Source organism: the organism of the source record quoted next, unplaced genomic scaffold (genome assembly GCF_019419815.1).
Source record: "Pyrus x bretschneideri cultivar Hongxiangsu unplaced genomic scaffold, Pyrus_bretschneideri_v1 Contig78, whole genome shotgun sequence".
NCBI classification, from domain to species: Eukaryota; Viridiplantae; Streptophyta; class Magnoliopsida; order Rosales; family Rosaceae; genus Pyrus; species Pyrus x bretschneideri.
This window is the reverse complement of record NW_025999818.1, coordinates 1,056,825-1,201,003: the sequence shown is the minus strand read 5'-3', so window position 1 is coordinate 1,201,003 and position 144,179 is coordinate 1,056,825. Positions and strand designations below refer to the sequence as shown.

The window sequence follows — 144,179 nt, the reverse complement described above, 5'->3', positions numbered from 1 at the left end:
GTATGACCCAGCCCAATTCACCCCGCATGAGTTATGCTCCGGAGGCTATTTGAGCTAACTCGTTTGCGTCAGTATTTCAAACTCGTGAAATGTGCTTGAATGTAATGCCTGCAAATGATTCGGCTAAATAGCTGGCAACTATATGATAGGGCGCCAGAGTACAACTAATGCAACGAAAAGTCACATTGAGTTGGTTAATCACAAGTTCTAAATCACCAAGGACGAGCACGTGGGTTACCTTCAAGTCGTGAATGACATTAAAGCCGATGACGAGGGCCTCATATTCGGCTTGATTGTTTGTACAGGCAAAATCCAACCTGAGAGAAAAATACCATCAGTAGTGATCAGGGGACTAGATGACGATTCCAATGCCGGCCGAGGTCGAGGTGTTAGAGTCGTCAAAATACATCGTCCAATAAGTATCATGTGTTTCCACCATGCCAATTTCGACGTCGTTGCCCCTAAAACCGTATGGACAAGGATATTAAGCTAAGAAATCGGCCAACACCTGTCATTTGACCTTTTTTTGGGGCACATATTGTAAACTAAATTCGGATAACGCCATTGTCCATTTTCCAATTCAACCTTATACTATCGGCCGAGTGAGCATATAACGAATAACATATGTCTGGGCAATGACCCGAGTAATAGAATTGAGCATGTAATGCCTAAGTTTAGACGCAGCAAAGAACAAAGCCAAACAGAGTTTCTCGACGGCTTAGTAATTTATCTCAGCTAAGTTAAGATTCTGACTAAGATAAAAAAATGGCCTGCTCCCGCCCAATGTCGCTGTCTTACGCAAGAAGACAGCCAATGGATTCCTCGACAGCCGAGATATACAACTTAAGACATTTATTGTGCCAATTTGGCATAAGCACATGTGGGGTGGTGAGGAAGACCTTGGTTTGCGTGAAAGCGCCCTAATGTTCTTCACGCCATTCGAATTTGTCAAAATCCTTAAGTTTCAAGAGTGTGGAAAAAGCTTCATTTTCCTCACTAAGTTAGAAATGAAATGGCGGAGGAAATTGATTTTGCCGAGTAAGGATTGTAATTGCTTATTGGTTGTTAGGGGTGGAACATCAATGAGCACTCGAGCTTTATTATCTTCTACCTCGATGCCACGATGATGTACAAGGAAACCCAAGAAGTTGCATGTCGATACACCAAAGGCGCATTTGGCAGTGTTTATTTTAAGGTTATGTTGGCACATGCGAAGAAAAGCTCGTCGAAGATCATCTAAATATGTTCGGCGGTGCTTCGACTTGACCACAACATCATTAATATATACCTCAACGATTGTGCCAATCAAGTCATGAAAAATGGTATTCATAGCGCGTTGATATGTGGCACCAACATTCTCAAGACCAAAGGGCATGACGACCAAATTCATAGGTCTCGAGCACCCTAAGGCAACAAAAAGCAGTTTTGTAGCCATCGGCTTCAGCAATGAAAATCTGGTTGTACCCAACATGGCCGTGCATGAAAGATAACATCTCGTGGTTTGCTGCAGTGTGATTAGCAAGTCTAAAATTGACATTGGATATTCGTCTTTAGGGGTTGCCAAGTTCAAATTACGAAAACCAATGCAAATACGTAGAACACCATTTTTCTTTAAAACTGGGACAATATTCGCCAACCATTTGACGTATTGAGCTGTCTAAATAAAATTGGCTTTTAAAAGTCGAACGAGTTCATCTTTTATGCCAAGCTGAACTTTGGTCGAAAATCGTCGGGGGGATTGGTGGAAAGGTTTACAAACAACCTTCATTTGTAATTTGTGCTCGACGAATGTTCGATCCAGGCCAGGCATTTCATGGTAACTCTAAGAAAAACAATCTTTAAATTCTTTGAGCAGTTTACAAAGCTCAGCTTTCATAGGTTGAGGTAGCAAATAACTAATAAATAAAGGCCAAAGGTTATCGATCGTTCCAACGTTTACTTCGTCCAATGGATCTTTGACTTAGGGTCGACTGTTTTCGAGCTAGGCTGGGGCAGCTTGGACTTTATCAAGTAACAGGACTGGACTGTTGTCTCTTTCGGTGAGGAACTCTACTAAGTTCACGCCAGAATTCAGTTGCTTGGAAATAGTATACCAATGGGCCAGCAGGCGATCCATAATGAATGAAATTGCGGCCCGGCGTTTATCATGTTTGGTATCAAGCATCAGGATCATCAATTAGGTTAACCAACCCGAGTCTCGCCAAATCCTGCTAAACAGTCTCAAAGGACTTGATATAATGACCAAGGGATGCAGCTAGTTTGGTGGATCCAATCACGACCAAGGAATGCATTATTGATAGGAGCATATTTATGCGACTTAGTTAGCTTGTTTTCTTGCATTTATGTTGTTAGTTCCGAGTTATTTTAGTATTTTAAGCTATTTTCGTGTGTTTGTAGGTCCAATTGGCTAAAGTGGCAAGAAAGTGCAATTTTGAGCATTTTGGAGCAGTTTTGGGCTTGGAATGGATAGCACATGCTTGGAGCAAGGTGGATGGACGAAATTGAAGTTCAAGAAAGGGTAAGAATCTGCTAAAGAGATGGAATAAATTAATTCAAGACTTGGAAGAAAAAGAATCAACTACAAAGAAGGAAACATGAGTCAAACTTCCTTATTTAGTCAATCCTAATCTTTTCCTACTTAATTTCCAGTTGTTAAGGGGTCCTAATTACATTAGGACACTTAAATATATCTTTCTAGAAGGCCTAATCACATTCCTTAAAGGCTGCCACATATCCCTTTCCTTTTTTCCTTAGGATTCTGATTTAATTATTCTTTTTCCTTAAGGATTTAGAGTCCAAATCTTTCCCAAAACATTTAATTAATGCCATGCTTTTCTCTCCTAAATTATATACAATCTGCCATACCCAACCATATAATTGATACACATAACCATTCACCATTCAACCAACCATTCAGCCATCATCCTTAATACACAATTCCGCACCCTACCATTCATCATACTACCCTACCATTCATCCATCCTTCACCATAATACACCAAAACCCAAATTCAACCATTCCACACCCTTGTGTCGCAGCCTAGCAAGGAAGAAAGAAAGGAGGAGCAGCCTTGGACATTTTTTCCATTCAAGTTGATTGTTGGAACATTTTTAGGTGTAATCTATGTTTTGTTTTCAATGATTAATTTAAATTTTCTTTGTTTTGCTGTGAACATGGGAGGCTAAACTTGTTTTAGCTAGAGGAGACTTTGAAACCATGATTATATATGCAATATGAATTGATTACTTCTAGTTATAATTTTGTGAATCATGAATGCAATTTACTTAACTGTTTGATTAAGAACTTATTCTTGTGTGTTGATTAAGGAGGCCTACTTAGTTTGCATGCATGAATTTGATGCTAGAATATAAGGGAGTTTCACATAATCATTACAAACTTATATTCACAAGTAGTGAAGGTTGCTGGTCACGATCGTGTTAAGTTAACTTCCTGGCATAATTATCATGATGTCATAGTTACGAATGCCTTGTCAATGCTTATTATTTTTACAAAGCTTAATGACCTTTGCTTGTGTCTCTATTATGCAGTTCATGTAGGCAACTTAAGAAGAATAATTTGGTTGCCGATGCGTTGTCCATCCAATTCAATGAATTAAGGAAAATCTGAAGGTTAATTAGTGATGTCACGGTCAATCCGGGGTATTAAGATTCATGGTTTAATGAAAGAGTAAATGGAAATCAATTTATATGCACATATGTCATATGTGGAGAATGACGCTCTAGCTAGCTTATCACCCATTAATTCACCAAATTCGTATTCCTTTAGTTTGTTATTCAAATTTGTTTGTTTAAACTTTAAATTCGTCAAAAACCCAATCCCCCTTACTTTGTTGTGTCAAATTAGTTAGAATCTGTCCGAATTTGTGTTTTTATGTGTTTTGAGTCAAAACCAATTCAATTTTCGTCCAAAGTAAGTCCTAGAGTCTGTTTTGAGTATTTTTTATTGTTTTGTGCTGTTTTGAGTGCTTTTAGTTTGTTTTCAGTTCTTTAAGTCTAGTTAAGTGTTTTTAAGTCTAGTTTTGTGTTTTTGAGTCAGTTTTAAGTAGATTAGCAGTCCCTCCTAATCTTCGGCCTAGATCGATCCCTACTTACATCTTTACTACAGTTATCAATGAAAGGGTTTAATTTGAGTGCTATCTTTTATCACACCAATTATACTCAATTTTTGAATTGACTATAAAAAACGCAATCATGTGATTTCGACTTGCGATAGTCACCTCTAAAGGAAGCACTCCCTTAGTCTGAGATTTATCGCCGACAAAGCTACTCATGGTTACCCATGATAGAATGAGTTCGTCGTTGGAGCGACGTAGTGCTTTCATGATAGAAACAGGCATGATGTTGACCGTTGCTCCACAATTGACAAAAATTTTGGAAATCGGGTATTTTTCGGCGGCCACAAAATCGACTTGTGTGGCCTTCTTGACAATCATGTCACTGTCCAGGAAATTTGGTTGGGATGTGGCTGGTCGAAATTCTACAGGTAAGACATGGACCATGTTGATTTCTATGTTGTCGATGACCCAATGGCCCATCAGGTTGTGATCTTCGCCCTTTGGATTTTCGGGCAAGGTGTCTTGCTCATAGGCATTACTCGCTTGGCCATCTTCGGCTGCAGTGAAACTCGCTCAGCATTAGAACTTGGTCTTGTGCTTGTAAAGCCTTGCGAGTCTGCTCTTGATATGCGATGCGGGCATCTCATATGTCCAGGTAATCTTCTAAACGTTCCACACACTTTTTTTCGTCGATTGTAAGGCCGAAAAGAGAAACGATTGAGAAAACTTCAAAATGGTATTACAGATATTGGAGGTCCTCGAGAGAGAAAGGAAAATTGGTAGTATCAATATCAGTATATGGTTCTGCCTCAAAACCGAGAACTCAGGTCCTCGCGTATATGTTAGAACCTAGCCTTCATTCCATGATCTGACCACTTTTGGATGATTTGTTCGCCATCAGGGCAGGTTAATGCTAGATCAAGACTCTTGGCATGCTTTTGGCAGGCCGTAAAGTCATTAGCTGAATGCTTCTTGTGAAACTCCTGTATTCCAAAGCTACACCAAGAAACGGCGGATGGCGATTCTGTCTAACTTTAATTAATGGCTTTTGAGAAGGTAGCGGAGGAAGTTTGCTTTCGGCTTCTTTCCGGAAGTGCTCGAGGTGAGCTTTCATCTCCCCAAGCCGAAGAAGGAGTTTGATTCGATTTTTAGACTCTTCAATTGTGGTTTCAAAATCGTGATTAATTACCTTCTTTCCTTGAAGTAGTTCAGTCATGATTGCTGAAGGTTGTTGGTCATCTTTGTTACCCACCATTTCTTTCAAATGCCATTTGGTAGCTAGGGTAGCATAGGCTGCTTATCGGCGAGCCATACAGTTTATTCTCTGGCGACGACATTTCTGCGATTTGTGCAATGCATTACATGCTCCGGTAAGAGAGTTGTAACTATACCAACGCTGGTCGCATGACTCAGATGGCTTGAAGGTTTGCCAGTTCGCGAGTGAACTTGAGTTGCCAAAGTTACGAACATAATAATCTTCACTGTAAAATGGCGCGTCGAAATCAAGTCGTCATCTGGCCGAAGATGGTTTCTTATTCTGTGCTTGAGGGCTAAGCCTATCGAAAACTTTCTGGCGTTGGCCTGCACTGAGCACTTTTTGAGATGTCGTTGTAGCTGCATGCGCCAGTTGCGGTGCTTCAGCCCGAAATGGCTATTCCTTCGACTCAGTTATGATGACGTTTAATTTGCGCCAACTACATAAAACCATCGGCCCATCAATTTCCTCTATGCTGAAGTCTAACATTGACTCGGCATAAGCTGGGTTTGAAAAGTATCTAGGTGGTTCGTCCGAGGATAAATCAATTTTCAATCGCGACTAAGAATTCTGCTTAGGGACGTATTGTGTCAGGATGAATTTGGCTTTTCCCTTTCTCGTCCTTAGGTAGATGACCATCTACCATGCTTATTGTCGCTGAAGGGAAAGGATCGGTGTCAACGACCATTGGAGGTTTCCGGGAAACTTGAGTTTGCCATTATCGATCTAGCTTTGGATGGCGTCGTGAAATACGACACAATTATTTGTCGTATGCTTGTTTGAGTTGTGGTATTTGCAATACGTCTTTCCCTTCAAATCTTCGACCTTGGGAATATTATGCCTTGGCCGAAGCTTGATGATTTTTACAAGTAACAACTAGTCGAAGATGGCATTGGCCTTGGTGATGTCGAAAGTGTAGACCTTTGACGTTTTGACAGCAGCTTCCATGAAGGCCGAGTGGGTTTTGACATCTTTGGAATTAACGTGGGCCAACGCCTTGCATACGTATGGTTTGTCAATTACTATCTCGGCCGCATCTATACTAGCATATTGGGACTCTTTGCCTTCGGCCGATGCATAACTTACTGTTGGGTTTTTGTAGATCGTCCCTCGGGTTGAAGATTTTGAGATTTTCTCTTCTCAGAGCAAATAATCATATTGCTCGACACGTTGAGCTGGTTCGTACATATTTTGAAAGTTTGCCCCTAAGAATTTCTTTTTGTATTCCACGTCCAGGCCATTCAGGGAGGGGTGCTCGGCACCAATTTCTGGCCAATTTAAACCTCGTAAGATATTCCATTAGTGACTCATCGGATGATTGAGCCATCCTAGCCAGAGAAGAAACTAACATTTCCATCCCTGGCCTATAGAATTGCTCATGAAATTTCTCAACCAATTCCTCCCAACTTTGGATGGAGTTGGGTGGAAGGTTGATGTACTATGCAAACGTTAAGCCGGTTAATGAGAAATTGAACAATTTTTGAAAATCATTGGTAACATTTCCACATTTAGTAGTGAATCAAGCCATGTGTTTTAACGAGGACAAGGATGATTCTCCAACGAAAAGGCTAAAGTCTGAAATCTTAAATCCCTTAGGATACTCGAACCTTTCTACAACGGCTGGATATGGGTGAATGAATTTTGGAAACTTCGACCCCATTTTTAAGGTCAAATCAATCATTCTCTGAACTTCGACCATGTCAACAGGTGTCATTGCTTCTCCTCGGTCGATTTTAAACGATTTACTGCTTGGTTCGCCATTTTTTTCTAAGTCAATCATTTTGAGCCGAGCATATCTTGTTGATAGAAGCATATTTATGCGACTTAGTTAGCTTGTTTTCTTGCATTTACATAGCTAATTTCTACTTATTAGAGTGTTTTAAGCTATTTTCATGTGTTTTCAGGTTCAATTGACAAGTTGGCAAGAAAGTGCAATTTGGACCATTTTAGAGCAGTTTTGGGCATGGAATGGATTGCACATGCATGAAGCAAGGTGGATGGACGAATTTGAAGATCAAGAGAGGCTAGGAATGTGATTAACATCTGGAAGAATTAAATTGAAGACTTGGAAGATAAGGAATCAGCTACAAAGAAGGAATATTATCAAAATTTCCTTATCTTATCCAAACCTTATCCAACCTTATCTTATCTTATCCTATCCTAATCTTTTCCTAACTTAATTCCAGCTTCAAAGATGACTCCTTTTCACATTAAATCACCTAAATATCATGTTCTAGAAGCCCTATTTTCGTGCCCTAAGTTTATGCTACATGTAACCCTTCTAGAAGTTCTAGAATCTACCACAAGGATCATTCCTTATCCTTCTTGGAATCTGATTGAAAGTGTCCTTGTTCTTTGGTGATTTGGAGTCCTAATTCCTCTCATTTTCAGCCCAAATTCGTGCCTTCCCTTCACCCTATAAATATATGATGCCGCACCCATCATTAAAGACCACCCTCTACCACAATTTCACACCACACCATCCACCACACCTCAAGAGCCTAAATTCACACAAATCCCCATTGTGCGCAGCAAGGAAGGAATGAGGAGCTACCTGGAGTGTTTCTATGTATTCTATCTTTGGTTTTAGTTCAATGTTTATATTAATTTGGTTTTCAATTATGATAAACATGTGGAACTAATTTCTTTTTAGTTAGAGGTGAATTCGAAGCCATAATTATATGTTTTATATGAATTGATTACATCCAGTTATTGTTTTTTAAGCCTTGAATGTGATTTGCTTATCTAAGTTATCAAAACTTGTTTATGTATGTTGGTTGAGGGTCGACACTTAATTTGCATGCATGAATTTGATGCTAGAGTATAAGGGAGTTTCACATAATAGTTATTCATTTATATTCACAAGTAGTGGAGGTTGCTAGTCACAATCGTGTTAAGTAAATCCTTAGTATGAGTCTCATGCGTTTCATGGTGATGAATGCCTTATCAATGCGTATGATTTTCATAGAACTTAATGACTTTTGATATGTATCTCTATCATGCGTTTCATATAGGGAACTTGAGAAAGATAATTTGGTTGTGATGCGTATTCCATCTAATTCAATGAAATAAGAAAAATCTGATGGTTGATTGTGCGACGCAATTAACTTGAGGCGTTGTCATTCATAGTCTAAAGGAATAATAACTGGAAATTGGTTTGTATGCATATATCATGTATGGAGAATGACCCTCTAACTAGCCCTTCACCCATTTATTTCACTCAAATTCGTTTTTGCAAAGTGTTTTATGCAAAGTTTCTGTTTTAAGTTTTAAATTTGTCAAAAGCAGTCCCCATTTCATTCAGTCTTGTTATTTGAGTCAAAATATGTTTTCTTTTAGTCTTTTGAGTCAAGTTAAGTTTTATTTTCGTCAAAATCACTTGTTAGGTCTAGAATTGAGTCTTTTTTATTGTTTGTTGCTATTTTGAGTGTTTTAAGTTAGTTTTGAGTCTATAGAGTCTAGTTTAGTGTTGTTTGTACCATACTTGACCAATTCCGAAACTACTAAGCACCGGTCAATAGCATACTGTCAAGGATCCACAAGACAACACATGTCGGTATCAGAGGCCAGTCACAACACGACACGTGTCAATGTCAAAATCAGGAGGCCAATCACAACATGACACATGTCGGTATCAAAGGCCAATCATAGCGCGACACGTGTTGATATCAGAGGCCAATCACAACACGACACGTGTTAATGTCAAAACAAAGCTAGAAATTCTCTTCTATAAAAGGGGATCATTCTCCCACAATAATCCTTAATGTCATTTGTTAAACTATTCACTAGAACTCACAAAAAGAGAGCTTGAACCTATGTATTTATGTAAACCCTTCACAACTAATGAGAACTCCTCTACTCCGTGGACGTAGCCAATCTGGGTGAACCACGTACATCTTGTGTTATTTGCTTCCCTGTCTCTATTCATTTACATACTTATCCACACTAATGACCAGAGCAACCTAGCGAAGGTCACAAACTAGACACTTTCTATTGTACCAAAGTCCTCGCCGATTTTATGCATCAACATTTGGCGCCGTCTGTGGGAATCGCACTTATTCCTACTCTCTCCAGCTTTATCAAGTTGGTTTCCACCATTCGTACACTTTCCTTCAATCGGGCACCCCTCTCCAACATGGGGAGTGAAGGGAGCCACAGCACGCAGAACGACACCCCCCTTGCACTTAGTGCAAAGCAACGAAAGAAGGAACAAAAGAGGTTTGCTCTTCAGGCTAAAGTCGATGAGCTAGAGGCTCAGAACAACAAGATAGCGATAAAGAATGAGATCCTCCAGGAACAGTATGAGAAGCTCTTCAGAATGCTCCATGAAGCTAGGCATACTCAAACAACGAACTCATCGCCCCCGGGGAAGTCAACCACCACCTGGGTGCCCCCCAACACGGGGGATCACCTGCCTTCAACATGGATATCCATAATGGGGAGCGAGTTACTCATCAAGGTGTTGATCAATATGAGACCTCTCTCGACCCAGCTGCTTCAACCCAAAGCAGAAGAAGTGGAGGAAGGTCTCTATCTTGAATATTCATGAGACCTCTCTTGAATATTCACGGTGGTAACAATCAACCCGACGATCCTCGAGATGACTCTTTCACCCAACAAGCACAACCTGCTGAAGAGTTGGAGAAGGTCTCTATCTTAAAAGATTATCCAGATCGCATAGTGAAGATTGGCACCACTTTGTCACCACCCATTCAGTTGGCATTGATCTCTTTTTTGCAAGAGAACATTGAAGTCTTCGCCGGGTCATACGAAGACATGCCAGGCATCTCTCCCGATATCATCTGTCATCGCTTGAGTATTGATCCCAAGACCAAGCCGGTGATACAGAAGCGAAGATCTTATGATGCTGAACAATATGAAGCAATAAAGGCAGAAGTTGAAAAGCTTAAAAGCATAAGCTTCATCCGTGAAGTCAATTATCCAACGTGGGTAGCAAATGTGGTCCTTGTTAAGAAAAATCAGACCAAGGAAAGTCTCTTGCTTCAAAAGATCTTGTGGAGAATGTGTGTCGACTACACCGACTTAAACAAAGGATGCCCGAAGGATAGCTTTCCTCTTCCTCTCATTGATAGAGTTGTAGCCTCTACAGCAGGGTGTGAACTCTTAAGCTTCATGGATGCTTACTCAGGGTACAATCAAATCCTCATGAACCCTTCGGACCAAGAACATACGGCCTTCACTACTGATAGAGGATTATATTGCTATAAAGTCATGCCATTCGGCCTAAAGAATGCAGGGGCGACTTATCAAAGATTAGTCAATTCAATGTTCTCTAAACAGATTGGAAAAAGCATGGAAGTTTATGTTGATGATATGTTAGTCAAAAGCAAACATGCTGACCAACACATTGCCAACTTGTCTGAAACCTTCTCTATCCTGAAGAAGTATCGAATGAGGTTGAACCCCAATAAATGCTCTTTCGGTGTAGGCTCCGGAAAATTCTTGGGCTTCATGATTAGCCAACGAGGCATTGAAGCTAACCTTGAGAAGATCAAAGCAATCATGGAAATGAAAAAACCAGTAACCTCAAAAGATATCCAGAGCCTTACTGGCAAGGTGGTAGCCTTGACCAGGTTCATCTCTAAGGCCACAGACAAATGCGCTCCTTTTTTCAAATCACTTAAGGGAAGTAAGAAGTACATTACATGGACCGATGAATGTGCCGAAGCATTTAAGAACCTCAAGGAGTACATGAGTAAAGCCCCTCTACTTTCCAAACCTGAAGTTGGCGACACCCTAATTGTCTATTTATCTGTCTTAGCTTCAGCAGTTAGTTCAGTCCTCATTCGTAGGGATGGTAGTATCGAACGACCTGTCTACTACGCTAGCAAAGCTCTACAAGATGCGGAGGCACGATACTCCAACATTGAGAAATTAGCTCTAGCATTAGTCATGTCTGCTCAGAAACTTCGCCCTTACTTCTAAGCACACTCCATCATCGTGCTTACCAATCAACCCCTTCGACAAATACTTCAGAGTCCTGACACTTCGGGGCGAATGATCAAATGGGCCATAGCACTGGGAGAGTTTGACATCTCTTACCACCCAAAACTAGCTGAAAAGGGCCAAGCAGTTGCAGATTTCATTGTCGAATTCACTTATCCCGTTGACATTTCTCCTACACCTGAGGCAGCGGCTTCATCACCCCTGGAAACCCAGAAGGTAGAACCAACACTCCCAGTATGGACTCTATATGTTGATGGCTCATCCAACCAACAGGGTTGTGGAGCAGGACTAGTATTGACTACCCCGACAAAGTGGCAATGGAGTATGCTCTCCGCTTCAAATTCAAGGCGTCAAACAATGAAGCCGAGTATGAGGCCTTTTTAGCAGGCTTACGTTTGGCCAAACACCTTGGAGTTAAACAAATTAATATCTTCAGTGACTCCCAATTGGTGGTTAACCAGGTCACGAACAACTTTAATGCTAAGGATAACTCCATGGCAGCGTATCTTGCACAAATGCAGCTTTTGCTCAAGCACTTCCACCACAAGATCACCCAAGTCCCTCGAGCGGCAAACAGTTATGCAGACGCTTTGGTTCGCCTCGCCTCAGCGGTGGAAGACAAGATTGAGAGAAAAATTCATGTCGAATTGTTGGCAACACCAAGCACCATGGTCATAAAAGTATGCAACTTGCAACAGGGGGATGGCTGGATCACCCCAATTTATAAATTCCTTGTTCATGGTACTTTCCCAAAAGATAAAGTCTAAGCTAAACAGATTCGATACAAGTCTACCCGCTACCTGATCATTAATGACCAACTCTACAAGCGAGGTTTCAACCTACCATACTTACAGTGCCTCACACCTGCGAAAACGGAAATTGTCATTCGAGAAATACATGAAGAAGTCTGCGGAGATCATGCTGGATCTCGATCCCTAGCACACAAGGCTTTTTGCCAAGGATATTACTGGCCAACACTCCACCAAGATGCCATCAAAATATCCCGCTCATGTGATAAGTGTCAACGCTACGTAACTATTCATCACTCCTCTCTTAAGCCTCTTACTCCTATGATCAGCCCTTGGCCCTTGGCCCTTCGCCCAATGGGGACTTGATTTGATCGGCCCAATGCCTGTAGGAAAGGGCAAGGTCTGCTATGCAATCGTTGTAGTTGACTACTTCACAAAGCGGGCCAAAGTAGAACCCTTGGCAACCATTACTGAGGCAAAAATAGAAGACTTCGTATGTAAGAACATCCTTTGCAGATTCGGCATTCCTAATGCGATAATCATAGACAATGGGGGACAGTTCGACAGCAAGAAGTTCAGGATGTTCTGTTCTAAGTTCAACATCAACTTATGTTTTGCCTCCCCAGCTCATCCCTAGTCTAACGGACAAGTTGAAGCCATCAACAAAATAATCAAGCGCACTTTGAAAACCAGCTTAGACAAGGCTAAAGGTTGTTGGCCAGAATTTGTACCCCAAGTTCTTTGGTCATATCGCACTTCATATCGGACTTCAACATGAGAAACTTCATTCTCACTTGCCTTTGGTACAAAGGCTGTTGTCCCAGTTGAGCTTGAGCAAACAACGTTCCGAGTCCAGAACTACATGCAAAGTGAAAATGACAAACAACTCACCCTCAACTTAAGGAACACAGAAACCAAGCTCACTTAAGGAATGTCACCTACAAGCAGCGCATCTCCAACTACTATGACTCAAGAGTCAAACCTCGCTCTTTCAAAGTGGAGGACTGGGTATTGAAGAAAAGATTACTCTGTGATAGAGTCCCGAGTGAAGGCACGCTTAGCCCAAATTGGGATGGACCGTTTGAAGTTATTGGCATCAGTCGCCCTGGTGAAGACTCTTTATATGACTCAAAACAAACTTAAGAGACTCAAAACAACACAAAACAATAAAAAAGACACAAACTAGACTCTAGGACTCAATTTGGACAAAAATAGAATTGGTTTTGACTCAAAAGACTCAAAAACACACTTTAGGACAGATTTGACACAACTAAATAAAGGGGATTGGGTTTTTGACAAATTTAAGATAAAAACAAGTAACTAAAAGACTTAAATAGGACTTGGACGAATTTGGGAAAAACGATGGATGATTAGATAGCTAGAGGATACTTTTCCACACATGATACATTCGAACACAAATTGATTTCCAGTTGATTTTCGATAAACCATGAACCTCAACACCCCAGATTAACCGTGACATCACTAATTAACCCTCAGATTTTCCTTAAGTTATTGGATTGGATGACATCATACGACAACCCAAAGCATTCTTCAAAAGTCCCCTACATGACATCATAATAGAGATACAATCAAAGATCATTACGTTCTATGAAAATCATAAGCATTGACAAAGCACTTGTAACTATGACATCATGATACTCATGCTAGGAATTTACTTAACATGATTGTGAAAACAACCTTAACTACTTGTGAATATAAGTTTGTAACGATTATGTGAAACTCCCTTATATTCTAGCCCCAAATTCATGCATGCAAACTAAGTGTGCACCCTTAATCAACAAACAAGAATAAGTTATCCATCAAACGGTTAAGTAAATTGCATTCACAATTTATGAAATCACAACTAAAATTAATCAATTCATATTGCAAATATAATCATGGTTTCAAAGTCTCCCCTAGCCAAAACAAAATTAGTTCCTCATGTTTACAACAAAACAAAGAGAATATAAATTAAACATTGAAAACAAAGATTGAATACACCTAGAAACACTCCAGGTGGCTCCTCCTTCCTTCCTTGCTACCAACAATGGGGATTTGTGTGAATTTAGGCTCTTGAGGTGTGGTGGATGGTGTGGTGTGAATTTGGGGTAGAGGGTTTTGGTTTTTGAGTGTTGTGGCATCAAGTATTTATAGGGTGAAGGGGAGGCACGAATTTGGGCTGAAAAGGAGAGGAATTAGGACTCCAAATCACCAAAGAACAAGGATACTTTCAATCAGATTCCAAGAAGGACAAGGAATGGTCCTTGTGGCAGATTAGAACTTCTAGAAGGGTTAAATGTGGCATAAACTTAATGCATGAAAATAGGGCTTCTAGAACTTGATATTTAGGTGATTTAACGTGAAAAGGTGTCCTCTTTGAAGTTTGAATTAAGGTAGGAAAAGATTAGGATAGGACAAGATAAGATAAGGTTGGATAAGGTTTGGATAAGATAAGGAAATTTGGATAAGGTTCCTTATTTCTTGCTCTTTCCTTATCTTCTTTGCATTTGGACTTCTTTCTCCAGATTTTTAGCCTTTCCTAGCATCTCTTGACTTCAATTTCGTCCATCCACATTGCTCCATAGTTAAGCTATCCAATCCATGCCCAAAACTGCTCCAAATAGCCTCAAAATGCACTTTCTTGCTCCTTTTGCCATTAGGACCTAAAAACATACGAAAATAGCTTAAAAGACTAAAATAGATAGTAAATAAGTAACTAAATGCAAGGAAACAACATAACTAAGTAGCATAAATATGCTCCTATCAAGTAGTACATCCAGAGTACATGGCACATGCCACACAAACAACAAACTAGTACATTCAAAATACATGCAAAAAAAAAGGCACTATGAGTCATCCTCATTTGAGGCCGAACCCCTGACAATATCACTCTGCGTTTTAACCGCATCGCCATCTCCACCATCCTCGGTATCTCCAGAACCATCCTCACTGTCCTGAGACTGCTCACCGACACTAGCCTCATTATCAGAGTCATCCTCACTACTAAGATCCACTACGAGGACGAAGGCTTCACCTCTTTGTTGGTATTCATCCATCTCACCACGGTACTTTTGGATAATGCTTCCATTATCGTAACACTCAAGGACAGCCATCCATTTCCTTTTCTCAAAATTAGCCGCCCAGATGCAGTGAGGTTTAAAAGCATCTTGAAAGGCCTGGGAACCTAAGAACTCCTGCACACCAGCGTCCCTCTCAGTTGGCATACTCCTCTTTAGCTCAGAAACTTCAACCAAGGCACTATCCAACTCCCCTTTCACCTTGGAAACTTCGAGGATAATAGTCTCCAACTGTTTCTTAGTCCCCTCCAGTTGTTTCTTGAGCCCCACGTTCTCACCATTTCGCCTTTTCAAACTCTCAAAGTGTTAATCTTTGAGGCAGATGGCCTCAGCCAAAGCTTTGCTCGTTTTTCTAGCATCATTCACAAGCTGGTTGTTCTCTTCAAACTTTTCCTTGTACCGCTCGACCTCTCATAATCTGTCGTCGTACTCAATCATGACCTACATGACAAGATGATCGTCACTACCAAGAAAATGAGGGAAGAAAATAATACATAAGAAGATAGCCTCATCATCCGGTCATGATCTGATTCATTCTCATCTAGCGGCTCGCCAAGCTCGTCAATAGTGGATCGACGTCCTACCAAGCAATTATTGACATTCCTAAAACTACTTAGCTGCATGGCAACCTTCAAATCCTTCCAATGGATGCTGCCAACCTCTTCCTTATACTTCCTCTTACGGCTGAAGCTAGGGTCACCTTCTTGGTCAATGGACTTCATGGTTGGAGGAAAGATGAGCTCGATGGTAGGAAGAGAAGGCAACAGTCGTCTCTTTTCCCCAGCAACTATGGCAGCAGCACACCCGATAGCCTCAGCTTCAGCTCTTTTTGAGGCAGTGATCTTAAGAACCTCCTCTTGCGACTTAGGTCTAGGGGCTGGCCTCACCCGGTGTTTATGAGCTCCCTTGTGAAACAAAATGTCATCTACGGGAACTAACATGGGTGCTTTCCCTTTTTTGGTGCTAGTCCCCCCTTTCTTGCTCACTTTCTCCACTGAACAAGAAAAATCAAAGTAAAGAATGCAACTTTGTAAAAGAAGGAGAGCGTGAAACGAAGGATACAACTTACTTGCTCGTCTCTGGCACTCCGACACTAGGGGTTGGAAACCGTACTTTCGAAACAAAGGTCGTAGCTTACCCAAATGTCTATCCTCCTTAGGCACCCTTAACACCTTCTCTACATCAGCCAATTCCCGTCCAGACAATTTGATGTTGCCTCGAGTTACTGCATGAAGGAAAATGTTAAACGCAAGAAGAAACTACAACAAATAGCGAACAATGGATACATTACAACCTACAGTCTGGAAGTGAGTAAAAACACGTCGCTCAGGCGTGACACCCCTAACATGCTCCCAATCATCATAAAGAAAGCACCAATGATTTTTCCAAGTGCAGTACGCCTTTTTCTTACCAAAGACAATACGCTCTCTCTCACTCTGACATGCACACTCAGCATATCCTGGGCATGCTTTCATTGGGCGCATCTTATAACAGTAGCGCCACTGATGAAAGGAAGGCTCACTTAACCTACATTCCATCCAAATAATATAAAACCCGATCAAGGTATCCCAAAAACCAGGATTGAGTTGCCCAGGCGCATATCCAATTAAAGATAGCATCTGTTGCAACCAAGGGTGCAAAGGCAACTTCACCCCTAAGGTCAATAATATTTGAGTATAGAACATGACATGACCCTTTGGCGGTTCAGAGGGCAATTCTTCATGATGTACCAAACGTATTCCTACACTGCGAGTGATACTACATGACTGCCTTAGAGTTTCAAGCTCTCTTTTGCTATCTAACAAGTTTTTCTCTAAAAGGTCCGCTGTGAACTCAGAGCGAAATATGGTTATGGCGTCAAAAACAACCCTCTCACCCACTGACATGAAGGAGGAAGAACCAATATTGGCTAAAGCTTGACAATTGCGAAAATCATCCAACGTTCCTTTGGTATAAAACTCCAACAAAGGCCCTGAAGACTCTAACATTGCAAGCTCAAACCTAGAGCTAGAGCTAGGGGAGCCCTTATCACTAGGACTTCCAGACTCTGACATATACAACAAACAGAAACAAACTCTATCACTACATGAAAGATCGAAACATAAGGAAGTTCCTAGGGAATGAAGAAAAAGCTCAACCAGTTCATCATGTTCTTAAACAAATACATGAACACTTAAACAATTCAACCAGAATGAAAGCATGCGATCGAGTGGAGAAGATTACCAACCTGAAGATGATGCAAAGCAATGCCAGAATCCTTCTCAACTAGAGAACACTCTATCTTCCAAAATTACTACAAAATAAGCAAATGAAAGCAAGTTCAAGAGTGAAGACTTATCCTTCTTATATAAGTTCAACAAGACCAAACAAATTCAAATTTCAAATTCAAATCATGAGAAAGTCCCACATGGAAAGTCTTCAAACTTCCACAAGCTAGGGAATTTCAAACTTCAAATTTTCTGTTCCCCACATTCTTAAAAAAAAAATAAAAAATATAAAAAAAAAAAAAAGGGAACGCAACAACTTCATCAATGGAAGACAACAACAATTCTCAAAAGCTTCACACACTCTTGATCAAGATAGTGTGAAACAAAATAAATTATGGTGCCAACAAAAGCTTCAACAAGTGAAGGGCAACAACAAATGTCAAAAGTCTCACACACTCTTGATCAAGATAGTGTGAAGCAAAACCAACTTATGGTGCCAACAAAAGCTTCAACAAGTGAAGGGCAACAACAAAATGTCAAAAGCCTCACACACTCTTGATCAAGATAGTGTGAAGCAAAATCAATTTATGGTGCCAACAAAAGCTTCAACAAGTGAAGGGCAACTATAATTCTGAAAAGCTTCACGCACTCTTGATCAAGATAGTGTGAAGCAAAATCAATTTATGGTGCCCAACAAAGCTTTAACACAAAAGCTTCACTTACAAAGTTTAAACATCAAACAAAGCTTCATCAATGGAGAGCAACTACAATTCTCAAAAGCTTCACACACTCTTGATCAAGATAGTGTGAAGCAAAATCAATTTATGGTGCCCAACAAAGCTTTAACACAAAAGCTTCACCTACAAAGCTTCAACACAAAAGCTTCAACACCAAAGTTTCACCTACAAAGGTTCAACTCTCAACTACAAAGCTTCAACACCAAAGTTTCAACTACAAAGGTTCAACTCTCAACTACAAAGCTTCAACACAAAAGCTTCAATACCAAAGTTTCACCTACAAAGGTTCAACTCTCAACACCAAAGCTTCAACACAAAAGCTTCAACACCAAAGCTTCACTACAAAGGTTCAACTTTCAACTACAAAGCTTCAACACCAAAGTTTCACCTACAAAGGTTCAACTCTCAACTACAAAGCTTCAACACAAAAGCTTCACCTATAAAGCTTCAACACAAAAGCTTCAACACAAAAGCTTCAACTACAAAGCTTCACCTACAAAGCTTCAACACAAAAGTTTCAACACCAAAACTTCACCTTCAAAACTTCAACATCAAAACTTCACCCATTAAAAAATAAAAATAACTAAATAAATAATAATAAATAAATAAATAAAATTTCGAAAATTCAAAAAATAAGAAATCAAAAATCAAAAATCAAAAATAAAAATTTCAAAAATTCAAAAAAAAAATTAAAAAAAAAAAAGCCTAGGCCTCCCCATCTTTGGGCCTAACAACTTTCATACCAAATATATATGAATGAGGAGTTTTAGGCAACCACTTAGAAAGGAAAATGGTGAAATTTTGTTTGGAAAATTGCCTACTAACAAGACACCTCCCTCGTCAACTCCCTCGACCAGAGACTTGGGGGATACCTACCATATACCACTACACCTTGGTACTCAGAAATTTCACGACTACTCAGTACCTTGGATTTTTCAAGCCCCCAACCGAGAAGTTTTCCTCACTCAAGAAATTAAGGAAGCACTACTTCAACCTACAGGGTCCACCCACGAAGTTTCAACATGTAAACTTCAACAAAATAAAAAATTCAAAGAACTTAGTCAAGGATACCTTAGCGTATTTAACACAACACGGCGAATGAAGTAAAGCTTATTTATTGATATCTTCAATAAATTATAAATACGTGCATACACATGAATTAAAACAAACAAACAGGAGGGCGCCTTCACAAAGGCTGCTCAGGAGAATTCTCAACACTCGGCAAAGTCTGATAGGAGCATATTTATGCACCTTAGTTTAGCTTGTCTTGTGCATTTAAAGTGTTTTTCCTTAGTAAAGTAGTCTTTTAAGCTAGTTTTATGTATTTTCAGGATTTAAGGGCAAAGTATGCAAAAGGATGCATTTTGGAGCCTTTTGGAGCAAATTAGAGCTTGGAATGGATATCATATGCTTGGAGCCAAGAGGATGGACGAAATTATTGCAGCCACCAATCACCCTAGCTGTCACTCACATGCTTTCCCATTCTATAATTCACCCACATGCTCTCCCATCATCATTCCACACCTCCATTGCAGCCACCAACCAACCTAGCTGTCACCCACATGCTCTCCCATCATCATTCCCTCTTTAATCCATTCAGCCACATGCTTTCCCATTTGATTATTCAGCCACATCCATGCACTCTTCATGATGGCAGCCACATTCTCTCCCTAGCTGTCATATTCCCTCTTTAATCATTCATCCACCTATAAATAAACATCCATTGCAGCCACAAAACGGGGATTCATTCACCATTCACGCCAGAAATTCATCCCCTCTCTATAACACATCCATACTTCACCATTCTTCATATTTTCTGCCCAAAAATAAGCCTTGAAGTCCCCTACATCCATCCCTATCCTAAACACATCATTCTACACCATCCATAACCCCCAAAACCTATCCTTAGACCTTGTGCCGCAACAAAGAGGAGGAGAAGGGCCTAAACGTTCATACAATTCAAGTTTGAGTTGTTGGAATTTTTAGGTGTTTCTTTTCCTTGATTTCAATGTTTAATTTCAATTCTCTTTGTTTTGTGCGTATGAGGAACTAAACCCCCCCTTGGCTAGGGGGGATTCGAAATACATGTTTATGCTTGCAATATGATTTGATTACTTCCAATTGCGTTTCATAAGTTGTGAATTCAATTTACTTATCTATGTGAATTACATTGATTTGTGTGTGTTGGTTGAGAGTGCACGCTTAATTATCATGCATAAGTTGGATGCTAGGATATAAGGAAATTTCACCTAATTGTTATGGAATTATATTCACAAGTAGTAAAGGTTGATGATCTCAATCGCGTTAAGTAAATTCTTGGCATAAGTTTCATGCAATCATAGTAACAAGTGCTTCGTCAACGCTTATAGTTTTCATAGAACTTAGTGATTCTTGCTTGTATCTCTATTATGCAATCATGTAGGGGACTTGTGGGGAATGTTTTGGCTTGTCGTATGCAATCATCCAATTCAATAACGTTAGGAAAATCTGAGGGTTAATTAGTGCAATTCACGGTTAATCTGGGGCGTTGAGAATTCATGGTTTATTGAAAAGCAATTAGAAATCGTTTTGTGTGCAAGTGTGACATGTGTGGAGAAGAACCCTCTAGCTAGCATTTCATCCATATTTTCATCAAATTCATCTTTACAATCTGTTTGAATTACATTATGTGCATTTTATTTAATTTCGTCAAAAACTCAATCCCCCTTTGCTTTAGTGTCCAACTTAGTTAGAAAGTGTCTTAGTTTGTATTTTTAAGTGTTTTGATTCATTTTATTACCCAATTTCGTCCAAAGTAGTCAAAGTGCTCAAAACTGACCAGAAAGTGTTTTTAAGGCTGTTTTGAGTGTTTTGGGGCTGTTTTGAGTCCTTTGGTTTGTTTTAGTGTTTTAAAGTTTAGTTTTGCATTCTTTGAGTCCAGTATAGTGTTTTATATTGTGTTTTTACGTTTTTGAGTCAAATCCAAGTGATTAACAATCCCTCCTAATCCCCGGTCCAGAACGATCCCTACTTACATTCTTATACTACAATTGTCACAAGAGGGTTTTAATTTGTGTGCTTATTTAGTTCGCATCAAAATTTTGGCGCCGTTGCCGGGGATTAGCAAAGTTGCTAATCCCTTGGATTGTTATTTTCTGTTTAGTTTTATTTTGTTAAAGTTTTTTTTATTTTGTGTTTTGTTTTGTTTTGTTGATTTTAGGTACTAGAGAAGCAAGACATGGCACTTGCCAATATTCAAGCTCAAATAACAAATCTTACTTCTCTTTTGTCACAAACGCAAAGAGTTGGTACATTTGATCATAATCAATCAAGGAACGACGTGTTTTCCAATACTTACAATTCGGATTGGAGTGATCATTCAAACTCTATGTGGTGGGAACCTCAACATGTTCAACAATAAGGTTATTGGCAGCCATATGAGGAGTTCTATTCAACGTCTATACAGCCACCACAACCTCATATACAATATGCCCAACCAAACTCAGGTTTGTCAATAGATTATGATAAAGTTCTTAATGAATTAATTTCTTCGGTGCAGGGCTCACAAAACCAAGTCGAAGAGGCTCAACAAGGAGAATATTGGCAACCATATGAGGAGTTCTATACAACACCTATGCAGCCACCACAACCTGCCCAAAGCAATGTAGGTAATTCAAGTGATAATGATAAGATTTTTCAATTACTTACTACTTTGACGCAGGAAGTCCAAACTCAAAACAAAGAGAGGCAAATCCAAGACAAGAGGGTGGACAACTTGGAGAAGCAAATTGGGCAGATAGCGGAGTTCGTAGGACAATTTCGTGACCAAGGCAAACTCCCTAGTTCAACCATTGTAAATCCGAAGGTAGGATTTGAAACCACCAATGCTATCACGTTAAGAAGTGGCAAGGAGGTTGGAACGGACCCTCAACCATCAAAATCAAATCACAAGGAAGATGAAAGATTGCAATTTGAGGAAGAGGAACACACCCAACACACGACAAGGGTGGAAACACCTTTGCCGCAGGCACCTATTGCTCCTACGCCATCCAATTCAGGTAAGGTTGTTCCAAATTTAATTCTTTCTAACCCCATTCTACCCAATGTCCCTATTCCTTGCAGGTTCATGAATTCCAAGGAAGAAGAAAGTGAAAAAGACATCTTGGAAGCCCTTCCAAAGGTGCAAAGTATGGAATATCAAGAATTCATCAAAGAGGATGTTCTTGAGGCAAACAACCCCAAAGAAGTTGAATTTTATGACACAGGACAAGGACCAATCCTCACACCACATCCGGCCGAGTGCAAAGTCCCTGAAACGTTCAAAGAAGATGTGTTTATCCTTGAGTTCTTATTGCAGCACATAGGTAAGCCACTTCCCCGAATTTCAATTTCCTTTTATGCTAACAGGTTGTTGATGATTCAGGCACCCAATCTTGAATTTAAACCTTTACCGGATCAATTCAAGTATCACCTTCCATTCAAAGATATATTCCATGCCGTGGGTTCCAATTGAGCCTAAGAAGGTCTCGTCCGGCTGCAACACGTAAAAGAAAGCGTTACTTGGGAGGCAACCCAATACACTGAATAAAACAAAGCATGTTCATTGATTTTCGAGAAATTACAAGTGGGAAGGAAAAAAAAAAAAAAAAGTATCTAACAAAGAAAGAAAAAGATGGAGCCTTCACAAAGGTTGTTTACGTGAAGCCCCACTACGTGGCAAAACTCTAGGAGCAAGAGGCATCGGAACGGGAGGCATCGGAGAAAGAGGCATCGGAGCGAGAGGCATAGGAGCGGGAGGCATAGGAGCGGGAGGCACCGAAGATAGACCATTCGAGGCCCCAATACTTGGTGGAACGCTAGATGACGCAAGAAAAAGGTGCCTCTGGAAGAAAGCCGCAAGCCTTTGACAGTCACTTTGAATTCGACCTTGATAGGAGCATATTTAGGCGACTTACTTAGCTTGTTTTCGTGCATCTATGTTGTTAATTCATAGTTGTTTTAGTAGTTTAAGCTATTTTCGTTTGTTTTTAGGTCCTCATGGCAAAGGGAGCAAGAAAGTGCATTTTGAGGCTATTTGGAGCATTTTTGGGCATGGATTGGATAGCTTAATCATGGAGCAAAGAGGATGGACGAAATTGAAGCCTTGTATGCTCTTTGGAACATAAAACAAAGGGCCTAGCCCAATCAAACAATCCATCAAAGCCATGCAAAACCACCAACACATGCACTGACATGCATTTCAAGCACCAAATATTCTCCCTTGCCGTGCACCCCTTATGCCATTTTCAGATTTCCACCAACTAACCTAGTTGTCACTCACATGCATTCATCATAATTCACCCTAGCTACCACCATTCACACACACATGCACTCACATGCATTCACATACACTCCCATTCACTCAATGCCGTGCCTTTCACTCCCATTTCCAGCATTCACATGCTTTTCCAACTCATCCACACCTTGCCGTGCATAATCCACCACTTTCCAACCTTTCCACATGCAATTTCAGCCACATGCATTCCCTAGTTGTCATTCCACTTCATTGCACATGCATCTTCAAATAAAACATCATTGCCGTGCATCTCCACAATCCCATTCATCAACACATGCATTCCCTTCATAAATCAACCTCAAAACAACAACAAACACAACAGCAACATCATTGCCGTGCACATTCCCTAACATTTCCAGCTTTTCTTCATCATTATTCCCCCTACATTCCACCTAATCCACATGCTTTCCCAACAATATAATTGAGCCAACACATGCACCCATCACACCAACACTTCCCCTTGCCGTGGCCTTCACTCACATTTCCAGCTTTCCTCCTTGCAATTCCACATGCATTTCCAACCTAGCAACACCCATTTAATCATTCCTAGCTGCAATTCACATGCTCTCCCATCCATTCTCTCCCTATATAAACCACACACACTTCATTCATTTGCATACACAATTCCATCTCTCCATTCTCACACCACAACTAATACAAACACTTCCCCTTAGAATCCAAAACCGTGCACTTCCCTTCCATTTTCCAACATCCCCCTTTCATTTCCACCACTCCCCATTCCTCTAAAACATTCCCCAATCCATTCAACACACCAACAACATCCCTTAGACCTTATGCTACAACGAAGAGGAGGAGAAGAGTGCCTAAACGTTCATACAATTCAAGTTTGAGTTGTTGGAATGTTTAGGTGTTTCTTTTCCTCGATTACAATGTTTAATTTCAATTCTCTTTGTCTTGTACGTATGAGGAACTAAACTCCCCCTTGGCTAGGGGGGGGATTTGAAATACATGTTTATGCTTGCGATATGATTTGATTACTTCTAATTGCGTTTCATAAGTTGTGGATTCAATTTGTTTAACTATTTGATTGATAACCTATTTATGTATGTTTATTGAGAATGCACGCTTAATTTTCATGCATGAATATGACGCTAGAATATAAGTAAGTTTCACCTAATAGTTATGAACTTATATTCACAAGTAGTGGAGGTTGCTTATAAACAATCGCATTAAGTAAATTCTTGGCATAAGTTTCATGCAATCATAGTAACGAATGCCTCGTCAACACTTATGGTTTTCAAAGAACTTAATGATTCTTGCTTGTATCTCTATTATGCAATTCATGTAGGGAACTTGTGGGGAATGCTTTGGGTTGTCGTATGCAATCATCCAATTCATTAACTTAAGGAAAACTTGACGGTTAATTTAAACGGACCTAATTAACCCGGGGTGTTGAGAATTCATGGTTTATTGAAAAGCAATTAGAAATCATTTTGTATGCAAGTATAACATGTGTGGAGATGAACCCCTTAGCTGGCTTCCCATCAATTCATTTCCGTCAAATTCATATTTACAATTTGTTTTCTTTACAATCTATCCATTTTAGTTTAAATTCGTCCAAATCCAATCCCCCTTTACCTTGTTAAGTCATAGTAGTTAGAAATCAATTTAGTTTGTGTTTTTAGAATATGGTTTAGTTTGGTGTCTTATATTGTGTTTTTACGTTTTTGAGTCAAATCCAAGTGATTAACAATCCCTCCTAATCCCCGGTCCAGAACGATCCCTACTTACATACTTACTACAATTGACAAAAAGAGGGTTTAATTTGTGTGCGTATAAATTCACGCATCAAATTTTGGCGCCGTTGCCGGGGATTAGCAACTTTGCTAATCTCTTGGATTGTTTTATTTTCGTTTGTGTGTATATATTTTTAGTTTTATTTTGTTGATTTTAGAAGCAAGACATGGCACTTGATAGTGCTTCTCTTTTGTCACAGCTTACGGAAGAGTACCAAATACAAAGAGTTGGTACATTTGATCATAATCAATCAAGGAATGACGTGTTTTCCAATACTTACAATTCAGATTGGAGTGATCATTCAAACTCTATGTGGTGGGAACCTCAACATATTCAACAAGAAGGATATTGGCAGCCCTATGAGGAGTTCTATTCAACGTCTATGCATCCACCACAACCTCATATACAATATGCCCAACCAAACTCAGGTTTGTCAATAGATTATAATCAAGCTCTTAATGAATTAATTTCTTTGGTGCAGGGCTCACAAAACCAACTCGAGGAGGCTCAACAAGGAGAATATTGGCAACCATATGAGGAGTTCTATACAACACCTATGCAGCCACCACAACCTGCCCAAACAAATTCAAGTGAGTCTTTGTATAATGATACGGTTAGTAAGTTACTCACCAATTTGTCTCAGGGGCAAGAAGATCAAAACAAAGCAAGGAAAAATCAAGACAAAAGGTTGGACCACTTGGAAAAGCAAATTGGGCAGATAGCGGAGTTCGTAGGACAATTTCAAGACCAAGGCAAACTCCCTATTTCAACCATGGCAAATCCGAAGGAAGGATTTGAAACTGCCAAGGAAATCATCTTGAGAAGTAGCAAGGAGGTTGGAACGGACCCTCAACCATCAAAATCAAATCACAAGGAAGATGAAATATTGCAATTTGAGGAAGAGGAACACACCCAACACACGGAAAAGGTGGAAACACCTTTGCCGCAGGCACCTATTGCTCCTACGCCATCCAATTCAGGTAAAGTTGTTCCAAATTTAATTCTTTCTAACCCCATTCCACCCAATGTCCCTATTCCTTGCAGGTTCATGAATTCCAAGGAAGAAGAAAGTGAAAAAGACATCTTGGAAGCCCTTCCAAAGGTGCAAAGTATGGAATATCAAGAATTCGTCAAAGAGGATGTTCTTGAGGCAAACAACCCCGAAGAAGTTGAATTTTGTGACACAGGACAAGGACCAATCCTCACACCACATCTGGCCGAGTGCAAAGTCCCTGAAACGTTCAAAGAAGATGTGTTTATCCTTGAGTTCTTATTGGAGCACATAGGTAAGCCATTTCCCCGAATTTCAATTTTGTTTTATACTAATATGTTGTTAATGATTCAGGCACCCACTCTAAAATTTAAACCATTACCGGATCATCTCAAGTATCACCCCCCATTCAAAGATCAATTCCATGCCGTGGGTTCCAATTGAGCCTAAGAAGGTCTCGTCCGGCTGCAAGACGTAAAAGAAAGCGCTACTTGGGAGGCAACGCAATACAGTGAATAAAACAAAGCTTGTTCATTGATTTTCGAGAAATTACAAATGTATCTAACAAAGAAAGAGAAAGATGGAGCCTTCACAAAGGTTGTGTACGTGAAGCCCCACTACGTGGCAACACTCTACGAGCGGGAGGCATCGGAGCAGGAGGCATCGGAGCGAGAGGCATAGGAGCGGGAGGCACCAAAGATAGATTATTCAAGGCCCCAATCCTTGGTGGAACGCTAGATGATGCAGGAAAAAGGTGCCTCTGGAAGAAAGCCGCAAGCCTTTGACGGTCATTTTGAATTCGACCTTCAGATTCTTGCAGCTCATCAAGCTTCCTCTTCATGCCTGTCGAATAATTGTTGGCAAGCACGTGCAAACTTCTATTCTCGTACTTAAGCTGTTTGATCTCTTGCTTAAGACTTTCCACCTCCGCCATCAATGATTCAACCTGACGGGAGCGAGCAAGCAGGCGTTGGCCCATGTTGGACACAGAGCCAGCGCACTGAACACTGAGAGCCAGGGACTCTTGAACGGCCAACTCATCGGACCGTCCTGAAAGCAGCTGACTATCTTTGGGAGTGAGGAGGTTCCGAGCTACTATCGTAGCTGTTGTTGCATCTGTCATCACAGAGTCTTCACCTGTAAGAGGGCCATGAGAAGATAAGAAAGACGGGCACCATACCTTACCCTGACGAGGCGCAACCGGATCACTGCTGAGACTCAAATCTAAGCAAAGGTTAGATGGGTTAGATGAGCTAGCCATTGTTCAAGAAGTTAAAAGAGAAGGGTTGGATGGAGTAAAATCTCGACGGGCCGGAGACGATTTTTGGGCAATCTTCAAAGTGTGCATGCTAGAGGAGGAGAGGCGTTCACCGATTCAGAAATGAAGAGACACCACTCTTCAAAGCCGGATTTTCCTGCGTAAAGTTCGCCAGCTCTTCAGACGCAATCCCGGCTTTTCAGATAAAGCGTGTAACTTTGTCAAAAGCTTTCTGACAAAGTTGAAGACGCGTGGAGGGCGAGAAAGCAGCTACACACTTTTGCCGACAAGCGTGGGTAACAAAGTCGAAATCCCGGCTTTTTCAGAAAACGTGTGCAACTTTGTCAAAAGCTCCCGGCTTTTCATAAAACGCGTGCCACCTTGTCAAAAGCTCTCTGACAAAGCTGAAGACGCGTGGAGGTCATTGCCGCATCCGCACTGCCACTTGCCATTACAATTCCTATATACATCAACATTCATGGCAAGGCATACACCCACAAACGCATAACTTTCCTTCTCGGCCGAAAATGTAAGCTGCAACCAACCCTCTCAAACATGCTCAGTTTTCTTCTTCCCTTGAGAGCACCTATTCTACCATTGATGTATCCCCCAAAGAAGATACCAGATGCCTGGAGTATAGATGAGGCAAGAGGAAACGGTGGATCGAAGCATGTGGAGACAAGCGCAACAAATATATGTGCTGATTCATTCGCTGCTTCTGCAAAAGCAAAAGTATCTCATATCATCAAGGGCGAAAGCAAAGGTATCTCATATCATGATCTTTCCCTGTCCTTTCCTTTGTCCTTGTTATTACTCACATGGCAAAGTAAAGTGAGCAATCAGCCGGCACTTGGAGTCAGTCTTCTGATCTGGAACCAACTATCTGGAATCTATTCCCTGGTTGCTTACCTAGCGTTGCTCTCGAGTATTCATCTTCAAAGGTTGATACACTTCCAGAGAAGGGACCACATCGGCTTGGAGAACAACTAAGACGAGTGACGAGGAAACATCAATCTTATGGATAGTCAGCAAACGCAACAACTGCATATGCTGAGTTATCCTCTAACCCTCTTCAATACGAATTGGAAAGATTGAACAAAGAAACAGGTCATCACCTCCACCTCGTGCTTGCCTGCCATGTGTCAGAATCCTCCAGCTCAGTTCAAGAGTAGCCTGTGGAAAAACTCAAGATCAAGCCTCACTACAATCACCAAGGAGAAGATGGAATTTACACTCCATAACCAGATTTGCATCCCTAAACTCTTCTCTTTGTTAGATACATTCTGCCATGTTGAGTATGTTTAGTTGCTGTTTATATGTTTACTTTTGTTTGGTGTGAATTTCAGCTTAAAACATTGAGGACAATGTTTGATTGAAGTGTGGGGGGGTAACTAAAGTGTTTTGATGCAAATTCGTAGGGTTTTATCCACCATAACTGCTAATGTTGTTTCTTGCTGTTTTTAAGTGTTTTTAAACTGTTTTAGTGTGTTTTGACTTAAAAATTCGAAAATCCCATAAAAATTTGAAAAATTGTTTTGAAAAACCCAAAAAGAGTTGTTTTAAAGTTGTTTTTGTGTCTTAGGGTACCTTCCAACACAATGATGAGGATTTGGTTTTTAATTGCATGACTGTTAAAAAGAGTTATAAACATGGAGAAAAGTTTGATATACTCTTGGTATATGCTTGGTTATGGTTATAATGTATGACTTCACATGCAATCAAATATGAAAAAATTTGTTCTTGTAACATGCTTGAAGGAAGGAACTCAAACAAACGCTACAACCTTGTGAGACTTGAGCCTAAACGTTATTTGGAGAGTTAAAAATCTGTGCATTATTGTTTCTAAAGTCGTTGCATGATCTCATTATTCTTTGCTTGGTTACTACTTAGAAGGCGTTTCATCATATAGTTCCAAATGCTAGAACTCATGCCCATTTCATTCAAAGCATGTTATTTATTTGCATAACACATATTCAAGATGAAGTTGTGTAGTGACCACCATCAAAGCCAAAAAAGCCATGTGCCCTTAACTCATTTTGTGTTTAAGTTTAACCCCATTGAGCCGTGTTAGCCCATGTTCTTTGTTAACCCAATTTATCCTCACCTAGCCTAGAATATGACCGTCCTTACCCTTGTTCTTGAAGCATAGTAAGCAATGAATTCCTTTTGATTAAGGTATTGCAGAAAATAAGTGTGGGGTAAAGAGTGTTTATGTGAGTTGATGTGCCATAGGCACGGCCAAAAAGAAGAAGAAAAAAAAAGAAAAATGAAAAAAAAAAAAAAAAAAAAAGAGTTGAAAAGTATTGTTTGTTGAAGTAAGGGCCGAAAACAATAAATTAGGCCCTAAGAGTTGTTGAATCTCCCCCTTTTGTCTAAAAGTTGATTTCTGCATGCCAAGTGAATTCTAAGCCTTAATTTCATTACTTTGCTTGCTATTATTTAAAGAACTTTTGTTTATCCCTACCTTTCCTTGTGAGCCAATACCCCAAGCCCCGTTACAACCCTTGACTTCTATCTTGAGTGTTGTGCATTTCAATTGTGGAGTTTGAATTTGGTATGAGCATATGGTGTCACTGGTTCTCGCATCTAAGTGGTAGCATTCCATTCATGAGATCATATCCAAACATGTTTATTAACTCCAGAAATTGCTTTCTTTGAGATATACATATGTGAGTGTTTAGTTTCATATTTACATCAATCTTCTCACATATACTTAGTGTAGGGTGTGTAGTCAGAAAATCTGAGTGAAAATTGAGTGCATATCTTGTGAAGAATTGAGCAAATTCTCTAAGGCATGTTACTACATTCAAAACATGGTTTTAAATGCTTAATTGTGAAATAGTATGTGGTGACTATGATTAAGAATGTACTTAAGTGTGAAGATAACTAAAATCTGTGGGAATGATGATTTTTAACATGTCATGTGCATTGGAAATCCCTAAGACGATTGTTGGAAGGTTTAGGTTGTGTTTTACTTGTTTAGTGTCGTTTTGTTTGTTTGTTATCGTTTTGTTTTGCTCGAGGACTAGCAAAAGCTAAGTGTGGGGGAATTTGATAGGAGCATATTTAGGCGACTTACTTAGCTTGTTTTCGTGAATCTATGTTGTTAATTCATAGTTGTTTTAGTAGTTTAAGCTATTTTCGTTTGTTTTTAGGTCCTCATGGCAAAGGGAGCAAGAAAGTGCATTTTGAGGCTATTTGGAGCATTTTTGGGCATGGATTGGATAGCTTAATCATGGAGCAAAGAGGATGGACGAAATTGAAGCCTTGTATGCTCTTTGGGACATAAAACAAAGGGCCTAGCCCAATCAAACAATCCATCAAAGCCATGCAAAACCACCAACACATGCACTCACATGCATTTCAAGCACCAAACATTCTCCCTTGCCGTGCACCCCTTATGCCATTTTCAGATTTCCACCAACTAACCTAGTTGTCACTCACATGCATTCATCATAATTCACCCTAGCTACCACCATTCACACACACATGCACTCACATGCATTCACATGCACTCCCATTCACTCAATGCCGTGCCTTTCACTCCCATTTCCAGCATTCACATGCTTTTCCAACTCATCCACACCTTGCCGTGCATAATCCACCACTTTCCAACCTTTCCACATGCAATTTCAGCCACATGCATTCCCTAGCTGTCATTCCACTTCATTGCACATGCATCTTCAAATAAAACATCATTGCCGTGCATCTCCACAATCCCATTCATCAACACATGCATTCCTTTCATAAATCAACCTCAAAACAACAACAAACACAACAGCAACATCATTCCCGTGCACATTCCCTAACATTTCCAGCTTTTCTTCATCATTATTCCCCCTACATTCCACCTAATCCACATGTTTTCCCAACAATATAATTGAGCCAACACATGCACCCATCACACCAACACTTCCCCTTGCCGTGGCCTTCACTCACATTTCCAGCTTTCCTCCTTGCAATTCCACATGCATTTCCAACCTAGCAACACCCCTTTAATCATTCGTAGCTACAATTCACATGCTCTCCCATCCATTCTCTCCCTATATAAACCACACACACTTCATTCATTTGCATACACAATTCCATCTCTCCATTCTCACACCACAACTAATACAAACACTTCCCCTTAGAATCCAAAACCGTGCACTTCCCTTCCATTTTCCAACATCCCCCTTTCATTTCCACCACTCCCCATTCCTCTAAAACATTCCCCAATCCATTCAACACACCAACAACATCCCTTAGACCTTATGCTACAACGAAGAGGAGGAGAAGAGTGCCTAAACGTTCATACAATTCAAGTTTGAGTTGTTGGAATGTTTAGGTGTTTCTTTTCCTCGATTACAATGTTTAATTTCAATTCTCTTTGTCTTGTACGTATGAGGAACTAAACTCCCCCTTGGCTAGGGGGGGATTTGAAATACATGTTTATGCTTGCGATATGATTTGATTACTTCTAATTGCGTTTCATAAGTTGTGGATTCAATTTGTTTAACTATTTGATTGATAACCTATTTATGTATGTTTATTGAGAATGCACGCTTAATTTTCATGCATGAATATGACGCTAGAATATAAGTAAGTTTCACCTAATAGTTATGAACTTATATTCACAAGTAGTGGAGGTTGCTTATAAACAATCGCATTAAGTAAATTCTTGGCATAAGTTTCATGCAATCATAGTAACGAATGCCTCGTCAACACTTATGGTTTTCAAAGAACTTAATGATTCTTGCTTGTATCTCTATTATGCAATTCATGTAGGGAACTTGTGGGGAATGCTTTAGGTTGTCGTATGCAATCATCCAATTCATTAACTTAAGGAAAACTTGACGGTTAATTTAAACGGACCTAATTAACCCGGGGTGTTGAGAATTCATGGTTTATTGAAAAGCAATTAGAAATCATTTTGTATGCAAGTATAACATGTGTGGAGATGAACCCCTTAGCTAGCTTCCCATCAATTCATTTCCGTCAAATTCATATTTACAATTTGTTTTCTTTACAATCTATCCATTTTAGTTTAAATTCGTCCAAATCCAATCCCCCTTTACCTTGTTAAGTCATAGTAGATAGAAATCAATTTAGTTTGTGTTTTTAGAATATGGTTTAGTTTGGTGTCTTATATTGTGTTTTTACGTTTTTGAGTCAAATCCAAGTGATTAACAATCCCTCCTAATCCCCGGTCCAGAACGATCCCTACTTACATACTTACTACAATTGACAAAAAGAGGGTTTAATTTGTGTGCGTATAAATTCACGCATCAGACTTTGAGATTCTTGCATCTCATCAAGCTTCCTCTTCATGCCTGTCGAATAATTATTTGCAAGCACGTGCAAACTTCTATTCTCGTGCTTAAGATGTTTGATCTCTTGCTTGAGATTTTCCACCTCTGCCATCAATGATTCAACCTGACGGGATCGAGCAAGTAGGCGTTGGCCCATGTTGGACACAGAGCCCGCGCACTGAACACTCAGAGCTAGGGACTCTTGAACGGCCAACTCATCGGACCGTCCTGAAAGCAGCTGACTATCTTTAGGAGTGAGGAGGTTCCGAGCTACTATCGTAGCTATTGTTGCATCCGTCATCACAGAGTCTTCACCTGTAAGAGGGCCATTAGAAGATAAGAAAGACGGGCACCATACCTTACCCTGACACGGCGCGACCGGATCACTGCTGAGACTCAAATCTAAGCAAATGTTAGATGGGTTAGATGGGTTAGCCATTTTTCAAGAAGTTAAAAGAGAAGGGTTGGATGGAGTAAAATCTCAACGGGCCGGAGACGATTTTCACGAATGGGCAATCTTCAAAGTATGCATGTTAGAGGTGATCGATCACCTCTATAAAAGGAGAGGCGACACAATCACCGATTCAGAATTGAAGAGACACCACTCTTCAAAGCCGGATTTTCCTGCGTAAAGTTTGCCAACTCTTCAAACGCAATCCTGGCTTTTCAGATAAAGCGTGCAACTTTGTCAAAAGATCTCTGACAAAGTTGAAGACGCGTGGAGGCCGAGAATGCAGCTACACACTTTTGCCGACAAGCGTGGGTGAAAAAGCCGCAATCCCTGCTTTTCAGATAACGCGTGCAACTTTGTCAAAAGATCTCTGACAAAGTTGAAGACGCGTGGAGGTCATTACCGCATCCGCACTACTACTTGCCATTACAATTCCTATATACATCAACATTCATGGCAAGGCATACACCCAAAAACGCATGACTTTCTTCTCGGCCGAGAATGTAGCTGCAACCAAACCTCTCAACATGCTCAGTTTTCTTCTTCTCTTGAGAACACCTATTCAACCATTGATGTACCCCCAAAGAAGATACCAGATGCCTGGAGTACAGATGAGGCAAGAGGAAACGGTGGATCGAAGCATGTGGAGACAAGCGCAACAAATATATGTGCTGATTCATTCGCTGCTTCTTCAAAAGCAAAAGTATCTCATATCATCAAGGGCGAAAGCAAAGGTATCTCATATCATGCTCTTTCCCTGTCTTTTCCTTTGTCCTTGTTATTACTCGCATGGCAAAGTGAAAGAGAGCAATCAGCCGGCACTTGGAGTCAGTCTTCCGATCTGGAACCAACTACCTGGAATCTATTCCCTGGTTGCTTACCTAGCGTTGCTCTCGAGTAGTCATCTTCAACGGTTGATACACTTCCAGAGAAGGGACCACATCTACTTGGAGAACAGCTAAGACAAGTGACAATGAAACATCAATCTTTCCAATTCGTATTGAAGAGGGTTAGAGGATACGAATTGGAAAGATTGAACAAAGAAACAGGTCATCACCTCCACCTCGTGCTTGCCTGCCATGTGTCAGAATCCTCCAGCCCAGTTCAAGAGTAGCCTGTGGAAAATCAACGATTAGAGGAAACCAGAAAATCTTCCAGTCAAACTAAAGATCAAGCCTCAATGCAATCACCAAGGAGAAGAAGGAATCTACACTCCATAACCAGATTTGCGTCCCTAAACTCTTCTCTTTGTTAGATACATTCTGCCATGTTTAGTATGTTTAGTTGCTGTTTATGTGTTTACTTTTGTTTGGTGTGAATTTAGGCTTAAAACATTGAAGACAATGTTTGATTGAAGTGTGGGGGGGTAACTAAGTATGTTGATGCAAATTCGTTGGATTTTATCACCCATAACTTCAAGTGTTGTTCCTTGCTGTTTTAAAATGTTTTTAAGCTGATTTGGAGTGTTTAGTGTGTTTTGTTTTATAACTCCGAAAATCACATAAAAATTTGAAAAACATGTTTTGAAAAGCCTAAAAAGAGTGTTTTGAGTCGTTTTTGTGTGTTTGTGTCTTAGGGTACCTTCCAACACATCAATGAGGATTTGGTTTTTAATTGCATGACTGTTAAAAAGAGTTATAAACATGGAGAAAAGTTTGATTTACTCTTGGTATATGCTTGGTTATGGTTATAATGTATGACTTCACATGTAATCATAAAAGAAAAATTGGTTTTTGTAACATGCTTGAAGGAAGGAACTCAAACAAACGCTACAACCTTGTGAGACTTGAGCCTTAAACATTCTTTGGAGAGTATTAATCTGTGATTCTTGTTTTCAAACTCGTTGCATGATCTCATTATTCTTGCTTGGTTGCTAATTAGAAGGCGTTTCATAATTTAGTTCCAAATACTAGAACTTGCATCCATTCCATTCAAAGCATGATTGCATAATATATATCAAGATGAAGTGTGTAGTGAAGCCATCAACCAAACAGCCAACCCATGCACTATATATTGTAGGTCATACCCCCATTGAGCCATTGTTAGCCTTTGTTCTTTGTTTACCCATATCATTCCTACCTAGCCTAGAGTAGGACCACCCATACCCTTGTTCTTGAAGCATAGTAAGCATGACTTAGAGGGAATCCTTTCAATTTTGCAAAACAACAAGTGTGGGGGAATTTGTGTGTGTGTGTTGATATGCCACAAAAAGAAATAAGGCATGAGTGAAAATAAAAAGAAAAAAAAAAGAAAAAAAAAATTTCGTGGAAAAAGAAAAAGAAAAGAAAAAGTTGTGAAAAGAAAGAAAAAGAGTATGAAATAAATGAAAATAAGCTCACATGTTTCTGGTAGTTGAAGAAAGGGTCCAAAACGTTGAATATGGCCCTAAGAGTTGTGTGAATTGTTCCCTTGTGTGTCTAAGTGAGTTTCTGCAATCATAAGTGTTTCTAAGTGTCAAATTTCATTACTTTGCTTGCTATTGCTTAAAGAACGTTTGTTATCCTTACCTTTCATTGTTAGCCAATCACCCTTAAACCGTTTCAACCCTTATGCTTCAATCTTGATCATTATGTTTTCAGTAATGTGGAGTTTGGAAATGATGTAAGCATATGGTATCCCTGGTTCTCGCATCTAATTAGTAGCATTCCTTTCATGAGATCATATTCATATACATTCCAGAAAAGTGCTTTCCTTGTTATAAACATATGTGAGTGTTTAGTTTCATATTTACATCAATCGTCTCACATATACTTAGTGTAGGGTGTGTAATCAGAAATTCTGTGTGAAAATAAGAGAGTACCTTGTAAGGAATTAAGTGAATTCTCTAAGGCATGTTACTACATTCAAATGTTGTTTTAAATTGATTAAATGAGAACTAGTAAGTAGTGATTATGATTACGTATGTGCCTAAGCGTAAGGATGACTAAAATCTATGTGAGTAATGATCTTGAACATGTCTTGTGCATGAAGAATCCCTGAGACCATTGTTGGAAGGTTTAGGTTGTGTTTTACTTGTTTAGTGTCGTTTTGTTTGTTTGTTATCGTTTTGTTTTGCTCGAGGACTAGCAAAAGCTAAGTGTGGGGGAATTTGATAGGAGCATATTTATGCACCTTAGTTTAGCTTGTCTTGTGCATTTAAAGTGTTTTTCCTTAGTAAAGTAGTCTTTTAAGCTAGTTTTATGTATTTTCAGGATTTAAGGGCAAAGTATGCAAAAGGATGCATTTTGGAGCCTTTTGGAGCAAATTAAAGCTTGGAATGGATATCATATGCTTGGAGCCAAGAGGATGGACGAAATTATTGCAGCCACCAATCACCCTAGCTGTCACTCACTTGCTTTCCCATTCTATAATTCACCCACATGCTCTCCCATCATCATTCCACACCTCCATTGCAGCCACCAACCAACCTAGCTGTCACCCACATGCTCTCCCATCATCATTCCCTCTTTAATCCATTCAGCCACATGTTTTCCCATTTGATTATTCAGCCACATCCATGCACTCTTCATGATGGCAGCCACATTCTCTCCCTAGCTGTCATATTCCCTCTTTAATCATTCATCCACCTATAAATAAACATCCATTGCAGCCACAAAACGGGGATTCATTCACCATTCACGCCAGAAATTCATCCCCTCTCTATAACACATCCATACTTCACCATTCTTCATATTTTCTGCCCAAAAATAAGCCTTGAAGTCCCCTACATCCATCCCTATCCTAAACACATCATTCTACACCATCCATAACCCCCAAAACCTATCCTTAGACCTTGTGCCGCAACAAAGAGGAGGAGAAGGGCCTAAACGTTCATACAATTCAAGTTTGAGTTGTTGGAATTTTTAGGTGTTTCTTTTCCTTGATTTCAATGTTTAATTTCAATTCTCTTTGTTTTGTGCGTATGAGGAACTAAACCCTGTTGGAAATGTGCCCTAAAACCAATCATATGATGATACTTTATGGACATTTCACATGTTAAACTAATCTAGTTTAATATTAAGGGCAAACATTATTGTTTGAGCCGTCTCATATAAATGTTATATGCTTAAACGATAAGTCCAAGGAATATGTGATTGGAAGAATGCGATCTAAAGAAGTTAGATTCATGAGACCATTCTTTCGTTGACACGTCCTAAACGTTCATGATCATAGGATTGTCAATTGGGCATTGACAGTCCGTTAAGATCAGTACGTGCTATTTCTTCTCTCAGGGAGAGTGACTAGTCTCGAGTCATTGGTGTGTGTGACATCAAGACAAGTACGTAGATGCTCAATAGAGAATGAGTTCACTGAACACGATCAACGAAGAGTTCTCATATTCATGTCACATGAGAACTCATGGTTGGGATAATGCAAATTAGTCTTTTGACCTGAGGCATCACAGTTGTCTTGTGGTTAGGTCCTTAATCTTTGATTATGTCAAAGTCACTCCATCAGGAGGGTGTCCATGGCATCGTTGGGGTTAAGCCACTTAGCCATGGAGGCAAGTGAATGCGCAACAAGGGATCTCTAACCTTCAAACTGTTTGAGGGAGAATACTCTATGATATGATTAAGAATCTTTGGCCAAAGTATGAATGAGATTTAGGAATGTGTTCCAAATCACATTCAATGTAATCATATAAGCACAAGACTCACATTGGATAGTAGACATGAATAAACTATCAAACCAAACAATGTGGTCAAGAGTATTGTATTAGAGAAAGACCGTATTGCATTTGTAATCCTAAAACTGAATAGGTTCTCCACCTCTTCTGATTAGCTTGGGTAACCATGACATGCTGCTAGGCGTCAACCATGGTTTGTGGAAGCCCTAAAAGTGTATTATCACTAACGGGAGAATTGAAAGTAAGTTTCAATTCACAATCGATTAGAAAGAGTTTTAATCGCCCACTGCCTCGCTAAAAGGAACCTAATGGATCGTTCACCGAGTAAGGTAGAGTTTGAAGAAACAACGGAGATGAGTAAGAATAATTAAATGGTTTAATTATTTATCTAAGGCTAGGATTAATTAATATGTTAATTAATCAAACGAATAAGTTCGTTAAAGACCTCGGGTTAGTTTTGGGCCGCAAGGCCCAATGGGATTTGAATGTCAAGCCCATTAACTCAAGTTGTATGACAACTTGAATAAACAAAGGGCTTGAAAGCCCAATAAACCCTATAGGCTTGCCATGTTAGAAGAATAGGGCTTTTGGTCCATTAGGTCACTTATTTGAAGGGACTATATAAAGGACTTTATAGCCTAAAATTTACATATGGTAATTTTTGGGGAAAGGATGAGAACACAAGCTCTCCTTTCTCTCTAAAATTTAGGCCACCTTGGAGGGATCATCTAGCAATCAAACTCCTCCAAGGTCACTCATTTCTTCTTCATTATGCCTTGGTGATGAATCATTAGAGGTTCTCAATTTTGGGAACTTTGGAGAAACCTTTTCATCCATCCAAATCCATGGATCTAAGATGCAAGGAATGAAGGCCCTCTCTTTGGGTGATTAGCCTTTGCTTATGCTAAGAGGAATCTACAAAGGTATTGATTTCTCAACTCACTTTGTTTTGAGTTGAGTCTTGGTTCACCTATCTACTAGGCTTTGAATTTCATGGGTAAATGTTTTGTTTTAAGTGCATACAAGCATGATTCCGCCTTTAATTGTTAATTGCATGCTATTGATGTTGCTTAAATGAACATGTTTTTCACAAATCTTCCTTCAAGTGGTATCAAGAGCCTAAGTCTAGTAGTTGGTGAATCCTTTTGGGTTTTGTAGTTCATAGTTTGTGATTTGAATGTTGTAATTGTTACAAGCTTTATTCTTGCTTCTTTGAATGTAAATTTTGTTAGAAAATTTGCCATCTCAAATGTTGTAGATGTAGTTCATATGAGCATGAATTTTGGAGCTAAAATTTGGTGCCATGTTTTTGGGGAAATTCGGCCAAATCCAAAGGGTGGAATTTTGGGTTCTTGTTTGACTTGTTAAAAGTGTTTTAAAGTGACTTTTGGAACCCCTATGTACCCTAGTATGGTTGTATGTTATTTCCCTTAAGTTTGAGTGGTTTTGGTATGTTTTTGGGTGAAGAATGTTCATGGAGCTCTTATGGGTTTTCATGAATGTTCTTCATTGTTCTTGATATGTTCTTGCCAAGAACAAAAGGTTTGGTGTTTTGATTCAAAGTTTTGATTTATTTCATAAAGTTTTTGTTTTGAAATATTTCTTATGTTTAAATATATTAGATATTTATTTTGAAAAATTAAAGAAATTTTAGTGGGTTGGTGTGTAATGATTTATTCCATTACACACACCCCACTTACAAAAACTTTGAAATTTTTATACATTTTGTTTCAAATGGCCGGCCACCCTAATCAATTAGGGTCTTTGTGGGGCTTTCATGCAATTACATAAAGTTTTGATACTTTTGTGTATTTGTACTTTGACCCAAAAGTTTACGTTTTTACATAAAGGTCCAAAATCACTAAAAGGACAAATTGTTTTGCTCCTTTAATGAAGTTTTAGCTTTTGTGGAAATTTTTTGGGTTCTAGTTGTAATTACATGAAGTAGTGGACTTTTGTGTTTTTACAAAGTGACCCCAAAAGTTTAAGTTTTTGCAAAATAGCCCAAAAGTTGAGGTTAATTGCACTATGGCCCAAACAAGTTGAGGTCATAGCATTTTGGCCCAAATTAGGTAGAGAACAAAATTGTTTTGTCTCTTTAAATGAGAATTGGATTTTCATTTCATCTAGCTCCATTTAAATCAATTCTATGGATACAAAAACCAAATGAAAATGTTGCATTCAAGTTTAATTAGTTAAAGCGTTAATTAATTAAAGAAAGGGTGATTATGAACCTTAGCCTACGATAATTGAGCTATGTGAAAGGCCGTTTCAAATTTGTTTGAACCATGGGAATGTGTAGATTAAATTTTGGTTGTAATTTGATATGATCAATTGTTGTAAAAGAGCATAAGCTCTTCTTTACTTTAAAGTAATTTGATTTGATCAATTGTTGTAAAAGAGCATAAGCTCTTATTTACTTTGAAGTACTCCTTTCTTGTTTTATTCGATATGCATGAAATTGGAGTAGTTGGGTCCAACGCCCAATAAGACAACACGCCTTAATGTGATTAAACGCGTAACTAAAATCAATCACCATCCCTAGACCGAGATTCAACACTAGGCTCGTGTTGAATCGAATCAAAGGTTCATAGTCATCCTAAGGCCCTAAGGCAACTATATAGTCCATCAATGAATGCAAATCTTATGTTAGTAGTACCATATAGTCTTGCTTTAAAACCCGTTTTAAAAGCATAGTGGGAGTATTATATACTACTAAATCAATCATATGGACCAATAGTTGTAATAGGACCAAAATGTTTTAATTGGATTAAAATGTATGTTTATATGTGATGAGACCTAAAAAACCCTCAACCAAATCAATATTAAGTTGATAAGCGAGAGATGCTTTGAATATCTCTTCGTGGCCTTCCACCGTGGTAGGCTCCAATCGTTTGTGACTTGTACACCGGCTTCACCCTATAATGGGGGAGTACAAAGTGCATGCTTACATTCAGGAGGAGTCTATACGCATATGATGAGGTGAGTGTAGACAACGAGTATGACCAACATGATATAATTCTGAGGTTGTGCTTGAACCTCTACATAAACTAAGCATGGTGGGAATAACTTAACTAAGTGCAATGGTGCCAACATGATATAATTCTGAGGCATTCATTCTCTAGAGGCCAAACTAGATGGGTAATTACAAGAGTTGTAAATGACTAAAGTGTTATTCTCTCATCATTATTTTTGCTAACCAAAATGATATAATTCTGAGGTGGGCTTGGTAATGGTGAGTCTCCCATACCCCGCTAAGAGTTCAACAAAACTCTCGAATTCCGATGAGGGATATGGAATTTGCCAAAAATAGTGGGTGGTGCTATTTGATTTAAAGACCCGAATCAAATGCTTAAAATCAATCAATTTATATTCGTTATGTATTTGTTTACCAATATATTTGCAAACGCTATCCAAAACTTGACAAAGAAAAACCGAACGCTTTAATTTCCGGACTTAGTTTTACAATCCCATAGATTGTCTTTAATGGCTTGTAGATGTAACTAAGTAGTCTCATCCTCACAATCTTCCTATTGATAATGTATCATTGGAAGAATATGTTAGATAAGTCTAACATGAGAAGGACAACACTTTTAATGTCATAATTCTTCAAATACAAATTGTTGTATGAAGAAATAAGAGTTGCTTTGAACAACCCTTAATCAACACAAACTTTAGTGCTTGTCTCTTTGTTACACGAACAAGGAACTTGAGAAGTAAGCACAAGGGCATGGACACTTTATGTGCCATGATTCTTCACTTACAAATTGTTGTATGAAGAAATGAGAGTTGCCTTGAACAACTCTTGAAAGTTTGTTATTATGTTTAGAACATAATGGTTGGTTGACAAAAATAGTCCATTTATATGGACTTATGATGATTTTGAATCATTGAGTGTTGAAGTGTTAAACCACTTAACGAGACGGAAACTAGGCAAGGACTTCACCTTTGTGTCCCTATCCTAATGGTTCACTAAGTTTATTGTAAACTATATAGTGAACAATAACCGCACGCTCTCCAAATCGTTTGATGTGTATAACACATTTGAAATGAGTTTCAAGAGAGATAGTGGGAGTTTAGGGACCATGACTATTGTAATCAAAAGGGAAGTCAAATGAAGAAAGCAAAAATAACTCCAAGGGAACAAACTTTCTTTATGAAATGATGGACATTGGAAGGGGTATTTGCAAGAAATATCTTGCAAGTGTCAAGAACACACCTTTCGAAGGTGTTGTAAAATGTTCTTGAAAAGTTCATAACAGTTGGTTATTCTACTTGAATGCATGATTCTGTATTAGTAACTATGTTTTACAATTGTTGTAAAAGTGTGCTAATAAGAAGTAGAAGATTAATGAGAGAAGAGAAAGTACTTCACATTCGGAAAGTGAATAAAATATAGATCTCTGCGAAAGCGGATTGTACTTACTTCCTCATATGAACTACCAAAGAAATTGGAAAATACTAAAGATTGTCTTTACATTCCAATTTTAAGGAACTTAAATCCGTCACTATAGTAGAGATGGATAAATGTTTTGTTTGACAAAAACATTGTTCTTTATTAATCAATAATTAGATTATTGTAATTTAATTGGTTGTCTCTATAGTAGAGATGATGTGGTAGTTTAACTGTTTAGAATACGATGATGCTTAAAACCCAAAAGGTTGCAAGGTAGTGACTAATCCCAACTGAGTTGTGATACCTCTAAAACATAAGTTACGAGTTGGTCATAGATGGATGCTTTGGATCGTAAGATCCAGATCCAATACCTTCTTGTTAAAATTGTATAGAGGCGAAATGTTCGAATCTTTATTCTTTTGGAAAGAAGAAAGAATCACAAAGTTGTTGAGGTTAATTCACTTAGATGTTAGTGGCACTTGTTCACAACATAATACTACTCATGTTGTATGACATTCACCGAAGATCACTCTCGGTTGAACTATAGTTTATTTTGAATAAACACAAGTCCGAATACTTTGCAAAAGGTTTCAAAGAATTCAAGAAATGTAAGTAGATGAGTAAGACGTCTAAAGTATTTACCTCCTTAGATTTGATCCAAGGAAAAAGTAACACTTTAGATTAATTTCCTTGAAAAATATCAAGGAAAGTAGCATCGTAAGATAATGAATTTCTCCATTAGGAGAAGAATGAACATGAATAAGATTTAGTTCGTTGGACATTATCAATTACCCATATATATATATGATATATACTTCTAAGACAACCTAGTTCCTATACCACAAGCTCCAAGGTAGTCCAAAAGGATTTATAAACCGTCTCAGTTGAATGGTTTGGACATAATATGAGTTTCCGAAACCATTATTAAGATAGTCTTGATAATATATGTCTAAAACAATAAATCACAAGACAGGTTAGTTGTAGAGATCCATCCATCATGGATCTTAGCAAGCTAGTGGGAGCTATAAGCGTCTTATGAGAAAAGATCAATTGTTTGATTTCTCATAAAGATGTAAATGAATCTTTTGTTTACTAGGTTTACAAAAGATTAGTGGGAGTTGATCATATTCCTAAATTTGAATATATATACATGATATATATTAATTTTGAAAATGAAAGGAATTCTTCATCGTTAAAGTTATGACTTTAAACATTCTATAATGATAGAATGTATATGGGAGACATAGTCTATATACATGGGATGGAAATCTATAATGATAGATTTCAAGATATAATTGGATTATATCAATCCCTAAAATAGACAATGAGATGCTAGGAAGTTTCTCATATGATGATAAACTTCAATTAGAATGACAATTCTAGTGAGACTAGGAAGTTGTTCTTCTCAAAGGGAATGTACCCTTTGACTCCCAAAGAAATAATGCGTAAATAGAATCCTTTATGCATACGCAGAAAGGTGATTTATGTATTTCATATTGTATGAAAACATTGATATAAGTTGTACCTAGAACGGTACAAGATGATATCAGTGCAAGCCCAGGATTAGAACCATGGCAACTGTCAAGTGAATCCTTAGGTATTTAAGAAATACTAAGGATGGATTCCTCAAGAATGAGGAAGAATTAGAGTAACGTAATGGAAGCGTAAATGTATTAGATTATGAATCTAATCCATCATAGAATATCTCTTCATTATGAATGAAGTGATAATGAGATATCTCTTTATTATGACTAAAGAGATATTTGGGTGGAAACGTTAAAAGTAATGACTTTAATGTGTTCCATCATGTATGCAAAATATATTGCCATATAGAAGCTTACAACATTGTTGTTTGGATGGGAAAGTTCATTCATGAACTCTCCATTCGGTTCCAACCAGAAAGTGTATGACACTAATGGGGCGATAGCTCAAGCCAGGGAATCAAGGTCTCATCAAGGTCTGAACTCAAATGAGAGACTGAACCACATGATTGAGAATCATGTATAATGGTGACGTCGTTATTCTCAAGGTTGCTTCTATGGATAACATATAGATATCCATTGTTTAGGCCTACTACTCAGCCATTTATGAAATGAATTACAGAAGAGGTATCATCACTGATGAACAAGCTGATTGGCTCTAGTGCAAGTGGGAGATTGTTGGAAATGTGCCCTAAAACCAATCATATGATGATACTTTATGGACATTTCACATGTTAAACTAATCTAGTTTAATATTAAGGGCAAACATTATTGTTTGAGCCGTCTCATATAAATGTTATATGCTTAAACGATAAGTCCAAGGAATATGTGATTGGAAGAATGCGATCTAAAGAAGTTAGATTCATGAGACCATTCTTTCGTTGACACATCCTAAACGTTCATGATCATAGGATTGTCAATTGGGCATTGACAGTCCGTTAAGATCAGTACGTGCTATGTCTTCTCTCAGGGAGAGTGACTAGTCTCGAGTCATTGGTGTGTGTGACATCAAGACAAGTACGTAGGTGCTCAATAGAGAATGAGTTCACTGAACACGATCAACGAAGAGTTCTCATATTCATGTCATATGAGAACTCATGGTTGGGATAATGCAAATTAGTCTTTTGACCTGAGGCATCACAGTTGTCTTGTGGTTAGGTCCTTAATCTTTGATTATGTCAAAGTCACTCCATCAGGAGGGTGTCCATGGCATCGTTGGGGTTAAGCCACTTAGCCATGGAGGCAAGTGAATGCGCAACAAGGGATCTCTAACCTTCAAACTGTTTGAGGGAGAATACTCTATGATATGATTAAGAATCTTTGGCCAAAGTATGAATGAGATTTAGGAATGTGTTCCAAATCACATTCAATGTAATCATATAAGCACAAGACTCACATTGGATAGTAGACATGAATAAACTATCAAACCAAACAATGTGGTCAAGAGTATTGTATTAGAGAAAGACCGTATTGCATTTGTAATCCTAAAACTGAATAGGTTCTCCACCTCTTCTGATTAGCTTGGGTAACCATGACATGCTGCTAGGCGTCAACCATGGTTTGTGGAAGCCCTAAAAGTGTATTATCACTAACGGGAGAATTGAAAGTAAGTTTCAATTCACAATCGATTAGAAAGAGTTTTAATCGCCCACTGCCTCGCTAAAAGGAACCTAATGGATCGTTCACCGAGTAAGGTAGAGTTTGAAGAAACAACGGAGATGAGTAAGAATAATTAAATGGTTTAATTATTTATCGAAGGCTAGGATTAATTAATATATTAATTAATCAAACGAATAAGTTCGTTAAAGACCTCGGGTTAGTTTTGGGCCGCAAGGCCCAATGGGATTTGAATGTCAAGCCCATTAACTCAAGTTGTATGACAACTTGAATAAACAAAGGGCTTGAAAGCCCAATAAACCCTATAGGCTTGCCATGTTAGAAGAATAGGGCTTTTGGTCCATTAGGTCACTTATTTGAAGGGACTATATAAAGGACTTTATAGCCTAAAATTTACATATGGTAATTTTTGGGGAAAGGATGAGAACACAAGCTCTCCTTTCTCTCTAAAATTTAGGCCACCTTGGAGGGATCATCTAGCAATCAAACTCCTCCAAGGTCACTCATTTCTTCTTCATTATGCCTTGGTGATGAATCATTAGAGGTTCTCAATTTTGGGAACTTTGGAGAAACCTTTTCATCCATCCAAATCCATGGATCTAAGATGCAAGGAATGAAGGCCCTCTCTTTGGGTGATTAGCCTTTGCTTATGCAAAGAGGAATCTACAAAGGTATTGATTTCTCAACTCACTTTGTTTTGAGTTGAGTCTTGGTTCACCTATCTACTAGGCTTTGAATTTCATGGGTAAATGTTTTGTTTTAAGTGCATACAAGCATGATTCCGCCTTTAATTGTTAATTGCATGCTATTGATGTTGCTTAAATGAACATGTTTTTCACAAATCTTCCTTCAAACCCCCCCTTGGCTAGGGGGGATTCGAAATACATGTTTATGCTTGCAATATGATTTGATTACTTCCAATTGCGTTTCATAAGTTGTGAATTCAATTTACTTATCTATGTGAATTACATTGATTTGTGTGTGTTGGTTGAGAGTGCACGCTTAATTATCATGCATAAATTGGATGCTAGGATATAAGGAAATTTCACCTAATCGTTATGGAATTATATTCACAAGTAGTAAAGGTTGATGATCTCAATCGCGTTAAGTAAATTCTTGGCATAAGTTTCATGCAATCATAGTAACAAGTGCTTCGTCAACGCTTATGGTTTTCATAGAACTTAATGATTCTTGCTTGTATCTCTATTATGCAATCATGTAGGGGACTTGTGGGGAATGTTTTGGCTTGTCGTATGCAATCATCCAATTCAATAACGTTAGGAAAATCTGAGGGTTAATTAGTGCAATTCACGGTTAATCTGGGGCGTTGAGAATTCATGGTTTATTGAAAAGCAATTAGAAATCGTTTTGTGTGCAAGTGTGACATGTGTGGAGAAGAACCCTCTAGCTAGCATTTCATCCATATTTTCATCAAATTCATCTTTACAATCTGTTTGAATTACATTCTGTGCATTTTATTTAATTTCGTCAAAAACTCAATCCCCCTTTGCTTTAGTGTCCAACTTAGTTAGAAAGTGTCTTAGTTTGTGTTTTTAAGTGTTTTGATTCATTTTATTACCCAATTTCGTCCAAAGTAGTCAAAGTGCTCAAAATTGCCCAGAAAGTGTTTTTAAGGCTGTTTTGAGTGTTTTGGGGCTGTTTTGAGTCCTTTGGTTTGTTTTAGTGTTTTAAAGTTTAGTTTTGCATTCTTTGAGTCCAGTATAGTGTTTTATATTGTGTTTTTACGTTTTTGAGTCAAATCCAAGTGATTAACAATCCCTCCTAATCCCCGGTCCAGAACGATCCCTACTTACATTCTTATACTACAATTGTCACAAGAGGGTTTTAATTTGTGTGCGTATAATTCTCACATCAAAGTCCCAGAAATAGGAGGCACCGGAGGGTGATTAGTTGGAGCCTCAATACTGGGCAGAACCCCAGAAAGAGGAGGCACCAGAGGTTGATCATTTGGAGCTTCAGTATGTGGTACAACCTCAGAGGACGAAGGCAACAAATGCCTTTCGAACAAACTCACAAACCTCTGATGATCATTTAAAATCTGACCCCTCGAATTCCTGTAACTGGTCAAGCTTTCTCTTCATGGTTGTAGCATAGCTATGTGCGAGCATGTGCAATTGTCTATTCTCATGCTTAAGCCCTCTGATCTCCTGTTTGAGACTTATCACTTCAGCCGCCAACGAATCAACTTGGCGGGTTCGAGCAAATAGGCGTTGGGCCATATTAAACACAGAACCTGCACATTGAACACTGAAAGCCAGAGAATCCTTAACAGCTAACTCATCGGATCGTTTGGAAAGTAGTCTGTTGTTTTTGGGAGTAAGAAGATTCTTGGCCACCACGGCAACGGTTATATCATTCTTCATCACAGAGTCCCCAATAGTAAGGGGACCAATAGAAGATAAGAAGGATGGGCGCCAAATGTTATCTTGAGGAGACATGGCTACCTATTTTACAGCATTCAAGTCCAAACGACGGTCAGAGGGGCCAGACATTCTCAGAAAAGATGAAGAAAAAAATGAAGTACAGTAAGTCTCAGAAGTACAAAGATAAGGGAAAAATTCCTACAAGCAATAACTTTCAGAACGAACTCCTTAAACTTAATTGGTGCTCCTATAAAAGTAAGAGCCAGATTTTCAATAGAGCTGCTTGTTCAAAAATCGAAGAGGTACCACTCTCCAAATTTCGAGAAGCGGATTTCCTGGGTTAAAATTTATTAGCAATCTCCACACGCGACATCAGTTCCTCGGATACCAAGGACAACTTTGCCAAAGAACTCTGACAAAGTTAAGACAGGTAAATGTTGAAGGCCCAGTTACCCTACTATTACCCACAAGGATAAAGGAATAGCATCATTGCTTGATTATTGGAAAATCCTTATGTGTGTCAACCTCTGTGCTCCGTGGCAAAGCAGACTTGTAAAAATGCCCAACCTTTCTTCACATCTGAGAAAACACTCCGAACAGGATTGCTTGCCCAGAAATTGAAAAGGCACCGCTCTCCGAATCTCGAGAACCATATCCCTAACAAGATTGCCTGCTCAGAAATCGAAGAGGCACCGCTCCCCGAACTTCGAGAAGTCGGATTTCATTGGATAAATTTGTCCATAATTCTCACACGCAACATCAGCTTTCTAGATACCACAGACTACTTTTTCAAAGTGCTCTGACAAAGTTAAAACACGTCAACCTTGCAGTGATCACTACATTGCTTTGACCGAGAAGGGTAAAGGAACAGCATTACCACTCGCTGTTAGGACAATTCCTATATATGTCGACCTTCATCCTCCATAGCCAGGCAGACCTGCCAAATAAAAAAATGCTCAACCCTTCCTCACATCCAAAATGGCACTCCCAATCTAGCCTCTCGAAATACTCTGTTTTCTTTTCCTTCGATAATACCCATACCAACCAGCCACATCAGAGCAAGAATATCTCATATCATCAGGGTTGAAAGCAAGAGTATCCCATATCATGCTTTTTCCCTGTCTTTTCCTTTGCCCTTGCTCTTACCTGCAGGACAAGGAGAAAGAATGCAATCAGTCGGAACCTGAAATCAAACTTCCGATCTAGAACTGATTGCCCGGAACCTTTGCCTGGTCGTTTGCCTAGCATTGCTCTCGAGTACTCATCCTCAACTGTTGTCAAGGTCATGAATTCCATCGGCAAATACCTCAGAACAGTTGGTACGATATTGACTCTTTACACTAAAGCTGCCAAGCATGAATGAGTCACTGAGAAGTCGTGCTCTAAAGAACCATTTAAATGCAAAGGTTGTGCACTATTTCTGCTATACAAAAGATTGAAGCATAAGGTTCAACGGCTAGCTAGAACAGATCACTACAGCACGACACCCTTCTTGTGGAACCGCACAATCCAGACGGAAGAGTTTAAGTCAAATCCAAGCTCGGCATCATTGCTCTAATTGAAGAGATCGATAAGCCTCAACAGCATTTTGCTAGCACCGTCGTCGAAGAACAAAGCTTCACCATACCACATCTACTACTTTGTCAAACAGCAAAAGTATCCCATATCATCAAGATCGAACATACTCCAGGTCTGACGGACTTGTTTTGACCCTCAAATTCTGGAGTCGGCTCGCTCCTTTGGAGGAAATGAGAAAACCCTCCAGCCCAGTTCAAGAATACACCTGTGGAAAGTTAAGTACAACAAAGCACGTGCCGATTTGTCTGTCTTCTCCAAAAACAAAAGTACCTCATATCATCTCTTCTCCCTGTTTCTTCTCTTTATCCTTATTGCTGAATGAGAGACAGGGAGAATGAGTACAATCAGCCGGAACCCAAGATCAATCTACCGATCTGAGACCGATTTCTTGGAACCTTGATTGCTTACCTTGTCTGTCACCTCCTTCGGCAGATCTCCTCGCTTAGAGACTTGAGGGACTCCTAATATATGGTTTGTATCGCACTTGACCAAACTCGAAACTACAAGTAAGCGTCAAATGAAAATGATACATTACCTTGTGCGTCAATCCCAACCAAAGATACCACTCCTGGATGAAGGAAAAGTACTTCCAAGGGAAGATGCCACATCTACTTACAAGACAGAGAAGGCAAGTGAAGACGACACCACACTTCGGTACTTGGAAGTTTTGTGATTACTCAATGGCTTGGATCTTGCAAGTCCCCAACCGAGGAGCTTCCCTCACTCGGGAACTTAGGGGAGCACTATTTGTACCATACTTGACCAATCCCGAAACTACTAAGCACCGGTCAACAGCATACCGTCAATGATCCACAAGACAACGCATGTATGTATCAGAGGCCAATCACAACATGACACGTGTCAATGTCAAAACCAGGAGGCCAATCACAACATGACACATGTCAGTATCAGAGGCCAATCATAGCGCGACACGTGTCGATATCAGAGGCCAATCACAACACGACACGTGTCAATGTCAAAACAAAGCTAGAAACTCTCTTCTATAAAAGGGGATCATTCTCCCACAATAATCCCTAATGTCATTTGTACTAAATATTCACTAGAACTCATAAAAAGAGAGCTTAAACCTGTGTATTTGTGTAAACCCTTCACAACTAATGAAAACTCCTCTACTCCGACGTAGCCAATCTGGGTGAACCACGTACATCTTGTGTTATTTGCTTCCCTATCTCTATTCATTTACATACTTATCCACACTAATGACCAGAGCAACCTAGCGAAGGTCACAAACTAGACACTTTCTGTTGTACCAAAGTCCTCACCGATTTTGTGCATCAACAAGTGTTTTTTAGTCTTATTTGTGTTGATTAGCATCCCTAGTTAATCCCCGGTCTAGAACGATCCCTACTTGCATATATACTACAATTGTCACAAATAGGGTTTAATTTGTGTGTCAAGTTAATTTTCACATCACTTGTCTCGACCTGTATCGCTGGCAAGGGATTATTCTTTAGAAACGAAGGCTGCCTAGGTCGATCAGCAGGTCCAATATCATGGACTTTATTAACCATAACTTTAAGCAATCTATTGTGCACAGCACTATTATCACGCATCTCTTCAAGTATGTTTTTTACCTCTCATATAAACATTTGCTCAAACTACCAGGATTGTTCTTCAAATCATCGCAGGAAAAAAGATTTAGATGTTGGATATAACATCCCACATCGTCCAGGGGAGTGGATCTTGTAAGCCTTATATGTATATTCTCATCTCTACCTAGCACAAGGCCTTTTAGGAACTCACTGGCTTTAGGTTCCATAGGAACTCTGAAGTTAAGCAAGTTGACGCAAAAGCATTCCCAGGATGGGTGACCCACTTGGAAGTTCTCGTGTGAATTCCCAAAAATAAAACTGTGAGGGTGTGGTCAGGGCCCAAAGTGGACAATATCGTGCTACAGCGGAGTTGAGTCCAAGATGTGGTGAGGGCCCAGGCCTGGATGTGACAATTTGGTATCATAGCCAATCCCTGGCCAGAAGTGTGCCGACGAGGATGTCGGGCCCCTAAGAGAGGTGGATTATAACATCCTACATCACCCAGGGGAGTAAATCCTGTAAGCCTTATATGTATATTCTCATCTCTACCTAGCACGAGGCCTTTTAAGACCTCACTAGCTTCGAGTTCCGGGCTGGGATATGACAGTGGATCAGAAGCCTCATCATCATCGTCGTCACAATCCTCCACCAGTCCTTCAACAAAAACGCCTTGTCATTTTGGTGGGGATTTCTGCTTCACAAGTCTAACCGTCGAGATTAACTTCCTTTTCTCAGCATGTTGTACTTGTGGCTTCAGGTGTTATGGCAGTAGGAGAATTATATGCCTGTGACAAGCCATCTTGTCCTGGACTTTGGACTGTAGGTGGAAGATTAGTCATTGACTTACCCATGACTGTTTTCTTTTTTACTGACTGTGTTTCAATCGTCATGAACTTCGTAGTTTTAGAACTGGGTCCCACTAGACGTGCCAAAATGTTGACCCTAAAAACTATCAAGCCTACGTGGCGCGCATACCGAGTAACTAATAAGCTGGCTACTTCATTCGATTATGTACAAGGCGTGCCAACTCGTCGGTCGAGTTCGGCCAAGGAGTAAAATATGTTGATGTAGTGTCAAGCGCGCTACTGACTTCTTGATCTTGCGACTGCAGATGAGGAAGGAACACGTCTCGGCCTATGGGTTCTAGAGCCTGAAGACAAGGCTACTAATCTCTTCGAAGTTCACAAATCGTCGGGGCTGGGTTCGGTCTCAGTAATTATATTCGGGAGAGTATAAATATACTGAACTGGCATCAAACTGTACGGACACAAATACTCAAAAGAGATACATGTCTTGATTGTAAAAGTTGTTCGGCTGTCAGAATGCCGAACTCTAAAATGTGCTTGTGAATATCCAATCATAAAATAAAACTCGGCTTTCAATGTGCCAAGCCTAGTAACCTGGTAACACCTCACTTCGCCGAGAAAGCTGATGAGATGACCTCTACCAAAAAGGACTCGGAAATCCTTGTCGACTGAGACTTGGATAATAACCGGTAGGTCTCGAAGCAGTGTTGTTTATCCTAACTGAAGGTGCTCCTCGATCGGCTGATTCTACGGCTCCAATGCTGTTTATCAAAACTGAAGATGTCATCAGTTGCCTTCACAATGCTGTTTATCCAAACTGAAGATGTGTTGGCAGGAAGAAAAAGGAAGATGAAAAAATCTCAAGGTTGTTGAGAAGCTTTGCGCATGGCAGTTTGTGTGTTGATTTGAAGAGGCCTTGAATGATGCACTCTCTTCTCTATTTATAGCAGCGAACCCCCTTCATGGCCGAACTAGATGTTGGAAATGTGCCCTAAAACCAATCAGATGATGATACTTTACGGACATTTCAAACTAATGTAGTTTAAATGTAAAGGGCAAAGATTATTGTTTGAGCCGTCTCATATAAATGTTATATGCTTAAACGATAAGTCCAAGGAATATGTGATTGGAAGAATGCGATCTAAAGAAGTTAGATTCATGAGACCATTCTTTCGTTGACACATCCTAACCGTTCCTGATCATAGGATTGTCAATTGGGCATTGACAGTCCGTTAAGATCAGTACGTGCTATGTCTTCTCTCAGGGAGAGTGACTAGTCTCGAGTCATTGGTGTGTGTGACATCAAGACAAGTACGTAGGTGCTCAATAGAGAATGAGTTCACTGAACACGATCAACGAAGAGTTCTCATATTCATGTCACATGAGAACTCATGGTTGGGATAATGCAAATTAGTCTTTTGACCTGAGGCATCACAGTTGTCTTGTGGTTAGGTCCTTAATCTTTGATTATGTCAAAGTCACTCCATCAGGAGGGTGTCCACGGCATCGTTGGGGTTAAGCCACTTAGCCATGGAGGCAAGTGAATGCGCAACAAGGGATCTCTAACCTTCAAACTGTTTGAGGGAGAATACTCTATGATATGATTAAGAATCTTTGGCCAAAGTATGAATGAGATTTAGGAATGTGTTCCAAATCACATTCAAGGTAATCATATAAGCACAAGACTCACATTAGATAGTAGACATGAATAAACTATCAAACCAAACAATGTGGTCAAGAGTATTGTATTAGAGAAAGACCGTATTGCATTTGTAATCCTAAAACTGAATAGGTTCTCCACCTCCTCTAATTAGCTTGGGTAACCATGACATGCTGCTAGGCGTCAACCATGGTTTGTGGAAGCCCTAAAAGTGTATTATCACTAACGGGAGAATTGAAAGTAAGTTTCAATTCACAATCGATTTGAAAGAGTTTGAATCGCCCACTGCCTCACTAAAAGGAACCTAATGGATCGTACACCGTGTAAGGTAGAGATTGAAGATTCAACGGAGATGAGTAAGAATAATTAAATGGTTTAATTGTTTATGGCAAGGATTAATTAATATGATTATTAATCAAACGAATAAGTTCGTTAAAAGACCTCGGGATAGTTTTGGACCTTAAGGCCCAATGGGCTTCGAACGTCAAGTCCATTGACTTAAGTTGTATGACAACTTAATGAATAATGATTCACAAAGGCCCAAATAGCCCAATAAATCTCATATGGCCGGCCATTTAGAGGAGGGTAGTGAACTTGGCTTAATTGCAAGTTTGCCACTCCATTGTGAGGTGGTATAAAGACATCTTTATAGCCATTTCATCCTTAGGGTTTTCTAAGGAGTAAAGATGAGAACACAAACTCTCCTTTCTCTCTAGAAATGGCCGGCCACCCTTGAGGAAAACATCTAGCAATCTTACTTCCTCAAGGTCACTCATTTCTTCTACAATATGCCTTGGTGTGGAGACTTAGAGGTTCTCAATTTTGGGAACTTGGAGAAACCTTTTCATCCATCCAAATCCATGGATCTAAGATGCAAGGAATGAAGGCCCTCTCTTTGGGTGATTAGCCTTTGCTTATGCAAAGAGGAATCTACAAAGGTATTGATTTCTCAACTCACTTTGTTTTGAGTTGAGTCTTGGTTCACCTATCTACTAGGTTTTGAAGTTCATGGGTTAAGTTTTGTTTTTGAGTGCATATAAACATGATTCCGCCTTTTAATTGTTAATTGCATGTTGTTGATGTTGCTCAAATGAACTTGTTTTTCACAAATCTTCCTTCACTAGAAATGTATTCGGATTAGAACTCATCAACCCAATCTGATCAGGTTTCGGCCAATCCTAACCCCTATAGGACTTTGAACCAAACTCCTTAACGAACCAATTCTAAGCATCTTCAGCTTTAAGACTCCTTGTTGCACTAGGGTTCGACTACCTCACCCTTATCTAAACCAATCCTCCTAGCAACAGGTTTCGACCAACCTTGACTGGACAGCCCATTATAAGATTCTAGATGAATGTTACTGGGCCGAGAACAACTCTAGGCTCGGCCCAAAATATTATTTTGGGCCCAGACAGTATTTTAAATGTTTTTTTTTTTTGCCAATATACAATGTCACGTGAAAAGAAATTGTATATAATATTATATTATTAGCACAAAACATCACTACATAAATATATTCGTATCATGAAATTTATTGTCAACTTAGACTATGAGGCAAGACCAAATTGAGGCCGATGAGGCACAAGCCCATGGCCTGCCAGACCCAGTAGATTCTTGACACGAGAAGTATCTCCATTCAAGATAATGAGCTATATGCAATTATGATTTGACTTAATATAAAACAATATTTCAAGAGTTGAACTAAAAATAATCCATGTGATTATAAAACGCCATAGTATTACAAGCTTTTCTCAAATTATAGCACGTTTACTGAAATCGGGGAAAAAAGGCTTCAAGATTTTCATCGATATTTTGGTAGGAAGTGTTAGAAGCTAATGAGCTTCACCTAAGTTGGTTAAAAATAAAATATATGAATTGCAAGTTAGGGGTGAGGATTGGAGACCAGGAAGTAAAAAGGGTGAACGTTTTCTATCTTGCAAAATAACAGAGAATTAGATGGAGCTTTCAACCACATAATACAAGCTGGTTAGATGAAGTGGAAGAATGTATCGTCGTATGCCACTAAAGCTCAAGAAAAAATTTTATTAGGACAATAAGCCCAGTGATGTTTTATGGCGCAAAATGTTGAGCGGTCAAAAAGCAACGCGTGCAAAAATTAGTGTAGCAGAGATGAGAATGTTTCGTTGAATGTGTAGGCACACGAGATTCGTTCAATGTGTGGGCACACGAGAAAATGTAGGATTAAGAACGAGTATATCCGAGGTAAAATAAGTGGTCGCAATTGAAGATAAGATGAGAGAAAATCGAGATAGATTGAACAAGAGAACCGAAGACTTAGTGATGCTCCGGTTAGAAGATGCGACAATGATACGAAAGCTCAGGGCAAAAGGGATAGAGGAAGACATATGAAGACTTTGAAAGAGACAATAAGAAAAAATATAGAGTACTTGGAGTTAATAGAAAACTTAGCGCAAAAATGAGCACAATAACGTTGTATGATTTAATATAGTCAACCTGACTTAATGTGATAAGACTCGTTTGTTATAAGGTTTTGGAGATCACGTCTCACCACATTTATAGAGAACCAAATATGAATGACAACAACTTTGCTACATCAGGACAATGTTTGTATGATTCGCTTGCATCTTGAAATAATTATCCTAATAATGTATCTTGAAATAATTCGCTTGCATCTTGAAATGATTAGACCATCTTTATGTGTCCATTATTCCCACACAAAGTGAACATGACTACAATGCTCTGAGATTATAACGATGTAGATAAAAGTGATAAATATATATAATTCATCTTGTTTTAAATCTCACGTGTTTATATCTCTTTGTTTTATGAAGATAGAGGTGAAATTTCACTTGTTTACTTGCCAACTGTGGTATTGTGATATGACCCAAAACACCACAACTTAAAGCTTGTCGATTTAGATGAATCCAAGAATTGGAAAGTTGGTGAGTCAACATACACAAATTCAAGTCATTGACATTAGCCATCCACCTTTTTTCAAAGACCACAACCTAAATTTACAACCTTCTCCCCTTGAATATCACTAATTTGGTCCATACTGCGTGCGTTCATGACGGAAGATTTGGTTGAGCGAAAGTTTTGGTTGAGATGAATTATGACCTAAATTTATGTTTAATATTCTAGCCTAAGTTACAAATGCTTCTGTTCGTATTTTTTTGTTGTCAAATGACAGAATTTACTAAATTTAAGGTTAAATTAATCAACGGCGGTGTTTGAATTAATAATACAATTCTTTTAATGAAAAAATAAAAACTATGAATATCACTAGTTAAGCACACGATAGAAACACAAAAACACATTATTCACTACTACCACCATGAACTGAATTACAAACAAATAGTAAGACCCTGTGAACGATATACATAACCTATATATACACACATCTCGTACATATTTTACGACTCAAAAGTCTCAAAACCTCCTAATTCACTCTTGGAACCCAAAATACTGGACCCCAACAACTGAAATCCCAATCCCATTCCCCATTCCCCTTTCCCCTTTCCCCTTTCCAGATCCGTCGACGCACAAACGCACTCTCATCGACTTCCGTCTCCTGTTGCCGTCCCATGCACCGACTCTAAATACGCTTGAACCTACTCCCCACCACACCCGATCCAAAATCAGTACGGCTTCTGCAGGTACATAAAGATATCCTGCAGCGGCGACATCTCATTCCCGCTCTGGAACTGCGCTCCGAACCCGTTCTCCACCGTCGTATCCATGTAACTGTACGGGATTTCCAGCGCCTTCTCCCACTCCTTCCACTTGGGCTCGCTCTGCACCTCGCACGCCAACTCCGGCGACACCACCTGCTCCGAGCAGCTCGAGTCCGTGTGCAGCTTCGGCACCGAGTCAGAATTGTCGAAGTACACGTAATCGCTCGCGTGACGACTGGGGACCACCGAAGCCGGCGGCGGCGGGCACCTCAGATTATCCGGCTTCCTGTCCTCGAACTCCGAGCCACTGCTCGCGTTACGGCTAGCCGTTCGCTGTTGTTCTTGTTGCTGCTGAGGCTGCTGGTTCTCCACGGTCCCCTTCTTGTTGTATATTCGGCACAGAACCCAATCATCCAGCTGTAAAATCAGACCGTCCATCAATATCCAAAACAATTGTTAATCAACTTGCTAATTAATTAAATTAAGTTAATTTACCTAATTAAAATTAATTAAATTAAGTTAATTAACCTACTTAAATAAATCCTACCCACAAATAGAATCCCCCTATTAATATCAAGTCTTATCCTTTAGCTACCACTAATACGCTTCCGTCGGCGTCACAATAAAGTTCCAAAATTGGAAATCTTGGTCACACCGTTGATCTAAATTAGGCTCAATATCTACCGTCCTTTTATATGGCCGCCAATTCATTGAAAGAAATGGGACCCCACCCCGATGGGGCATTCGGCATTTGGGGAATATCATTTAGGTCAAAATACGATTTGAACGACGTCGTGTCAAGAGAACCGTCGTCGTCATCGTCATGCAACGAAGTTAGGAATTTACGATTTTACCCCAACCCCTAACGTGGAAAGAGAGAGAGAATAGCGTGTATACCCTGAGGCTGTTCTTCTTCCTCGGCGAGCGGTCAACGTCGGCGAGGCGGTATTCGTGCATAATCCAGTTGGTCTTTTCGCCGCGAGGGGCTTTTCCAGCATAGAACACCAGAGCTTTCTTAATCCCCACAGGTTTCGGATGCCCAATCGGCTTATCGGCCCCGGTCGCCTTCCAGTAGCCGCTTCCGGCCGCCCGGTTCGGCCTCGAACCGTTCGGGTACTTCCGGTCCCTTGGCGAAAAGAAATACCACTCCTTTTCCCCGTACAACGCCAAGCCTGCAACACAAAAATTACTTGAGTAAATAAATAATATTAAAAAAAATTCGAATTCCCAGGAAACTAAAAAAAAATGGAAAAATAATCGCTAGAATTTAGGGAAATTTACCTGGGAGCTCCCAGGGGTCGTATTTGTAGAGATCGATTTCGGCAATGATCGGAACTGATATCGGCTGCGACGCGCATTTCCGGCAGAGGTAGTGTTTCACCAGCTCCTCGTCCGTCGGGTGGAACCTGAACCCCGGTGGAAGCTGTAAATCGGCGGACGACATTTCAATGGGTGTCGTTTGCACTCTCTCTATCTCGCTCTCGCAGTCGTTATTTCACTCGCCCTCTGTGCGAAGCAAGCTAGTCGGCACTTGAAACTTGAAACGTAAGGGAGAGAACTGAATATATAGGATGGGGGGGGGAGGGGAAGGGAGGGACACGTGGGCGATAACGTTTCTTGAGCAGTCCGTGCGGACTGGTTTATGGGGCGTTATGCTGACCGCAGTCGGACACGTGTCGGCCATGGAAGTGCGGTGCGTCGGCAATAGAAACTTATGGGTGCGATGTTGTCACTGCTTACGCCACCTCTTTTGGACGGGTGTGTGAGTCGGTCCGGGTCGGGTTCTCCCTAGGGATCCGAGTTTATTCGGCGGGTCAATAGCCGACATGATACGGTGCGTCGGGGTGTACACGTCAGCTGTCGTCTTACACGTGCGCTCTGTATGTCGACAGCTGGATCAAGAAAAATATTGTGGTGCGTAATATTATTACACACGTTTTTGTATTATTACGGTGTTGATTATTCTTCCCTGAGAAAAATATTAAAATTGGAAAAAATAATTAAAATACCTTTTTGGTAGGAAATACGTTGGCATGCTTATCTTCTTGCGAAAGTGAAATATAGAATTCATATTTACTGTGATTTTTCTGTCTTAAATTGTTTTACTATACAAAGTAACAACTGGAAAGGGAAACATGCAAAATCTCCACAAATTTGAATTTTATGGTTTCACTGAATTAAAATGGAAAGAAACGAATTATATAAATAAAGAATAATGCTATTTTTTTAATTTTAAGGTTTTACTGTATTAACATAACATGGATTACTACTATTAATTAATTAATTTTTATGCGGCAATTTAGTATGGAAAGAAATGAATGTTATAAATAAAGGGTAATGCTATATTTGATATCTATTTATATTATTATTTGTCTGATTCTGTAATCTAAGTGGAGCATACCGACACATGTGAATCTTGTTTTTATTAAAAAGATTATATAAAAAATGATATAAATAGATATAAGAATAATATTTTTTATGAATAAAAAGAAATGTTCCGTAGTTATAGGCATGATGGTCGTAGGTTGGCACCGTGGTTGAATGGTTGCGTCAGTTGGAGCTGGCATTATTTTGACTCTTTTGAGACCTATCTTTATTTCTGCATGTTTATGATTGGTGATTGATTGCTTGACATACACAATGAAATACACATTCAGCACCCATTAAACAAGGTTATATTGTATCAAAGATTGTAACTCTTTTAGGACCCATTCACTATATTGACGCACACGTTACAAGTGCGCATGCCCCAAATAAAATTCAATCCCACCCTAGCTGATATGGAATCATCAATACCATATGTGTGGTTTAGGAGTTATTAACCAACCCTTTTCTTGATTTTTGTTTTTATAAAAACGATTTAATGTACTAACTAGTATCACACTAAATATAAATATATTGAGTAATGTGAATCAAACTCCAGAGCTGAGACTTCTTATAACTCAAACTTCAGGGTTGAGACTTCTTAGAAGTAAAGAGAAATATCATGAGACATACAATTGATTTTTTTTTTTTTTTGTCATACGATAAAGTTTGTTAAATTAGATGTTAGATTACTTACCAACGTGGTTCGAACCCACATTTTCATGCAAGGGCTTAACTCCTTTTCACTATTGTGGTAAAGGGCCACTTACACAATTGAGTTCTTCAAAAGTTGTTAAATGGGCGACCTATATGGGTAAAAATGAAACAGGCACGAGTACATGATTTTTAGCTATCGAACAATACAATAGCTATATTACCTGCAATTAGGGATAACAATTCTAACTGTTAAACCCGATAACTGTGAATAACCGTCCGAATGGAATGGATTTGGGCATGGAAGTTTGGGTTTATTCTGGATATGGGAAAAAACCGTTTATATTATTCGGTTATGGTTTTGGATATGGTTATAGAGGTCCCAAACTGTATCCATAACCAAATCCGACCCGATTAGTAAATAATATAATTTATATATAATATAATAGTATAATATATATATATGTATGTATGTATGTATGTATTTGTATATCCATTGTTCACCGAACCATTACCTTGAGAATGCAAAAGTTGCATTTTGTAGGAAAGTAAATTTTCGAATCAAAATCAATTTGAACTCAATGGTGCTTATGTGAGATATCAAATACAAGCCAACATTATCAGCGTTTTAATTTTTATACTCAACAAGATCCATTCATTAGATCATTTTATACATCAAATATTTAATGACGAAATTAATATGTACTAACTTATAATGTCTTAACTGAACTAATATATTTTTTGTATTGACGAAGATAGATATACCCATTAATCGATGGGGAATCCGTTACCCGATGGGTATGGTTATGGATCATACCCGATGGTTAATTTGCGGTTATGGATATGATTAATTTTCGTGGTTATGTGGATGGATATAGCATTTCTGTCCTCAAACCAAACCGTTGCCATCCCTACTTGCAATGTTGATAAAATCTTCTCCTTTGGATGATAATCAAGTTATGCAATCTCTAAAGTCCAATGCAAAGTTTGGAAGGACAATTTGTTGAATAATGATCCTTATTCATTTGTTGATAAGACCATTAGTCCATATCTCTAAATAAGAACAATATTTAGCTACTTAAAGATGAGTAGAAACTCCTACTCAAAATTCTTAGTGTTTTCATCACAGAGTTTTGTGCTTATGATTATAACCGTTCATACTATGAATAATACTGTAAAGATTATCTCTGCAAAAAATAAATTAAAACTAAAGTCAGTTAGTCAATCTATTGTAGCAAATACATAAATAGTTCATAATGCTTTTCCTAATTCCGTTAATTTGTTTTTAAACAGTTTGATGACTAAACGACCATAGTTTTAATCGATTTTTTGCACAGGTGATCTTTATAAGGTGATTTATAATATGAACGGTTCTTATTATAAACACGAAGTTCTATAAATTAATAACGAACAATTTTGAGAACTTTTGAATAGGAGTTCATACTCATCTTTGAGTAGTCAAGTATTGTTATTTGAACAATTGACTTGTTTGTGGGATTGGAAACTCCAAGACAATCATGAACCAAAAAAAAAAAAAAACAGGGGGGGGGTGGAACTAAGCCTTTTAACCCTTCATATGCTTAAAAAAAAAAAAAAAAAAAAAAAAGATTTCCACAAGAATGGTGAAAATCGGAAATTTGAGCATCAACATCAAACATATCAATGCCTAACTTTTTCGTATAATCCTTCTTCAATTTAAAAAGAAAAAAAACTTTAGTTTTAGCATGATTCATCACAAAATAAATATCTTGATTAACTTTACCAATTTTCAATAAATATTGTCCTCTGTTAGATCAACCAGTACGACGACGTGTCCATAGGTTACGAATATCTTGATTGACTTTACCAATGTTCAATGAATATTATCCTGTGTTCGATCAACCAGTACGACGACGTGTCCATAGGTTACGAGGGGCAGGGACCATCGAACCTGAGTTCAGATCTGCTGTGCCGAATTTTCCTCTGCCAACCCTGTGATTGCCTTCATTTGGCGACATCTGTCCTTATCCTTAACTCCCAATTCTTATAAGCATCAACATGTTGTGGTTGGGGAAGGGATCTGAGTAAGTTTTTGGGTCGAAAGGAGCTGTTTTGGACAAGTGCCACGTCATCATCACAACAAAGCTTCCAAGGGAGCTGTTTGGACACATGGAGAAGGAAGTGGCCTATAAGGTCATCGCAATTGAAATAGCTAAATATAGTCCCGTTCAGAATTATAGATCTACAAATTATTATTTTTAAATAAACAATGTCATGTCATAGTCATATGATATCTCCAACCGCAAGGGCTAAACATAGCATCTTCAATAATTTATTAGTTAATTTAATTAAACTACTGTTATATGTTTTCAAATTGATGAGCTGTGCCAAAAAAAAAGGTTAAAGGGGGGACTAACATTTAGTCAGCCAGATGCTCATTCGGCCAAATAATGGTCTGATGAGTTTTTGAACAAATCATATTATTTTTTGGCTTTTAGAACTTTAACCCTCTTCATTAGAGATAGACTAATTTCATGGACTCGACTCAAGCTTAGATAGTTGCCCTTATGACCATTAAACAAATTAATTTGGATTAGAACCTTTCTTAATCTTATGCCTAAATTAACTCCGATGATTTTTCTTAGGTGGCAAGATGATTGCTTGAGGTAACATGATATTTGAGAGTGGGTGGGTAACAAGGAGAGGTTAGATATGGATTAATGGGAGAAATTTTGTGCGCTCTCACGTGATGGACCAATTCATTCATGTTGTATAAGTATATATTTATCAACGACAGTACACATGTACTAATATGCATGATTTAGATAGAGTATAATTCCTGATAAGTGAAATAGGTCGTATGTGTTATTCGCTAATTTCGTGGGTATTCATTACCGTCGTGTTTGTATCAGCCAGTTAGGAACAAATAAGGTTGTGTTCAACATGACCCAAAAGCCGGAAAGATTTTTCAATATGTCAGTCATATAGTCCGGTACATCAAATGTAGTAATACAATTGGTTGAAATTTGAAGAACAAAAAACTTCAACTAATTATATTATGATATTTAATTTATCAAGTCGTGTTCTTGATACTCTAAATTTCTATTTTTCCCAAAAGCGGATGAAAATGACACGTACAATCAAGAATCAAATGTTTATGAGGATTAGAATTCCGCGAGCGATGGTCAAAAACATGATGGGCTTCTGACCAAAAGCAAAAGGCATGATGGGCTAAGTGGTGGCTGGCCCAACCTCCTTTTTTTAAATTTTTTGTTGAACTTTTATTGTCTCCACTTTTTTTTTAAATAAAAAATTGTGGAGGACAAAATTATTATTGTGCTGAATTCATTCATTATTTTATTTATGTATTTGACTACAATCCTATCAGCCCGCTGAAGTTGCAAACATTCTCAAAATTATTGAATTTATCTCTGATATTCATCGTTAAGTCAAAACTATACAATTTTTTTTATATTAAAAGAATAAATTACAATAAAAATTACAAAAGCAGCCTCCACCACAATATGTTTATTTTCACACTTTAGTTTGAATTTCTATTCTCACATATTAAATAAAAATAAAAATAAAACAAAGCAGTCGTAGATTTTTACTGTTTTGTCAACAAGCGATCAATGGACCATGACCTTTAAATTTAAAAGGGGTTTAGTGGTTTACTTTAGAAATAGATGACCTTTTTCAACTCTAAAGTTAGTGGGGGCATCATTTTTAATTAATCTCTTTTTTTTTTTTTTTTTTTTTCAAAAAGGGATCAGTGATTTCGTCTCGGCAGTTTACTCTTTTAAGGATCGAAAAGACTCACATAAGCATGTTAGCCTCCCCTTGGCCACCATCGTGCGATTCACTAGCAATAAGAATTGAACCGAAGACATGCCGTGTGGAAAACGAACCTGAAATTTGTTCCCAACCACTGGACCAGCCCGTAATGATTATCTCTTAATTCTTGATTAATTAGCAATAGTATCTACAAATACTAGAATCCGAAGAAAATAGAACAGAGACTTGGTCTTTGGGTGTGAACTCTAGAAGAACCTGCCTTACAAACATCCCATCACATCCTACAATTCAGTTACTTTAAACGGTTGTGATTTCTTTGCCTAAAAGGCTGTAAGCACTGGGCAGAAAATGGCTCAGGTGACCAAGTGAATTGAACACGTTTTTATTATCTTCTTGTCAAATGATGTGAATCCAAGGGCGGCGCTACGAACAGCCGCCAATTTGTCTCATGCTTTATTCTTTTTCCACACCTCCAAAAACTGGTGTTTGAACGGAAAGTAATTGCAACTTGATCACCTTGTTTTTGCAATTATAAAACTATTTGATTCGGGCAGCACCGTAAAACCACTTGAACAACTTGTTTTTAAGCCATTGATCATTGTCGTTGGACAATCCTGAGGTGGTGTGGAAAATCTGTTTGTCGTTGAGATGATGTCGGCGGGACTCTTGCGTACGTTGGTGAAGATTTATCGACTATTAATGTACATTGGTTCGGAGGAGTTTTAACGAAATATTTTCGAAACTGTTCACTTTTAATGAAAATGATATTTTTACTCTAAAAAATCATTCGTACTATTCACTTACCGCACATTTTTGTCATTTTGATTAAAACTCAAAATTTTCAAAACATTTTCATAAATTTTCCTTTGATTTTGATGATTTAGTTTACTAATGTTGGTCCAGTTGATAGTCATTCACGTGCGTATAAATGTGCCCTACTTCAACCATAATCAGTGAATGAACACTAAATTCTTGTGGACGTGATTGACCGATGACTGTTGAGGTATATCGATTTTGATGACTGAATCTACTAACATCACAGATGAATGTGTTGGCTTAATATACATTTTGAGTGTGTGAATAAATTTTGTTTTTGTTTTTAAAATGAGAGAGAGAGAGAGAGAGAGAGAGAGAGAGAGAGGAAAGAAGTTTTGCCTTTTATTTTTTATTTTCTAATATCAGATGAAATCACATGTGGATAAGGCTTATATAAATATATAAAATAAATTAAAAGTAAAATTTGGTTTTCTAAAATTACATTATTACCTATATTTTTCTTTTTGTGATAGAAGAGTCAATAATCTTTTCATCGTTTTTTTAATTAATAAAAAGAATTTTATCAATATATAGTTTAAATTATGTATTTACATCAACAATTGACATTATTTATGCACGTCTAAATCATTTATATGAACGATTGACAATTATTTATTTTCAAGATTGAAAACCTTCCGATTCATTTACACTAAAAGAAGAAAACCTACTCGTGCACTTCCTAATTTTTCTTGTCGTTTGTGTGACAAAGTAGAGCATGCACGAACAAATTAAGGACATGACTTTTATTCACAACAAATTAAAATATTGCATATATGTCCAACTAAAGGTTTAAGATTTGTTGTGGCCAATGGTGCAGGTGGCGACAAAATTAGACCTGCTGAGATCGACCCACAGGGCAGATACAACCTATAGCCTATATAGGGAAGAGATCCGGCCAAAGCCACCGGATCAAGTAATTCAGACTTTTGAAATTTCATCAAATGGTCCATCTGTTTTGATTCTTTAAAAGCTATAATAATTTTTGACCGTTGGATAAATTTCAAAGGCCTGAATCACTGATTCGGTGACCTTGGTGGAAGAGATCTGGAGATGATCTCTTCTCACTTATATATAACAAATAATGCTAGAAGACTAAATTTGTAAATAAAGTTTTGAAAACTAAATGAATGTAAGTTGATGATTGATTTATTTACTTACAAGTTGATAAATATGCTTATTTTTATTAATGACACATTATTTAGTTTTTAAATTTAATCTTCCTAACATTAACTTGTAAGACCGTCTCCAATGGTTGGGTTAAAAACCAAATATTTTAGCCTGGAAAATTTAGTTTTTAGCCCAGAAACAGTTTTTCTGCTCGAACCGTTCTACCTTAAAATTTTAGCCCAGGATTATTAAAGAATGAACTTAGGCTATTTTTTTTGTTAAATTAATTTTGTTTTAAAAAAATAAATATGTAGACTATCGTAAATTAATTTTATGACCATTTTAATTTTAAAAAAATTTAAATTCCGATAAATATTGGGTGGAGTCCACTCCGATTTCTGGGCTAAATTTTGGAGGGAATTTGGCCTTGATTTAGCATTTAGCATTTAGTCCAAATTTTCGCCTTGGGTTGGAGTGGGTTTGGAGGGAAATTTTGGAGGGTAATTTAATTTTTAGCCCACCATTAAAGTTGGTCTAAGGGAATAGATTAATGGCGGCGCCCATGGACCCTTCAAACATTTAATAACCCTCCACTTTCCTTATGGTCTCTTTTTTCTTTTGTCCATACCGGATTAGGATACAGCTGTTGTATAGAAATCTTGACAATTTCTGTGCTTTCCTTTCCCTTCCCTTCCCTTCAAAGGCTTCATGTCTACATCATCTTCTTCAACATATTCTCAAAGCAGCTCACCGTTTAAATGAGAGCGGATTGGACGGTTCACTTGATTCTAGGTATGTTAATCAAGAAATGAATGTCAGTTTCTAGATTTTAGCAAAAAATAAATTAGTTGTGAGTGGAACTTATTAGATTCATCTTGGTAGCTCAACCTGAATTAGACTATTCAATTAAATTAGATTAATGTCTGGTCATTGTTTGATGAACTTATAAATACTAGAACTTGAGTTTTTATTTTTTATTTTTTGAACAAACGATATTATTTATATTAAAATATTGTAAGAGTGTGTTAAGCTTTACAATGACCTAGTAATAATTTGGTTCAAATTTGTCTTTGAAGAGAATCGAACCTAAAATCCTTTTTTTACAAGTGAATAAGAGTACTACTAGATCGTAGTACTCAATAGTAGAACTTGAGTTATGAAAAACAAAATCTAATATATTGTGTCAACAAGTCTCATCTAATAACGGGGGACTCTTGGTACTAAATTGGTCATTTAGGGTCAGTTTGGGATTGCTGTGTTTTTTTTTTTTAAAACTGTTTAAGTTGTATTTAAAGAATAATCAGTTGCAAAATAAAGCAATTGAACGTTTGATAAACTTTATTTTTAAAAGTGTTGTAAGTATGAAAAGTAGTGTAAAAGCGTTTAATAAATTTTAATGTAAAAATTTTATAATTGTATATAATGACAAATATACATGATGGCGTGGATTACCAAAATATATATATATATATATGATGGCGTGGGTGATGACAACGACGATGATAGCAAGGGTCATGGTTTGTGATGGTGCCAATGATGGGGTGTGGTAGTTGGGCTGCAGAGGTAACAATGGTGGTAGGGGCAGCGACAACAATGATGTTGGGGGTTGTGGTGATAATGGTGGCGGTTGCGGTGGCAGTGGTTGCGGTTGTGTTTATGGTGGTGCTGGTGGTGACAGTGACGACAACGATGGTAGTGGCAGTTGTGGTGGTAGTGATGGCGGGTATGGCTGTGGTGGTGGTTGTAGTGGTGTAAGTGGTGATGCGATTGTGGGGTGGTGGAAGCGGCAACAATGGTGGTGCTAATGGAAATGGTGACGTAGGAGGTTAAGGTCTGTAGTGGTAGGTGATGGTGGTTACTTTGCTCCAAGGTTCTAAAAGAAGCTAGGTGCTAGTTGGGCGGCGAGCTGGGGCTTAGCGCCTTGTCGACTAGGCGGGGCTTAGGCGGACTAGGCGGATTTGAGTAAATCTATTATAATTTGTGTAAATAAGTGTCTTTGTATACTTAAAATTTATATACTTTCATCATAAACTACAATATAGAATGACATACATATTATTAAGTATTGGAACACAATGAAAAAATGGGGAACAAGGATGTAATGCGTCTTCATTTAAGTATGTAACAAGTCTTTTACAATTTATTGAAAAAATAAAATGCAAAATGAAAGTTATCTATTTTCTGTCTAAGTGAGTCGCGTCCTAGGCGGGTGCCTAAGCGGGTCTGGACGAGTTAGGCGGTCTAGATGGGCGCCTCAGCAAGTCTAGGCAACCTTTCTTAATTTTCAAACGCCTAGACATTAATTGGGGCCATGACCGGCCACCTATTATGTTGAATGCATCTCACATTAAATTTAATAATAAATAACTTATTTAACCTACTATACAATGACAATTTCAATCTTAAAATAATAAAAAAAAATTCTAAATACACCCCAAATCATTTTAAATTGTTTATCTCAAGATTATTTATCTTCTTCAACTCTCAGACAAAGTGAATGTTCTTGATGACCCTTAGATGAAGGCATTGGTTTTTGTTGATAAAGCTTTCTCTTGCTTATTAGGCAAAGAAAATAGTCATGAAGTAGTGATATCAATGCATCTCCAGGAATAGGGAAGGAAGTCATAACCTGTTACAAAACATAAGCAACGCCCATCAATACTCCGTTGGTTTCTTGTGAGTTGTTTATTAAAGCAATGAAGATATAAGAACGTGTTGAAAGTTTTGTAATTTCTGTTTTTTATTCCTGGGTTTTTGTTTTTGTGGTTGAATTAAAATGCATAAACAAAAATTGCAGTAATTGTTTGACACCCAAGAGCTAGACATCCCTTATGGCTCTCTCCATATGTCTCTCTGCGCACACATAATAATCTCAAAACAAGAAGAAGGATACTTCCTTGATCTTTTTTCAATTCCATGTTATTTCTTTACTTAAAATAAATAGAAGAAGGATACTTCCATGATTTTTCACTTGCACCTAAGATGTAAGATGTAAGATGTGAAGAGTGTGAAGTGTATATAGAAAATATGGGGTGTAGAAAATATAAAGTATATGTTGAGAGTGTGGGTGTGGGTGTGAGGGTATTATAGGGAATTATGTGGGGTGTATTAAGTATGTGGGGTGCATTAAACAAAATATGGGGTGATAATATAATAAGCCTTTATTTTTTAATATTAGATAAAATCACATGTGGATAAGACTTAAATAAATAAATAAAAAAAGAAAAATTTGATTGTCTGAAATTACATTATTGCTCATATTTTTATTTCTGTGATAGAAAAATCAATAGTTTTTTTACCGTTTTTCAGTTAATAAAGAAAATTCTATTAATATGTAATTTATAATGCATTGACATCAACAATTGACATCATACATACATGCCTAAATACACAATACATTAATAATAATATCTCAATATTTTATATTTATATGAACCATCGACAATTATCTACCTTCAACATTGAAAACCTTCCGACTCATTTAAACTAAAAGAAGAAAACCTACTCCTGCACTTCTAATTTTTCTTGTCGTTTGTGTGACAAAGTAGAGCATGCATGAACAAATTAAGGACATGACTTTTATTCACAATAGTTGAAATTTTAGGGGGCGTTTGTTTGCCCTCACTAAGTTGGATTGGACTGGACTGGACTAGCTATTAGTCCAATACTGTGTTTGTTCCAAGCTGGGACTAACATTAATGAGACTAAAGGGGACTAGCATGGACAAAACCCTTCACTAAGAGGTCTTAGCGAGACCCTCCAATAACCATGGGACTAGCTAAGACTATCCTCTCTTTCTCGTTCTCGTCGTGCTCAACGACCACTCTCGACAGACTCCTCGTCATCTCTGGTCACCTAGATCAATCATTAACTTTCCGACTCTCTTTCAGATCCATTTCACAACCAACTTTCATACAAAATATACCAAATTGAAGCTGGGAGTGACAAGATTACGATTTTACCTGAATTGAGGCCAAAAGGTGGTCGAATGTGGCTGGAAAATGGCCTGGAAGTCTCGGCCTATTTGGGCTTCTTCAAATCCATGACAGATTCAAGCATTCAAAGCTAAGATTTCGGTCCAGGGATGGTGATGAATTTTTTGGCGGTGCTAACTTCATCCAATTTAACAAGGAAATGGTAGGAAAAAATGAAGAAAAAGATAAGATCATAATAAAATATTAATAATTTATATATTAAATAATATAATATTATAATTTGTTATTATCCAGCTTCTTAGTCCAATACTGCACCAAACGCTTCACTAAGTTAGTCCAGTTTAGTCTAGTCTAAGCCAGTCCAGCTTAGTCCTTAAAGCTAATCCAGTCCGAGATAGTCCTGGCGCAACAAACGCCCCCTTAGGTGTTTGCCAAATTAAAATATTGCGCGTGTGTCCAATTAAGGGTCTAAGATTTGTAGTGGCCAACGGTGCAGGTGGCGACAAAATTAGACCTGCTGAGACCGACCCACAGGGCAGATACAACCTGTAGGCGATTAGGTTAATGGCGGCGCACATGAACCTTTCAAACTTTTAATAATCCTCCACTTTCCTTGTAGTCTCTTCTTCTTGTGTCCGTATCGGATTACGATATAGCTGTTAATCTTGACAATTTCTTTGTTTCCTTGCCATTGAAAGGCTTCACGTTGGAAAGGGATTCTCCTACCCTCCTATTTCCATTTACATTTTTTATATATTATTTTTTATTTTATTATCTTTATCAAAAAATCAATATAAAATATTGATATAATTTAAACATGACCATTCAAATAAAAGAACATAAAAAAGTAGAAAGATTAGGAAAGTAAAAAATTCTCCTCTCTTCATGTTTACATAATCTCCTTCAACATATGCTCAAAGCAGCTCACCATTTAAATGAGAACGGATTGGACAGTTCACTTAATTTTAGGTCTTTAATCAATAGAATGTCAGATTCTAGATTTTATGAAAAAATAAATTAGTCGTGGAACTTATTAGATTCATTTTGGTGATTTGACCTGAATTAGACTATTCAATTAATTTAGATTAATGTATTGATCTTCGTTTGATAAACTTATAAATATTCGAACTTGAATGTTTATTTATTTATTTATTTTTGAACAATTGATATTATCTACACTAAGACGATATAAGGTGATGTAGGAGTGTGTTAAGCTTTATAATGACCTCGCAATAATGTGGTTCAAATTTGTTTTTAACGAGAATCAAACCTAATACATCTCACTTACAAGTGAATAAGAATACTACTAGACCATAATACTAAGTGGTCGAACTTGAGTTATGAAAAACAAAATATATGGTATCAACAAGTCTCATCTAATAAAGCAGGGACTCTTGGTACTAAATCGATCATTTTGAATCAGTTTGGGATTGCTTTGTTTGTTTTTATTTTTAAATTGCTTATGTTGTACTTTAAGAATAATCAGTTGCAAAATAAAGCAGTTGAATGTTTGATAAACTTTATTTTTAAAAGTATTGTAAGTATGAAAAATAGTGTAAAAGCATTTAGTAAATTTTAATGTAAAAATTATATAATTGTATATAATGACAAATATACATGATGGTGTGGGTGATGATGACGACGACGGTAGCAAGGGCCATGGTTTGTGATGTTGGTGGTGATGGTGCCAATAATGGGGTATGGTGGTTGGGCTGCATAGGTAACAATGGTGGTAGGGGCAACGACAACAACGATGTTGAAGGTTGTGGTGGCAGTGGTTGTGGTTGTGGTGGTGACGGTGACGACAACGATGGTAGTAGCAGTTGTGGTGGTAGTGATGGTGGGTATGGTTTGTGGTGGTGGTTGTAGTGGTGTAAGTGGTGGCGCGATTGTGGTGTGGTGGTGGCAGCAACAATGGTGGTGCTAATGGAAACGGTGACGTAAGAGGTTAAGGTTTTTAGTGGTCGGTGGTGGTGGTTACTTTGTTCTACAAGGATTAAATATGTCTAGAAAGATAAATAATATATTTTTAAAAAATTAATGAGCGTATTACAGGAATTAAAAATATTCATTAAAAGGCTCAACTTCGCTTTTTATTAAAGTAGTTGCTGTTGTCTGGAAGCCATTACTTTTAAAATAAGCAGAATATTTAATTTTTACCAACATTTTGTTACTGCTTAACTTTAAAGTGAAGTAGATTTTGGTGGGAAAAAAAAATAATATCAAACCGGGCCTTAGTTGCAACTTGCACCTCAATATGCATAGTTTTACAAAATTATTTCAGTTTAGAGAGAAAATTATAGATAAAGTATATTCTATGGTCTTTTATTTCTTCATGCATTACCAAATTCCAACTAATTACACCATTCATTACCAAATTCCAACTAATTACCTAGAACTGAAACACAAATCTTGTACATTTATACTTTGCAATCAAACCCATAAAATAAAATGAAATGCATAACCCTAATTATTTATAAATTCTTGGTCTTGGATGATGAGGATGGTGATGAAACTTCTGTGCTGCAAATAGGACAACTCTTTTTAATCTGAAGCCATTGGCTTATACACTCCCAATGATAAGGGTGTTCACAGGACAATGCAGCTAGTAATTCACCATCTTCATATTCGATCTGACAAACCACACACCGATCGATGCTAGTCTTGCTCTGATCGACCGCTAATTTGCAGGTGTAGGGATGCAAACATGTTGAAATCTCACTGCTGGGAAGTCCTCTTTTTTCTTCCCCTATGAACTCTCCAAGTGCTAACAATTCCTCATAAGTTAGTTCATCCACGTCCAAATCATCCATTTCTTGGTCGCTGCTGCTGCTGCTGCCAATTTCTTCGTCCTCAAAAAACCTGAAATCACCAGCATCAAATTGTCTGCTTTCGGAGAAAGCAGCGTTGTCTGGATCATAGTTTTCATTAGAGGACGAAGAAGCATCATCAATTTCAGCATCGTCTTCTTCACTATCGCTTTCTATGGTTTCGAGCATTGTGTAGGCCTGCTCTTGCTCTTGCATAGCCATGGCTAGAATGAAATCTGCGCTCACTTGGTTGAGTTCGGTGAAAGGGGTCCTCCGGGAAGATTGTTTGCCTCGTTCTTCTTCTCCGTCCATTGAAAACTACGATCAATCTCTTCCAGAAACGCAGTGTCAAAAACCAGATTCATTTGAGATATATGAGGGGAAACTATTGGATTATTTTTATGAGGTTTCTTGAGAGAAAAGGCAACGTCCCTTGCAAGCAATGGGAAACCTATTCCTCATGGATACAAGTATTCCAGATTCCTAGTTCAAATTCGTGTGCCAAAGAAAATGATCTCCCATAATTTACAACTTCTTAGTCCAAAATTTTGGGCTCCTAGGTTGTGACTTAGTGCCCTACGCAATCGGCAATTCCCTCTCCGCCGGGCAAAGACAATCCTTTTGTCAACTTTTTCATACACACATCCATGGTCCCCAGAATAATTAATTATGAGGTTAAGCAGATGATTAGCAGAACGCCTTTAATCACAAAGAGATTTTCTATTTCTAAAGACTAACACAACTCTCGTAGTAGAAGACCAAGCGCTCAGACTGAAAGCTGTTTCGGTGTTATCTTTTGTTTTCGTTTAAGAAATTGTGCGAGATTACCTTTGTGTTCTTGGTTTCATGGGTTGATTCAAGGTTTCTTCATGTCTACTTATGTGAAACGGGAGGAACTCGTGAATAGAGGAGAGAAAACAATCTAATTATAAAAGGTTCAAGTATTGTTAGTGTTTAAAATATCGATATATGTGGAAATATCGATATGCAAATTTGTGGAAATATCGACGGATATGTCGAAATTGATATCGGTTGCTTTCGATGGAAATGATGGAAATTTAAGATGAAATTTTAAGAATTATCAAACATTGGTTTGGACAAAATATAAGAAACTCTCCAATATTTAACAGATGTGTTAGACATACCGACGATATCTGTCGATTTTAACCTAAACTTAAGAGTTTGTCCGACATGAGGTGAAATTTAAACTTTCCCCATTTCCATATATTTCTCTAATTTTTTTATACTTCCATGAAAATATCTCATATCAAAAAAATATTAAACATTGAGTATTATATATTACGCAATGTAACAAGAGATCCACATAATTTTTTTTTTTTTAAATTTTATTCAATACAATAATGGTAGAAAAGTCAGGAATCAAGTCGTTGTGATATTTAAAGTAAACAGGTCAAAAGAATTCAACCAATCCCATCTGGGGTGGGGTATAGCGCTATAGCGTAATAATGATCGTGTAAAACGGTGGCTGGGTGAAGGAATATGCTTTATTTGCCACCACTGACTTGCGTATGCCACAAGCGAAGCGATGACACCAGCATTGAACAAGTTGAGAATGTTGTGAAAGAGTTGCTGAATAGACGCCAGACTAATCCATTCCTGATAAAAAGATCAAGTTTCTCCCCAAAACATTGCTCTCATGGTCCTTGTAGCTCAGTTGGTCAAGAGCTTCACCCCCCTGCACCCGAGTTTCAAGTTCGATTACCCCTCTCCCAATGTCTTGCTTACGTCAAAATACGAAAATAAATATCGAGCTTATCCAGTACCGATTAACACGTCGGTCGGGTTCTCCCACTCTTGTCAAAACGCAAGACTTTGGTTAACAGCATGTCTTTCACCATAACACCACATCTACGAAACAGAACTGAACACAAGAGAGTAACATCATGTGTTCCGAATACGCACCACGAATAAATTCGAGATAATGCTTAGAAACAGCAAATACATCTGGATAAATTCGAAAACTGTTTAGAAACATTCATGAGCGTGCCAACTGAAACATATTTGAATTCCCGGCATTTTCTCCAAGTGACCTATGATCCCACTGTCTATACTCGTCAAAGTACATTAAATCAAAACATAACAAGGGGCCTATGATCGCCAAGAATGCTTATGTCTGCTCATTCACGTCAAAGCTACATAAACACTTGAGGAAAAGATGCAGCCAGAACAAAATGCAAGAGGATTCACTAAAAGGCATGCAGCGAGGTCAGTCCATTCTTCCCTTCAAGATCTTCTCCTGCACTTCAGTTGGTGTTCTGCAGAAAAATGAATGCACGTGTTAAAACAGGGTAGTGATACTTCTCACATAAATGAAGGGAATTAAATGACCCTCACAAATCTTAATTACTGTGAAGTCGTAACATAGGGAGAATAAGGATATAAAGAACATGAAGGAAAAATCAACAACAACGGATTGAGAATTCAGACCACCAAAGAAATTGATTCCTGAGATTCCAAATAATGTTAACCAGTTAGGGAATTAGGTTTTATTTACGCTCTACTGTATCACCAACATGATAACTAATCCAAATGTTACGGTAAGAGTAGCCACTGGTCACGACAATGTAGCTTTAACCTTCAGGGCAAACAACATTCCTGGATTTCACATAGCATTAATCATATTATGTAAAGCACAATGTTACAGTGTTTCACAATTATTTCCCCAATATCATGTTCAGCTGAAGTATATATAGCTACTTGCTTTATTTGGCAGGCAAAGAGATGGAAGAAATGATTCGAATCCTATATCAGCATCTTAAAGTATGAATGACAAAAGGAACAATAGAATCTTACATTGCTTCAAGAGACATTCGCTCTCTATGTACACACCTATCTTCATTTATAACACCGTTTGTATAGAAATTTAGTGATAAGAATATCTGAATAAGTAAAGAGAACGTAAGGCTTACACGACAAAGACATGGCCTCCCCAACCACTTAGACAGTCTCGATCTACTGATGAAAGCAATGCTTGAGAGACAGTCTCAAACAATTCCTCTGGTTCCTGATTGACAATTGGTAGACAAACTGCTGTTAGAGGCTTAGAGCTGTTCTCATTAGTAATAAATATAATAAAGGAGATGGGCATTTTAGCGGTACTAGGAGCAAACATTCTCACAATGATCTAATTGATCAGACAGCAATAAATTTTCAGCCCCACAGAATCCTCTACATGATTATTGAAGTTCAGTTGGCAATGGAGCCAACTGTTTATCTCTATATATGCTTTTATTTATGTAGCATTTCCCCTGAATTATATTGCCCCTTCCCCAACTCCTTTCAGTAGTAGCAACACACACACACACACACAAAGACAAAAGGCTGCAACTGATTGGAGATCTCTCAGCTTGTTTTTTTTCTTGATTTCAATAGCCCCATTCTCAAAGCAACAACACATCTATACCATTAAATATGAATCACAGTCGCCTGAGACAGCGTGTCACAGTTACGTGCCTGAATGTTCATTATATATGGGAGACATATGATTCAACAGAATATCTGAAGCACCTAAAACTGAAATTCTCATATCTGAAGTACATAAGCAGATCAACGGCAACAACAACCAGATCAAATAAAATATTGACCAACCATTGCTAAAGCTAGTGCAAATTTAATAGAGAAACTAACCATATCAGGCTTGAACATTGCCTCACAAGCACCATAAAGGGACTCGGATGCAGTACCAGCAACAACAAAGTCCTTTGCTAGTTCCCTACATATACAGAACACAAGTAACATCACAACAAGAAGCAAAATCCACATCAACACACAAACAAAATAGAAGTAGCAAGCATGAATATTTATCCTATTTGGGAGATGAAGAAACAATTTTGAAGTCCTTAGCATATGGGCAGCTAAAAAGTTATGAGAAAGTCGAAAAAGAAAACGAGTGAAGACAAAAAATAACTTACTTGGCTCCAATTGAATCCATAGTACAGATGAATGGTTTGTCTTCATCACCTAACCCAGCAATTACAGGCTGAGTGAAGTAGGGACCAAACCTAAATCACAAAAAGGAGACAAGCCTTTTAGTTCCTCATCACATTAGGCTAAACTAATCAATACCCATTAAACTTCCTAAGTATATATTAAAAAAAAAAAAAGGATCAGATTTGAGCAAATTCCAAACCTTTTCTCATACAGAATAGCCGAAACGAGGCTCGCAAAAGTCTCGGGCTTCATATCCCTCTCCTCACGAAGCTGGTACAGCTTGTGCCGAAACATGAGCCTCTGATACCTACAAGTTCACACCAAAATCCCCAAAAATCACACGAAGGAACGCAAAAATAATATATATATATATATATAGAGAGAGAGAGAGAGAGAGAGAGAGAGAGAGAAAGAGAGATGTACAGAGTCTGAGCGTCCGTGGCGAGGCCGGAGAGGCCGATGAAGAGCCTATCATGGACTTGGCTAATCCTCTTGAAGTCGGTGGCGACGGTCTGGAGCTGAACACCGAGGCGGCGATCGCTGGCGATGGCGAAGCAGTTCTTCCCCACCATTGCCACCAGTGCACTCCCATTGTACTCGGAGATCTGGCAACCAAAATTTTCAAAACAAAAATCAAAATCGCCCGTTGGGTAATTACGAAAACCCTAATCAGCATCTGTGCGAGTAAAGAATCAAGCTTTGCATCTTCAACTTACCGACATCGGAGAATTAGGGTTTCTCAAAAATCAGAATCGAAATCCAATTGCTTTCACAGACAACTCAAAAGAGAGGGAGAGAGAGATCGTTTCGTTCGTGGAAATGCGTTGCGCACAAGAACACTAAATTATAGGTCGCTTGATTTCTTCGGCGTCACTCCAGCTCTTCCTCCCAGTGTTTGTATTTTTTAATTTTTCTTTTCTTTTCTTTCAGTTGTTTGTATTGGGTCAAAATTCTAGATATGGGCTGTGCCATTTTCTTATGTATCAAAATATTAGATTGGGCTACGTGGAGGCCTAGCAAATTTACCCTGTTCCAATCATTGGGTCAAATATGGGTTTTAAATCAAAACTCTTCTTTTGGGGAAATTTAGCCCAAGATTCCTCTTGGGTTAGTGGACTGACCTATCATATATGTGTATTTATTTTTAGTTTTATATTTATAAATTTATTGAATCCAACGACTAAAATCTAAAAAATCCAGTGGTCTAAATTTAAATGCTAAAATAATTAAAAAAAACAAATTTCATGTGTTTCATATTATTTCATAGTGTTTCATGGTGTTAGTTTAATGATTTTTCAATATTTATTGGAATATAAATATTTTTAGGTTAAAATGTTCATAACATTAAACTATATAGTCTACATAATTTTTTTTAAAGTTACTTTAAGAACAAAATTATCCTAAATTCATTCTTTAAAGTCATCTCCAACATAAAGGGCTAAACATAGTCCTGTCCAGAATAATAGCCTTGCAAAAAATTATTTTCAAATGAACAGTGCCAAGAAATATATACCATCTCCAACCGAAACGTGCTATGTTTTAGCATTTCAATAATTTATCATTTTTAAATTTGTTCTTTAACTTATTGCTTAATTGATTATTTTTAAGTTTGTTCTTAGACATTAATTTTTAAGATCACAATTTAATTGAAATACATCTCAAATATTAAAACTACAACAACTTAAATATTGAAGATTACAACATCTGAAATGTTAAAACTACAACAACTTAAATATTAAATATTACAACAACTTGAATATTAAAACTACAACAACTTAGATATTAAAGATTACAACAACTTAAATATTACAGACTACAACAACTAATAATAAGGATCTATCTGCCCTTACAAGAGTATATGTTGAAAACAACTGCCATTGGGCAATAATTTCCCTCTTTTTCCTTTCAAAATATGCCTTACCCATTGGAGTATAATTCATGGTGTCCATTTCCATGTTCCTTTTTCTTACTCTTTTTCTTCAATTTTATAGCCTTGTTTCGTCCCTTAGCCCTGGGTATGGAAGATTGACTCGGAGACAGATTTTCTTCAATGACAGAAGATACTTCTTCATCCCTAACTATAGCGGAAACATTTCCAATCACCGGCGTAGGACCATATTTTTCTTGAGGTGGATCATGAAATAATACCCACCCTTTACAAATTTCCCAACAACCTTGATGAGTAAAGGTTTTTTTCATGTCATCCATATACAATTGCTCCGCTTGGCGTTCCCAAAAAATATACTTACAAAAATTAAAGAAAATTAATTTATGGAATTAAATGTAATATAATTAAATATTTAAAAGAACTTGTGAAAACGCTTACTTCGTCATATAGATTGGCTCCACTAGCATGTCTTCTTTCGGCCATTATCAAGACTTGATGCCATTTATTCAACCTTGGATGAAGTTGTTTTTTCCATTGTGAAGAACAACTCTTGTGGTTTCTAGGGTTAAGTGGAGTGGTGTCTTTGTAGAACTCAAAGTACTTTTTGGACGTACGAGTCCAAATGTCTTCACTTGTTTGAGAAATACCCTTGATACTATCTTCCGAGACCCATCTATAAGCCTTGCAAAGAGCTTCATCTTTTTGGGTCCAAGTCTTTCCTTTGGTTGAATATGTGGTCATTTGTCAAAATATTGAAAATTTAAATTTAGATTATTGGAAGAGGTACGAGAGGGGTGTGTATGAAAAGAGTGTTTGACGTAAATAAAGTGTGAATAATTGAAATAAAATGAGGTAAGATAGTATGGAAGGGTGGAAATGATGTGAGAAATAGTGTAGAAATGGCTTAGGTATTTATAGGGAAAAAAAATTAGAATTTTAATTTTTTTTTTTAATTTTGTTCTAAAAAAATGAAAAATAAAAAACATTTTCCATCGGTTACATGACGTTAGTTGATGTCATGTAGCCCTTGGGTGTTGACAGACTAGGCCCCTCAAACAGGCTGGCTAGCTGGCTAATAATGCCTAGCCCAATGGCCAAAGGGCTGAAACTTGGCATGTTGGGTCCTTTTTTTTTTTTTTAACCCAGCCTATTTCGAACTGAAATTTGGCCTATGGCCTTATAGCCATTCTCCATTGGATATGACCTAATAATATTGGGCTAAAAATTTAACCTATAAGGATTGAAGCAAAAAAACTATTTGTGGGTTAAAACCTAAATTTTCTGAGTTTAAAGTTTTAGATTTTAACCCAAGGGTTAAAGATGGTCTAATAAGAGTTGTAAGATCATTTAGGCAAATGAAATCGAACAGCTTTTCTTCATATATGTAACTTAAATGTGCATTTTTATGTGCACTAAAATTCAGTGTTGTCTGTAATATCTCTCTCTTATAGAGGTGAACCACCATACATGTGAACTCTTTCTCTATCGTAATATCCATTTATAGAATTTGGCTATAATACTTATAAGTACTTAGTAATACTACCACCATAAGGCGGTCAACATGCTGTTATGACATCTAAGAAGTATATTTGACTGTCAGATGATGATAATACTAAATACTGTGAATACTATATCCGGTTCTCTAATTGTAATTTAAAATTGTGGTCGAATAGGCTCGTCTGGAATTGTTGTAGCAAATATAAATACTTTTCAGGTGTGTTTGTTTACATTCACTAACATTCACTAATAGACTAGAGTAAGTATTAGGATACTCCCGTGTTTGTTTGTTGGAAGAACTAACTTAAATGAAACTAGGTGGACTCGCCTAAACTAAACGCTTCACTACACCGTCTTAGCGAGGACCCCCAAAATCGGGCGGACTGCTAAGACCAGATCTTCTTTGCCTCTCCCCGCTTCGCTCCTATTTTCTTCTTTCTGGAAAACTCCTCTTCGTGCGAGGTCGCCATGGATCTGTGGTCTGTATAGGCGAAGAACATCGGCAAAAACTCGATTTCTGAGAAACCCATTTCGTGGGTTGGCGTTGAAGACGAGAGGATTTCGAGATTCGGATCTTGAATTTGAGGCACATGATTTAGTCTAATGGGCCCGTGAAGGCAAATCACAGCAGCAGAAGCCATTTTCTGCTTATAAACTTGTTTTCTGAGAAACCTATTTTATGGGTTGGCGTTGAAGACGAGAAGGATTTTGAGATTGGGGTCTTGAATTTGAGGAGCATGATTTCGTTTAATGGTTTTCATTCTTCAGTTGTCAAGGCCATGGGGAAGAATAACAATCATGGCAATTCATCCAACTCTTCATCTTCATCAAGTTTGCATTCTCAGCTGAAATTAAATTGAATTGCAATTTGCATGTGATTGGTCAAGGATCAGACCTTGTTTTGCCGCCCTGGTACCTTAATCCTTCTCAAGTTATAAGTCAATCCCTTCTTTTTTTCTTTGGTTTTAATATTGATTGACTTTGGATTATTTTTTTGATTTGCAGAATGCAAGCCTCCAAAGATGGCTGAAGATTTTCTCAAGTCAATCACCTAGGTTTTTTTTTTCCAGTATTTCTTTCTTTTTGGTTAGTTTTCTGATTGTTTAATTTGTATTATTTTTTCTGTTAATCTGCTTGGTTGCTAAGAAAATTTGATGGGAAAGATTGAAAATTCAAGATTTTGATTCCTTGGTATACTGCTAAATATTTGATTGTTTTTATTTATAAAGTGCATTTTAGTGTTTTTAGACAAAAAAATGGAAAGCTTTTCATAATTAAAAATAAATAATAAAAAATTAGACCTATCTAATCCTACGTTGCACCAAACATTTCACAATTTTAGTACTGTTTCGTGCATGCCAAGCCAATCCAACTTAGTCTCTGAAGCTAGTCCAATCCGAAATAGTCCCGTGCACTAAACGCACCCTTAGTATAAACATTCATAATGTTTTTAGAACTATGTGAATGCCCACATAATTTGACTAAAGAGGGAAGAATGGAAGTCAAGATTGTAGAGTAATATTGTAGGCTTAAATACTATAAGTTTGATTGTTACTATTTTGGTATGTAAAGTTTTCTTCATACATTTAAAATGGTGTCGGATCAAAACCTCTATATATAGAGATATGTTTGTATCTTCCTCAGTACAACACACAAGATCAAAGGTAGAAAGCACAGATAGAGCCACCTTAGGCTTAGAGGGGGCGGATGCCCCCACTCATTTTTTGTGTCAAAAAAAAAAAAAAGTAATCTTTTAGTTGTTTGTGGCATTAGTATTAATTCTTTCATGTGCTATTTTCATTGTTGAAAGAGCATTTTCACCCATAAAATTTATGAAGATTGATTGTGAAATTGTATGAGAGACTAATGGATAAATGATAACATGATTATTTTTGTAGAGAGAGATGTTTGATGATATTGGTAATAAGTTGTCATGCAACGCTTTCAAAACATAAAAACACATCGATGGATATTGTAATATGTTGTATGAAAAACCTTATGGACTAATATATAAGTGTTTTGTTTAGTATATTCTTGAGCTTTTTAATTTGTGACTTTGTTGTTTAAAGATGCCCCCATCCATGCAAATCTCTAGCTTCATCCTTGGTAGAAAGTAAATACCTAATCTCCCTCCCTTCTTTAGCTGCATTTATTGTATTGTACGGGTACAAAAACAGTGTGAAACATTGTTCCTGTTTCACTTTGATCTCTAGTAAAAATGTTCTCTCACTTTTGCCTATTTATAACACGTTATCAGCACAACTCTCTAATCCTAAGCAATTTTCATTTCCTTGCTAAAAAATGATTCTCGTAAGGATCTTACTGTTTCTCTTCATTCTCTTCCTCACCTGCATTATGATCCTTCACCACCACAAGGAAGAGTTGCTACCCACATGTCTTCTACTAGTCCTTGATATAATAATTACTTATATTTTTCTATTTCTTATTTGGTGTAGCTCCTAATTACTAACCTATTGTTTATTTATCTAAATTTTATTGCATTTTTAGATGGTGTGGTATAACCACCCATCTTACACTGCATACTTAATTTTACTGTAATTTTAGATGGTGCGGTATAATCGCCAATCTTGAGGCAGGAAACCTTGGGACCCATTAAGAAGGGAAACACGGCATCCTCCTAAGATCGGGCAAAAGCCATGATTTTTATTCGTTGGCACATTTATGAAAGATTAAGAGCAAATACCTGACAATTAAAGATCCACTAGCTCTTTCAGAATGCATTAAGACATAGATATCATCACCAAAAAAACAATGATTCTCCCAAAAGCTTGTTATTACTGGACACATGTGTGAATCCAAGATTTTAAGTCTGTCCCTGAGTATAGCTATGCAATGTTTAGAATCAGCTCTCAGATGAAACTTTGTGAAGAGGATGTCAATGAAGCAGACACGTTAGAAAAGACATTCAGTACTTTTCATGCCTCTAGTTTGCTCATGTAGTAGCAATATAGAGAGGCAATTTTACAGAGTACAACTAGTTGATATTAGTACTCCTTGTGGTTGAGTAGAACAATGAGCTCCTGATGAAAAATCATCAGTCTCGACCAACTAGATCGGCACCACTCTTAGAAGTGAATGTTGCTTCTCTTGAAGCAATCACCACCTCCTCTCGTGGCAGTAATTAAGACGATGATGTGACTACACGTGAGGTCGATGAAATTGAAAGGGTAAGAACGATGATGTTCAATTTTACAACCAAGGTCCAAGGCACAATCCAAACTTGAGCTTTAAAAATGTAAACTGCTACCAGGGTAAAGCTCATATGAATAAATGTAACAATCCACAAATTATTTGGAAGCAAAATTCGGTGATAGGCAAAAATAAAGTCATGGTTACTCTTTACTATATTAACCATATTAAATCTCCTTAAAAAAAAAACAATTATTCTAAATTTTATTTTGGTTACCATGTAGCTGCATCTAACCTCTTTGTTAGACTACCTATATACCCTCAAACGGGATCAAGCCATTTGTAGTTCGCCATCAAATTTAAACCGTTTACTAAAAATATTCAAGTGGCAGATATGTTCAATACTAGATTCAAACAATCGAATCACATCAAACAAGTATCAAATATGAAATCAGAATATCGAATTTAACTTAAAAAGGCAACATTAGTCTACTGGCCACGCGTCGCAGTAGGTGGCGGTTTCTGGCGAACAAAAACCTCATTTTCCGACTAACTGCCAAAAATCGCCAAATTTCACAAAATTGTAGAGCATAACTAGGGGAATAATTTTCATACTGAGCTGAAGTTCAATTTGGTCGAGAAATACCTAAAATTGCCCTTGATCCTTCGAAAACCTTAGAAATAGGTGTTACTCGATTCGTCTTCTTCGCTGCTCCGCTGCCCCCAAACTTGTTTAGGATTTGATCCAGACCTCAAGGGGAGTTGAACAAGGGTGGTGGTTGACGATGGTAGTTGTAGAAATGGCGGATCGCTGCCATGACACCCACGAAACCGACGAGTTTCATTCTTCGCGAATCTAGGGTTAAATCAAATGAAATTTGGGTGGAAATGGAAGAATGGAGGTCGGGGCAAAGTGCGCAGGTGGTGGTTGGGTGGAATTCGTAAAAAAAATCAACGAAAATTGTCAGAATTGGCCACCCAGAACAGGTCGTGTCGCGTAGGGAAAACGGATCATGGGTGGATTTGGTTCCTTCTTTTTCCCCATTCTCTCCTTGCTCCCTCTTCCCATTAGTTAGTTTTTCCCTCCCTTCCTCTCATTTTCTTTCTTTCCCCCATCACAGCCACACATGTGGCATCATCTCAACGGTCCCTGTTCCAGCAAAGCTAGAGCCTTCTAGAAATGGAAAGCCAAATGACCAAAATGCCCTTATCTTTGTTCGTTTCTATCTCCTTCGTTATAACTCCTTTCATGAATGGTTTTCGCCTACGCATTCGTGAGATCGAGCTCTATCCAAATATACCAAAAAATATAGCGAAACATATAAGGATAAAATATGTCCATGTATAATTATGTTTAGCCAACTAGGGGCATTTTCGTCTTTTTGACTTATTGAAATAAAATTATATGCCGTGAATATAAATGCGTTGTAACTCCGAATACGACTACAAAATACTTAATTAGCAATAAAATTCAGAATCGGGATTTCATTTCCCCCCATTTGAATTTCATAATTAAATTACATATTTAAAAATAATTAGGTTATTACAATAACACTCATAGGAATCCTGAAGGAGTCTATAATAGGTGTGGTTGGAATGGGCGTTGGGCACGTACCTGTCGTACACCGAAACATCCTGTAGATCTTTATCAAGCCTCCCTTAAATGAAAGAATGTCGAGACTAATTTCATTGACTAGGCTGATCTAATGGATATATCTAATCTAGTATTCGATTTATTAGGTTAATTGAACACAACTGACTTTGTTGTGTAAAGGGGGAATGAAGTTCATGGGTCCGAATAAATCATTTTTATTTTTATTGTACTCTTGTTTTCATTATTTGAAGTTGTTGTTTAAAGCTTGCATTTCAATTCAATAAGGTGGCATTGCAGCTTCCCTTTTATCATGAATAAATTGTTTTTAATTTTGATTGTCTTACTCAGAAAGGATGGAAAAAAATTGTGGCAGTTCTCAAAACAAGAACAATGGCGAAGATATTGTCTTGTAGACTGCGCAACCACACATACGATACTTTGAGATTGAAAATATTTCTCAAGCCCGATGCTTACAAAAGCAAAAGTAATAACAATATCTAGCCAATTAGACGTAGCTGAAGGCTCAGGAAAAGCTTAGGTCATGTTACCAAATGGAGCAATATTGTCCATATAAAATAAGTTATACGCTACTCGATTTACAAGAAATTTATTAAGTTTTAAAGATATACGTCCGAATCGATACCACATTGTAACAAAAAACGTAGATAATGTGGAATATTTATGCATCACCTCTAATGATACCCAGAAGCGTATATTGAAGAAGTTGTGTAGTTTATCGAGTGAATTGTATTATACATATATAAAGACAATTGAAGCACATAATGTCATAAGTCAGAAGTTCATTGATCCAAAAATTGACATGTTTTGGCTTGACTATCTGGGTCATCTAAGATCCACCATGATGCGTAGGATCATTACTAGCAGGGCCGGCCCAGGCCCAGTGCAAGCAGGGCGACCGCCCGGGGCCCAAAAAAATTAGGGGCACCAAAATTATTAGTGTGCAGATTTATATATGTTTTCATAAGAATATAAACTTATAAAATTTGGTTTAATGACAAAGAAATTTAACTAGAATCGGTAATTTTGTTGTTTGAAATTAATGAGGAGGTCTTGGGTTCAAAACACCATGTGTGCTTATTTAGATTCCAATTTTTACAAATTTCTTTTCATAACAGTATAAATTTATAAAATTTGACTAATTAATTAGAAGCAATGATTTTTGTACTTAAAATTAACAAAAGGTCCTAAGTTCGAAATGTCATGTGTATGTTTATTTTTTTTAATTTTTACGAATTTTTGTTTGGTTGTTAATTTATTTTTAATTACTAGCTAGTAACTATGTGGGTTGCTATTTTTAAACATTCGTTCCAATTCAAGTCTAATCTTCAACAAAGGGTAATGTGTAGACTAAATTTTTAGACCAAATTTGCAAATCATATGACGTGCCATCAAAATGTTTAATTTGGTGTCCATTCATTACTTATACATATCCCTAAAGACTTGAAAATATCATTATTTTTAGTCATATATTGACGAGGTTAGCAAATAAGAAAAAACACCTCAAGATTTATATAAAAACACTTTAAAAGTTCAGATGGAAGACAAAACTCATAATCTATCTACTTGTACACCTGAAATTTTTTCGTTTCCTTCTCTCGATACAAAATAAATTAGTTTTTTTGTGTGTTTTAAATTACTGAGTTTGAACTGTTTTTCTAAATATAATTGTATCAATGTCTTACATGTAAAAAAAAATAATTTTTTATATGAAGTGAGGGCACATTTTTTGGCTTCGTTCCAGCCCTTAAAAATCTCTGGACCGGCCTTGATTAACAGCTCTAATGGGCATTCATTATTGAGCAGACATATTGTTATATCAAATGATAACCCTTGCAAGACTTGTTCTCAAGGGAAGTTGGTATATTTGACCATCACAATCAAAGGTTGATGCTGAATTTCCATAATTTTTGCAAGAATTCAAGGAGATATTTGTGGGCCTATTCAACCACCTTGTGGACGATTTTGATACTTTTATGATTTTGGTTGATGCATTCACTTGATGGTCACAAGTTTGTCTCTTGTCTACTTAAAATGTAACTTTTGTGAGACTTATTACTTAGATAATTAAATTTCGAGCACAGTTCTCAGGTCGTCATATTAAGTCAATTCGATTATAAGTTTCTTATTTTTATTAAAATACGAGTACTATTATGGCGAATAGAAACTGAAATTGAAATTATTCTGAAGTTTTAATTGGTTTGTTCTCCCCTCACTTTCATCTAATGGCATGATTATTATTGCGAGTAAAAACTGAAATTATTCTGACTATGAGTTTCTTAAGTTTATTTAAATATGAGTATTGAAACAATTTTTGAGCTGCTTAATTGGAACAGGAATTAAATTTATTTTTTATTCTCGAGGTAATTTTTGCCAAATATTATTGAGGTCCTTCGATTTACAGAAGTATGGGTATGAGTATCATTTCACATCTGAACTCTTCTCTATATTTACTCACACACGTGAACTTGAAAGAAAAAAAATTTGAGTTTTCACTTGTAATATGTAATGTATGAAAATAAGGAACCATATCAACTAGCGGCTAATTGATCCGGTTGTCTTTTTAAATTTCCTTTATTTCAAAGCTCTTTGATTCTATCATTCTCCCATTTTTGTTAAGTAAACATACCCTCAATTCTTAATTTATCTTGTGTTTACTAACACACATTGGAAAAGGTGTGAATTTCCCTTTGTATTTCATTAATTTAATACATATATAGTCGAATAAGATCAACTAGGCTGATTCTTTCTTTTCGTCTCCTATTCATAAGTTTTCTCATCTCATTCCTGTTAAGATACTGTATACACGGCATAAAAGGATCTCATGCCTCAGTCGGCTATGAGCCCTTTTTCATTCTGTTAGATAAGAATTCGAACTTAACTTATGCTCATTTCCTTTCATGTCATCCCACTTGATCTAAGGCACGTTTATGGGCGCCATTTCGACCGATTTGTCGACTATCTTTTTTTTTTCCCAATGTAAACGATATTACTACATTAATTTATACTTTTTTATTTATTTTGTTCTTGTTAAGTATGCATGCTACAAAAGCATCTTGTACCTGCTGGGTCGCCTATATACGTTTTTTCTTTAGTTACATAAGAATTTGAACTTATGCTCATTTTCTTTCACCTAGTGATTTTAATTTTAGGAGCATTTACGGTCGTCATTTCGACCAATTTCTCTACTGACTTTATGTGTCTTTTTCCCGAGGGCTATATAGATTGAAGTTGTGGTTTAATCTAACTAGCTAGAAACAGTGAAGAGATATATATGAATTATAACGTGAAGCCTTGGTATCTCTATAGACATGGTGTATCAATAACAAAAGTATATGTGGAACTGTTACAACTGACTAGCTTGCAGGATGCATCCAACCCTAGCGATTACACAGGTCACATGTGAGATATATACTAACTGAATATTACATGTGCATGCTGCTCATGAAAGGCTTGGATATCTTATCTCAAAGATTTTGGAAACCCTTTTGGTTATTTTGTTCTTAGTTTGCTTCAAAGAACCAAATTTAATTAAGTTGGTGGTTATATTTGAGGATGCTTGACGTTTTTGTCCCTTAAAACAAGCATGTTGCCGTGGTGTAAGATGCAAACATTTCCTTGCATAGAACTGCAAAACTTCATCTTCAATTCAAGCAACGTACTTGGAATGTCGTCACTCAAATTATAACGCGTGTATTTGTTTTAGTGTACTGTACAATAATTCACTTCGTAACTTGTGTTTCCGATAACTTTAAGAATTTCTTCTTCAATTAGTTGTGATCCTTTTTTATTTGCCCACATTGACTATTGGAAGGGCAAGAAATGTCATACATAGGTTATCTGATTTCCCCCTTTAATCAGGAGCAATTTCGTATACATGTTCTAATTAGTGTATTCTCAAATATATTTGTCCATTTTACACATCCCCTAAATTAAGGCAATATATATTGACCAAAGTCCACGTAATTTTAGTGATAGAATCTGTTATGGTAGAATACGTACATGTTATTTGTGTGTCACACTGATAAAACCACCAATCTCACCAATACAAAACCAAGTTAGCGTGCTGCAGCTAACCACTTGTTACACCTTTTCTAGCAAATTAATGAGCCATTCAATTAGCCTTCTCACACTCTTAATCTCATACTATAGCTATGCAAAGTAATGTTTTGTTATCATATTTATGTTGTTAAACTGTAAATCTGAACCACACATTCAAACAAGAATCAACATGAATGTTTGTCCAAATTCTGCATTGGACAATTTAAGCATCTTACGTTACTAGTATGACAAGAACACAATAATTTTTATATTCATGTATATATATATATATATATGTTTGAATATATTTTGTTTAATTAATTGGTGCAGTTAATATTGCCATCTTATAAAATATGTATTCACCTTGCATATCCTAATTGATTTACAACTAAATAAATCGCTCGTTCTTGATTCCCACACCATAAAACAAACCCCAAATTGTAGGTTTGTTAATGGATTTGAATTAGTTTCCAAGCCAAAAAGGTGATTATAATCCAAGGCCTAGACACAGAATATATATATAAGTAGTAGGAAATCAAAGAGGATATGTTTGAAGGCTCTCAAAAAGTTTATAGAAGCCAGTGAAAGGGTCCAAACCTCTGATATCATAGCAGATTGCAGTTAGGGTAGGCTGCACCAACGAAACCCTAATTTACCTTTTCTTTATTTTGGTCCGAAACCCTCATATAAGTAATTTGTATATTTTCGACAAAGTTCTACTACGCTCCGGTTATTTATACTCCGAAGTTTTCCGAGAGCATATTAGAAAATCTCCCCTTTGTTCGTTGAAGAGATAAGGACCCCGAGTTTTCTCTTTTTTTTCTTCTTATTTTTTGTATGGATCAATGTTCATATCATTTACTCATAGAATCATAGCAACACAATAAGTTTCTGCCCGAAATCTTTGAACGCTTTTCCTTTTTTTGTGACAGAATTTTAAGTCTTAGCAACAAAAAACAAATTTGAGGCTGTGGAATTTTATATGGAGATGGTGAGGCTTCTTCTCTGCAGTTTTGCATTGTTGTTAATGAGCTTTGCCTGCAACTCTGATGCTGGCGACGTTACGTACGATGGAAGATCATTGATCATCAATGGCGAACGTAAAGTTCTGTTTTCGGGTTCAATTCATTATCCAAGAAGCGCTCCTGAGGTAAACTGTATTGCATTCTTGTCAATAATTCTTTTGTTTAATTTTATTTCAAAGTTTTATTACAATACAAATTCTGGGCTTTTAGCTTGTTCAGTTCTCATCGTGTTAGGTAGGCAAGTATATAGAGCTGCATCCTCTCGTTTTAAATTTGTTTTTTCCTTTTCTTTTTCTACATTTTTTCAAATACTTTTTATTCAAGCCAAGAAGAGTCCCTATAATATAAAAAAGCAAAAAGATTCATTTTATATTTTTGATAAAAAGCCAAAAGAAATTTTTGTCAAGGCTAAAAAAATGGGTATTTCATTTCTTTCTTTAATTGAGAAAACTTTGAGTTAGAAAAAAGAAAAGGATTTTCTTCCAAGAAAATATATATTATTGCGGAGAAAATTGCATCTACTTATGTTTGTGAGAAATCTGTGTTAAAATGGTAAACAATTGCTAAAAAATCCCTTTTTTTTTAGTACATCCATACATTTTTATCTTAAGTGGAGGGAGAGTTTAGCTAAGTCATACAATAGCCAATCTAATTTAGCATCGAATTCGGCATTCATGAGATTCGAATCTAAAACATGTCACTTCTAAATAAAGAAGAATACCATCAAATTGTAATATCGAGTGACTATTAAATTTGTACTAGGGATTCATGAAGTAATTTTTTTTATTTATATCTTTTTATCATCAAAGAAATAGTTAAGTGATTTAGTAGGTGTCGTTGTATCGTTACCATGTGTTTATAGTCAACGACTTCAATTAAGGTCATACTATTTTTCAAAAAGGACGTTAGCTATTTTCTCCATATGCATTTTTTATTTATATTTTTTTAATTATTACTTGATACGTGTATTTAATTAATAAATTAAATTACATAATCTTATTTTTAAGGAGAAAAATTAAAATTTTGCATTAATTATATAATTTAATTTGTTAATCGAAGGCAGATAACATTCCTCTTTTTTCCAATTGCATGATATTATGTATGATATTGATTCCAATTGCCTGATTTAATGTAATTGCCTCAAATTTCTACGCAAAGTAATAATCATGGGGTTTATGTGAATTTTCATGCGTTCAAATCGTTCCTTTTAAAAATTATTTTCCAAGTCTGGTAAAAACTTTAACAAATAATCTACCAAGCATGGACACAGTAGTACTCCTTGTATTTCGGTGTCGTGTTGTATTTCCTTATGATTATACAAAAATTATTCTTGTTAATTTTATGTATCATCGTATCGTGTCGTGTTGAATTTCTGTGTTCATGTCCATACACCCCACAAATTATTGAATAAATCATATATACTTAATACATCCCATATTTTCTTTTTCAATGAAAAACTATCTTAATACACCCCGCATACTTCCTTCTAATACTCTCACACCTCACATTCTCAATATACACCTTACATTTTCTACATGTACCCTATATTTTCTATACATCCCACATTTCTCAAATCTTACAAAGGTTTTAATTTGGACAAAAAATGCCGATTGGAATTTTGACAAAAGATGCCGCCTAGGATTTAAAACATACGTGGGTTGTTTTTAATTCCACCATTAAAACTTATGTCGTATGTTTTAATATTTTGTGGTAATTTTAGGTGTTTAATTCTTCATGTAATCCCTGTGATCCCTAAAAGATGAATACGAACATAGAAGCTTGAATAACGCAGCAAAAGCAAGATTAAATAATTATCGATGTCGTCAAAATCACTAAAACAATACAAAATATGAAGTCTTACCTCATGTGAAGCTTCCGAAACATCGATTTCGTATTTCATTCGTCAAAAATAATTTTTCTCAATCAATATGTTTATAGTTTCATTAGTTAGGATTTTATTCAACAATGGAGAGTCAGAGGGATTTTGATAGTTGAAGAAGATAAATAATACGTTAAAAGTGATTTGGGGTGTATTTATAGATTTTTTATTTTTTTTAACCTAATAAGATCAAAATTGCCATTACATAATAGGGTAAATCAATTATTTAATATTAAATTTTAATATGGCATACATTCAATATTTTATGCGCAATATTTTATGCAGTGCTAATATAAAAACTTTAAAAAAATGTGAATTTGTTTGTTTAAAGAGAGAAGAATTCTTCGACAGCACCCAGCAATAAAACCCAGAAGTGGGAGATCCTTTTCACGAAATTCATCAAGGCACATAATTCCAATCCTTGAAATTTAATCCAAAGTAATAACTTTTAAATCCCGGAACCCAGCAACCGCCACCACAAAGCCCAGCTGTCTCCCTGACCAGTCGCCTCCACAGAAGCCAGAAATTCGTCTGCCCTATTTCTTTCTTAGGTTTTGGTGTTATGGAATCAATTTGTGGGTTTTGGGCGAAGTGAGTTGACGGTCATGTGAGGTAGTGGGGGTGAGGCGATTTGACGGATTTGAGTTGCAAATGTTTTGTGGCCTGGCCATGTTATTGATGGCGCAGGTGGCGCAGTGGTGAGGGAGAAGGGAGATGGAGAGGGAGAATGGTTGGGAGTGGTTGTAGTGCTCGTGCTCTGATAAGAACCGAATGAGGGCGTAATTGGTAAAGGGAGTCTAATTCTTTCAAAATGAAGAGTTGGATTCCTAAATTCGTGTAGACTCAACGTGCATTTTGATAGATTAAGTAAACAAAGGACTGAAAGTGCATTCTGTAATCGGAATCCAATTCTTCAATGTCGTTTTTACAATATGATTATGTATTGTTTATTATTCATTAATTTTACATTCAGAAGTGTTATTTATTTTCAAATTTCATGTCCTTTTCAGATGTGGCCATCTTTGATAGCCAAGGCCAAGGAAGGAGGAATAGATGTGATACAAACATACGTGTTTTGGAACCTTCATGAACGCCAACAAGGAAAAGTCAGAATTTACTTCCCTCCCTTATTCTAATTTTAATTTAATTTAATTACACTGCTAACTCAGTCACTAATAATGGTTCTGATTCTGGTTAGTCTTTGTTTTGCAGTTTGATTTCAGTGGAAGAAATGATATAATAAGCTTTATTAAGGAAGTCCAAAACCAAGGCCTTTATGTCACCCTTAGAATCGGACCTTTCATCGAGAGTGAATGGACATACGGGTAATGATATTTTGTCGTTTATCTAGCATGTTATAGCATCAGAACACCCTTATATTAATAAACATTTAATCTGACTAATAGTGCGGACGAACAATTGGCAACATAACGTGTTAGATTGTTTAGCATGTTACGCAATTAGATACTACTACCATGTTAATGTTATGGTGGGAATGCTGCAGGGGTCTACCAATTTGGTTAAGGGATATTCCTGGCATTGTCTATCGATCAGATAATGAACCATTCAAGGTAGATAACTTACATTTTAAGGGGTTTAACCATGTGTTCGGGACTGGTATTTCTTTCTAGTTGTAAATGAGATGTCGCATGTTCGAATCCATTGAAATCCGTTATCATTTTGTTAATGGCAGATTGAAATGGAAAAATGGACAACCAGAATAGTCACCATGATGAAATCAGAAAAATTGTACGCTTCACAAGGTGGACCAATTATATTGTCACAGGTAAAAAGCCCATACTCCATAACACAAACTTATAAATTGCAATATTCGTTTATGTTTCTATTGTCATACTGCAAATTTGGATCATTGCATGCTCAGGTTTATTTTTGCTTGGAAGTCGCAAGAAAAATTAAATGTACCCTATAAATTGACAGTGTATTGCATACGTATATGTAGATTGAGAACGAGTACAAAATGATAGAACCAGCTTTTCATGAAAGGGGACCTCTTATGTTCGTTGGGCTGCAGCAATGGCGGTCGGGCTTCAAACTGGTGTGCCCTGGGTTATGTGCAAACAAGATGATGCTCCAGATCCCGTGGTTAGTTTAGTTACTTTCCATTCACATGCGCTTGCGAAGTTTGTCAGGCAGTTTGGCATGTTATGTTGTCGTATAAGGTCGGTTTTATTCTAAGTCTTTGACAAGTTAAATCCCGAAATCTGCAGATCAACACATGCAATGGAATGAAGTGTGGAGAAACCTTTACTGGTCCTAATTCTCCCAATAAGCCAGCACTATGGACAGAGAATTGGACAAGCCAGTACGTCTTCACACTCTAAACAGAAAGTTTCTTTTCCATTTCTTTATCGAACGAAATGGTTATCAAACGAGCTTTTAACTAATGCCAAGATTTTGTTCTTGATTTTGAAGATACCAAGTATATGGTGACAAACCATTACTAAGATCGGCTGAAGATATCGCGTATCAAGTTGCACTGTTTATTGCAAAATTCAGAGGAAGCTATGTAAATTATTATATGGTATGTTCATCTTGACAAGATATAATTATCAAACTAATAAAACTGAATTGAATCAAACATGATGTTTTCTGCTGACAACGCGGTTTTGATCCAGTATCATGGAGGAACCAATTTCGGAAGATCAGCTTCTGCATTTGTGATCACTAGCTACTATGATGAAGCTCCTCTTGATGAGTATGGTAAGATTCTGAATGTAGGATTTCATGAATCGATTTCGTTAGTGTTTTATAGAAAGTGAATTCCGATTTCTACAACTCGTTTTCATTTGAGTGTGTTCTGTTTTCATATTGTCATTTTAACTGTTTACGTGTTGAGTTCTGCAGGTTCAGTAAGGCAACCGAAATGGGGTCATCTGAAGGAACTGCACGCTGCGGTAAAGCTAGCCTCCAATTCTCTGCTCTCTGGAGACCAAACCAATGTCTCTTTGGGTGAACTGCAAGATGTAAGAACATTGACGAGAACTTCTCAGCATTTTCTTCATTTCTTTCTCCGTGATTGAGTGCGATAAGAATAACAGGGCTTCGATCTTTCTCAATAGGCCTATGTATTCCAAGTTAAGTCTGGAGAATGTGCTGCTTTCTTAGTGAACAAGGGACCTAAAGATGCGAGTGTTGTCTTTCAAAATTCTCCGTATCAGTTGCCTCGAAAGTCAATCAGTATCCTGCCAGACTGCAAAACTGTAGCCTTCAACACTGCAAAGGTAAGTTCACATCCATCAACAATTAGTTAAGATATTTCAGACATATTTTTCGACCACTGAAAAGTCTCCTTCGACAGGTAAACGCACAACAGTCTACTAGATCATGGCAGGTAACCCAAAAGTTTGATTCAACAGAGCGATGGGAAGAGTACAAGGAAGCTATTCCTAATTTTGACAACACTGTGTCGCGAGCAAACACATTGCCAGAGCAATTGTTCACAACAAAAGACGAATCTGATTACCTTTGGTACACTATCAGGTAAAACATCAACCAGACGGAGGATTTGATGAATTTAACTGTATCATTTACTGACATCCTTTCGATTGATTGTCCAAATGCAGCCTTAAGCAAGATTCAAATAATGAATCTAAATTAGTTGTTCAATCACGAGGACATGTCTTGCACGCGCTTGTAAACGGAGTATTTGTAGGTAAGTTTTGCATCTCACTATATCTTGCTTCCTATCCCCACACATCTCTCAGATTTGTTGTTCGATTGCCTTATTGATCACCAACTTTACATACTTCGAAATGCTTTGTTATTGTTTAGGATCTGCACATGGAAGGCACAGGAATGAAAGTTTTTCCTTGGAGCAGACTGTTACTCTTAACAAAGGGGTGAACTCCCTCTCATTTCTTAGCGCAATGGTCGGATTACCGGTATTTTTCAGTCTCACTTTTTCCAATTTCTGTTTCTCCGTTGCATATATACCATAATTGCAGCAAAGAAACACACAATCCAAGTCACAATCAAGTTATCTGCATGCAATTTATGTCAAATTTACGTTTTATTTGAAGGATTCGGGAGCATATCTAGAGCGTAGAGTGGGCGGATTACGTAAAGTACTGATTCAAGAGAGAGATTTGAGCAAAAACTCATGGGGCTATCAGGTTGGGCTGTCTGGAGAGAAGTTAGAAATCTACACAGATGCCGGATCAAGTAAAGTTCAATGGAATAAGTTGGGAAGCACCGCTAATCAACGACTCAAATGGTTTAAGGTATGACTATTGGTTAACGAAAAATGTATCTTGATTTCGTTACGTTGGCTGTTTCTAAGTCATTGTCTCTGTTGGCAGACTCATTTTGATGCACCAGCAGGAAATGATCCTATTGCATTAAATCTCGGTTCCATGGGAAAGGGTGAAGCTTTCGTCAATGGACAAAGTATCGGTCGATATTGGGTCTCGTTCCAAACCCCGGAAGGCAAACCTTCCCAGACATGGTAAGAGTTCATACCAACCCTGTAAATTTGTTATTACGATGATATTTTGTAAGCACAAGCGTTTACTCAGGTACCATGTACCCCGAGCCTTCCTCAAGCCTACCAGCAATCTATTAGTTCTCCTGGAAGAAGAAAACGGCGACCCCCTCAAAGTTTCACTGGACAAAATTTCAGTAGCACAAGTATGCGGGCATGTGTCCGAGACACATTTACCCCCAGTAGTCAAATGGTTAGGTCTGAAAACTCACAACCAAAACAACACTAGAAAGTACCGCGACAGAAGGCCAAAAGTTCAGCTCAGTTGTCCTCCCAAGAGGAACATCTCCAAGGTCTTGTTCGCAAGCTTTGGCAACCCTTCTGGTGATTGTCAAAATTATTCCACCGGAAGCTGCCACTCATCTATTTCTACAGCAATTGTAGAGCAGGTGAAGCATCACTTACCGTTTTACAGCAGTCTCAGAGCTCCATTTTGTTGCCCCAAAATCGAAAGAACTAATCGTGCATGTTTCTTATGATGGTTTAATATTTCAGGTTTGCATTGGTAAGAGGAGATGTTCTATCCTTCTATCGAAGAACAGGTTTGGCGATCCATGCCCAGGCATCAGCAAAACTCTGTTGGTCGATGCACAATGCACGTGATGCAAGTATAGTTTTCGGTCATCTGTTACATACAGGTATAAATTGCTTATACAACTCTCCACAAGTGTAGAGTATTACCTAAAGGATATGAGGTGTCATCGTATTATATTTGAAATAAAGTTTGGAGGGTTCTAAGCTTCTCGTTCAAGTTTTTGTCAAATAATGTTAGTAGCCAACTTCAATCTCCGTTCACATAAACGAAACAACGATATCTAAGGTAACAAATAAAAAATGAAAAGAAATATATATATATATATAATTGAATCTATGTCCAAACAACTTCATAAATTAAATACACTTCTTGATTCTTGATTGAGATGCAAATAATGTTTGAACAAACATCAATTTGTAATCTACTGAAATCCAATAATATGACCGCCTAGAAATGTACCTTAACAAGGAAGAAATACAAGCAGTGATGATGCAGAGGAAAGACCAACGTGCACCGGAATGAGAATGAGCGGATGAGCTTTGAAAGAAATAGGTGACGGAAAAATTCATAGAATGCAATGTGAACCTGGCCTTCCAATAGGCAGCGCGTAACCCACGTTCATTCATCTTACAGAGTTCTGATTTGCAAGGAGTTCATTATGTTGGAGAAAATCGTCTTGCACACTGAGCTTCAGTACTGCAGTATTTAACAATTAGACGCCTTGCCGCATAATAAAAGTGATGAAATCATCTAACTATAAGGTTTTAACTTAAACGTCCAGATTCCAATTGTCAAGTCACTAATCAACAGTTGAAGTATCCACGACAGTGTGCGATTCACGATCCTTTTTCTTGGTAGCTTTACTCTCTTTTGCACTCGTAAAATGAGCTGGTAGAAGGTCCTTTTGTGAAGGTAGTTCAGCAATAAAAAGCACAGTTTGAGCCCATCCTGCATATTTCCCGTATTTACTCACAAATGCCTCCGCCACACGGACACAGAGCTTAGGTGTCAGACGAGCACCTGCTAGCTCAGGTATGAGGTATCTTGTAGCAATCTTCCTCATCCAAAAATCATTGAAACATCAGCACTTCATGGATTTTATAAACAATGCACATACGCTACAATTCCAATCAACAACACACCAAGAAGCTATGAACAAAATTTAATAGCAGCACATAATGCATTTGTGACTTGTGAAATAGAAATTTGAGCAGTAAGAGCATACCTGCCACACATGTGTATCAACAGGAATGGCATGGTGTTGGTCGAGCGAGAATAGAGCTATACATGCCGCCACCTTGGGACCAACTCCAGGCAAAGTCGAAAGAGCTTCAATCACCCCCTCAAGCTCCATTTTACGCAGAGACAAAAGCCACCCTGCACCTCCACCAGGTTTTAACTGCAAAGCTTTTACAGTGCCAGTAATGTACTTGGCCCTGCCCATACAAACCAACCCAACAAACCAGATCTCAATGTTGTAAACTTTACAACCCAACAAACCCTATATATATTACACACACACACAAACAAAGTAGACACTCAAGCACTAACCACGACATTAACCACACATTCTGAACCATTCCACAATAATTCCCATGATCTGAACCCATCAATTTTTAGTTCATGATTGAAAAACATCCCTACAAAGTATCTAATTGTGAACAGAAAAATAGACAGACACAAACTCTAAATGTTTAAGGTAATAATCAAATGGCTAAATGATTTCCGAGATCGGTGAAGTTTTGCAACGATGATCTTTGAATACTAGTGAACAACTCAAAACACGAGATAAGATCAAACCGCGGCGCGGACCCAAACAAATGGTTAGCGCCGTACGAACTTACTAATTAGTTAGTGCTTCCACGCTACGGTTAAGCAAACAATATACATATATATAAAGTGATTATTAATGACAGACCTATAGCCAAAGCCAGCTTCTCTGAACTCTTTCTCTGACACCATCGACAAGCGCTCCAAAGATGGAAATTCATGGAACTCAAAACCACCAACAGACCCCAAATGGTTCCCCAACGACGACACAAAATCCACCATTTTTGTAATCCTCTGAATGTTGTTATTCGACGAACAAAGAAACTGAACCAAACATTCAACCGGGTCTTGCCGCAGCACTCTAGCCCCGCCCAAATACCCAGCGAGCTCGGCGAACCGCGAATCCGACGCCGAGAAAACCTCCCACATTCTCGCCAGAGATATACCCATATTGAGAAAATCGAGCAGGGCCGTCTCCGCGCCGCCGCGCTCGGAGGAGGTGGTGCTGTGTAGGCAGTAAGAAACATCGCCGTTCGGGAGGTGCTTGAGGGAGACAAGGTGGCACCCGACGACGCCGGTGTACTGGAGAGGGCCAGTCTGCCGCCACCGGAAGGTTTGGCCGGTGGGGAAGGTGAGGGGAAGGGAGAGCTCCGATTGGGTGAGGTTGAGTGGGACCCACTTGGTGGTGGGTACGAGGGGTAATTTGGGTCTTTTGGAGTTGTGGGTTTGCGGAGTTTGGGGGGTCGATGGAGGAGAATCGATGGGTCTTTGTCGCTTGCTCATGGTTGAGAGAGACCTCAGGTGCAGTGGGAGCATGGAAATGGTGGGTACGAATAAGAATTTTCTGAGGTCTGCAGAGCAATTCCCTCCAGACCGGCGGAGAGGGAAAGGTAGGAGAGGCATGAGGGTAAAAAGGGAAGTTCGGTTCATCAATATGCATGGGGCCAAGCCCAAACTGGTTTATGTTATTTGGGATCAATTCCAAGCCCAAATCGTTTTAGGGTCTGTTTGGTATCTATTAAAATAATATCATCGTTTCTCAAAACATTTCTTAAAAATATATTTTGAAAACAATTTTTTTTAAGACTCAAATATTTGTTTGGTATGAGATTTAAAATTATTTTAAATCTTAAAAGTTAAACTGGACAAAAAGATCTAAAGAGAGAGGTCGAATGAAAGGGAGAAAGAGGAAAGAAAGAAATAGATGACAGGAGGAGAGAGAAAAATGAGAAAATGGTCAAAGGAGATAGCGAGAAGGAGGAGAGAAAAAGAATAAAGAATCAAGTGAGTGGAATGGAGGAGAGAGGAGGATAGAGAAACAAGTAAAATGAGAGGGGAGGAGAGAGATTTGGAGTAAGAGGGGAGGAGAGAGAAAAAAAAGAAGTGAACTTTGAGCTCGTTTGGCAGTTTAGACTATACTGACTATTTCAATCGGATAGGATAAATAGTCACCGGATAGGACTGACTAAATTAGTCAGGCGTTTGGTGCAGTATTGGACTAAAGATCAACTCTTTAATACTGTGTTCGGTATTGTACTATATAAATCGTACTGTTATCATTTTTTATCAAAAACAATTTCCATATTAGTTTTAAGAAAAAAATTGTTAATAAAATGAATAAAAGGGAAAATAAATTGACAGAATAATCCACAAATGAGGTCTTTTTGATTTTGTTTGTGCACATTTCTCCATCTTGCTTGCCTTGAAGAGCTTGTACGAAGCCCTGATCTTGATCAGCTTCCCTCTCGCTGCCGAGTTCTTCAACTGCAGCGCTCTAGATGCAAAAATTGAATCAGAAATCTCGATTTGAGCACCATAATTGAAAACCCAGAAGCAAAAAATGGAGATAATGAAGAATCGATATGAAATCGCGAATTAAAGTGCCTGAAAGTAGAAAACCCAGAAGCTAAAAATGGAGAAAATGAAGAAATCGGGATCTAAAATCACAAATTAAAGTAACTGAAAGTATGGAGGCTGAGCGACGGTTTTAATATTAGGTGTTGGCTGTACAGACTTCCTCTCTTATGGAGTTCTGAGTTTCGTCTGCCTAGCTAGTTATCCTTCCTTATTGGGCTCCTCCGTCACTGGAGCCTCTGCTGGCAGTTAGGATGGACGGAGGGAAAAAGAGCGGCAACAACTTGGTCGCGATGCGCAGAAGCAGAGAGGGTTAGAGAAAAGCGAACGCCTGACTAAATTATACCAGCGTATAGGAGAGGATAACTAAGCGGGTGTAGAGTGTATTAAAATTGTGGGACCGGATTGTTTTATCCGGTGGTTATTTTACACATTATGCACCAAACAACTAGGTTCGTATTATTAGTACTATCCGGTTCCTTATACGAGCTGCCAAACGAGGCCTTTAAGTTTAAGAACTCTAAAAACTCATTTTTGATGTTTTTAGAGAGTAGGTTATTTTTTTAAAAATTAGTCTTAAATTCAAATTTTGAAAATAGTCCTGTCAAACAAGTTTAAAAAGTATTTTTGAGTTTAAAAAGTTAACAACAACAATAACAACAACAACAAAGCATTTTTCCACTACGTGGGGTCGGCTATATGAATCATAGAACGCCATTGCGCTAGGTTATGTGTCACATCTACAAAAAGTTAGATTTTTTTTTCTTTTCTTTTTTGTTAATGTTCAAATTCTAGAACATCTTAAATTTAATCCTTTCGAAGTATAGAAAAGAAGAAATCATAGATAAGTGTAAGAACGATGCAGTGTAAGCAGGGCTGGTCCAAAGATTTTTGAGGCCCGGAGCAATGTGAAAAAATGTGCCCTCACTTCATATAAAAAAAATTATTAATTGTTTTTACACGTAAGACATTGATAAAATTATATTTAGAAAAACACTTCAAACTCAGTAATTTAGAAATACGAAAAAACTAATTTATTTTGTATCGAGAGAAGGAAACCAAAAGACTTCAAGCTTATACAAGTAGATAGATTATGAGTTTTGTCTTCCATTTGAACTTTTAAAGTGTTTTTGTATAAATCGTTCTTATTTAGTAACCTCGTCAATGTAAGACTAAAAAAATAATGATACTTTTGAGTCTTTAGGGATATGTATAAGTAATGAACGGGCACCAAATTAAACCTTTTGATGACACATGTTTCTTTTTCACACATTCAAGCTGGCACGGTACTCGTAACCATGACAGCAGCAGATTCGGCAGAATGTACCTTTTCCTTGACATGTCATGACCAAGGTTTAGACCGAGCTTTGCTGTGACGCCTGGTTCACTAGCCGAAATTTATACCCTGAGCAAGTGGTAGTTCAGTCCCGTAGTTGATTGTACTGTCAAGGATAAGAATTGCTCATGTCAATGATGAAACAATCATAAAACAGTCCCGCAATCAACTTAGATATGTGATCAATTTAGATATGAAAGATTACCATGTTGAACGCCTCATATATTGCTTCCAGGAGTCGCTCCCTGCTTCACGACCACCGTCAGTTGCCTTTTCTCCGCCAAAGGCACCGCCAATCGCAGCTCCATTTGTAGGTATATTTACATTCACTATACCACAATCACTACCATGTGGCCTGCATTGTATTCGAATGCAAACAGTTAAAACACTGTAATTTGAAATATCCCTTTGTCAGAAAATTGGTCACTTTCTAATCTCATCACCCATTTTAGACACTTACCCAATCCATTTGAAAATAGTACTCGGCTTGCTTGTGAAAATTGAACTACTCAGTCCTTGTGGTACTGAATTGTTCAGTTCAATTGCTTCTTCAAGAGTCTGCATATTTTCGAACAAAAGCCGCAACATTTATCGGAGAAGAAGCGCATAGAAAATAATAATGCAAGATAAACTTTTCACAAGTTGGACTACCTTAAACTTCATAACATAGAGAACGGGGCCAAACAATTCTTCTTTCACCACAGAAGCATTTGAAGCAATCTCAACAATTGTTGGTTGAACAAAATTGCCATCTGACTCGATAACCGATCCGCCTGTAAGGATCTTTCCACCCTGAAAAAATAAATTACGTTGTGTAAGACATAAGATCCATTTTTCCTCTGGGGTGTGTGTGTGGGAGAGGGGGCGTTCATGCTTCTCCAAGAGACAAAGAACATGCCTGAGATTTTATGGTTGAAATCCCCTTCTCAAAATTCTCCCTCGTCATATGATTTGCAAATTTGGTCTAAAAAATTAGTCTACGCATTATCTTTTGTTGAATTTTAGACTTGAATTGGAACAAATGTTTAAAAATAGCAACCCACATAGTTACTAGCCAGTAATTAAAAATAAATTAACAATCAAACAAAAATTTGTAAAAATTGAAAAAAATAAACATGCACATAGCATTTCGAACTTAGAACCTCTCGTTAATTTTAAATACAAAAACCATTGCTTCTAATTAAACTTCTAATCATCTAGCCAAATTTTATAAATTTATGGGAGTTTTAACGAAAAGCCCGCGGTACTGTTTACTTTAACGAAAAACCACATTTTTACAGTAAAAAATTAATCCTGGTACTATTCACTTTACCCTTTAGTTTGTCCTTATCGTTAAAACTCAAAGTTTTCAAGCCATTTTCATTAGTTTTCCTTAAATTTATACTATTATAAAAAGAAATTTGTAAAATTGGAATTTAAATAAGCACGCATGATGTTTTGAACCCAATACTTCCTCATTAATTTCAAACAACAAAATCCCCGATTCTAGTTAAATTTCTTTGTCATTAAACCAAATTTTATAAATACCAAAACGTATATAAATATGCCACACTAATAATTTTGGTGCCCCTAAATTTTTTGGGCCTTGGACGGTCGCCTTGCCCGCATTGAGCCTGGAGCGGCCTTGATTGTAAGTGCAAAGCAGAGGAAAGCAAAGATGTTTATGTACTAATTGTGAGTACAATTCTCACTGATCTCATTCTTTTTAACAATTAACGATTTAATTCATTAACGTTATCGTTTGTAAAAAAAAAAAAAAAAAAAAAAGGTATAAAGAAGAATTAATTTACACATATTGAAGTACATAAAAAGAAAGTAGTCAAAGGCAAGGCAATAGTGAGTTAGTTTGACCAAAGAGTGTGATGACCAATATAATTATGTTTTTAACTTAATAACATGGTTCAATTATTTATTAAATAATTTTAACACGACTAAACGATTTAATATTTTGAATGATTTTTGGTAGTTTGATTTTTAAAGGATGACTTAAAAAATAGACTGTTGGAATTGAAATGTAACATTACGAGAATGAGAAGGAGAGTTTAAAATATCCAATGAGAAAGATTGCTAGCATTGTACATAACCAGATACAGATTAAGTGCATGTACGATCTACATTGTTAGTATTGAAGAAGGAAGTAGTTACGTGCATGAGTGATTTGATTCAACCAAATAATTGATTAAGTGCGTACATATCGTGCGTTGTAAGTGTAGAAAAAAAGAAGTTACGATTCTACCAAGTGCATGTACAACGCGCTGAGCGATTATGAAAGAAATAACCCAAAAAAAAAGAAAAAGAAAAAAGAAAAAAGAAATATTAAACCCAAAAAAAAAAAAAAAGAAAAAAGAAAAAGGAAAACCCTGAAAACTAGAATTAGCTCAGCAAAGCAAGCAAAAACACAAAGCTGAGAAGAAACAGAGAAGGCAAAGCACTAGGCTCTCTCTCTCTCTCTCTCTCTTCTGTCTGTGATTGTGTGTGTCTCTGCCTTTGATTTCTAATTTTGCGCCAATCAAAGTCCCCACAAATTTCCAATTCACTCTCTCTCCTAAAAATGCCAGCTTCTCCTTCAGGTAAGACTCAGACCTAAACCCTCTCTCTCTCTCTCTCTCCCTCTCCCTACACCTCTTTCTCTCTCTAGAAATTCAGACTCACATTTCAATTGATTACACACACAGCAATCCGCACTCCACAATTTCTGTTTTCACTCCAACATTGTTTTGAATTTTCCAGACTCACACGGCAAATGGAGGAAGCGAAAGCGCGACCCCCAAATTCGCCGGAACAAGCGCGAGGACGACGACGACGAAGACGACGACGCCTGTGCCGCCGCCGACGACGACAACGAGCTCGACCCGAACGACGACTCGAAGGACCCCCAACATAACCCCCCATCCGCTGCAGCACCTGATCCCGCCCCTCACGAGACCGAGGTCCTGGACGGTGGGGTCCGCGTAAGTGACTTCCCTCCCGTCGTTTTGCGCACTGTCAACCGGCCCCACTCCTCCGTTCTTGCCCTCGTTGCGCTCGAGCGAGGCTATCATTCCGGCGGGGACACCAAGGGGCCCGCCAGTTCCATTTTATTGGAGAATGTGTCGTACGGTCAGCTCCAGGCGCTGTCCGCCGTGTCTGCTGATAGTCCGGCGCTGGATCCGGACCGTGCAGATGGCTCCGTGGCGGCTTACGTGGTCACTCCGCCTTCGATTATGGAAGGCCACGGCGTTGTGAAGCGGTTTGGGAACAGAGTTAATGTGGTTCCAATGCACGCAGGTATATATGGTTGTCCAACTCTCTCTTGACATCTAGTTACTTGTGAGCTCAATAAAGTGGAAAACAGTTGCTAAAGTAGTAGAATTTCTGAGTATTTTTTTGTTAGCTGCAGGATTTCATACTTGTTCTGTTGTGCAAGAAAGTGGCTGGGAAGTTTTTATATTTAATAACCCATTTCGAGATTGGTTTTTCTGGAGTATCTTTGTTGTACTCTTATGCTGGTGTCTTATGGAACTATCATGGTAGCCTAATAACTGAACTGACCTGACTCGACACTTGTCTATTGTTTGGTTTGCTGACCTGGACAGACAATATGACAGTTATGTAATTACAAAAGATTTACTTTTGGGTTCTGACTCTGCTAACCTCTAAATGATTTGGATTCCTAAGCGAGTATCGCATAGATTCTATATTTTCTGCACCTTAAAGCTCTGAGATTGCTTTTGTTGCAAACCGCTATACATGTTTATTATGCATTTTTGTGTATGTAGATGCATATTAAATATGGATTTCTCTTTGTTGGGATTCTCCTGTTTGCAGATTGGTTTTTACCTGCCGCAGTGCATCGGTTGGAGAGACAGGTGGTGCCGCATTTTTTCTCAGGAAAATCATCAGATCATACTCCTGAGCTATACATGCATTGTAGGAATGAAATTGTTGCCAAATACATGGAAAATCCAGAGAAGAGGCTTGCATTTTCTGATTTCCCACAATTATCTGGTCGTCTAAGTACTGAAGATTTGACTCGAATAATCCGTTTTCTTGATCACTGGGGAATTATCAATTACTGTGCTGAAGCACCCAGTCATGAGCCGTGGAATGGCAGTTCCTACTTAAGGGAGGAAGTAAATGGTGAGATTCAAGTGCCATCAGCTGATCTTAAGTCCATTGATAGTTTAATCAAATTTGACAAGCCCAGATGTAGGCTCAAGGCAGCTGAAGTTTATTCGTCATTGCCATGTCATGATGATGATGATGTCTCTGATTTGGACAACACAATTCGGAAGCGTCTATCTGAAAACCATTGCAATTACTGTTCTTGTTCTCTTCCTAATGTATACTATCAGTCACAGAAGGAGGTACATATCTATCATCTCATTCATGTTATGTTTCGTTTGTCCATAATTCTATCAAATGGGTGGTATTTTTTCTTTAGAGGATGAATGAAACTGCAGGAACAAAGAATAATAATTTGCAGTACTTGCTGGCATGTTACCTTCATGTTGATGTGACTCCCAGGCCACTGCAAGATACCACAATAATTTTCGATGAAAATTTAACTAGCTTATCTAAACTGACTCAACTTATTGGCATCCTCAAGTGCAATTGAACTTTCATGACTTGATATTGAGCATTATACTGGTTCTTGTGATAACCTTTAGCACAATGTCACATTTTCCTTTTCCATATTAGATGCATTACTATTAATAGCATGTCCTCGAGACCTCATGTATTTTAGCCCGTTATGTTATTTTATGTAAACGCCAGCAGAATAGCTGGTGGCTCTATCAATGGCAATGCTAGTTCAAGTCTTTGTTCAAGTTTGGACACGAATACACCTTTAAAGCTTTAAAACCATCTGGTATGAAGTTAATACCTAAAAGTTAGAGAGAGGGGGCCAAGTTTGGACACAACTATACCTCTAAAGCTTTAAAACCATCTGATAGGTAGTTCATAACCAAATATAGATAGATAGGTAGTTAAGCTGACTTTAATTTCATGTTAATTCAAACTTATAAGATTTTGCCTTTTATTAAGGAACTTTCTTAGCCTAGGATTTTTCCCTTGATAAATTGACTTATTCATCTTATATATTTTTTCCCTTCACAGTAGAAGGATATTATTAAACAAAAAAAAAATCTAAAATGGGGTTTATTTAGTTCAAAAGTTGCTTCTATTTGATTTAATAAGATATTGAGCACAAGTGATATTGTTTTACGGGCTTCAATTAGTTAAATTAAAGGATTATAAAAGGAAAGAAAATCTTATTGTAATTTTAAAATAAGCAGCCCTTTTAATTTGTGAATTTTCAAATAAAAGATTAGCTGCAAACATATGAATTGACTAGCCTGTGCCGATACCTGATGAGCATAAACCAAAGGTTAACTTCTTAATTTCAACAGCCTTCAAGGCACTAATTCTCTTCCAGGTCTATTTCAAGCATTAGAAACACATTTGAAACCCCGAGCTATATTTGAATGATGTTGAAGTTTCCCTTTATACGTTAAAAGATAGTACGTCACCTTGATGAGTTTGAGTGGAGACAAAAGATCCTTGTAGCTGAACCCAATTATTTATATTAATTCTTAGTATAGTTTGGTTGAATTCTTATTCTCTACTGTAGTTAATTGGTGTCTTGTGCTTCAGGTTGATGTACTGCTGTGCTCTAATTGCTTCCACGAGGGAAGATATGTTGTTGGTCATTCAAGCATAGATTTCATAAGGATGGATTCAACAAAAGATTATGGTGATCTGGATGGGGAAAGTTGGACTGATCAAGAAACCCTACTGCTGCTCGAGGCAATGGAAATACACAATGAGAACTGGAATGAAATTGCTGAGTATGTTGGTTCAAAGTCAAAAGCACAATGCATCCTTCATTTTCTTCGTTTGCCTGTGGAGGATGGCCTGCTTGAAAATATTGAAGTTCCGGGCATGTCCCTGTCTTCCAATTCATTGGATAGAGATGGTCATGGAGGATTTCATTCAAGTTCAAATGGGGATGCAGCAGGTTTTTTTTTATTTACTTATGGTTCTCATTCTTGAGTAATCCTGATGTATTTTCTGCATTACATTCCGACTTATCTTTCACAACTTGTCTTTAGGATCCTGCCTACAAGATGCTGATTCTGATAGTAGGTTCCCTTTTGCAAATTCTGGGAATCCAGTCATGGCCATGGTAGGTGACTAATCTGATGCATCATGATCCTTTATTTTCTTGTAATTCCCTTGAAACATATGGGCAGGTATCCTGGAAAGTTACTGTCCCAGTTATATTAAAGAAGCAAGATTAAGTATGCTTTACTTTTGTATCTTTGACACACCCCCAGTACCAAAGATAATGGAAGCATTTTCATTTCTTTCATGAAGCAACTTTTTCATCTGTTTGGAAAATGGAAATGCTTTAAACAGATGCAGCTAGACTATGCAGTCAGAACTCAGGATAAATATATTGATAGTGGCAAATATTTTAATAAACTGAGTATATTTGATTCTAAGTTATCAACTAAGACGATGAATGCATACATGCTTGTGGGAACTTGTAAGCTTTGCAATGGTTCAGTTTTTTGTTCTTGTTGCGTGGTTGGGTACTAGGACCATGCATTGTATACATTCATTCTGAGGGTGCAAAGCATTCACTTGATCATAATTGGTTTACATTCTTGAGAGAGTGGTATTGAGGCGAGCGTACAACTGGTGCAAGCACACAAGAAACAAACGAAGAAGAATATGAGATAAAAACTGATAATTGTTGTATTGATTAGTCGTTTAAAGTCATGCTGAACAAGGTCTAGAGGGGATCTATCTAGATATATGAATGCAGAATTTATCGAAGGGATAAAGGTCTTCTAGATTTCACTTGAGTTCTCAATTATGTGCGAATTTAATGAGATAAAGGTTATCCAGACTTCACTTGTGTTCTTACATAGCTAACATGTGTATAATATTTGCAGGTTTCATTTCTGGCCTCCTCTGTTGGGCCAAGAGTTGCTGCATCTTGTGCCCATGCAGCCTTGACTGTATTTTCTGAGGATAATGGTGTATCTGCCTCTGCAAGTATTATGGAAGGATCAGGGCATAGGTGATTTTCCTTTTTTGTAATGTTTTACAGCCAGAGTTAACTTTAATATATCCCTCATTTCTATTTTTTATCACCAAAATAGTTACCATGTGGAGTTCATAGGACTTTTAGTGGTTAGACATCCGCAGTTAACACCCCCCTTCCTTAATTTTTAACCCTCAAGTTGGTTTGTTAAATTCTTTTGTAAAAGATGAGTTCTCTTGTACTGCTAATCTAGTAAACACGTTGGAAAGCCCTTAAAAGTTTTTCATTTGTAATTCCCCCATGTTCTTTACTGATATTGCACAGTCTTCTCTGTTCCCCTAAAACTTGTTTCTGACCCATGAAGGACGAACTCTGAGAATATACAAGGTAGAGAAGGCGGTGCTCATGGAAATTCTGCAAATTTACTTCAGCAAAAGGGTAAGCCTTGAGTTTTCTATGTTCGTCTTGGATACTCTCTTCCAGTTATTTATGGATTAAATTCAAACTTCAGAAAAGAACTCAGCAGCCCATGGTTCTTGGGGTCAAAATGAGGCAAGGGCGATTCCAATACCTGCAGAGAAAGTTAAAGCCGCTGCCAAAGCTGGCCTTGCTGCAGCTGCACTAAAGGCAAAATTGTTTGCTGATCACGAAGAACGGGAAATTCAGAGGCTATCTGCTAATATTATAAATCATCAGGTATGAATATTGCTAAATGTAACTGTTTCTTTCCTTCTTATTTGTGTTTTTTTCTTTTCTTGTGTTAGTTAAAAAAAGAAAAAGAAAAAGAAGAGAAGACTTCCATTTTCTTTTCTCATTAATAAGTAAAAATGAGACTTTTCTTTTCATCAGATGAAAAAAAACGCAGTAAAAGAAGATATGTGAATATGGAGTTGAATCTCTTAGGAACCAAAACCAAGAGAGGTCCTTTTTAGATCCGACTTTAGCTGCTTACTTAAAAACCATATTTTGTTGTGTTGTTATATGGAAAATTAGAGAACTATTGGCATGCGCATGTGTGTATGGGTGGGGTGAAGGGGGTTAACCTTGAAATTTGACACCATAAACCATAAACTCTAAATTTAGATTTAACCGTTGGTTATCCTTTACGCTCTATTCTTCTCACCTGATTTTGCTTTCCATATTTTTATTTTTGAAAACATGATCTTTTACCAGATGCAGAAAAATGAACGCTTTAGATCGTTGATATCACATTCCAATGTTTATGGTTAGCTGAAGTATGAGTTTTATATAGTATCTAGAGAGTTTATAAACTCCAAGCAATATTTTCACTAAACGTAAAAATTTGAACATGATATAAACGATCCGAATCGTTCATCTTTCTGCATCCACTAAAAGACCATGTTTTAAAAAAAGAAAATCTGAAAAAATGAAATTTGCTGAGAAGAATGGAGCGTACACGTAAACGACAATAGACCTCTTGAAGAATGGACCATTTCCCTTGGTGATGAATGAAAATTGAAGGGTTTTATTGTCAAAAAACAACGTGCAAGCTTTGAGTGTTATTGGCAAGTTTCTGACATTTGAAAAAGGCTCCACAACCCTGAGAAAAACAACTCCAATTTGCATATCCTTGAACATTTGATATTTGTAATAATGCACTAATGTTTTTCATTAGGCTCTTATTTTGGGGTATGTAATGCTTGAAGACAAATGTGTTTTTATGTTTTGAAATAATATTTATGTGACAATGTGGTATGTAGATACTAATTTAGTATTATGTTTTTCATTTGATTATTTATTGATATATTTTCTTTAACGGGTAAGGGGTCGGGTCATATTACCCGTTAATATTAACAGGTCGAGTTTGGGTTGGGTCATATTACTCGTTCATTTTACTGAGTGTTACATGACACAACCCGTTAAGATTATTAGTTATGTCACGAAAACGAATGACACGAACACGGGAAACACAATGCGAATCCCAGGTTTATTTCATATCCTTGGTCACTGGAGATTCTCTGAGTCAAAAGCCTATTTGGGCATAACATTGCCGTACTAGTGGTTGGTTCCTTGAGTTGCCTATATCTCACTTAGCAGGGTTTATTTAATATCGCACGAACGTCATACTCAAACTGAATAAGACTAGTACTCTTATCTTAAATGTGCAATTTATGACAGTTGAAGAGATTGGAGCTGAAGTTAAAGCAGTTTGCAGAAGTGGAAACCTTCCTAATGAAAGAATGTGAACAAGTGGAGAAGACAAGGCAGAGGATGGCTAGTGAACGTGCCCGGATCATGTCAACTCAGTTTAGACCTGCTGGAGCTTCGCCCATGAGTTCAGCAGGTGCTGGTCCTTCCATGTCCAATAATAACATTGGTAACAATAGGCAACAGATTATGTCATCTTCAGGTTCACAGCCAAGCATATCAGGATACAGCAACAACCAACCAGTCCATCCCCGTATGCCATTCATGCCACGTCAACCAATGTTAGGGTTGGGGCCGAGGATACCCTTAACATCCATACAGTCATCCTCAGCGGCTCCAAATGCTACGTTTAATTCTGCAGGGACTGCCCAGTCAACGCTAAATCATCCATTATTGAGGCCTGTACCAGGTACTAGCTCCGGTTTAGGTTGAAAGAAACCGAAAGGAAAAGGTAATGGATAACATAGATGTCATTACATATCAGTCTGCTCTCATATTTTTTTTTTCCTTCTTAGATTGGAGAGGGCCTGTATGTGCATTCTCTTGATTATTAAAATTAATTTAGCTAAAAATGAATTGTGTTGTGAAAATGATGTTTGTCGTCTATACCATTCTTAATTTTCCCTTTTGGAAAATGCTTCCTTGCCCATTTCTTCTATTTTCATCTCTGGAAAGTAGTAAATGCACCTTCGAAAACTCCAGTTGTAGAATGCCGATGAAGGTTTTGGTTTTCCGAAAAGGATGAACATTTCAATTTTGTCTAGTAGTACATGGTTGAGTGGTATGATCAAATGAATATCGTAAGAGTATCGGAGTATCAATGAATTATGGATAATCACTAAATATAGTAGATTGATATTCGATACCAGATAGTTTAATGGCCCCTGTTTACCGTTTTCTTTGGGCTGTTGAGATACGATTTGCCTTTGATTGTGTCAAGATATATGTTTTCCTTGATTGTTGTAATTGATTATGTAATTATGTTTAAATTAGTCAATGGTGTATTTTAGGTTAACAACTAAAAACTAGGATATAAATTGCATCAGAATCCTTGTTAAATAGGATCTCCCTGTACCAGTCCCTGTACCATTCTATGATCAATGAAAAGTGTTACCATTTTCACATGGTAACCAGAGCCTACGATCCAACCAAAGGAGGGACGCATGAATCGGACCCATTCAATTTAGGACCCACCGCGCCCCACCCCACACCACCACCACCACCACCACCCCCCAAAAAAAAAATTACTTGTTAAAAGTGACAGTTTCTTCATTGAGCTCGGGTTTGGTGATGATCGGTGGAGGAAACTCGGTAAAAGAATAAGCTATTCGGCTGGGAAGTCCTTATTAATCGGGGATTTTAATGACATTGTCGATGATGAAGAAAAGGAAGGGCCAGCTATTAGATCACCAAGAAGGTTTTTTGACGATTCACGATGGGGGGAAATTCAAGAGTGCCGAGATTTAGTATTGGATTCTTGGCAAGAGAGGATTGATGGATCGTTGGCTTTCCAGGTGAGTGAGGATTCATTTCTCAAGGCCAATAAAAGGAATAAATCTTGGTGGGGTTGGAAAGGAATTATACTTAGTCGACAATTATTACGAGTTGGGAATGGCTCAAGTATTAAAGCAGCGAATGACCCTTGGATCCCAAAACCCAACTCGTTTAAACCTTTGATGAAGCAAAGGGCCACAGCTCCACAGGTGTATTTTCTCATTGACCCCGTGACTAAGGAATGGAAGGACGACCTTGTGGCTGAGTTGTTCGAGTCGGAGGATGCATAAATTATTAGATCGTCCATTTGGCACTACACGAGCAATGGGATATATACGGTGAGACCAGGGTATTTTGTTGCGTGTGAAATGATGAAAAATGGATTGAGACAGTGACGAGATGGAGGAAACCAGCCTTTGGAAGGTTGAAACTGAACTATGATGCGACATGGAGGAAGGATACAAGAGTAGGTGGTGTGGGATTTCGCGGGAATTCTAAAGTTGGCGGGAGGGGAGGTGACCCATTATGGTTGAGGCAGCTGCTATCCGTTTGGCTCTATAGATGTGTATGCTAAGGGATATTCCCAAATTAGGTGAGGTGCTCGAGGTTGAAACCAATTCAAAGGATTGGTTCAAATGCTCAACAAAGAGGCCCAAGCTGATGTTTCTATAAGGGTCTTTTTGGTTGATTTTTGGAATATGATGTGGTCTTTCCAGTCGGTGAAGTTTGTCTTCACTCCTCGGCAATGCAATCGTGCAGCCCATATGGTGGCGGCGTACGTTTTGAAGCATGGTGGGAGATTTGGCTGTGATGAATTAGGATCATAATTTGTGTTTAATATTTTAGTAGAAGATGCAAATGTATTCACTCGTATTTGATTATTAATACAATTCTACCTTCCGGCACAAAAAAAAAAAAAAAAAACCAAACACCATGCCCACCAATCGTGATTCATCTCCTACTTCTGGCTTAACAAACCAGATGCAAAAACATCCTCCACCATGGATGACTCCACTGATCCTTCCGACCCCTATTACGTACACTATTTATTTCTTCACACTCAAAGGGTAGTGGGATGAACTGCCCTCTAACCAGATAGATTCCTGCTCATGTGGGGCATTAAAATATCTGACTGAGTGCGAAGAAGAACAACGCTTGATGCAGTTACTAATGGAACTAGATGAATCCTATTCTACTGTTCCAGGGACCATTCTCATGATGAAGTTGCTTCCTTCCACACGAATGGCTTATGGCCTTCTTGCTCAGAAAGAAAATCAAAGAAGGATTGCTGCATCTCATCAGAATACTGAGAGTATGGCGATGCTCAGTATATCTCATCGAAAACCAAATAATGGCAGGCAAAACTTTTAGACCCAGTCATCCTCCTCGAGTAATCACTCGCGTGGAAATCACAAGGGACAACTAATGTGCTCTCACTGCCAAGGCAACAGCCACACATAGAAACTTGTTTTTGGCTGCATGGCTTTCCCGAAGGCCACAAATATCTCTTTTGTATCCACACAATTCAACACGAAAATCAAAGCCATTTGGGTTGACAACGGGGTGAATTTGCATATTTACAATCATATTTTGTGGATCATGGGGTCTTATACCAACACACTTGCACCTATACACCCCAACAAAATGGAGTTGTAGAGAAAAAACAGCGCCACCTCCTTGAAATGGCCTGAGCACTTCGTTTCATGCTAATCTTCCACTAAAATTTTGGGGAGAGTGCGTTCTTACAACCACATACCTCATCAACCGATTACCCACACAAGTACTTGCTAGAAAAACACCTTATGAAATTCTCTTTTCCCGAACCCGAACATATAACCATTTGAGAGTTTTTGGGTGTTTGTGTTATGCAACAAATCTCCAACCCACAAACAAATTTGCCCAACGTGCCTGCAATGTGTTTTTGTCGGCTATCTTCTAGGCAAAAAGGATATCGACTATATGAACTTGAATCTCACAAATTTTTGGTTAGCCGGGATGATATTATTCACGAAAATATTTTCCCCTTACATCTCCAAATCATACATCTGTCCCTGTTCTTTATAATTCTAATCAACCTATTCCTGATTGTAGACCCATTACACCACTCTCCAGGCAAACTCCACCTACCACCGAACCTACAACTCCACAATCCCCTACATCCCCACCTCTTAATAATACCTCATCTGATTTCCCTATCCATTCCTCTCCATCTGAAACCTCAAAACCAAACAAACCTTCTCTTCCCGTCACCGGCATCTCCTAATTCCCCACTACCCGAGACCGCTCCCATCTCTTCTCCCCTTGCTCCACCCTCGCTTCGTTGTTCGAATCGAATCTCGCAACCGTCAGTCCTCCTTCACGACTTCCACTGTGACGCACGTGTGCCCTCCGCACCCATCCAATCATCTTCTTCTACACCAGGTACGAGCATTAGAAACCCTCTTTCCAATTATTTTTCATATCACAATTTATCTCATCTCCATAAAGCTGTTGTTGCTGCCATCTCCAAAATAGTTTAACCCACTACTTATACTCAAGCATCCTCTGATCCTCTTTGGTGTGAAGCTGTGGCCAAGGACATTGGGGCACCAGAACAAAATAACACTTGGGGTCCTCACCTCTTTATCTGCAGGCAAGAAACCCATTGGATGCAAATGGGCATTCAAAGTTAAGTATAATTCCAACGACACCATTGAACGATACAAGGCACGCCTTGTTGCCAAAGGGTACACCCAACAAGGTCTTAACTACAGCCAAATTGGTGACATTTCGGTGCTTTCAATTGGCACCTCCATCAATTGGATGTTCAAAACGCTTTCCTTTGTGGCGACTTCGACGAGGAGGTTTATATGCGACTAACTCCCGGTCTTTGCCGAAAGAAGAGAACATGGTGTGTTGGCTCCAAAAGTCACTCTACTGCCGTCGCACAAAACTGTTTTGCGCAACGAAGGTGAACCTTTGTCGCTCAAAGTCAATGACTTTTTCCTTAGAAAATAGAATTCGTTTCTTTGTCTTTACAAAAAATAAATAAAAACAAAAATAGGAGTAATTAATTGTGACACGTTCACTAAAAAAAAAAAAAAAATCCTTTTGTAGCAAATCATTTATTAAGAAAAATAAATACACTTAACACAAAAGCAGAAAAAGAAATAATAATAACATGGTCCTGAGTGTCTACCATTTATATTTAATATTAAATTAATTAAAATTATTAATATTATGGGCGAACGACGGGAATTGAACCCGCGCATGGTGGATTCACAATCCACTGCCTTGATCCACTTGGCTACATCCGCCCCCTGTAGTATTACAAATTAATAATTTTTCCGCCATTTATCATTACTTGTAAGATAAAATACAACTTAAATTGAAAACTTTATTCTTTTTTTTTTACTAAAAAAAAAAGAATAAAACAAATAGTTTAAGTAATAACTAAACCTAAAAAAATACTAAAACTAAATAGTAAAGGAGCAATAACAAACCTCTTGATATAACAAGAAATTTTTTATTACTCCTTTACTTTCAAGAAGGCAGAAAATGCAAACCCAATTGCAGCAGGTTTTGGGCGTGTCTCCTTCTTCTAGGCGAATATAATGTGACATTTTAAAAGTTTAGTTTAATAAAATTTCTGCAGGCAGACAACTTTAATCACCTTTTGTAGACCTTAATGAATGGTTCCAAAACTAAATTATTTCTTCCTTAAGATTTTGTGGTATCCACTAATGTAAATATTTTAAATTGAATATCGAATTCGTTCATTGTATTCATATAGGGTCAAGGAGTATAGCCGTAAAAAATCATCAAAATCGGAGTTAAAATAACGGTTAAATCGTGATTTTTCGTTTATAACCGTTGAAAAGTTTTGTCCCGTTACTAGATCTCTGATTTTTTTTTTTTTTTTTTTTTTGTTGTTATTTTCGGCGTATGCGATCTCAAAGTATATACAAACAAGTGTGATGGTTCGATCGTTGAAACTAGTGTCGTATAATGCGTATCCCATCAAGTTCAGTGGTATATATTGATGAGTCCATATTATACCATATATTTTACCCTATTCTTAGTTATAGTTTATTGGTTATTTTGGTAGAATTTTGATACTTTGTTATATATTTTCAATGTAGGACATTCAACTTCCTCTAGATTAAAAAGTATTCAAACGGATGACTTTTGGAGTGATTCTAATTGGAGGATGTTTATGAGTCTTTCAAGCCGTTTGACCGTGGCGATGAAATAAAGGCCCAGAGCGCAGCTTTCCTAGATTGATGTTTCTGTACATTTGGGTATTTTGGAGGTCATGATGGCATATTTTAAGGAGCATTCCTTCGAGATTTTGTTAGGGACATCTCAAGCTTTCAAAAGAGACTTTTTGGGACCAAATTGGAGTTGATTTGGTCAGTCAAAAGTCTGATTTTCTGAGAAGTCCAAATTTCAGTTCAAATAGGAAACCTTTTATTTCTTAGTTATCTTATTCTATTATGTTTCCTAGTTTTTAGAAGACATTTTCTAGGTAGGATTTTATTTTGAAATAGTATAAATAAGGCTATTTAGCCATTAGAGAGGGGGAAGGGCATCAATTTGGAGAACTTAGCTAGGCTTTGACAATTTGTATTTCAAGGTGTTTTCTATCCTTTTTCTATTTCAATAAAATTCCTTTTGTTTTATGGTTGTTCGTAACTAATTTTCATTTGCTAGGGCAATGCCGTGAGCCTTAGCATGAATATGTAGTCTTTATTTAATTGCTTATGATATTATGCATGCATGTTTTGAATTATTAATCACTGTGTTTAAACTGTCTCTATATCTTAATGCTTAGCTACCATTAGGATGTCTAGATAAGTAATCGGATGCAATTCGATTGGAATAGCATTGGAGGATTGAGTATTGCTTCTTGTGATTGATAGTTGTAATTTCACCTAGGGCGAATGCCACGTCTTAGGGGTGTTTTTCAGAGGGTTTTCACAAAGTGTAATGAGTCATGCATGTTTATATTTGATCTCAATGCCATAGACACATTATACGTTTAATATACGTTCTTACTTGAATGCCACAAGTAGAATATGCATAAGGAAAACCTAACCTTCAAAGTTGTATGGGTAATTTATAAGTAATTAGTAAATCTACATAGGATTGTTAAGGGGATGGCAGAACCCTAGTGCTTTTCCAATTTTGTTTCTCAATGCCTTTTCTCTTTGATTTGTTTTCTTCTTAATTGGTTATTTGTTGCTTTTCCTAAATTAATTTTATTAAATTCGTTTTTATTATTTACAAATGCAAAATCAACCTTTTTCAATCTTTGTTTTTAAATAATTAACAAAGATTTTGGTTTTGCATAAATTGTTTTAAATAATCCATGCGGAAAACGACATTGCTTGAGCCGTTTATACTACAACTACCTTGTTCTCTTGCAAGTATTTTTAAGTGTTTTTATCCTTACTTTTGCAGGTGGTAAAAAAAAAAGAAAAAAAAATATATCAAGTTATTATGTGTGAAATGTTAAATAAAGAGGACGAAAGGTAGGGATTTTAGTCGAGTCTCCTTAACCATGTTAGTTCACTTTACACCAAAGGAAGTTCATGAATTCTTTTCTAATTGATTCTAAATGGCTTAGACTCCGTGGTGGGATTGATTGGAACTTTTGGAAAGATGTTCTAATTTTTAACGTTTTCTATGGATTGCAACTTGAAAGTGAAATTTTTGTGTCTTAGTTAGTTTTGTTTAAGTTTCTAGTTTGTTAATTTTTATATTTGTTTTTGAGTTTTGTTTTGCTTGAGGACAAGCAAAAAGCTAAGTTTGGGGGTATTTGATGAGTCCATATTATACCATATATTTTACCCTATTCTTAGTTATAGTTTATTGGTTATTTTAGTAGAATTTTGATACTTTGTTATATATTTTCAATGTAGGACATTCGACTTCCTTTGGAGCAAAAACTGAAAAAACGGATGATCTTTGGAGTGATTCCAATTGGAGGATGTTTGTGAGTCTTTCAAGATGATTGTGTCAAAGTTTCAAATTTTTTTACCAAGTCGTTTGACAGTGGCGATGAAATAAAGGCCCAGTGTGCAACTTTTTCCAGATTGACGTTTATGGACGTTTTGGGTATTTTGGAGGTTAAGATGTCATATTTCGAGGAATATTCATTCTGAGAATTTGTTAGGGACGTCTCAACCTGTCAAAAGACACCTTTTGGGACCAAATCAGAGTTGATTTATTCGGTCAAAAGTCTGATTTTCTAAGAAGTCCGAATTTCAGTTCAAATAGGAAACCTTTTATTTCCTAGTTATCTTATTCTATTATGTTTCCTAGTTTTTAGAAGACCTTTTCTAGGTAGGATTTTATTTTGTAGTAGTATAATAAGGCTATTTAGCCATTAGAGAGGGGGATGGGCATCAATTTGGAGAACTTAGCTAGGCTTTGACAATTTGTATTTTAAGGTGTTTTCTATCCTCTTTCTATTTCAATAAAAGTCCTTTTATTTTATGGTTGTTCGTAACTAATTTTCGTTTGCTAGGGCAATGCCTTAAGCCTTTGCATGAATATGTAGTCTTTATTTAATTGCTTATGATATTATGAATGCATGCTTTGAATTATTAATCACTGTGTTTAAACTGTCTCTATATCTTAATGCTTAGGTACCATTAGGATGTTTAGATAAGTAATCAGATGCAATTCGGTTGGAATACCACCAGGGGATTGAGTATTGCTTCTTGTGATTGATAGTTGTAATTTCACCTAGGGTGAATACCACGTCTAAGGGGTTGTATGGTTTTTCAAAGGGTTTTCACAAAGTGTAATGAGTCATGCATGTTTACATTTGATCTAAATGCTACAGACGGATTGCATGTTTGATATACGTTCTAACTTGAATGCCACAAGTAGAATATGCATAAGGAAAACCTAACCTTCAAAGTTGCATGGGTAATTCATAAGTAATTAGTAAATCTACGTAGGATTGTTAAGGGGATGATGGAACCCTAGTGCTTTTCCAAATTTGTTTCTCAAAACTTTTTCTCTTTGATTTGTTTTCTTCTTAATTGGTTATTCGTTGTTTTTCCTAAATTACTTTTATTAAATTCGTTTTTATTATTTATAAATTCAAAATCAACCTTTTACAATCTTTGTTTTTAAATAATTAACTAAGATTTTGGTTTTGCACAAATTGTTTTAAATAATCCCTGCGGAAAACGATATTGCTTGAGCCATTTATACTACAACTACCTTGTTCTCTTGCAAGTATTTTTATCCCTACTTTTGCAGGTGGTAAAAATACTATCAAGAAATTGGCACCGTTGCAGGGGTTTGTTTTAAATAATTTGTGTTTATCAACTTCTAGTTAATTATTTTTTGTATATATCTTTTTATTTACTTGATTTTAATTTTTTTTTAGGTAACAATTTGTTGGTTTTAAGAGCATTGTAGCAATGTATTGGTTTGGAGCCACACAAGAAACACTTATAGTTTGTTCTCTTTGCAATTTGAATACTCACGATATTATGTGTTGTCCTCAGTGACAATTTTTTTCCAGAGTTCGTGCAGCACCATATCAATATGAAGAACAATTTTTAGAGGCCTAGATGCACTTCCTATTCAAATTTTTACAGTCTATCATGGCCAGTGTATCAAAATTCTATGTGGGTAAGCAATCAACAGACTTTTAAGCAGCCCAGTGGGTCACATAAACCTTCTTTGGAGGACCAGATCGCTAAATTGGAGGAGTCCACTAGGTTGTATACGGAGAGCAGCACCCAAAAGATGCAGAATATAATAATTCAATTGACAATCTAGTGCAACAAATTGGGCAGCTCACATATCAATTGGCAGAACAAGAAAATGATTCCAATTCCAATGTCCATAATCAACCAATTGCGAACCCACATGGTTCAAAGGAGTGCTCGGCAGATCAAACATTGAGATGGGAAAAAACCAACAATACTTGGACGGAAAAATATGAAATAGAAGAGCCATCAGCCAATGACACATGCCCAACAGAGGAAACAACGCCATATAACCTTGAACTTTCCCCTGAATATGTTATTACTCAAGTTATTGAGCCACCTATGCCTTTTTCCCAAAGGCTGCAGCAAACCACAATAGATTAGCACATTCAAGATTCTATGGAGACAGATGCAAAAGTGCACATTAATCTGCCATTGCGGGATGCGACTTAGAAAGCTCCAAAGCAATCACTAAATTTCAATTTATCTGACGCTCCAAGGCAACCTGCTAAGCAGCAGAAATGCATGAATACTCAAACAAATTTGGATACAAGGCAGACGGGTGGTGATGAGAAAATTTTAAATGTTGTACTGGACAGTACACCAGCTGAAGGAAAATTTGTGAAAAACATGTTCATTTAAGCAACATCAATAGCATGCAATTAACATATTAAAGGCGGAATCATGCTTGTATGCACTTAAAACAAAAACATTTACCCATGAAATTCAAAGCCTAGTAGATAGGTGAATCAAGACTCAACTCAAAAATAAAGTGAGTTGAGAAATCTATACCTTTGTAGATTCCTCTTTGCATAAGCAAAGGCTAATCACCCAAAGAGAGGGTCTTCATTCCTTGCATCTTGGATCCATGGATTTGGATGGATGAAAAGGTTTCTCCAAGTTCCCAAAATTGAGAACCTCTAAGTCTCCACACCAAGGTATATTGAAGAAGAAATGAGTGACCTAGAGGAAGTAAGATTGCTAGATTTTCCCCTCTAGATTGGCCGAATTCTTTGAGAGCAAAGGGAGGTTTGTGTTCTCATCTTTACTCCCTAGAAAACCCTTAGGATGAAATGGCTATAAAGATGTCTTTATACCACCTCACAATGGAGTGGCAAACTTGCAATTAAGCCAAGTTCACTACCCTCCTCTAAATGGCCGGCCTATGGGGATTAATTGGGCTATTTGGGCCTTTGTGAATCATTATTCATTAAGTTGTCATACAACTTAAGTCAATGGGCTTGACGTTCGAAGCCCATTGGGCCTTAAGGTCCAAAACTATCCCGAGGTCTTCAACGAATTTATTCGTTTGATTAATAATCATATTAATTAATCCTTGCCATAAATAATTAAACCATTTAATTATTCTTACTCATCTCCGTTGAATCTTCAAACTCTACCTTACACGGTGTACGATCCATTAGGTTCCTTTTAGCGAGGCAGTGGGCGATTCAAACTCTTTCAAATCGATTGTGAATTGAAACTTACTTTCAATTCTCCCGTTAGTGATAATACACTTTTAGGGCTTCCACAAACCATGAGTGACACCTAGCAGCATATCATGGTTACCCAAGCTAATCAGAAGAGGTTGAGAACCTATTCAGTTTAGGATTACAAATGCAATACGGTCTTTCTCTAATACAATACTCTTGACCACATTGTTTGGTTTGATAGTTTATTCATGTCTACTATCCAATGTGAATCTTGTGCTTATATGATTACCTTGAATGTGATCTGGAACGCATTCCAACATCTCATTCATACTCTGGCCAGAGATTCTAAATCATATCATAGAGTATTCTCCCTCAAACAGTTTGAAGGTTAGAGATCCCTTGTTGCGCATTCACTTGCCTCCATGGCTAAGTGGCTTAACCCCAACGATGCCGTGGACACCCTGATAGAGTGACGTTGACATAATCAAAGATTAAGGACCTAACCACAAGACAACTGTGATGCCTCAGGTCAAAAGACTAATTTGCATTATCCCAACCATGAGTTCTCATGTGACATGAATATGAGAACTCTTCGTTGATCGTGTTCAGTGAACTCATTCTCTATTGAGCACCTACGTACTTGTCTTGATGTCACACACACCAATGACTCGAGACTAGTCACTCTCCCTGAGAGAAGACATAGCACGTACTGATCTTAACGGACTGTCAATGCCCAATTGACAATCCTATGATCAGGAACGTTTAGGATGTGTCAACGAAAGAATGGTCTCATGAATCTAACTTCTTTAGATCGCATTCTTCCAATCACATATTCCTTGGACTTATCGTTTAAGCATATAACATTTATATGAGACGGCTCAAACAATAATGTTTGCCCTTTAAACTACATTAGTTTGAAATGTCCGTAAAGTATCATCATATGATTGGTTTTAGGGCACATTTCCAACAATCTCCCACTTGCACTAGAGCCAATCAGCTTAGTCATCATTGATGATACCTCTTCTGTAATTCATTTCATAAATGGCTGAGTAGTAGGCCTAGACAATGGATATCTATATGTTATCCATAGAAGCAACCTTGAGAATAACGACGTCACCATTATACATGATTCTCAATCATGTGGTTCAGTCTCTCATTTGAGTTCGGACCTTGATGAGACCTTGATTCCCTGGCTTGAGCTATCGCCCCATTAGTGTCATACACTTTCTGGTTGGAACCGAATGAAGAGTTCATGAATGAACTTTCCCATCCAAACAACAATGTTGTAAGCTTCTATATGGCAATATATTTTGCATACATGATGGAACACATTAAAGTCATTTACTTTTAACGTTTCCACCCAAATATCTCTTTAGTCATAATAAAGAGATATCTCATTATCACTTCATTCATAATGAAGAGATATTCTATGATGGATTAGATTCATAATCTAATACATTTACGCTTCCATTACGTTACTCTAATTCTTCCTCATTCTTGAGGAATCCATCCTTAGTATTTCTTAAATACCTAAGGATTCACTTGACAGTTGCCATGGTTCTGATCCTGGGCTTGCACTGATATCATCTTGTACCATTCTAGGTACGACTTATATCAATGTTTTCATACAATATGAAATACATAAATCACCTTTCTGCGTATGCATAAAGGATTCTATTTACGTATTATTTCTTTGGGAGTCAAAGGGTACATTCCCTTTGAGAAGAACAACTTCCTAGTCTCACTAGAATTGTCATTCTAATTGAAGTTTATCATCATATGAGAAACTTCCTAGCATCTCATTGTCTATTTTAGGGATTGATATAATCCAATTATATCTTGAAATCTATCATTATAGATTTCCATCCCATGTATATAGACTATGTCTCCCATATACATTCTATTATAGAATGTTTAAAGTCATAACTTTAACGATGAAGAATTCCTTTCATTTTCAAAATTAATATATATCATATATATATTCAAATTTAGGAATATGATCAACTCCCACTAATCTTTTGTAAACCTAGTAAACAAAAGATTCATTTATATCTTTATGAGAAATCAAACAATTGATCTTTTCTCATAAGACGCTTATGGCTCCCACTAGCTTGCTAAGATCCATGATGGATGGATCTTCTTACAACTAACATGTCTTAGAAGTATATATCATATATATATGGGTAATTGATAATGTCCAACGAACTAAATCTTATTTATGTTCATTCTTCTCCTAATGGAGAAATTCATTATCTTATGATGCTACTTTCCTTGATATTTTTCAAGGAAATTAATCTAAAGTGTTACTTTTTCCTTGGATCAAATCTAAGGAGGTAAATACTTTAGACGTCTTACTCATCTACTTACATTTCTTGAATTCTTTGAAACCTTTTGCAAAGTATTCGGACTTGTGTTTATTCAAAATAAACTATAGTCCAACCGAGAGTGATCTTCGGTGAATGTCATATAACATGAGTAGTATTATGTTGTGGACAAGTGCCACTAACATCTAAGTGAATTAACCTCAACAACTTTGTGATTCTTTCTTCTTTCCAAAAGAATAAAGATTCGAACATTTCGCCTCTATACAATTTTAACAAGAAGGTATTGGATCCGGATCTAACGATCCAAAGCATCCATCTATGACCAACTCGTAACTTATGTTTTAGAGGTATCACAACTCAGTTGGGATTAGTCACTACCTTGCAACCTTTTGGGTTTTAAGCATCATCGTATTCTAAACAGTTAAACTACCACATCATCTCTACTATAGAGACAACCAGTTACAATAATCTAATTATTGATTAATAAAGAACAATGTTTTTGTCAAACAAAACATTTATCCATCTCTACTATAGTGACGGATTTAAGTTCCTTAAAATTGGAATGTAAAGACAATCTTTAGTATTTTCCAATTTCTTTGGTAGTTCATATGAGGAAGTAAGTACAATCCGCTTTCGCAGAGATCTATATTCGATTCACGTTTGGAATGTGAAGTACTTTCTCTTCTCTCATTAATCTTCTACTTCTTATTAGCACACTTTTACATCAATTGTAAAACATAGTTACTAATACGGAATCATGCATTCAAGTAGAAGAACCAACTATTTTGAACTATTTCAAGAACATATTACAACACCTTCGAAAAGTGTGTTCTTGACACTTGCAAGACATTTCTTGCAAATACCCCTTCCAATGTCCATCCTTTCATAAAGAAAGTTTGTTCCCTTGGAGTTATTTTGCCTTCTTCATTTGACTTCCCTTTTGATTACAATAGTCATGGTCCCTAAACTCCCACTATCTCTCTTGAAACTCATTTCAAATGTGTTATACACATCAAACGATTTGGAGAGCGTACGGTTATTGTTCACTATATAGTTTACAATAAACTTAGTGAACCATTAGGATAGGGACACAAAGGTGAAGTCCTTGCCTAGTTTCCGTCTCGTTAAGTGGTTTAACACTTCAACACTCAATGATTCAAAATCATCATAAGTCCATATAAATGGACTATTTTTGTCAACCAACCATTATGTTCTAAACATAATAACAAACTCTCAAGAGTTGTTCAAGGCAACTCTCATTTCTTTATACAACAATTTGTAAGTGAAGAATCATGGCACATAAAGTGTCCATGCCCTTGTGCTTACTTCTCAAGTTCCTTGTTCGTGTAACAAAGAGACAAGCACTAAAGTTTGTGTTGATTAAGGTTTGTTCAAAGCAACTCTTATTTCTTCATACAACAATTTGTATTTGAAGAATTATGACATTAAAAGTGTTCTCCTTCTCATGTTAGACTTATCTAACATATTCTTCCAATGATACATTATCAATAGGAAGATTGTGAGGATGAGACTACTTAGTTACATCTACAAGCCATTAAAGACAATCTATGGGATTGTAGAACTAAGTCCGGAAATTAAAGCGTTTGGTTTTTCTTTGTCAAGTTTTGGATAGCGTTTGCAAATATATTGGTAAACAAATACATAACGAATATAAATTGATTGATTTTAAGCCATTTGATTTGGGTCTTTAAATCAAATAGCACCACCCACTATTTTTGGCAAATTCCATATCCCTCATCGGAATTCGAGAGTTTTGGAGGAAACTCTTAGTAGGGTATGGGAGGCTCACCATTACCAAGCCCACCTCACGATTATACGATGTTGGTTAGCAAAAATAATGATGAGAGAATAACGCTTTACTCATTTACAACGTTTGTAATTACCCATCTAGTTTGGCCTCTAGAGAATGAATGCCTCAGAATTATATCATGTTGGCACCATTGCACTTAGTTAAGTTATTCCCACCATGCTTAGTTTATGTAGAGGTTCAAGCACAACCTCAGAATTATATCATGTTGGCCATACTCGTTGTCTACACTCACCTCATCATATGCGTATAGACTCCTCCTGAATGTAAGCATGCACTTTGTACTCCCCCATTATAGGGTGAAGCCGGTGTACAAGTCACAAACGATTGGAGCCTACCACGGTGGAAGGCCACGAAGAGATATTCAAAGCATCTCTCGCTTATCAACTTAATATTGATTTGTTGAGGGTTTTAGGTCTCATCACATATAAACATACATTTTAATCTAATTAAAACATTTTGGTCCTATTACAACTATTGGTCCATTTGATTGATTTAGTTGTATATAATACTCCCACTAAGCTTTTAAAACGGTTTTTAAAGCAAGAGTATATGATACTACTAACATAAGGTTTGCATTCATTGATGGACTATATAGTTGCCTTAGGGCCTTAGGATGACTATGAACCTTTGATTCGATTCAACACGAGCCTAGTGTTGAATCTCGGTCTAGGGATGGAGATTGATTTTAGTTACGCGTTTAATCACATTAAGGCGTGTTGTCTTATTGGGCGTTGGACCCAACTACTCCAATTTCATGCATATCGAATAAAACAAGAAATGAGTACTTCAAAGTAAATAAGAGCTTATGCTCTTTTACAACAATTGATCAAATCAAATTACAACCAAAATTTAATCTACACATTCCCATGGTTCAAACAAATTTGAAACGGCCTTTCACATAGCTCAATTATCGTAGGCTAAGGTTCATAATCACCCTTTCTTTAATTAATTAACGCTTTAACTAATTAAACTTGAATGCAACATTTTCATTTGGTTTTTGTATCCATAGAATTGATTTAAATGGAACTAAATATAATGAAAATCCAATTCTCATTAAAGAGACAAAACAATTTTTGTTCTCATTCTATTTGGGCCATTTTGCAAAAACACAAACTTTTGGGTCAAAATACAAATACACAAAAGTATCAAAACTTTATTTAATTGCACAAAAGCACCCCACTAGAGGGGTGGCCGGCCATAGGATAGTAACATAGAGATTTTTGATAAAAAGAATTTTGTAAGTGGATTTTGGTGGGTGAGATTAAAGATGGTGGGGATGGTTTGAAAAGAAAATATACCTTTGATATAATTAAAAACATTTAATTATTTCTTACCAACAAACATCATCCATCAACTAATATTCAAAATTATATCTTTGACATAATCATCACCCATTAACTAATAATCAAAATTATATCTTTGACATAATCATCACCCATCAACTAATAATCAAAACTTTATGTAAAACATAAAACTTTTGAATCAAAACTTCAAAACTTTTTGTTCTTGATAAGAACTTCAAGAAATATGAAGAACATACATGAAAACTCATAATAGCTCCATGGATGTTTTCTTTCATCAAAAACTCAAATTTTCACAACTCAAAAGAGGGTTAATATCCTAGGGTACTTAGGGGTTCCAAAAAGCACTTTAAAACCATTTTAACAAGCCTAACATGAACCCAAAAAATCACCCTTTGGATTTGGCCGAATTTCCCAAAACACTTGGCACCAACTTTTAGTTCCATTATTCATGCTCATATGAACTACATCTACAACATTTGAGATGGCAAATTTTCTAACAAAATTTACATTCAAAGAAGCAAGAATAAAGCTTGTAACAATTACAACATTCAAATCACAAACTATGAACTACAAAACCCAAAAGGATTCACCAACTACTAGACTTAGGCTCTGATACCACTTGAAGGAAAATTTGTGAAAAACATGTTCATTTAAGCAACATCAATAGCATGCAATTAACATATTAAAGGCGGAATCATGCTTGTATGCACTTAAAACAAAACATTTACCCATGAAATTCAAAGCCTAGTAGATAGGTGAATCAAGACTCAACTCAAAAATAAAGTGAGTTGAGAAATCTATACCTTTGTAGATTCCTCTTTGCATAAGCAAAGGCTAATCACCCAAAGAGAGGGTCTTCATTCCTTGCATCTTGGATCCATGGATTTGGATGGATGAAAAGGTTTCTCCAAGTTCCCAAAATTGAGAACCTCTAAGTCTCCACACCAAGGTATATTGAAGAAGAAATGAGTGACCTAGAGGAAGTAAGATTGCTAGATTTTCCCCTCTAGATTGGCCGAATTCTTTGAGAGCAAAGGGAGGTTTGTGTTCTCATCTTTACTCCCTAGAAAACCCTTAGGATGAAATGGCTATAAAGATGTCTTTATACCACCTCACAATGGAGTGGCAAACTTGCAATTAAGCCAAGTTCACTACCCTCCTCTAAATGGCCGGCCTATGGGGATTAATTGGGCTATTTGGGCCTTTGTGAATCATTATTCATTAAGTTGTCATACAACTTAAGTCAATGGGCTTGACGTTCGAAGCCCATTGGGCCTTAAGGTCCAAAACTATCCCGAGGTCTTCAACGAATTTATTCGTTTGATTAATAATCATATTAATTAATCCTTGCCATAAATAATTAAACCATTTAATTATTCTTACTCATCTCCGTTGAATCTTCAAACTCTACCTTACACGGTGTACGATCCATTAGGTTCCTTTTAGCGAGGCAGTGGGCGATTCAAACTCTTTCAAATCGATTGTGAATTGAAACTTACTTTCAATTCTCCCGTTAGTGATAATACACTTTTAGGGCTTCCACAAACCATGAGTGACACCTAGCAGCATATCATGGTTACCCAAGCTAATCAGAAGAGGTTGAGAACCTATTCAGTTTAGGATTACAAATGCAATACGGTCTTTCTCTAATACAATACTCTTGACCACATTGTTTGGTTTGATAGTTTATTCATGTCTACTATCCAATGTGAATCTTGTGCTTATATGATTACCTTGAATGTGATCTGGAACGCATTCCAACATCTCATTCATACTCTGGCCAGAGATTCTAAATCATATCATAGAGTATTCTCCCTCAAACAGTTTGAAGGTTAGAGATCCCTTGTTGCGCATTCACTTGCCTCCATGGCTAAGTGGCTTAACCCCAACGATGCCGTGGACACCCTGATAGAGTGACGTTGACATAATCAAAGATTAAGGACCTAACCACAAGACAACTGTGATGCCTCAGGTCAAAAGACTAATTTGCATTATCCCAACCATGAGTTCTCATGTGACATGAATATGAGAACTCTTCGTTGATCGTGTTCAGTGAACTCATTCTCTATTGAGCACCTACGTACTTGTCTTGATGTCACACACACCAATGACTCGAGACTAGTCACTCTCCCTGAGAGAAGACATAGCACGTACTGATCTTAACGGACTGTCAATGCCCAATTGACAATCCTATGATCAGGAACGTTTAGGATGTGTCAACGAAAGAATGGTCTCATGAATCTAACTTCTTTAGATCGCATTCTTCCAATCACATATTCCTTGGACTTATCGTTTAAGCATATAACATTTATATGAGACGGCTCAAACAATAATGTTTGCCCTTTAAACTACATTAGTTTGAAATGTCCGTAAAGTATCATCATATGATTGGTTTTAGGGCACATTTCCAACACCAGCACAGTCGATCATATTTAGAGAAATTTGGGAAAAGTCCTACAAGAAGGCCAAAATCTACAAGGCAAAGAAAAGGCTTTGTGATAGCCAAATTCTTCGTCAAGAAATTCAGCCAATGCAAAAATTGTGGGTGTTAGATTTGAGGTGGAAGTTAACTCAACGGAGAGATAAATATTGTTGGAAAGGAACCTATGTCATTACAAAGATTCATTCACATAGAAGGGCAGACATTAAGAACTCAACCACAACATTTAAACACTCGGTCAATAAACATCAAGTCACTCATTACCTAATGTTGCCCTATGATGCTATTAAAGATTGTTGACTCTACAAGAACAAGTGACATGATCACCAACCTTCCACTCCGTCTAGCTATAGACTACTAAAGCGATTATTGGGAGGCAACCCAATTTTTCTAACTCTTTTCTTTTTATTTCGTGTATTTTATTTTCTTGCTTTTATTCCTAATTACAAAAATCACAAAAAAAAAAAAAAATCAGGAAATTGAAAAAAAAAAATTGTTATTTTTCTTTACTTTTTTAATTAGTTTTTTTTATTTTTATTATTTGTGATTGAAGGTTGCATTCGGAACTGATTCGATTTAATCTCAACTACTTGTGGATTCATACATTCATCCATTCATCTCAGTATATATGCATTCAACCATCCATTCATCACAACTTTGCATTCAATATCAACATTAAAGTGCAGAAATTTAAAAGGAAATCCAACTAGAGTTTGAGTTTCAGAAACGTTACAGTGGGTTTGCAAAGAAGACTCAGTACCTACTTGGACCCACTCCACTCATCCGCTCTCACATTTTGTAAAAATACACACACACACACACACACACACACACACACACACACACACACTACAATATAAGTTTGGGGGTGGGATCCAAGTAGCACAAAGGATGTAGTATTCCAGGAGAGACCAGATTCAATATCAGGCACAAAAATTTCTCAGACCTTCATCAGATGGTACATGGAAGCACATGGGAAAGTAATACATAAGCATATAGAATTCATTGATCTAACACATGCAAGAATAGATTGAAGATGGGGGACTTAGAAATTATACCTTTGGCTTTAGATTTGAACATTTTTTGTTTTGTTTACCAGTGCATTGCTAGATCTGAGATGTTGTAGCAAGTCCGTTGTCTATTCCATGGTATTGACGTCAGCTTGAAGTTCCTTGCACATATAAAGACCATATGCATATGTTAGTTTTGGTTTATTTGACTGCAATGCACAAATCAAAACTGTAACAAAGAAGTTTGGTGGAGAGTTTTACCTTTGCGCCTTTCGGCTTTTGGATCAGACGGAAATGAGGCCTGCAACTCTGTTTGCAGGCAAGATGCACTCCATGAACCTTTTGTTAAAATGTCCCACATTGGTGGGGATAATGTCCCACAATGGGTTTAAATATATTTACCCCCCTCTAACTAATAACTAGTTTTTTGTGGTAAAACCCTACATCTGATGAATTGGGCATGTGGTTAAGTTGGGAACAGTATTGGTGTCGTTAGAGTGAGGCAAGCCCGATGATCTAAAAATCCAACATGGTATCAAAACCCACAGTTTTGGGCCTGTGCAAGCCAACAAGCTTATGTGCAAGCCGATGAGCTTGTCACCCATAAGGAAACAAGTTTGAACTCTAAGGATGCGTTTGTTACACCGGACTATCTTGGACTGGACTAGCTTTAGGGACTAAGTTGGACTGGCTTAGACTAGACTAAGTTGGACTGATTTAGTGAAGCGTTTGGTACAATATCGAACTAAAAAAACAGGATATTTAACAAAGTATAATATTATATTATTTAATACATTTCCAACAATATTTTATTATTAATTCAACATCTTTTTTTTTTTTTTTTTCTAAAAAACTCTGCCCCTCTCTGGAAATTTCTTTCCTCTTCTCCCTCTTTAGCTCCTGTCCCATCTATTTTTCCTTTCTCTTTTTAATGCAAAACCCACATCATTCCCTTATTTCCTTCGAACTCTATAATCTATACAACCAATCAATCATCATCTCTATCAATTATCTGATTGACTCCATTAATTTTTCCAATTTCTTGATTTTCTTTTTTCTACGAGTTGGTCAAAGTGTTGATCAAGAAAGAAAGAAGCTTTAAGCATTATTTGAAAGAGAAAAGGGTTTTTTAGAGATGGGTAGAAGAAGAAAGCAAAGTCTAGGGGTTTTCTGGAAATTTTCTGTTCATCCCCAAAGCTAGCCATCTGGGATTTTTTTGGGAAAAAGGAAGAACAAGCACCGCTGGTTGTTAGCCACGGTGACGACGACGCAGAAGAAGAAGGAAGCCCAAGGATTGGATGTCGCTATTAGCAAGCAAAAGCTGGGGTCTAGATCTTGGCCTCAATTTTCTTTTAATCCCGCTTAATACTAAGCGAAAGTATGAGACTAGATGATGGGGTTTAGCGAAGTAGGGATGGCCTCGTAGTCGAGGCGAGTCCCATTTATTGTAGTCAAATACCTTATCAAACGTAGGATAATAATTCCGATTAAGGCAGTCCAAGCCAGTCCCTCCTAAGGAGGTGAAACAAACGCACCCTTAATATAGGGACGACCGCTAAGTTCCATTGAAAACAAGTGTTGCCAATGTGGATCTTCATGTGTGAACCACTAAATGAGGTTACATGTGAGGAGGGGTGTTAAAATATCCTACATCGGAGGGGATAAAGTCCCACAATGGGTTTAAATATGTTTACCTAACTCTAACTAATAATGAGCCTTTTGTGGTAAAACCCTACACCTGACGGATTGGGCAGATGGTAAAGTTAAGAACTATATCGGTATCATTAGAGTGGGACGGGCCCAGCGATCTTAAAATCCAACACCTCTTTGCTGTGTTGTTGATGAGTGAGAAAGTGAGAGAGATTTTTCATTTTTGTAGAAAATGAGGTTAAAGAGTTTAGAGAGAGGCTCTCAAACGGCGAATAAGGAGAAAGAGGACTGACCGAATGTGGAAGAGAGCCGTTTGGCTCTGGGCTCGAGATGGCTCTCAGTAATGAAAAAAGATGGCAATGAGGTGTTCATGCAAAAAATTTGTATAGTGGAGCTTTAGGGTTTCAATCACCTATGTGTATTGCACGTGTTCCAACCGTGTGACTTCTGTTTGTGGTGTCTGCAATCACGTGGGCTAGTTTTCAAATAAGTGCATGGATCTTTTCAGGGCCTAGCCTTTTGGTTTCAATGGCTGCCACTCTTGCTCCATGTTTCTTTGCATTAGGCCCCATGTCCAATGCTAGGTCCACATTTTCAAACCAGGTGCATTCTTTTCATTTCTTTTCTTTCTTTATTATTTATTTTGTCACTTTTCATTTTTTTTTTGTTGTTTTTCTTTACTATCTTTTAATTATTGTTAGGTTTAGTTAGGTTTCGTTTTAATATTTAATTTTCTTTTTAAGGTTGTTTCTTTGATTTCATTTATTTTCCACACCTTGTGGACAATGTGTGATTTAAATTTGGGGTTGGGAAATAAGAAATTTTAGATTTTTAATTTCTGAGTCAAATAAAAATTTTCATATTTTAAGTTAATATCCATGGTTTATTTTAAATGTTAGAACAAGTGGACATGGTGAAGATTAATCCCACAGTAGAGTCTTTTCCATTTATCGTTACTTAGACACTAATTCATGAGTTATACTTTGAAAATTTGTACATTCACATCAACATGGTTTGTGGGAGTGAGATTGAAACACTTACTTTTAGTCTAAGTGTATTTTAATTTTTGTTCTTAGTAAAGTTTAGTATGTGTTATCAATAAAGTAATAATTGTTCTACCCAAGACTTTGCTTAATAACCGGGCTAGTCCTGCCTGATCAATAGTGATTCTCGCGTCAAACGGTAGAGTCTTGGCATGGGGCAGGGTGGTTAGCTGGTTTCGTAGCCTTTTCAGCTCGAGTTAATAAGTCTTTAGGGGTGTTCTATGCCTAGTGCCCTAAAGCCTTTGTGGTTTGGGAGTCATTGACCCACAGCTCGCTACATGGGTTATGTCATAGCCCAGTCCCGACTCCGTCGTAGCACGATATTGTCCGCTTTGGGCCATGCCCTCACAGTTTTGTTTTTGGAAACTTACGCGAGAACTTGCCAGTGGGTCACCCATCCTAGGATTGCTCTGGCTCGAACTCGCTTAACTTCGGAGTTCCGATAAAATCCGAAGCCAATGAGTTCCCAAAAGGCCTCGTGCTATATGGAGGTGGGCATGTACATGTAAGGTACATCACCCCCTCTCTTTGGGAGGTGGTTCACTTTACACCAAAGGAAGTTCATGAATTCTTTTCTAATTGACTTTAAATGACTTAGATTCTGTGGTGGAATTAGTTGGAACTTTTGGAAAGATGTTCTAATTTTTAACATTTTCTATGGATTGCAACTTGAAAGTGAAATTTTTGTGTCTTAGTTTTGTTTAAGTTTCTAGTTTGTTAGTTTTTATATTTGTTTTTGAATTTTTTTTTGATTGAGGACAAACAAAAAGCTAAGTTTGGGGGTATATGATTATACCATATATTTTACTGTATTCTTAGTTATAGTTTATTGGTTATTTTGGTAGAATTTAGATACTTTGTTATATATTTTCAAGGTAGGGCATTCAACTTCCTCTAGTGCAATAAGTAAACAAACGGATGACTTTTGAAGTGATTCCAATCAGAGGATGTTTGTGAGTCTTTCAAGATGATTGTATCAAAGTTTCAAATTTTTTTACCAAGCCATTTGACCGTGGCGATGAAATAAAGGCCCAGCGTGCAGCTTTCCCATATTAACATTTCTGGATGTTTTGGGTATTTTGGAGGTCAAGATGGCATATTTTGAGGAACATTCATTCTGAGAATTTATTAGGGACATCTCAAGCTTTCAAAAGAGGCCTTTTGGGATTAAATTGGAGTTGATTTTGTCGGTTAAAAGTCTAATTTTCTGAGAAGTCCGAATTTTAGTTCAAATAGGAAACCTTTTATTTCCTAATTATCTTATTCTATTATGTTTCCTAATTTTTAGAAGACCTTTTCTAGGTAGGATTTTATTTTGTAGTAGTATAAATAAGGCTATTTAGCCATTAGAGAGGGGGAGGGGCATCAGTTTAGAGAACTTAGCTAGGCTTTGACACTTTGTATTTCAAGGTGTTTTCTATCCTTTTTCTATTTCAATAAAATTCCTTTTGTTTTATGGTTGTTCGTAACTAATTTTCGTTTGCTAGGGCGATGCCTTGAGCCTTAGCATGAATATGTAGTCTTTATTTAATTGCTTATGATATTATGCATGTATGCTTTGAATTATTAATCACTGTGTTGAAACTGTCTCTATATCTTAATGCTTAGCTACCATTAGGCTGTTTAGATAAGTAATCAAATGCAATTCGGTCGGAATACCACCAGGGAATTGAGTATTGCTTATTGTGATTGATAGTTGTAATTTCACCTAGGGCGAATACCACGTCTTAGGGGTTGCATGATTTTTCAAAGGGTTGTCACAAAGCATAACGAGTCATGCGTGTTTATATTTGATATGAATACCACAGACGGATTGCATATTTGATATACGTTCTAGCTTGAATACCACGAGTAGAATATGCATTAGGAAAACCTAACTTTCAAAGTTGCATGAGTAATTCATAAGTAATTAGTAAATCTACATAGGATTGTTAAGGGGACGGCAGAACTCTAGTGCTTTTCCAAATTTATTTTCAAAACTATTTTCTTTTGTTTTCTTTACTTTCTCAATTTATTTAATTGTTTTAATTTAAAATTCGTTTTTAATTTTAGGTCATAAAATCAACATTTAATGAAACTTTGTTTTAAATAGTTAATTAAGAATTAGTGTAAATACAAATTATTCAATCAGTCCCTGTGGAAACGACCTTACTTGAGTTGCTATATTACAATTACCTTGAACTCTTGCAAGTATTTTTTAGTGTTTTTATCCCTACTTTTGCAGGTGGTAAAAATCCCTAGCATATATATTTATTAAGTAGCTTTAAATTTATTTATTTTGTTATAACACTTAAGAAATTGAATGGTATATATATTTATTAAGTAGCTTTAAATTTATTATTGTAGTTCAGATCGGGTTTTTGTTAGAAAAATATATTATTGTGTTTTATGTAAAAAAAAAAAAAAAGGAATTTGAAAGGAGTAAAGTCACATTTTCAGTAAATTTTATAATAATTTTTTAAAAAAAAATATAATTTGTGCGACGTCACAATGGGGTCGTTGCGCAAACATACTTTGCGCGACTTAACAACCAATGTGTTACACAAAGACTGTTTGCGTGATGCACCAATCAATGTGTCACGCAAAGGCTATTTGCGCGACGAACAAACTGTGTTGTGCAAAGGGTTTTTGTGGTCCACTTGTGTAAATATTTTAAATTGACAATCAAATTAGTTTATTGTATTCATATAGGATCAAGGAGTGTCGCTGTAAAAATCATCAAAATCGGAGTCAAAATAATCGTTAAATCGTGATTTTTCATTTATAACCTCCAAAAGCTTTGTCCCAATACTTGATCTCTAAATGTTTGTTTTTTGCGATTTTTGGTGTATGCGATCTCGAAGTATATACAAACATGTTTGACGGTTGGATCATCGAAACTAGTTTCGTAGAATGCATATCCCCTCAAAACAATAGATTCACTAACACTTAAGAGTTTATTTATACTTTTATTAAGTATAATATAAGATTTTGTGGTATTCACTGGCGTAAATATTTTAAATTGACGATCAAATTAGTTCATTGTATTCATATCGGGTCAAGGAGTGTAGCTGTAAAAAATTATCAAAATCGAAGTTAAAATAACCGTTTAATTATGATTTTTCATTAATAATTGTAGAAAAGTTTTGTCCCATTACTTGATCTCTGAATGTTTTTTTTTTTTTTTGCGATTTTTTGCATATGCGATCTCGAAGCATATGCAAAAATGTTTGACGGTTGGATCGTTGAAATTAGTTTCATAGAATGCGTATCCCATCAAAATAATAGATTCACTAACATTTAAGAGTTCATTTATACTTTCATTAAGTATAACATAAGATTTTGTGGTATCCACTAGTGTAAATATTTTAAATTGAAGATCGAGTTCATTCATTGTATTCATATAGGGTCAAGGAGTGTAGCTGTAAAAAATTATCAAAATTGGAGTTAAAATAACCATTAAATCGTGATTTTTCGTTTATAACCGTCGAAAAGTTTTTTCCCGTTACTTGATCTCTGAATATTTGTTTTTTGCGATTTTTGGTGTATGCATATACAAACATGTTTGACGGTTAGATCGTTGAAATTAGTTTCGTAGAATGCGTATCCCATCAAAACCATAAATTCACTAACACTTGAAGTTTATTTATACTTTCATTAAGTATAACTTAAGAAATTGAAAGGTATGTGTATTTATTAAGTAGCTTTAAATTTATTATTGTAGTTCGGATCGGGTTTTTGTTAGAACAATATATTATTGTGGGTTTTATGTAAAAAAAAAAAATTGAATTTGAAGGGAGTAAAGTCACATTTTTAACAAATTTTATAATATATATATATATATATATATATATTTTTTTTTAAATATAACTAGCGTGACGCCACAATGGATCATTGCACAAAGTGTAATAGCACGACGCTACAATGGGGTCGTCACATAAAAACTAATAACAGGACATGATAATTCTTACCTGCGTCGCGCAAGTTGTTAAAATTGTGGCGGCCCAATTGTAAAAAATAGGCGCTTATTTTGAATATTGCCAAATTACTTGGACAAAATGGAAAAGGGTCATTCCTCCTCATCCTTCTCGCTCATCTCACCCTCTCTCGCTTCGTCTCACGTAGCCTTCCTCTCGATTGCACCCAGGTAGCCTTCTCCTCATCCTTCTCGAATCCTGGTTTCAATGGTATCGATGGTATCATCCTTCTCGAATCCTAGTTTCTCTCTTATGCACACCCACCCACCTCATTTTTTTTGCCATGGTTGCTGTGAGCGAGACTTCGATTCGTGAGACTGTGGATGCTAAAAAAATGTAATTTTCATTAACTCAAATGATAAGATTACAAGAGTATTTATATACAAGCTTTTACCTCTACACATGTGTGAACTCCACACTCTAACAAACTCTAACAACCAAAACAGAAAGGACAACTAACTATAACAATCAAAACAGATTGACAAATATATCTCAACAATTCAACAAACTAAGTTTTATCCTTTTCTACTAAATGAGTTTTATTAGCTCCCCTCAAATTGAACTGAGGAACTCGAAGTGATAGTTTGTGTATGAGAAGAAGAAATCTCGGTTTTGGTAGTGACTTTGTGTAGATGTCAGCTATTTGATCTTGAGACCAAACAAAATGTATTGAGATAGCATTGGAGAAGACCTTTTCCCTTATATAGTGATAATCAATCTCACCATGTTTGGTGCGAGCATGGAAGCTTAGATTCTTAGCTAATGAGATAGCTGAAATATTATCACACCACAGCTTGGGAGCATAGGGGATAACCAAACCATTGTCAACCAGAAGTTTGCAAATCCAAGTTATTTCTGCATCAAAAGTAGCCAAAGACTTGTATTCAGCTTTTGTGGAAGATCTTGCTACTGTGGGCTGTTTTTTAGCACTCTAGCTAATAATAGTCTGACCAAGAAAAATGCAAAAGCCACTAGTGGATCGTCGATCAAGTGAACAACCTACCCAATTTGCATTTGAGAAGGCTGTAATGCTAAGAAGACTGAGTGTTTAGAAAACCATAAACTAATATCCAAAGAACCCTTCAAATATCTCAGAATACGTTTAACTGCTTGAAAATGAAAGAGCCGAGAACTATGCCTAAACTGATAGACAAGATTAACATCAAATGAAAGATCTGGTCGAGTCCATGTAAGATACTATAAACCCCCAACTAAAGACCTGTATTTAGTTTGATTTTCCAGAAAAGGTGATATGTGATCGAGTTTAGAAGTGCTCAGAGGTGTGGAGCATGGTTTTGCACCATTCATCTTTTCTTTCTGAAGAAGATCAAGACTGTATTTTGTTTGAGAAACAAGGATACCATTAGCTGATCTTTTGACTTCAAGACCAAGAAAATAATGAGCAGGTCCTAAGTCCTTAATAGGAAACAGAGAACTGAGTTGGGAAATCACAGATTGACAAGTTGCAGAAGATGGCCTTGTGACTAGTATATCATCCACATAAACAAGAACAAAAACCAATGGATCTTTTTTGAGAAATAGAGAATGATCATTTTTAGAACTAGATAACCTAAGAGAAGAAAGAGCACCATGTAACTTCTCATACCAAACTTTAGGAGCCTGTTTTAAACCATAAAGAGATTTATGTAATTTGCAAACATGATGAGGCTTGGTGAGATCCTCAAACCCTGGTGGTTGTTGCAAAAAAACATTTTCAGAAAGTTTTCCATGAAGGAACGCATTATTAACATCCAATTGGTTTAGAAACCAGTCAAATTGAGCATCCAAAGTAAGTAGAATTATGTTTATGACAAGTTTAGCCATATGGCTAAAAGTTTCAATATAGTCCAAGCCCTCTTGTTGATGAAAACCTTTAGGAACAAGTCTAGCCTTATACTTGTCAATGCTTCCATTAGGCTTTCTTTTTATTCGAAAAACCCATTTACAACCAACAAGGTTTTGAGAAGATGTAGCAGGTACTAAACTCCAGGTATTAGTATTAAGCAAGGCATTGACCTCCTCTTGCATGGCTTGCCTCAAATGGGAATGTTTCGAGGCTTGAATATGGGTAGAAGGTAGGTAATCTGGAGATATATGGGAAGGTAAAGGGTGTTTAGTTGTTGTGTAGGCTTTGGGTTTGTGTATATCAGATTTAGATCTAGTTTGCATGGGGTGAGTATTGGTGTAGGGTAATGAGGATTGATTTGTATGATTTTGAAGTTCTAAGGAGGGTTGAATAGGTGAAGAAGAGGGTTGTGAGGAGGAATAGGTAAAAAGGGTTGATTGACAGGAGGTGGATGAGGTTGTTGGAAAAAGTTAAGTTGAGAAAATGTTAAGGTTGATGGGATAGGATGTGAAGATTTATTAATTTTAGTAGTATGATTGGATGTAGATTTGACAAGGTGATGAAAAGGAATAGTAACCTCATCAAAAAGAACATGCCTGGAATTGTACACTCTCCCAGTTTTAATATCAAGACATCGATAGCCCTTATGACAGATACTATAACCCAAGAAAATACAAGCTGTACTCTTTGGATCCCGTTTTGAAGTTGTGTAGGGTTTGAGCCAGGAGAAACAACTACAACCAAATACCCTAAGAGTTGTATAATTTGGAGCTTTCTTGTAAAGAGATTCCCATGGTGAACATGTGGAGACTGTTGGAAGCCTATTTATGAGATAAATGGTTGTTGAAAAAGCCTCAACCCAATATATATGAGGGACACTAGAGGCTGCAAGAAGTGTTCTTGCTGTTTCTACTAAATGTCTATGTTTACCCTCAGCACACCCATTTTGCTTAGGTGTGTGTAGACAACTTAACTGATGTTGAATTCCATGAATGTGTAAATACTGAGAAAATGCAGAATTTAGGAATTCTCCTCCAGAATCTGATCTAAGAGCTATAATTCTTGAACTCAACATATTTTCAACAAGATTCTTGAACTTGACAAATGTTGAAAACACCTCAGACTTGTATTTGATAAGATAGAACCAAGTATACTTGGTATAGTCATCAACAAAGATGACATAGTACCTATAGCCACTTACAGAAGATACTGATGTTGGCCCCCAAACATCAGTATGTAAAAGTTCTAGTGGTTTACATGTAGTGCTATGAGAGGATACAAAGGAAAGCTTAGAACATTTCCCTAAAGCACAGTTTGAACAAAAACACTTATTTGTACTAGAAGCAACAAAATTACAAGATTGAGAGACTTTATTTTGAATTTTGAATGAAGGATGACCCACCCCAGCCTTTGATGCCAAACTTTATGAGAGACTTTATTTGCTGCAGCAAACAGATGATTGCCAGTAGAGGGAGAGGCATGAAAGGGATAAAACCCATTTCTTACTGGACCTTTAAAAAGCATCATCTCCGAAGAAAGATCCTTCACAGTAAAGTGAAACAGATATAGATGAATGGAACATGAATAATCAAGTATGAACTGATTCGCAGATAGCAAATTTTCTTGTAAATCAGGCACATGAAGAATATGCTTTAGAGCAAAATTATGATTGAGAACATAAACTCTAGAGGAACCAGAGTGTAGAATTGGCAAACCTTTGCTATCTCTAATATAGACTTATTCAGGTCCATGATATGCTTTTGGATTTTGTAATTGTGCCAGAGAGTTGGTCATGTGAGATGTGGAGCCAGAGTCAAGAATCCAAGACTGTGGAATAGAGGAGGTGTTAACACACATTGCAGCAGGAATGAACTTGTTGCCATAGGATGGATTCAAATGTTGTGGACAATGCACAACTTCATGATCAAATTGCAGCTGATGAAGCAGGATGATGAAGCAGCGAGGAAGAATCTGAGGGAGAATTAGAGGTCGCCGTGATTGGCGAATTAGTGTTTGAGAGAGAAATCACAGAGGAAAGAAGCAAAGATTAGGATCGGGTAAGTCGGTAGACAAAGACGAAAGATACCATAAAAGAAATGTAATTTTCATTAACTCAAATGATAAGATTACAAGAGTATTTATATACAAGCTTTTACCTCTACACATGTGTGGACTTCACACTCTTAACAAATTATAACAGCCAAAAGAGAAGGGACAACAAACTATAACAATCAAAACAGAAAGGACAAATATATCTCAACAATTCAACAAAGTAAGTTTTATCTTTTTCTACTAAATGAGTTTTATTAGATGCTGTATTCGCACCCTTCATTGCTAAGGTCCGCCGTGAATTTGCTTTACTTCGCCGTGAATTGGCTCTCAGCGCTATGGGAGACTCCACTTCAACCCCTATGTTCGCTATCAGCGACGGGGGAGTTTCTGATCCGGCCCCGATGATTTCCGATGACGCTGCATCAATCGATCCCGGTCACAAAACAATTCCAAGAGTCGGACAACCCAACAGAGACGACAGCCCATCGCGAATCTCCTCGGTAACACCCATCGGTTCCGTTCCGCCGTTGCTCTCGCCATCGCCGTTATTGCGAGCAATAGCAAATTCTCCTATCAAGCCACAGTCGAACTCGAACGCTTCACTGGCAGCCCACTCCAACAATACCATTTTTGAGCAACCAGGAAGCTCCAACAAGTGTGCAGGGTCTGGGTTTTACTCCAACCCCGATGCCTGCTATCAATGCTACGGGCGACTCACTTCCAGCCCCGTTGTTGTCGGATGGCGTTGAATCGCTAGATGTTGATCACAATCCGCTTCTATGTTTTGGGATCCACGACGAGGAAGGCAGCCCACCGCGAATTCTGTGTCCGCAACGGATCGAACACCACGAAGCGTCGACATAGGTATTGACATCCTTGCTTTCCAATTTTACAAATCCGAAGGACAAATGGTATTGGATTTTGCAGTTTATTCCAGCATATTATACTGGTGTTATTGTGATCATGTATGAAGATTTCTTGACTGATAAATGTGGATGGGTTAATTGGTATGTTGTGGGAAAATTTGTGAAGAAAGATTTTTATGCATTGGAACTGTTTGAGAAAATGTCTGATAAAGGTAGTGAAGGCAAAATGGAAATATCTCACTGGAGAGACCTCTATAGTTGAGAACACTAATTATATTTGGAATCCCTCTGGTTGCACAATTATTGTTGAGCTTTTGGTAAGTAAATTTCGAGGAATCTCTGCTACTTTTCACCAATATGCTACAAGTATACCACCAATTGCCTTTGCTATTCCCTGGAAGCCAACCCCAAATTATAAATACAAATGGAATGAGCTTTCCCAATTTCAAAATGTGGAGTTCGATCATGTTGCCAAGGCAATTGAGAATGTGGGGGTCAGATGGATAGTACTACCAACTGTTTCAATCTTATTTCTCTTGGTTTATGAAAAGTCTAAGAGACAAAGTGAATGCACTATGGGCACCTATTTTGATTTAGTATGCTCTCTCGAAGGTCACCTGGAAAATTAAATTAGCAATTGGGGGTTTTAGTGTTAAATCGATTTTTAGGGTTAGGAATTAGGAGCATATATTTCAGCGTGATTCCTCCGTAAATACGAGCAGTCTATCTATGAAGCTTTAGGATTTTTTATTTATTTGATTTGTTTTGATTTGTTTGATCTGGGATTTGTATATTGGAGATGTAAATATCATGCATGTAACATATAGGTAGGTGGGTGTTTATGCTACAATTGGATTTGGAGTTTGATATAGGAGTTGAGGTATCAGTTTGTGAAACTGGGGTTACCGGGATTCGATTTCGGTGGCTCAGAGATGTAATTACTGCTTTTCTTGCTTAATGTTCGATTGTTTTCTAATACCTTGTTTCCAGGAAACTGGAAGATTAAGGTGTATTTGAGAGAGATCCTCATTGAGAATGGGCAGGATAACTGCAACGATAGTTTGCCAATAAATATTGAGTGCAACGCTGCATCTCTGGATGGTTGACATGAAACTACTGTATTAGTATAAATATGTTTTTTGGTTATCCCTTTTTCGGAATGTGAATTGTTTTGTTTCTTTTCAGGTTTGGTCGGTGGTAAGACGATTTGATCAACCGCAAAAGTATAAGCCATTTGTCAGCAGGTTTGTGGTGCAGGGAAATCTTGAGATTGAAGTTCAGAGAAGTTGATGTTAAGTCTGGGCTTCCTGCCACAACAAGTACTGAGAGATTGGAACTTCTTGACCATGACAAGCATATTCTTAGCATTAAAATAATTGGTGGGGATCACAGATTCAAGGTATGGAGATTCTTTCCCTTTATAATCCAGCACATACTATTGTCATCATTATGTCCGTCATTTATATTTTTGAACTTCTGAAGAACCCAATCTCTTGTATATGATACTGCTCTAGTCTTCCACAACGCATTAAACAATTGATGAGACAGCTTTATGGGCAAGAGAAATTGTTGACGGATATCCAACTCAGAAAGGGGAATCCACATCAGGTGAACATCAGTTGGAATACCACAGGCAAGCATTTTCATGTACAGCCCATCAAACCCTCCAAAATCTTCAAATAGCATTTCAAATTCCTGGTATGAGAATTTAAAAATTAGAAACATAATTGAAATAGCTATTTGCTGCATGCATAATCTGTTTATCTTTCTTTAGCTACATGCTTGCTTGAGAGTTATCAGAGGAGGGGTTTGGTCTCGTATTTGCAATGCGCTTATGTCGTAAGATCCACTTTTAGGATTAATAATTGGATTTAGGCAGATTTCCAATATATAAATCATGTGCCAATTGCCAACTATGACGACCTCTTATCCTTTCGAACTGTCTCTCTACCTTAGCTGGCTAGCTATGAACTTGATGATATTATCATGATGTCAATCAATTTAATCATTGAATTACTGCTTTTATTTCAAATGGTGGCTTGTTTATTTCAAATGGTAGCTACAAGCCAACCTTATCTTCCATGTACTTAAGCTTTCAATTTGCTTTGAGAACTATTAAATGTAATGAACTTTGGTATTGCCTTTGTTCCCTTAATCTGGATATTGCCCTTGTTTCTTATATCTTCTCTGCAACCTATTGGAGTCTAAGTGAGAAATGGCTCATTTCTTATGTTTTGTCACATGGCAGCTCACAACAGTGCTCTCCTAAGGTCCTCTTTTTGAGGACCTGTAAGGACCTCTTTTATATTAGTCATAGGATTAATCTAATGGTAGAAACACTATTTAGTTTATATAATCTTGTTACACTAAAACAAAATCAAAACACCAAAAAAAAAAAAAAAATAAGGTTCACGCTCAAATTTTCGACGCTGAAGGAGAGCAACGAGACCCGATTTCATAGTGCCCTCGGAAAATTAAAATTTTCTTCGAAGCTATGAAAAGCTATTTCCTTTGTGGTTGTATTGATTTCAATTTCTCCCAATTTCTCCCTCCTTGCTGTTGAAAAAAAAGTAGAATGGAAACTGTAATTTAATCGAGAGAACCATTCTTCTTTTAATTGGGTTTCATCTAATGCTCTCCTAATAGC

The 144,179-nt window shown here is 37.4% G+C and overlaps 7 protein-coding genes and 1 long non-coding RNA gene across 11 annotated transcripts in view; 3 read left to right on the top strand and 5 right to left on the bottom strand.

Moving 5' to 3' along the window:
• Positions 1-56,491: 56,491 nt before the first annotated feature.
• LOC103965530 (NAC domain-containing protein 2) lies at positions 56,492-58,363 on the bottom strand. The gene is made up of 3 exons (XM_009378600.3): positions 58,149-58,363; positions 57,765-58,039; positions 56,492-57,284 (listed from the first exon to the last, which is right to left on the bottom strand). Exons 1-3 carry the CDS (start codon positions 58,309-58,311, stop codon positions 56,832-56,834), a joined length of 891 nt encoding a protein of 296 aa, XP_009376875.2. The 5' UTR covers positions 58,312-58,363; the 3' UTR covers positions 56,492-56,831.
• Positions 58,364-71,814: 13,451 nt separating this feature from the next.
• Positions 71,815-72,822, bottom strand: LOC103965529 (E3 ubiquitin ligase BIG BROTHER-related). Its single transcript, XM_009378599.3, has one exon. The coding sequence runs from the start codon at positions 72,637-72,639 to the stop codon at positions 71,992-71,994; it is 648 nt and encodes a 215-aa protein (XP_009376874.1). The 5' UTR covers positions 72,640-72,822; the 3' UTR covers positions 71,815-71,991.
• Positions 72,823-74,273: 1,451 nt separating this feature from the next.
• Positions 74,274-77,139, bottom strand: LOC103965527 (proteasome subunit beta type-3-A). 2 transcript variants are annotated; one of them, XM_048575153.1, is made up of 7 exons: positions 76,995-77,139; positions 76,702-76,883; positions 76,478-76,585; positions 76,260-76,349; positions 75,976-76,060; positions 75,258-75,375; positions 74,274-74,603 (listed from the first exon to the last, which is right to left on the bottom strand). In XM_048575153.1, exons 1-6 carry the CDS (start codon positions 76,998-77,000, stop codon positions 75,301-75,303), a joined length of 546 nt encoding a protein of 181 aa, XP_048431110.1. In that variant the 5' UTR covers positions 77,001-77,139; the 3' UTR covers positions 74,274-74,603; positions 75,258-75,300. The 2 variants fall into 2 exon arrangements, with proteins under 2 accessions (XP_048431110.1, XP_009376873.1); XM_009378598.3 differs by having other exon boundaries at positions 75,258-75,352.
• A 12,249-nt stretch (positions 77,140-89,388) lies between these two features.
• LOC103965526 (beta-galactosidase 16) lies at positions 89,389-96,612 on the top strand. The gene is given in 19 exon segments (XM_009378597.3): positions 89,389-89,616; positions 92,381-92,476; positions 92,583-92,695; positions 92,875-92,941; positions 93,064-93,156; positions 93,331-93,376; positions 93,379-93,473; positions 93,599-93,693; positions 93,804-93,912; positions 94,007-94,091; positions 94,236-94,354; positions 94,451-94,612; positions 94,690-94,871; positions 94,955-95,043; positions 95,163-95,272; positions 95,411-95,611; positions 95,690-95,835; positions 95,906-96,260; positions 96,367-96,612. Coding segments are annotated over 19 exon segments (2,439 nt in total). The 5' UTR covers positions 89,389-89,448; the 3' UTR covers positions 96,475-96,612.
• Positions 96,613-96,758: 146 nt separating this feature from the next.
• Positions 96,759-99,087, bottom strand: LOC103965525 (N-glycosylase/DNA lyase OGG1). The gene is made up of 3 exons (XM_009378596.3): positions 98,325-99,087; positions 97,632-97,842; positions 96,759-97,460 (listed from the first exon to the last, which is right to left on the bottom strand). The coding sequence occupies exons 1-3, from the start codon at positions 99,077-99,079 to the stop codon at positions 97,206-97,208; spliced, it is 1,221 nt and encodes a 406-aa protein (XP_009376871.3). The 5' UTR covers positions 99,080-99,087; the 3' UTR covers positions 96,759-97,205.
• A 2,227-nt stretch (positions 99,088-101,314) lies between these two features.
• Positions 101,315-102,312, bottom strand: LOC103965546 (aldehyde dehydrogenase family 7 member A1-like). The gene is made up of 5 exons (XM_009378612.3): positions 102,265-102,312; positions 102,018-102,158; positions 101,827-101,924; positions 101,572-101,721; positions 101,315-101,472 (listed from the first exon to the last, which is right to left on the bottom strand). The coding sequence occupies exons 1-5, from the start codon at positions 102,310-102,312 to the stop codon at positions 101,418-101,420; spliced, it is 492 nt and encodes a 163-aa protein (XP_009376887.1). The 3' UTR covers positions 101,315-101,417.
• Positions 102,313-103,719: 1,407 nt separating this feature from the next.
• LOC103965524 (SWI/SNF complex subunit SWI3C) lies at positions 103,720-111,158 on the top strand. Its single transcript, XM_009378593.3, has 9 exons — positions 103,720-103,936; positions 104,097-104,633; positions 105,174-105,712; positions 107,001-107,364; positions 107,459-107,532; positions 108,308-108,435; positions 108,764-108,837; positions 108,911-109,095; positions 110,539-111,158. The coding sequence occupies exons 1-9, from the start codon at positions 103,918-103,920 to the stop codon at positions 110,998-111,000; spliced, it is 2,382 nt and encodes a 793-aa protein (XP_009376868.2). The 5' UTR covers positions 103,720-103,917; the 3' UTR covers positions 111,001-111,158.
• Positions 111,159-140,799: 29,641 nt separating this feature from the next.
• The window catches only part of LOC103965523, a 4,891-nt gene continuing 1,511 nt past the window's right edge, over positions 140,800-144,179 (top strand). The window contains exons 1-3 of one of the 3 annotated variants that reach the window (XR_007254911.1): positions 140,800-141,530; positions 142,718-142,931; positions 143,047-144,179. The exon at positions 143,047-144,179 is cut by the window's right edge and continues 514 nt beyond it. This is a non-coding gene — a long non-coding RNA (uncharacterized LOC103965523). The remainder of the gene's footprint in view (positions 141,531-142,717; positions 142,932-143,046) is intronic. The other 2 variants (XR_007254912.1, XR_007254913.1) reach the window with 2 other exon arrangements.

Excerpts from the sequence above, each read along its gene's own strand:
- LOC103965529 (XM_009378599.3), bottom strand. The coding sequence starts at position 72,639 with ATGGACGGAGAAGAAGAACGAGGCAAACAATCTTCCCGGAGGACCCCT.
- LOC103965546 (XM_009378612.3), bottom strand. The coding sequence starts at position 102,312 with ATGACGAGGGAGAATTTTGAGAAGGGGATTTCAACCATAAAATCTCAG. Across the intron at positions 101,925-102,017 it reads TCTATGTTATGAAGTTTAAG|ACTCTTGAAGAAGCAATTGA; the intron begins GTAGTCCAACTT and ends GAAAATATGCAG. Across the intron at positions 101,722-101,826 it reads ACTATTTTCAAATGGATTGG|GCCACATGGTAGTGATTGTG; the intron begins GTAAGTGTCTAA and ends AATACAATGCAG.
- LOC103965527 (XM_009378598.3), bottom strand. Across the intron at positions 76,061-76,259 it reads ATGGATTCAATTGGAGCCAA|GGAACTAGCAAAGGACTTTG; the intron begins GTAAGTTATTTT and ends CTGTATATGTAG. Across the intron at positions 74,604-75,257 it reads GGAGGCCATGTCTTTGTCGT|AACACCAACTGAAGTGCAGG; the intron begins GTAAGCCTTACG and ends ATTTTTCTGCAG.
- LOC103965525 (XM_009378596.3), bottom strand. The coding sequence starts at position 99,079 with ATGCCTCTCCTACCTTTCCCTCTCCGCCGGTCTGGAGGGAATTGCTCT. Across the intron at positions 97,843-98,324 it reads GAAGCTGGCTTTGGCTATAG|GGCCAAGTACATTACTGGCA; the intron begins GTCTGTCATTAA and ends TTGTATGGGCAG. Across the intron at positions 97,461-97,631 it reads TTGATACACATGTGTGGCAG|ATTGCTACAAGATACCTCAT; the intron begins GTATGCTCTTAC and ends TGGATGAGGAAG.
- LOC103965524 (XM_009378593.3), top strand. Across the intron at positions 104,634-105,173 it reads TGTGGTTCCAATGCACGCAG|ATTGGTTTTTACCTGCCGCA; the intron begins GTATATATGGTT and ends TCCTGTTTGCAG. Across the intron at positions 109,096-110,538 it reads CTAATATTATAAATCATCAG|TTGAAGAGATTGGAGCTGAA; the intron begins GTATGAATATTG and ends AATTTATGACAG.
- LOC103965530 (XM_009378600.3), bottom strand. The coding sequence starts at position 58,311 with ATGTCGTCCGCCGATTTACAGCTTCCACCGGGGTTCAGGTTCCACCCG. Across the intron at positions 58,040-58,148 it reads CGACCCCTGGGAGCTCCCAG|GCTTGGCGTTGTACGGGGAA; the intron begins GTAAATTTCCCT and ends TTTGTGTTGCAG. Across the intron at positions 57,285-57,764 it reads GGAAGAAGAACAGCCTCAGG|CTGGATGATTGGGTTCTGTG; the intron begins GTATACACGCTA and ends CTGATTTTACAG.